This window comes from Zonotrichia leucophrys, chromosome 2 (assembly GCF_028769735.1).
Source record: "Zonotrichia leucophrys gambelii isolate GWCS_2022_RI chromosome 2, RI_Zleu_2.0, whole genome shotgun sequence".
NCBI classification, from domain to species: Eukaryota; Metazoa; Chordata; class Aves; order Passeriformes; family Passerellidae; genus Zonotrichia; species Zonotrichia leucophrys.
In genome coordinates this window covers 24,648,907-24,770,802 of record NC_088171.1, presented here as the reverse complement: position 1 = coordinate 24,770,802, position 121,896 = coordinate 24,648,907, and the positions used below count along the sequence as shown (strand labels likewise).

General features: G+C 37.4%; 2 protein-coding genes across 2 annotated transcripts; one reads left to right on the top strand and one right to left on the bottom strand.

The window, feature by feature from the left end:
* Positions 1-4,399: 4,399 nt before the first annotated feature.
* VPS50 (VPS50 subunit of EARP/GARPII complex) lies at positions 4,400-85,832 on the bottom strand. Its single transcript, XM_064704306.1, has 28 exons — positions 85,684-85,832; positions 83,312-83,380; positions 75,338-75,460; positions 74,662-74,733; positions 70,158-70,211; positions 67,043-67,113; positions 66,517-66,634; positions 66,394-66,429; positions 63,902-63,984; positions 62,333-62,375; positions 59,452-59,550; positions 55,837-55,977; positions 52,612-52,747; positions 48,855-48,946; positions 48,074-48,168; positions 47,339-47,437; positions 43,972-44,062; positions 42,228-42,404; positions 37,754-37,872; positions 36,199-36,305; positions 28,798-28,919; positions 25,473-25,553; positions 13,346-13,494; positions 12,196-12,292; positions 11,905-12,063; positions 9,429-9,550; positions 6,336-6,525; positions 4,400-5,132 (listed from the first exon to the last, which is right to left on the bottom strand). Exons 1-28 carry the CDS (start codon positions 85,714-85,716, stop codon positions 5,013-5,015), a joined length of 2,898 nt encoding a protein of 965 aa, XP_064560376.1. The 5' UTR covers positions 85,717-85,832; the 3' UTR covers positions 4,400-5,012.
* Positions 85,833-88,326: 2,494 nt separating this feature from the next.
* HEPACAM2 (HEPACAM family member 2) lies at positions 88,327-108,183 on the top strand. Its single transcript, XM_064703296.1, has 9 exons — positions 88,327-88,409; positions 93,885-94,235; positions 95,198-95,482; positions 101,042-101,338; positions 104,194-104,319; positions 104,402-104,426; positions 104,549-104,586; positions 105,883-105,956; positions 108,067-108,183. Exons 1-9 carry the CDS (start codon positions 88,340-88,342, stop codon positions 108,181-108,183), a joined length of 1,383 nt encoding a protein of 460 aa, XP_064559366.1. The 5' UTR covers positions 88,327-88,339.
* The last annotated feature ends 13,713 nt before the right edge of the window (positions 108,184-121,896 follow it).

Genomic DNA, 121,896 nt, shown 5'->3' with positions numbered 1-121,896 from the left:
TTTTTTGCGTCACAATCGCGCGCCTCCCGCGTCTCACGGCAGCCCTCTGGGGTTGCGCAATTTCCCCTATGCCGCTGCCCATGTCGGACGCCCCTGCTGCGCTGGCATGTGACTTCTCCCCCCGGGTTTTTGCGAATTTCGCCCGCCGCGCGCGTTTCTGCTACCTTGCCGGCCCCCGGGGCGGCTGCGCCCCCCGGCCCTGAGCTTAGCAAAGCCGTATCTGAAAACGCGTCTCTTGTTTTTTCTTTACCCGCGCTCCCCGCCTGCTCCGCTGCAGCCTGGCTGCGAGAAAGCGTCTCCCCCGGTCCCCTCTCCCCCCCCTCTCCCCCCCCTGCTCCCCCCCTTCTGTTCCTGAGTCCTCCATGCTCTCTGGGCTTTCAGGACGCTTTTGGGGTTTTCTGGGGTTTCTGGGTTTTGGGACCGGGTGTTTTAATAATATTTCTCGCTCTCTTTCTTCGAGAGCCTTTTCCCCCTGGCTTCTTAAGGCCAGAGCTAACTTTTTTCCGGAGTCTTGCTCCCCCCCAGATGTCTGCTGCATCTGCTGGGTTTCTTCTTCCTGGCCTTTTAAGGCCAGAGCTAATTTTTTTTTTTTTTTCCTGGAGTCATGCTCCTCCCCCCCCCCAGATGTCTGCTGCGTCTGGAGGTTTTCCTTCCTGGCCTTTTAAGGCCAGAGCTAATTTTTTTTTTTTTGTGTATGTTTGTGTCACACCTTATAAGGCGGAAAAAATTTCCCGTTGTTCCTGGGAGAGTGTGCCCCCCATGTTCTTATTTCCAGGCTTTCTTACCAAATCTATCGTCAGGGCAGTCCGGAGGTCTCTGTCCAGCAGATCACGAGAGGTGGTCCCAGGGCGCCTTTGGTTCCTGTCCGGGCTGTTCTGCTACGAATTGTCTTCGGCAGAAACTGAGAGATGGATTCCTCAGTGACTGCTGTTTTTTGCAGACTCTGTTGGCTTTTTGTTTTCTTCTTCTCTCTGGTCTTCAGGGCTTTGAGGGTGCCCCCCCCGAAAGGTTGTGGTGGTGGTGCCCACCCAGGGACGCCAAATGTCCGGTTTATCTCGGCTGTTTGAGGGGCCTGGAGAGGCCCGTGGTGGCCTTGGGGCAGCCCGCGTATCGAAGGACGAGAAGAGGCTTCAGTTCTTTCGGTTTTTATGTTTATTAATTGTTTATCTAAAAGATGTTCTTTCAGCCGAACAGAGATCTGCTCAGCAGTCAGCCATGAGCACACTGTCTGCCCTCCCGGGCAGCCACGTATCTTTATACCCATTGTTACGTGTACAATATTTATCATTTTTCCCCAATACCATCTATTCTTATAACTCGGTGCACTCTCAGTAATAACCAATCCAAAGGTGCCACCGTGGCCAAAGAAGATGGAGGAGAAGAGGAAGAAGAAGAAGGACAGGACACACCCCAATTCCTCCATCTTACTCCTCTAAACCCCCCTGTACATAAATCCTAAACCTTGTGTCTCACTCTCTAATTAACTAATCTCTTCACCGTTCACCCTGGTGAAGTCCTCCTATCCTCATCCTGTGTAGGGTCAAAGTGCAGCCACCAGACACTTCTGGCAACATTCCAGGAGTCCCGAGCCCCCCCAAGGGTGGTCTCGATGGCCGGGCATCTCAGGACTGAAATCTTGAGATCCGACAACTCATCCTCTTTTGTCCCCTAAGGGGATAAGGGCAAAGAAGGGAGGCTGTTCTTTCAGTGAATACAAGCTGTAATTTACACACCACATCCAGGGCTTGCTAAGCAGATCTGGGCAGAGCCTGGTTTTTCCCACTGAAGATCAGAAGCAAGCCAAGTTTTTATTGTACACATGGGAAGATCCTTAGGCATGTGAGAGAAATAGAATATGGAACAGTCAATTACCTGAAAATGTAGCTACTTGCCTGAAATCGTGGCACATCCACATGCCACCCTGATGAGCAGTAGAATTCACACCTCCAGGGGCTGCTCTGTGTACTGTCCCACCAGCTGATCCAAGAAGGTCTTTTCCATATGCTTTGAATAATTAAACCTATACCAAAGCAAGGCCCTCAATCGTACATCAGGGCCACACAAGCAATCAGCAGGCTTCCTGCTATTTTCATCCCAGTTCCTTGCTTTTTGGAAGGACAGTGTCACCATGAGATATAGCTGAGAGAAGCTGACAGTAGGAAAGCCAGTTGTGTGCTGTCAGTGTAGTGCAAGTGCAGACTTTGCCTAACCAGAGACTTGAAATGTTACTGCGTTTCTAGTATGCGTGGCTTTGGCCGGTTGAACGTGTTTCTGTTATAAACAAAATTATTCAGCACAGAGATTCCATCCCTGGAACCAACCGCAGGTATTTATCCATTGGTGAGTGTACAGATACTTTCATTTTTCCCTAACCATTTTTCTTATAAACTTGCTACTCTTAATAACAATAGAAGTGCACCTAGCGCAAAGAAGATGAGGAGCAGAGGAGAAAGAGGGACAGGACACACCAATTCACTACTCCTCTAAACCCCCTGTACATAAATCCTAAACCTTGTGTCTCACTCTCTAATTAACTAATCCCTTCACCATTCACCCGGTGAAGCCTCATCCTTGTCGTCTCCTGTGTAGGGTTAAAGTCCAGCTACCAGACACTTCTGGCAACATTCCAGGACTCCCGAGACCCCTAAGCTGGTCTCGGAGGCTCAGCATCTCAGGACTGAGATCTTGAGATCCGACACCAGGTGAGTGTGACAAATATCAGAGGACCTGGACACCAGGATTTAGTCTTCATCAGGCTAAAGAAGGATTGCAGATGCCCACTTCTGCATTGCTGGTTAGTCTTCTTGGAGACTGAAGCCAATTTTCTTCTATTATCAAAACTTTGCAAAATACTCCTCTAAAACATAAAGGATATTTGCTATATTCTCTACTGCAGAAAAAGCAGTATGAGGCTTATTGCAGAGGAGAACAAAGGTGCACAGAGATGCTCAAAAATCAATTTTATAAAAAACTCTCATATCAGAGGATGGCAACTACCAAACATATCCTTAGTGAGATAACAATTCAGCACTCAGTGAAAACTTAGCTTCATTAGTCAGTCAGAACCAAGCAATATATAGAATATTCTGAGTTAGAACAGACCCACAAGGATCAATGAGTCCAACACCTGATTTCACACAGGGCAACCTAAAAACATGTATCTAAGAGTGTATGTAGGCCATTTAGCTATGTAGCTTCTTGCTTGGCATCAATCCTGGGCAGCAAGGATTTGTTTGGGAGCTTACTTAAAGATAACAAGTCAAACTATAGATATACTACAAAAAATCACTCCTGATTGTGGCTTATGCAATTGCTCACCTTGACCCTGCATTCCAATGATAATACTTCTACCTTTTGGTAAGCACTAAAATTACAGTGACCTAAGCAGCTCAGGAGAAATTAAATGTGTTCAGCTCACCAAATCTCTGGTAAAGATATTTGAATTTCTTATTTCATGCAAGGGAAGAAAATGGAAAGATATTTTACAGTAATAGTCTCCAATATGTTTCTGTTTCTTCCAAGAGCTCTCGCTCAGGATTTGACTCCAGGGCAGACAGGCTGACGCAGAAGTGCACACTTTCATCTGTCCCACCTTTTTAATTACGATTAAAGTGATTCAGCTTCAACATATATGGTGACAAACCTCTAAGCAAGATTTAAACAGAACTAGGCAAGACAGCATGGTCAATAAAGAACAGTGTAAATTTTGTTTTAAATCTTATTTCCTTTGAAATACAGATAAACAAGGAAGCTAAATACCACATGGTCAATGTTTAAAATGTAAACTCTATTATTATTCTAAAATTGTATACAGGCTTTCTCTAAACTCACACAATGATGCTCAGTACACTTCTGAAGAGGAAATCAGGCCACAGAAAAGATCAATCATGATGACTCCATGAGGCAACTTTCTGCCACTGCAGTACTGCTGATATTCACTAACTTCTGGTTCCCGCGTGTCTGAATTAATGAACAATGGCAAGTATGAATCCCAAACTGAGAATTCAGCATGCTGCACACACCAGTGTATTGCAGCCCTTGTAATTAACTTTAACTATTAGCTCAAAGTTTCCTTTAAAATGGTCAGAGAGCACTCCAGAAGTCATCTGTGTAATAAAAAATAAAATTCCTGAAACTTTACATACTGAAAACCAAAGGTAAAACAGAAAATTTCAGTGAAGTCAGTGATGCTCTGACAAATTGATTTCCAGGGCATATATGCAGTTAAGCCATTTTACTTTGTTCAAGATCACTCAGGATGCTACAGCAAAGCAGGAAACAGGAAGACTATATTCGTATCAATCCAAAACTTCGGTCAGAAAAACATTCCTCTGATTCCCTGGCATTATTGCTGGCATTTTGCATTGTTGAATTGGAAAAACAAAGTCTCACAAACAAATCATATTAGCATACAATGTTTATTATCTTCTATTAATCTGAAGTCAATCATTTTGATATGACTAAATTAATTCTGAAATAAACAGACATTTTTAAATACATATGAAGATGATGGGCTCCAACATGAGAGTACTTAGTTGGTCTGCACTCTTAATCCACATGCAGGATACATAGATCAAATTATTATACATATCCTTTAACTTTACACTGGACTATAATACAGCACAATTTCTGGAGGTGAAAGCAGGGAGGAAAGAAATCATATTTTCAAGTCGCCCTTTTATTTAAAAAGAGCATCAATGATATATTAAACCATTGTGTTTCTGATTTTTATTTTACTTACAGTATACACTTTTGTAAAACATATAGCTCATCAATGATACACAGTGGCCCTTCACTAAGGGCAAGTAATCAAAAAAAAAAAAAGAAAAAAAAAGAAAAACAACAGAAAATAATTCTACAGATTAGAAAAGTAATATTTTAGACCAATTTCACTTCAGAGTGTCTCCAATGTTGCTAGGAAAGGTCATGCACAACATTTCTAACGTTGTCATTAGTCCATGAGAGAAATGTCTGCATGCTTCACATGTCAGAAAGAAAGCAGCTTTCTCCAGTTATCTCTTAGGCCTGTCTGTGTCATCAATGGTAGCTAACAGCTTCTGTCTCGCCTTTTTGTTGATGTAGGTGCCCAGACAAATATTCACCAGATTGGTCAGCTGCTTAGTGGAATATTCCTGGCAAACAAAACCAGATCAAGTTAGGGCAGAATAAAACACCAGACAAAGACGGAAAATTTTAAAATACACAGACATACTCAGTGTGGATTTCACAACTGATAGAAGCATCAGTACACAGGGAAGATTTAAAGCTGTAGTGCAGTCATATCTGGATAGTTTTCATAGTTGAGGCAGAGGACAAAACTGTATTTTGCTACATGGTGGCTTATAATGGAAAATGCTTATGACTTTAAAAGTACTGGAAAGAGTTCACATAAAGTAAGTCTGTGAACATGTACATAAATCAATTTTTAATGTGTTTTCCATTCTTTGGGAGGCTTGGTGGGAAAACATATGCAAATGATTAAGCCTTCAACACAAAACCTTTTTTTTTTTTTACAAACTTCGATAAATGTTGGTGATCTTTTTTATTTTGACTTCCCATTTCCAATAAGCTTCTAAATGCTTCTGTCTGCAGAGTCTCCAAACAATTTTGATTTCAGTATATGATAAAGGATGAAAAAATGTCAAAAATGTGAAGGAAACACCTGTGAAAATACCGTATTTGCCAGTAATATCTTTATGTCTTAACACCATCCAAAACATAGCTTCCACCAATGTGTTTTAAAAAAGAATTTTTCCCTGTAGGTCATCAAACCCCGTAACTCACAATCTCTCTTGGGGCTTCAGGCAATACAAGGAAAATTCACTCACAGACATATTTCTCTCCTCCATTTCTAGTGGCACTTAATCCCAAAATACAGATTTCAAGTGCTTCACTTTAAAAGACTTTTTACTTCAAAGATGGGTATTCCCAACAGCATGTGACTATTCCTTACAAAGATCTGTCATAATTGTTAGTCTATGCTAGAGTGAAAGCATCTGAATATTTTCAAAACACAAATATTGACTTATCTCAGCAAGAAATTCTGATTAAGCATTATATCATATCATTCATATAATAAAGTTGAACATATCCATGCACACATACACTTATATTTATACTGCTTCCATTATAATTAACATTATTATAATAATATTTATTATAATGAAACTTTCTGTAAGTTACATTATAATAAATGAAAATGTACATATTTTCATATATGCCTATATTCATTTTTAACACATAAAAGAATTGATTATTTATAGTTGTTAGGATGTTTTTATCATCAGGGTGAATTTTCTCAATAGAGAGGGAAAGAACGCAAATTTAACCCTTACCCTATGTTCTTTTATCCAGGATTCCATGTCATTTTCTGTCAGGTAGTATGCTTTAATGTAGGTTTCCACAAATTCTTTATCTGGAATAGGCCTAATGTCTGTTAACTTTTCTAGTTTCATTAAGAATTGTTGAAAATCCAGCTGCATCAAGGCACGTCCTTCATTACTGCACTTCTTTACATTGGCATAACTAAAAAGAGAAACAGTGAAAAGGAGAACTTAGAAGGAAATAAAAATTAATTTTGCTCCTCAAAAAAATTAGTAATTAATTAACTTAGTATTTTGAACCTTGAGGAGGAGCAAAGTTAAATGGTTTTAAGTCAAAAGCAGACAAGAGCTTCTCTTAGGATGTCTGCTGCAGAGTTTTATTTGCATTAGTACAACACATTTTAGCCCAGTTATTGAACAGAACCCCACTGTACCTAGTGATACTTAGAAAAATCACACCCTCCTCTCCCAAAAGCCACAAAATATCTCACATTGAACAATTTACTATAAGTTAGAGTAAATTAAACCAATGCTAATTAGCACACTGGACAGTGGTTTCAAGTGATCAGAACCACTGGAGTCTGAAAGGTACCAGAGCAGCTTTAGGAATGGTCACCAGGAGCTTGCTGAACCAAGTGGGAGCAGCAAAGACACAAAGCTACTTGTTCAAAAAAAGCCACAGCAGCCAGAGGATGAAGGGTGGCAGCACTGGCTCATCTCTGTGAGAAGTAGAGGATTTAATGAGAAGAGGTTGACAGGAAAGTAGTGACAGGTTAGAGGAGAGAGTAGATGAGTTTAAGGGCAGGGTAACACTAGCAATGATCACAGTGGAGTGATAGGCAACAAACAAGGAAAACACTCTTTTCAGCTCTTCAAATGGATAAGGGACTGCATTTGTCAAGATCAAAGGAACTGACACTGCAATGCCCTTAAGAACACCAATTTCAACTGTGTACAGGGTCAGGGGCACAGTGACTTGAGAGACTTAAAGCAGCTCATCCACCAGCTGCTCCCACAAGTGAGAACCGTGTCTCACTCTTCCCATGTACCAAATCCAAAATAAGCTCAGTTTTTCACTGCTTCACAAAGTTGATCCTAATTATTATACACTCCCTAGATGATTAGGTTTGATGCAAAAGAGGCAGCAGAAACATGTAGCTGGAAGCTGGATGCACAGCAAGGTCAGGTTAAGAATATGAAGAAATGTCACACTTAGAGTTGGTACACAGAATGCAGAATGCAAAAGTAACAGAGGCAAAAAGAAAGAGAGCCAAGGCAAAAGTCCTCTGGAGTTTCATAGAAGACTAGCAGATGATTTTCAGTTGGCTTAAGAAGCCAGCAGGGAAACAGGAGAGAACACAGAACTAGGAGACAGGGAAGGACTAAATTTAAAGACATAGCTGACTGCAGTGGAGGTAATTCTTCATTCAGTGAAGAGCCTGATGAAAGCAATTTCAGTTAACTGGATGAGTCTTAAAAAGCCTTCATGGCTTTTAACTCCATACATTCATTGAATGCAGAGATAAAAGAAGTTACACATTCAGAGAGTCAGCTATTCAGAACACCTTCCTTCCCTTTTCACAGTGGGAAAAGAACCTACAAGATACATAAAAATAACAGAACTGGCCAAGAATAAGAAATTACAGGCAAATATTTGGGAGAAGATGATAATGAGTACTTTTTACACTCTCAGAAATGGTACAGTACAGATTATATCAGGAAAGTATTCCTAGTCCAACCTGCTTAGGCAAAAGTAAAGGTCAAAGTTTCATGGAAAGTCACAGATATGAACCTAAACTGTGGCATGAAGCAAGACATATGAGTGATGATCCCCACATATAAGGATTAAATGGTTCATCAACACTGAAGCCACAAAAGATGAATGAGATGTGATGTAAGAAAAGGAAACAAGTTGAAAACAAACACAAAGGCTGAGGTAGAGGAGGTTAACAGTGATTGACAGTGTTATCGACTTGAAAGGCAAGGGGAACTGAGAGGAGAAGAGATAGGCCTTTGATTCACTTTCTTTTATTTGAAAGTAGAAAATAAAATTTTAAAAAGAGGAGCTAGTTGTATAGGCCACATATTATATGAATAGGAATTGAGACCTGACAGAGACAGGTCATGCATAGATTTAGTTACCCTGAACATGAAATTGTGAGACTGCTAGAGACTGCAAAAGGATGATGGCATGAAAAAATGAGCAGGAGATTAAAAAATGATGCCTTTATGGAAACAGTGGAAGCTGATGATTCTCAACAGGTAGCTAACACTTGGAGAAGAAGGGTGTTTTGTTGAGGTCCTAATTTAGAACAGACAGCAGGAGAGTGGGATGGAAAGAAGTAAAATGGGTAGTAGGGAGTGAATAGGCTAAAGATAACCAGGAAAGAAGCATGGAAACATGTAGAGGGAGTGGAAGACAGCACACATTCTATGATGCAGAAGTAGTTCTGGTAAGAGCCCAATCATACGTAGTCCAATCATAAAGGACAAAGCCATCAAAATAAATTCAGGGAATGAAAAGTCTGCAGTACTCAGGCTACAAAAGAATGGGACACTGATCACAAGAGCAAGGGACGAGCAAGGTGTAGGTTCCTGACTAAGGTGCTTGTGCAAGCCAACTAACACATCTCTCTGTTCTTGATGAATTTGGAAAAATCATGTTCCATAGCTGCTTTAAGAAAACTGACAGTGCTGAAACTCCATCTTTCTTCCTGTCAAGGATAAATGGCGTCACCGTGGAAGTACTGACTATTATACTGCAACTTCCTTCTTTGGTCTGCTGGGAAATGATAGTTTTCATATAGAAGTTTCTTTGAAGGAGTGCTGTATTTTCAAATGCATCAATAAAACATTCAAAGTCATTCTTCAGCAGTATCTAGGATCAGGACCACCCTCTTTGGGCTTAATGCTGCACCAGATCGTGAAACAACTGCTAAGGAGTGTGTTAAGCACCGATAGTTTTTAGGGTCCCCAAAAGCACATGAACTCAAAAGGACACTATAAAATTAGAACTTTTAGCTCAATAAAACTTTTAACTCTATAAAATAAACATTGTCATTATAGACATACTTACCCCAAAGCAAGACGTTCATAATTACTTACCCTTCCACAAGGGTTCTATTGGCCAAGCGTATGCAGTGCTCCCAAAGGATGTTGGAGACTGGCAATGGAATACGGACTCTCTTAGACACATCATTCAACCTCCTGTTAAATTCTTCAAATTCCTAATAGAACATAAAAGATGTTTATTCCTTAAGGTAAAAGCAGATCATACTCTGTACATCCAACAACAGCAACAACTAATTAGAAATGCACATGAAAGAGAATACTGAAAAGGAAGAGCAAAGAAGAGAGGCTTAATAGGCACAGACTGTAGACAGCTCAAAGTGTAAAGTAGAAAACATTTCACTTTCTAGTATATCACTCACAACATTACCTCAGTGATTTTTTAAAGGAACTGCTGCTCTCTTCCCCAGAGCTGTAGTTCTCTATGAAACTGACACCTCTGAAAATGAACCAAGTAGCTTATCCTTCAAATGTCATTTTCATTGCCTTACTCCCTAAATTCATATTTAACTTGTTTAAGTCAAAATTCAGCCACTGAAGGAAATTCAGCTACGATCTCTTTATCCCTCTAAATACCCACCCCACCGGCTTTCAAAGAGAAGCTCAGAAACATTGTAACCCCTTTTCATTCTTCAACCTTTCACATTAGGTAACTCCTCAGTGCTTCAGAAGGAGCTGAGAGAAGCCACTGAAAGAGACCAAATCCAACAGTTTAGGACCACACAGCAGCACTAGGTAACAGTTCAGGTTAAAAGAGGGCACCTGTTTCCACATAAGTAATTAATTTGGATTTCAGCTGATATTTTGAGTGAGAAACTAGTCATAACTGGATGCAATTACTGCTACAATGATTTTTGTGACTTAAAGTGAAACAGAAGTCCTCTGCCAATGATTAAAGCCTTTATCACATAAAAAAGTATCAAATTACTTCAATATCAAACAGAATGGTAATGAGCTCCTCTGTATAACCAGCAAAAGTAATTTGCAGTGCAGTCTTTTAAGATTATACTTGCCCAACAGAGATTTTATTTCTAAGGCTGTTAATCTAGGGTTTTTTCCTTTTCTTCTTACAGACTCTCAAAAATTCAGAAGTGAAGAAAATCAGAAGAGAACTACAGTAACCAACTGGCATTTAACACAAATTTTCTGAAAGATTAATTTGGCAACAAAATGCAGGCAACACAATGTCATGCTTTAACTGCTATACAATTCATTCTTCTGAAGATGAAGATGTCTAATGCTCCATAATCTATTTCTTCAATCATCTCCTTCCCCCATTTTATCTGCTTCCAACATACTACGACTGAATGTAGAACTTTGTGTATGTGTGCACACGACTGAAAGTAGTTGATTATTCCTTCAATTTCTGCTCACATCTGATGTTCCTGGAGTCCCAGTGTACCCTGAAAATCCCTCATTACTTAGCAGTTATTTAAAAGCTTTTGTAGCAACTAGTACTAGCTATAGAATAGAGAAACCAAAACTGGTTTTAAATGGTATTAGCTCTGAATGTCCTGAAGCAAGTTCATCAGCAGTTGCAAACTCACAGAAGAAAAAAAGCTTTACCCTGAGATCAAGTATTTTAAGCACAAACTGGTAAGAGCAGCATAAACAAGGATAATCACATAGATTCCATCAATTTCAGTGCAATGATACATCCTCTGTCAAATTCTTCCTTCTTTGGCTTGATTTTTTTTTATAGCAGAGAAGAGCTACAAAGTATGAAGGTGTTATCCAAACTGTTTTTCCACACAGATGTGTAGCTTTTTCTGTGATTCACACTTCACACATCTTTAAAATAAAATTTTCAGTTTCTCTGAAAAGAACTAGTAATTAATATAGTATAATTAATTAGCATAATCCTTCCACTGCCAGAACTTCTCTCTGAAGACCTTTAGAAACATTAATTAGACATATATAAAAAGATGAGAAAGGGATTGTCCCAAAAACTAGTTCTGTATGCCTTAACACATGGCAATTGTATAATGACATCTACTGAATGCAATCGACAAGTTGGGTGCATAACTTCTCTTTAGCTTCCTTTTCAAATATTAACTTCTAAATATAGCAACTTCAATTAGATACTGCATGATCATTATTGGTGCTGATTTGACCTACAGCTCCCATGATACATCACAAAGACAATCAGCAAAATTATTCAGAACAGCAAATAGTGTGTTTTGGGGTTTTTTTTTAAATGCTATCTCTGGCCACTGAATTTCCCTCAGTGTTACTCTGTTTACTACACACTTCTCTACCATTCAAAACTTTGTTGTGAGACTCATTAAACTTCTTTGGTCACTTTCACACACCATGTAGTCAAAAAATCATCACTGAAAACAATGCTTTAGAAGCAAGAATAATGACACTTCTGGACAGATCTCATAGTAATTTTCCCTTTGTAAGGATGATATATTGTCCTAGCCATGCCACTTTAACAGTTATAATGAAGTATTACAGCAATTCAGTGTTTATATAAACTCTAGCACACCACTTCCCATAAACTATTCACCTTTAAAAGAGCATCTACATATACATTGTGCTGTGACATGATTTCCTTCACATCCCATTTCACATTAGCCATCAGTAGAAGCATTTGTTCATAGTCAATGGCTTTAGCAGCAACAATCCAATAAACTGGTTTACGTAGTTCACTGGCAGTTGACACTGTCTGAAATAGAAAATAAATAAAATTCACTTCAGTAGGAGCAACATATAACTATGATATAGAAGTATTTTCACCATAATGTACAAGTTTCAAATCTTCTGCATGAAAATCAGCTGTGAATTACACCATTCTGACCTGAGAATAGAACTGCTGAAGAAAAGGCTTCTTGGCAGCTGGCATCACTGCATCAAGATGAGGCTGAAGAAATTCAAACTGCTCAGCCAGAAATACCCTTTGAAAGCAAAGAAAATTTACTGTGAACTAAGTGTAACGTTTGGCATGTCTCTTTACAATTTTTACTCTACAGCTGATGTATCTGGCAATAACAATATGCCACCTTGGAAAGTTTAGTCCCGAGAAGAACCATATCAATTGTGTGCCAGTATATCAACCAGCAGTCTCAATTCTGACAATTTTAAAATGTATTTGCAAACAAGAAAATATTTTAATAAAGAAACTAAGGCATGAACATCAAAAATCCGTATTTCTATTTCTATTTTTCTGAGGATACACTGCAAAAGTCCGAGCCAAGGTCTAGTAAAGTCAGTGACCAAGAGTCACACAATTTCCACCACAGGACAGTCAACATCAATATTAATAAATCCATCTTAGAATTTCAAAAGAACATTCCCAATAAATTTTGTGCTAGTGGATCTATGAAACTGAACTTGATCTCATATTCCTAGGAAATATATTTCTAACTAAGCATAAATTAAAAAAACAATTAACTCCTAATCTTTAAGTGTCATCTCATGTGAAGAAAAAAATCATTCCTAGCTGACTCTTACTATTATTCTTATCAAATAAAAATCACTTTGTTACATTTGCATTAATTCTTTACAACGTGTTCTTCTCCTGAGCTGTGACATAGGTACACTTCTACCCATTGCAAAGAACACGGTGATTCAAGCCAAACTGATACAAAATTAAGCAGTTCTGAGTCAAGTATTTAATATAAGGTGAAAATTAATCATACAGATTAAATATTCCCACTAACCTCTTTGAAATTAAACTTTTTCCATGATACATTTGGCCCTGTATTGTCAGAAATTACTGGCTCATCTGCAGTAAAATTTCATTTCTTGTGTTTGCATGTTGCTAGACCTAGGAATTAGACTCCAGTACCTTCAATTACAAAAATCACCTTTATCACTCATACTTAAAATCACATTGAGAGGTAGGAATTCTTGACCGGTCAAGAAGGTTTTGAAATGTAACCACAATTTTTTAAACTATCAATAGCTTTCAGTGATCACAAATACAATGTGTACAGTAAACAACCTACAAGGATTCTGTGGCCACCACTCTCTCTGCCAAGCCATACAGCGAATTGCCAGATGTCAAAACTACGAGATGACTGAGATGTGGGCTTGGCACCTTCTCTTTTCTCTCTTCAGCAGCTGTGAGAGTCCCTGAAGGATCAGCAGACACCTCCTGAAACAAAGAATTAAACAAATTACACTCCACAAAACCAGCAAGGATGGCTGGTTCCAGCTGAACAGTTTCAGATGCCAGATAAGATGAGGGAATGTTTCCAATTTTAGGATGTAATTTAAATCAAGCCTATTTTATTTAAACAGTATAGTGAAAGGGTGAAAAAAATCAGATCATGTAAATCAGTAGCCAAGAAAACAATAAATTAAAAGAAAAAGGCAGCAAACAATCTTCTCACTATGCCTTATTCCTTAAACAGGCTTTAGCCCAATTCCCTTTTGGGAAACTGACTTCTCATCCTTGGAGAAAGTATCTTCAATCTGACAGCAACTAAATCAGGAGGCATATCAAAGAAATGCTACTTCTGCATGGGCTTCACTGCTTATCCGAGCAGTGGCTAACTTAGGTAAAAAACAGCCAATCTTCTCAATCACATAATCACTAGGTTGGAAGACTCCTTTAAGACCATCAAGACCAACCCATGCCCCAACACCTCAACTAAACCATTCAATGAAAACTTCTATCCTGAAAAATTCCTGATGATAGAAAGCAAGGAAATATTGGATTAAGTAGAATTGAGTAGAATCTGTAGTGAGAAACAGGTTATACCAGTGCCTTGTTCCAAAATTAAAGGAAGAAAATAGAGAAAAAATTCTACCCCCACATTTAAGGAATCTAACCATAGGGTACAGCTAGAAGAGGAATCATAGAAGGAAGAAATTCCCAGAGAAGGTGTACAAAGGGACACCCTCTGATGCCTGGCTATTTCCCAGTCTTCAGAGGGTTTCAGGGCATGAAATCATAAAGGTAGTTCTGGCTGGTTTGAATTAATTATTCATACCATGCTTATACACAGGCCACAGGAAGATGAGAAATCTACAAAGGAAAGGCACAGCACCCAGAACAGGTAAGAAGACAGGCAGGATATGGCACTGATTTTACTAAGAGCCTTTCAAGACCCTGGGGATAGAAACCCTGGCCAGAGTCTACAGTCTATGGATGCTACAACATACCAGCTTGTTAATATGGAATGAAAACAAATAACAGTAACAGTGACAAAGTAGTGGAAAAAATAACTTTCACAAAAGTAAAATCAGTGGCTCAACATGGCTGCTGTAAACAGCATAGGAACAACCAACCAATACGACAATAATAATGCTTAAACATAACATTTAAGTTTGGACTCAAAAATACAAATTAATGTAATTCTGAAAATGCAGTTAAACAAGGGAAAAAGATAATAACAAAAACAACGTAATGAAAAAAAGCAGCTTTCAAGTTTGTGAATTGTTTGTTTGTTTGTTTCAACTAGATTTAGAAATAAAACCAAAAGAAATTGCATTGAAGTAACTACGGAAAGAGGGAGAAAGACTCAAGCTAACCAGAACAGTAGCCATAAATTTCTTCTGGGCTCCACAACAGAGAATAACTGTGAGAAGTTACCTGAAATAGAATACTTGCTATTCAAGCAGATTTTGTTTGGACATTTTTGCTTAAGGAGGAGAGCAGTGAGCACCTGAAACACTGGTGGAAATTAGTGGTGTCACTCACTCTAGATGCCAGGATTGAGACAAAGAGGAATATTTCATTGCAGACCTTGAAACACCAAGAGAAGAAGTATTGCACATACAATCAGTTGAAAACTGGAAAATCAACAGGGCAGTTATTCAGATAGCAAAATATCTGACAGACCATTGGGGTAGTGTTGCAGCAACTAAAGGCAGGGCAGGTGAAAATTGATTATGTCAAAATTTGTAAGGACCTGGGGAGAATTTAAGTGATACAGGACGTGCAGAAAGATCAAAACTTTGTTGCTGTAGACAAAGCAGTACCAGAATGTGTTTACTGTCTGGATGAATGCCAAACCAAAAGTGACATTAAGAATATAAGACAACTGAGAAGATAATAGCGGCCAAGCTGTTAAAAGTGGTTTGAGGTGTGGAGGAACAAAAATTCACAAGTTCCACTTTAACTCTCTCAGATTTTATTTGGCAGTTTCCTCCTGTGGTGTCACAGCCCAAGGCAATAGGAGGTGGATTTGCTAAATCAGAAAGGCTCTTTCAGTTCTGCATCTCCAGAGACATCAAACACAAACATAAAAATGGGCTACAGCAGATGGAACAATGCACAGTCTGGGAAAGCAGAGCTCTCACTACCAAGGGTGAGGAAGTACCTTCAGACTTACTTTAAAAATATTCTAATTAGGTTACAGACATAAAAGGCCAATAAAGCAGGGAACCTTGATGGTTCCCCACAGAAATTCTGACACTAAAAACAAGGACTGCTGACTGAGAAATTCCATCAACACATCATTTGTAGCACTAAAAGAACTCACAGAAATACATCAGTAAGCAGAAGATAAAACTTCTAAAAGAAACTTATGGCAAATGTGATCAGATACAGTTGCACTGAGCATAGGAACTATTATAAAGGCTAGCTACAATGTTATATTATTTGAAAAATTCATTTTCTTGGCTCTGATCTGTGTTCACACTCAGCCAGATAAATCTGGAATTAAAATTACTAGATGCTTTACAATACTATGAAGTTTGCATTCTGCTGAGTTTAACAGAATGGATAAGCAAGCCAAAGGGCCTGGATATTTGCTAAAGATCCTGTGACCTCTTTCAGAGAGTTCTAAGGTACTTCCTCAGCACACTCACAGGTTTACTGCAGACAGGGAATGACATCTAACCATCTAGCCACAACAATCCATTCTCTAAAAACATTAACTAAGGCAAAGACAATATTGATTAATTATTAAAATTCCCTCTTTATCTGTCCACTCTTTTACTTTTTTCACTTCATTCCATTCTTAAAAACCCAGATTAAAAAAAAATCCACCAAAGCAACAGGAAAAAAAAAAACACAAAAAACCCAACAAACAAAAAATTTTAAAAATAAGTCAATTTTGAAGTGTTTACACATGACAAAAGCAGCCAAACCCACAGCTCACCAAGCAATGCTGTATCCTTAGGAGAGACAATGAGTGACAGAGCTGGGGGAAGAGTATCAGTAGTAAACATTTAAGAACCTTTCTTTCTTTCAAAGACTAATTACAAATTATGTAAAAGCCTAATATTATGAAGACTTCATTTTGTATTTATCTCACTTCAAAGTTGCCTGGCACTTCAAACACATTTTAAACTTTTTTTGTTCCTTTTTGTTTCCCATGAAAGTAAGTAACATCTCTTAAATGCCAAAAATGTGTTGCATCTGAAGAACACAAAGGTACATGAGAACTGGCCAAGTCAGAGATAATGCTCCCTTCAACTAGGGAGTCAAACTCTGGTTCAAATATCGTGGCCAAACAGCATGAGCATTTCATTCTCCTAATTTGTTCTAAAAAGCAGGCACTGCAAAAGCATGTTGAAAGCAAAAAGTAAACAGCCAGTGTGCCAATACCCCGAAGAAGCACAGGATCACTCTGAAAGGGTCTCAGTGATGCATGTGGTTTTTCTTCCTGCCTTCATTAACAGAACTGATCAAATGACTGAAAGAGAAAATAAAGGGGCAAAACACACAGACTGGAACAGGAAAAAAGGCTACAGGCTATTTAAAGAAATCAGATGTTTTTCAGTGTACTGGACTTGTTAAAGTTAACCCTTCCAGTAATGAAGAAAATCTGCAAGAAAATGTCTGTTGCCAGAGACTCCCTCTGTGTATCACAGCAAACAAGCAGGGTCCTGTAAAACTGCCAGCCTCAAGAGGAAGAGGAAGGGAGTAGAAGCCAGAAAATTAAATAGCAGCCAGTTGAACTTTAATTTCAAGAAATGTCAAGTTACACTGAGAACATATTGTAGCACCCAGGATTAAGCATGCAGAGAGCAATACTAAAGCAGAATAAACTTGCTTAGCTCCTCCCTGCATCAGAGTAGCAGGTCCTGCTGATCCAGCAGAACTGGGAAATGTCAAAGACGTATCACAGCCCACACAATATCCATGTAAGAAAACTGCACAAAATAGATTTGATAAAATAACTTCAAGGTATACATGGAACTGATGCAAACTACAAGATGCTCTTCTCCTCAACACTCAAAGTGTTAAAAAAAAATTTAAAAAATATTAAAAGCACCACACTGATCTGAACAATAACCAAATGAACTGCAGTAGGCAGAGAAGGACAGGTTAACCAGTACTGCCTGCAGATACCTTACAGCAGGTCTTATCTATTAAATTTTCTCTAGTCTTACTTTAATTTCCTCATACTGTCACAGGAAAAGATCTGTGTGTTCTAATGCTATACATGATAGGCATACCCAAGTAGCAGTTATTTTTACAAGCTGCTTTGCTATAAAGACCTGAAAATATCAGGATGAACTGTTAAAGCAGGCTTATGGCTGTTTCACCTATTTAAGGGTTGCTAATAACAGTAGTATGAGTTCAGTGTATGCTTTGGGAAGTATCTTTGCAAGACATACAGCTGAATTAAAACTCATCTGGAACATGTTTTTACAACCGAAAGATATATATAAGCAAATAATAGGTATCAGAAGAATGGGAGTGTGACATTGTTTAATTGTTGGGTACTTCACCTCATCATTTAATTGTTTAGACCCAAGAAGAAAATTTTTAATGAACAGGTAGGAAAAAAATCTGTCTGTGTAAGGAAAAAGCCTCGCCTTCAATCTCTTTTTAAAATGTCATCTGTAACAAGAGAACGTTTTCATGTCAAGTTTGGCTCAACCCAGTGGCAAGACTTTGTTAAGCCTTCCATCTCAATGGGAAGAGGAGACTATAAACTAATTACCTAAATTGGAAGTATAAACTATATAAGATAATTATCTAAGTTAAAAATTTGACATTTAATTTGCAAGAGAGACATTTTTACAGGGCTGATCTCATGAGAACAAAAACACTTTTATTGCAGTTATCCAAAAGAACTTTTGACTGAGGCAACTGATTATCTGCCAATTATGGTGAAATAGTTGACAGTGAATTACAATCATCAACCTCCATTAACTTTAAACAAAAACCAGTAAACTCTACAACCTGTCCCCAGCACATGAAGTTCTGCAGATCACACTCACAACCAATAATCTTTTAAAACTGCTTTTCTTCTAGCCTAATACTTTTTGTGTAAGATTTCAGTTTCAGAATTGTTTTAACACACATACACAATAGCAAAAATTTTAGGTTTGATTTTGCAATAACTCTAAATATTACTGAAGAAATCCCAATCTTAAAGGAGTAAGTGGTGTTCAAAAAGCATGGACAAAACTGTACTATTTGAAAAGGTTCTGGCAGAAGAACAGTCTACAGCAGCTGCAACATACCAACACTGCTGCCAAGAACTTGATGTGTGCTGATGGACAAGGAAAAGCAGACTAACCCCAAATGTTTACATAAAACAGGACAGCTCCATCATCTCTGTTTTAAAACTGTAATTAATAGTTCCTGTAATATCATGAGCATCAATTACAAGAAAACAAACTGATCAAAGAAAGCATAACTTCTTATTGTATTCAAAAGCTGACAGAAAACAGTTCAACTAAATCCAAGTAGATGCTTAACATACAAGAATTTTTGATCACAAGAAATGTACTGAAAGGAACCAATCAAGCTTTTTTTTTTCTCCCCTTTGAGCTTACAGATCTGAATGCTGAAAATTATAGGTAGGGCCAACTGCAAAAGCACATTGCTTTCAAGGTAGAAGTATTTCTTCAATATGTTGTAAATGTGTTAAGGTTTTAAATGGTATTTTATAATACTCCTTCTAGGTTTTAAATTGCAAGATTAGTATTTTCTTGCTGAGGGGCACAAAACTTACCAAGCAGGTAATCTTGCCACAACTTGCAAGAAAGTAAATCAAACATAAACAATGTAATTGCCACTCTACAGGCTTTAAGAAACCATATCTTTAAAAACCCAACTACAAACCATCTTGAGAAACCATGCTAATAATTTTCTATTATTTACAGTCCTTTTCATGCAAATGGTGTCTTTACAGCATTATTGAAGAGCCATAGAAGGGATCCCCAAACTTCCCAACATTTACAGTGCACACATTTCACATTGTCCTCGGGGCTGAATTGATCTGCATTGCCTCACAGCAGGCATGAGGTTCTGGTTTCAAGCCTGGGGATCTTCCATGCTCTTTGTAACAAAACAAGCATGTCCCAGACCTCATTTAGGTCCGTCCCACTGACTTAGTAAACAGTTCAATGAAGTTTGCATCACTTCTGGGATCTTTGACTTTTTTTTTTTTTTTTTCCAAAGGTAAATGGCAGATCTTCTGCATTAAAAAATTACAAGAATTTGGAAGGTTTATTTACTACTGGTTGTCTCAACCAATGCAACAATCCCTCTGTGAGGAATCACTGTGTGCTGAGAGATAACTGAGAAAATGAGTCATAGGAACTATGTCCTAAAAAAAATTAATGTCAAATGAGACTCCACAGAAAACCACATGCACAGGCATCATTAGAACCTGAATCACTACCTTGCAAAAAAACCATATAAGCTGGTCTGGTCTGCTCATACACATTTTTACTGTACCACTTTCTTGTACAAAGAAATTTTCTCAAGAAGAGCTGCTGCTGGTTCCCAAGGGCTCAGCTGTGACTCTGTGGACACCTGCACCCCTCTGGAAACAGCCCAGTTTTAGTGACCAGCAAGAGTCAGAAGTGACAAAAATGAGATGTCCCAGAGACTGCTAAAGAGAGACCAAGCAGTTACCAAACCCCAGAAAATGCATCTAATTAAATAAGCTCAAAAATTTCAGTAAATTATTCCAGTTCACTTGGTAATACAGTCAAGTAAAGAAAAAAAAAGCTGTATGAAGAACTCTAAATGAATAATGTGAGGAAGTAAAACAGCTGCTGAAGTCCTAGCATAATTTCAATGTGCTCGTTGCGTCAGAACTTTGTATATATGCAGTACTCTTCCCTTGACATGCAATTCATACAATGCCTTAAAAATTGTCATTATGTACACTTAAAAATCTCTTTTAAAGTGGGGAAAGAGAAAACCCACAAACAGTATTTTCTTCTTTTTTTCTTCAGGTTTTTTTTCCTTTCAAGCAGCAGGAGACCAAGTATGGATTAGAAATGTTGCACTCTTCAGCTAAATAAAACCTCACCAAGAATCGCAGCTACCACTTCACTGAGGACCTTAGCTGTGTCCTTTAGGAGCTGCATCCTGCGCTAGGCACAGCCAAGAGTCTCCAGAGTTTGCCACTATTATTTTGCCAAACTATATGCAGAAGGGAACCCATCCACACTACAAAATGTAGGCCTGTGATGTGACATTTAAGGAAAACCAAACTATTTGTTTCCAGCACTGGGACTAATGTAACTGAATTGCACCATTCCACAGGATAAAAGAGTCAAAGCCAAAATGGGATGGGAAGTCAGACACGAAGAAAAAAAATTATTCCTACCAATCTTTATCTTATTTGTACATCTGAAAAATCTACATTTTCCATCTCTGCACCATCAATCTCTAAACTGACTCTGCCAAAAGACATATACTTTCTGGGGAAGGAGTCCAAAGGCCAAAGTAAAGACAGATTCTAAAATACGTTGACCCATACTCATTTATATCAGTAATTCCTTCCATCTACTCTTCTATACATTGCATTGCAATGCTTAGATACCTTACTACAGTGATTTTCTACTGCTGTAAGTAACTTTAAGAAACTTCATTCTAAATTTCAGTTTTTGCTTCAGCAAATCTGTTTACAATGAATTATTTATGAGTATTCCATGGTTATTTGGTCCCCAAATCTCTTTTTGCAGCAATATCACTCAAAGCAGCTATTTACATACACAGGACATTCACAAACAAGATCTAGGCAATGACAGTATCACGATTACATTTACATTTTTTGAATATAAGGAAGCTGCTCAAAAACAGAAAAAGCAAGGAATCAGAAGTATTTTCCTTCCAAAGCACCTATTACTCCCACCAAAGCACCCAAGAAACTGATTGATGCCTTGTACTTACAGACTTAAAGCTCACAGTGAGCTAACATGGACATCATTACTGTGTAAAAATACATTTCTGTTAGAAATTACAGACATAAGGACAATGTGTGCAGGTACCTCTACATACCGACTTGGAAACTGCCAGTGAGGAGATACAAGCAACTCAAAAAAAGGCTTGCTTTGATGTATTTAGCCTAATCTAAGCCACATCTGAGTGAGGATAAAAGAACAACACTTCTTCATCCCTTTTCAGCATTCTCTTTCTGTGTTTTCTTTTTAATACAATCTGCTTATATGAATGAGTAGAGTGTTTGCAGAGTGTACACAAATCTGTAGAGTATAGATATTTGTAGAGTAAATATGAATATGTAGAGTGCTACTTCTGGAGGATCCAGAAGTAATTATTAAATTACTAACTGAAGCTGCTGCATAGCAGAAATCTGTATGAAAGCTATTCTGTGCTAGATGTGCAAAGACCTGACTGTGAAGTTCAGATACACATATGAAGTTCAATACAGTGTGGCCAAATAAATCTCTGAAAGTCATACTGTTCTCTTAACTCTCAAATGAAACTGAACCCTAAACTACTTTAAAACAAATACTCACAGTGCTTTTGTTTCTTATACTTTTGATTTAGCCTAAAGATATGGCTTTAAGGCTAAGACAAGGAGGTTACATATAGAAAACAGCTTACTCAATCACTGTAAGCTGTCAGGACACTTCCACATAAATTACTATAAGAAAGCAAATAAAGGTTTGCTAATTGGTAGACCCTTTTTATTTATTTTTTAACTAAGTCTATTTATTTACCAAAAAAAAGTTCATATCATACTTAAACCACTATCTGTATTAGCAGTACAGTATTTTTTAAAAAGCCATAATTGGATTCCATTATTATTAAATTTGTAACAGTTTGAGATTGGAAGCATATCTAACGCACTAGTGTTTTAAGAACATGCTTGCTCAATTGTAGAGAGTCCTTAAAGTCCTTTATTCATCGTCATAATGAAGACTTTTATTACTGTCATTTTGATTACATCATACAGAACATCCAAATTTTCAGAAAAGCTCAAATTAAAAATGTTTTTGTATCCCAATTATGACCAGCATGAGCTCATTTACTACCAACTGAAGACATTTGGTCATTGCTTATTGTTTGGGGGGTTTTGTTTCCTATAATGCGGTTTATCATTTATCTGTGTAGGAAAACATAGTGACACTGAATAATATGTATCACAGCTGAGGACACATTACTGCCTTGCAAAGAAGTTAGCAGGACTAAATACATGTTCGCATTTCAGCTATTTCCTGTTCTCTGTGTAAAACATTAATCTAAACTGCAGGAGGACTTGCTTGCTGCAGTTTATAAAGCACAGTTGGTTTTGCTATGAAGTATTAGACTGCACAAAGCAGCGGAGAAGTGATTCAGCTACAGCTGAATCCTGCTCAGAGGGGACAAGGACCCCCAGCAGAAGCAGGAGGCACATGATGCATGAGAAGGGATGGAGGGAAGAGTAGAGGAAGTGCTTCAAATGCTGCAGCCCTTTGCACACTGGCCACAAGGAGGAAATCTGACCCAGTCGCTCAGTGGTCCAAATAAAATCCAGGAAAATACTTCTTGTCGAAGTATGGTTAGTATACTGTAAGCACGGTATATATTAAAGGACAGAAACTTCTTGCACTGCAATAATGGGAAAATAAGGAGTTCCATAAGGAGTTACAGGGAATGCCTCCAATCGACCTCCATACTCTTCATACTGAACATGCTACAAAAATGCAAGAAAGAAAACTTAGTGCTTTAACTTGCCAGAAGTGGAACTCCCATTCCACATCACTTTTTCCTTCACAAAGGAAATTTAAAATTCAGCTGAACAACAATAAAAGGAGTATTATTAAAAAAAAAAAAAAAAAAAGGTATCTGGTATAAACTAGACAGCATTAATTCAATCCTAAACAGAAACTACCAGAATTCCACACAAAGGTGGAGGGGGTGGCCACTCAATCCTCCAATTATTCCTCTAAATGCTGACAGAAAATTTGAGTAAAGAGGCCTTCATTCACACATATCTCAAAAAAAGTAATTGAGAAAGTCCAAGAGGAAAGCTAGAAATTATCCAGTCTAACTTACTGAAGCATCTTGATAGAGACCATGTAGCTCAACCTTCACAGACACCAACAGATTTGTGAAATTATTCTCATCTCTATGCAACTCTGGCCAAGTTTTGGTCACAGACTCAGCACTGACAGATTCAGACTATCTTTACGGAAATAAAATATTGATGCTGTTATCAGGAACTGAAATGTGACAGAAATTAAGCCCTTAGTAAAGTTGCCATGGGTAGAAGACAAGGTAACAACATTAAATTCCCAAGAGGCCATGAGACTGAATGCCACAACACAAACATTAATACTTTCAAAAAGCAATTTACAAAAATATAAAATAAGATAGGAGAATTCCTTGCGCAATTCAGAACCATCCATGCAGTCTCAAGAAATACCCTTTTTATGACACAATGAGAATGAAACTTGACTTTCACAAATTTTTAAAAATAAGCAAACAATTAACAAAAATACCCAGAATACTTTAACTTCCTCATAAATTAAAAAGTGAAAAATCACCATTTATATTCTAAGACTGGCTTAAGTTCATAAGATATTAATAAACCTTATGGAATGTCTTTAAGCTAACAGCAGTTAGCTAAGATTTCTTCTTTCAAATCTTACATTGAATATAGCTATTAATTTAAACTGGCAATGACATTATCTATTACACTGCTATAAATGACTGAGGAAGAAAACAAACTGCTATTATTTTTCCATTTCATTCCAAGATTTTTTTTCAATTATTTTAACTGCTAGAAAAATGAAGTCTGTAAAGCACTGTCAGGAACCATGACTACAGAGAAGTTTTAAAAATTAATTCCATAACTTGCCATTTTTCCATAATCTTTAACTGATTCATTTGCAAGTACTTCCTGTAATTAATTTTTCTTTCTGCATACACTGCCTTTGAGAAGAATATCAAGAAGCCTTTTTCTCCTTTACAGAGGCCTAGGGTTATTAGTTATCTTATGCTCCCTCTACTGACTGTATAAGAAATGACCTCCAAGCCTTTTAAGATGCCTCTCTGAGAGAACAGTTTAGGATTTGATATAATGCTTCAAGGAATTTAAAAAGCATGAAGTACATTTCTTGGAGTGTCAAATCCTTGTGCAACTCAGAGTAAAACAAATTTTTCTTCTTTCTAAGATAGTAGCCTCAGAAAATAAAACCTTTCTGTAGCATCCAGGGTATTAACTACTACATAACCCATTTATGATACCCTGAGGAAATTTCTTCAAAATGTTTCAAGGGTTTTATATTTAGGTGGTATGAAAACTTCAAACTTCCATTTCTGGTGTAGTTTTTAGCAATATTTCTTTATAAACTCTGCTGTTCAGCTGAATCCACAAAACCTACCTGCAGTCTCCTTTACCATCCTCCTGTGCAGGACAGTAGTCTACTGCCAGTGTGACATGAGCACCATATTTACTTTTCACACTTTCAAAATAAAACACAAAATGACCAATGGGATATAATCCAAAAAAATACATCAGGGAAAGTTCCTCAAAATTAAGGAAGGTCTTAGTATACAACCTCTGTTATCCTGAAAGGTGAACAATCTTCAGGAGAGCTTACAGTTGCTATTCTTTTACTGAAGAAAAATGAGTCATCTATTTCTTTTTATAAAATGTGTCTTAGTAAAGATAATACTGAATTGTCTCTCTTTATTACATGAATCACAATAGAAGACTTAAATATCGAATTTCACTGTTACATCTAGCAAAATCTATTTAATTAGTTTTGCTGTACATTGGAAACAAGTGATTTAATACAATAATGACCTCTACATCACGAAACCAACCATTGTCTAATAACAAAGGCTTATTAGATACATTCACACTGAATGTGAAAAGAGGAAAAAATCAAAAAGCCATGATGAAATATAATTCCTGAATGTCATACACAGTCCTCTATCCCACTGAGCATTAACAACATCCAGGTACTTACCAGATCAATCAGACTCTCCTGGATTCTGTTCAGTGTGGTGCGTAATCTGCTGCTGCTGAGGCCCAGTCCTGTAGATTCAAACTGGAAGAAATGCATTCTACTTAAGTTGGGAAAGGAAATCTCTTTGGTTTAAACTTTAAAGTTATAGAGCAAAACTTGAGCTTGCAAAGACTATCTACAACTTGCATTAAAATTTTAGCACAAAATCACAACCACACAAATGAAAAGAAAATCAACAGAGGTCACAGCACTCAACACTGCACTGGTATGAAGAATGACCTAAGTATCTTCCATGAAGATGACAAAGTATGATTCATATCAATAAAACATCCAGTATCTTAAATACATCTTTCTGTATTTAACTTCAGGGCTGTAGATTTTCTTATTTGGGCCTGGAATGGCTCTCCACATTCTCATTGAGCCTGGAATGGTTCCCCACAACACCATCTCTGAGCCTTGCATTCACACCACATTCAAGTCAAATGGTTTTCACTCTTCTTTCTAGCTATACAATCCCTTGTAATCATCAAATATATATCTTGCATAAGTAAAAATTATAACCACTGATCTTTATAAACAGTCATTATTACTTAATGCCTACAAAGATCTACCTCAGAAATGTGCCATCTTCATGCTCACGGCTCAGGAGTGTACGGGGCTGATGCTCAGCTGGGATATATAGTTAAAAATACATATATATATGCTATATATATGTATTTATTTTATTTATTTATCTATACATACACATATATATAGCTACACTAACTTCCTGCTAAGTGCAATGGATTATACCAGTGGAGGGTCTGATTTGACATGCACAATTATTGTAACTTCTTATCGTCTACTGTTAATAAAACCCCCCAACAAACTAACACAACAAAAAAAGTGGAAACGGGATGTGCAACAAACACACATTTAAGTCAACAACCTGGAAGGATTTCAACACAGTTCTGGTATGTGATTCACACCAAAAGGCAATCTGCTGAACATTATTTAGGGCACTGTTGTATGCTGAATTATTGGACTTCCTTTCAGTGGGCTGAACCAGGGAAGGAAGTATTTGAGTTTATGTGACCTCCTCCCCGCTGTGTGAATAAAGACAGGTATAATTTAGGTCACCATTTACTGCATCCAAAGTTTGTAATTTAAAATGTCCATCTGCCCCAATCCTCCTATATATTAAATGACAATTTACATCTGAGTTGAATTCCCACTGAAAGTACACTCTGATGAAATCTATAACCTGATCTAGGAGACACATCCAAAGAACAGAACCTCATGGCTTCACCATGAACATTTCACTCATCAGTACAGCTGACTCAATTCATACAAGTTCTTGCTATTTCTATTTGCAGAACTATAGATTTTTAAATTCCATAAATTGATGACCTAGTAAGGCTAGTAAGCAGAGCATTAAACAATTTGCAGAATAATTCTGTTCATCATCATTTTACCTCATCATTAACCTCTTATAGTAATTACCTCTTATAATAAACTCCTATAGTTACTTTAAAAAGTAAGTTTACAAATTAGTGCAATGTCCTGTCAAAAAAAAAAAAACTAAAAGAAAACTCACCTCAATTTGTTTCTGCTAAGGAAAACTATTTTGTGGCATGTTCATGAATGTCTTCAATTTTAATGAGTAGATGTTAAATACAGGCAATGCTTTTTTATTGCTCCATAATTTGAGACAAGGTAGGCTTAATTTGCAGCCCACAAATAAAGTTTTGAAAGCAATTCTGGTTACAACAGTGTTTAATTTTTGGAAGTGAAGAAAGCTAGTACTGATTACATAGGATAATGATTTGAACAAGGTCTGGAAAAAGCAATGACAGGATCATGAACAGACATAGAACTCAATATATGTATTTTAAATCCCTGGTTTTCACTAAGCTGGCAATGAACTCTGTATAACCACTCTCCTTATGTGTGTACTAGCTCACATATACAAAATAACCACAATATTCACAAATAATTTTAAACATTTAAGGAAGTTATACCAGCATACTCTAAGAATCCCATTTGACATTATTTTCTGAATAAAAATAAAACCAGAACTCTCTGAGTGGTCTAAATCACATACCATCACCCATCTCTAATTTCTAAAGGTTTAGAAACACTATGGGGAGTGAGAACATTTAAGCAGCATTACAAAAGGGTTTATTACAATCACAAACCCTTGCAAGCATTGTGTTTCCCATGGAAAACAATCTGTCAAAACAAATACTAGGCACAGTACAAAAACATCACAATTTTACCACCCATCTGCTAGAACATTTACCTGCCTAGCACTGTGCTGTTCTCTGTTAAAAGCACAAAGTGAGGAAGCTGGTATGGGCTTTAGAAACACAAAACAGGAGGTGCAAAAAAATAACAATAAATGCAACACAATGTGAATAGCAGAGCAACCAAGCCAATGGAAATCAATTATCTTAAAAAACAAACCAAGAAGCCCCAAACCAAACCTCAAACAAACAAACAAAAAACTAAAACAAAAACCCAACAAAAGGAAAACACCCTCCACCCATCTTGTAAACACAATTGCAAATACATTTGTCCTGCCAAACAGTTCAAAACCTTTTAGAACCATATGTTGAGTCTGCAAATTCAGTACAATTTGCCAACAAATGATGATGGATTTGGCACCCCTCAACACTGTTACTTGTGGAGTAATTTAGGGGCCAAGATAGGAGAAAGTTGTTTTCAAATGCAGCTATTAAGACAATTCTATTGACAGCTGATCTATATTATGTAAAGACATTGCCAACAAGCATTTTTTTCAACTACAAGATCACTCAAAAAAACACTGTTTTCATTAATTCAAGTAGTTTGGCAGAAAAATACTAGATATGAAAAAGTGTCTTTCAAATTTCTTAAACTAAAGTACCTACTTAACTTTCATGGCCCCCTTTTCCTACATTTGCTATTCTCATGTAAACTAGAGAAATACATATAGAAAAATTCAATCACCTTATACTGTCCAGGCTCAAACCACCCTTCTGCAATCTCCTTTTCTACTACTACTTCTAGGTATTTCACACTGTCTTTCCTCCTTTTCAATAGTGCTGGAAAAAATTATAGAGAATCTATCTATTCAAAACATAATATGATTAATGTCTCGCTGACAATAATGTTCCCAGTACTTCCTTCCTTTATTATTGCTGATCTAATCAGCCTTTTCTTACTCCTACATTCAAATCCATTTTATTGCCACTAATTTTTCTGGGAATTACATATTAGGTAGCATTTTAGGCAAAGAGATCCCCTCTGTATTTTCATTCTCTGTGTACAGTGATACTTGAAAATGAAAAATGCTTCTACCTACCATGTCATTTCGGCCAAAAAATGTATAGACTGCATACAGATAGTAATCAAAGAGCTGGGACATGAAGTGGATCACATCAAATGCAATAGGCTTCAGAATATTCATCATCTGCATGTATTTCCCTTAAAAATCAAATACAGAAGATCAGTTTCCGCAGCACAAGTGCTATAACGACAGTTCAGACAAACTCAAAGCCAATTTTATCAAGTGTATTATGTAGCCTTCATCGTTTATTAACAACAAATTAATAACAGTTTACAGATTGGAAAGGTTTAAAAACAAAGCCAAAATGATGGCTTAAGACACCAATACTTCTCAAAATACAGATGTTAATCCATACCAAAATGTACTCAACCGTTCTCAGCCTTCTGGTACCAAATTCAACACACAACTGTCTGGATCCTCTACAAGTTTCAGCTTCATTTAGGTACAAAATAATAATCTGCTAAAGCAGTGTCTGGCAAATGCTATATAGAGCCACTGAAGATTTTATGCTTTAGTGCGTTTATATATGCACATATGGCTATTTTTCAAGCAATAGAAAAACACAGTATAAAAATGATATGCCCAAGATTGGATTTTACCCAGCAACTGTAGGAGTTATGTGCTTCACATCAGTGATACAGCATTTTCTGCTCTCCTTCCTTTCTATCCTGTGGTAAGAATCTCAAGTAGTTTTAAGTTTGAAATGTTTCCAGGGGGAGAGTCTAAGAGTAAATGAGGATGTCAGTACCCTGGAACATCCAGGGAGAAGAAGAAATCCTTCTCTTCCTTACTATTCTCTGTTGAAACATATTGGACTTCAGAAAATAACTTTTTTAAAAATAATAAAAAAACCTCAGCCTCAGGATCTTCATCTATGTGTTATCTGAATCAAACTGATCATAGGATCTGGAGTCCAAAAGGGATTTCTCCTTACAAGCCTAGTTCACAGGGCCTATAGTTTTCAGGTATTTTTGTTTCCAGCATAGGACATGGCTCTTCATTGGGTCATAAAAGAAGCACATTTAATGAAAACCCTGATATGGCAGAGACCCCGCATTTCCTGCTAGATACCTCAAAAATGACATCCTGCTGGCGCTTCTACTGTTCTAAAAACATAACATATAACAAATGTTATTTTGTTACAACAAACTGTTTGGTTATTACAATAAGAGACAGACAGCAATTTTCTAACGAAAACACAAATACAGTCCACACCAGCATGTAGGATACAGCAGGTCATTTCACAAATTGTCATATTCCAGACATGTTTAGATGTGACAGATTAGAAAAATTACAGGAAGGTGGTAAAACAATTTCTTTTTCCTGTAGTCAACAACACTCATCTTCAAGTTAATACTCTGCCCAGAGAAGTAATCTACTAACAGATAGAGAAAATATTGGTTGAATCAGAGAAACTGGGGAGCAAAGAAACAAAAGCTAGCTTTTAATGAAGGGGGAGTTATTTGAATTTTTCAAGCAAGTAATTGTGTAGGTCAGCAAGATAACTAACTTCAAACAGGCATGATACAGCTACATACCTGATAAAATGGTAGAGCACCAGAGTAAGAACCAAGCAATAGCCTGACATTGCTACCTTGCAGGTTTCTATCTAATTTAGACTCCTTACTGAATGACTATGCCCCTGTTTGCTGAGACATGCAAGCATATGTTTTGTTATTTTTAGAGATTTGACACAGGTTGTAATAATTGATAATTGTCACTTTAGCCCTTTTGTTAACTCTATACTACTTAATTATTAATATTTTGACCCATACTATTATGAACAAACTGGAAAGTGGACTTAAAAATTCTTTTTGTCTTCTAAAAGGGAATATCCAATGCACAGTCCAATGTGGAAATTTTTGGATGTTTGTGAAAGGATGGTACTGGTACCCTAATTAAAGCATCACTATTCATCCATACTATCTGAATATTCTGTATTGGACAGACTGACTTTCACCACTTACTCTGTGATAAACATATTTTTCAAGTTGCCTGCAATCCAATATGAGTGATGAGTCACAATCTGGACAGTTAAGACTTCCAAGTATCTGTGCAGCTGGCATCAATACTGAAGGTAATCTCTTGGGCAGTGTCTCATGCTTTTCCAAAGGGCTATGCAAGTACTGCCTAAGTACTGTACCTATAAAAATCTTCCAGTGCCAAGAACATTTCTCTATTACTACATCACTCAGCATCTTGACACAAGTGTTCCAAGAACATTTCCTCCTCGTTGCTCTCTCTAACAGGACACCAGTTTTTAGTGTATACACATTGTTACCTGTACTTGGGCTGAAATTATTGTTTTGGGTTAAAAAGGGATATATAAGAATACTTCCAAACAGCATAAACACAGTACAAAGCCGTATCAAAATATAAATTTCCAGAAATACTTGAAAAAAACACTTAAAGATTCAGCAATTGAAAGCAGCTTGAATTTCTAGAGGCTCTAGATAGCTTAAACTGCTAACATTTGCCAGGTTTCTTTTGAAGTATTGTTTGCAGAACTCCTTCTGTTCTTAAGGATAGCAAGTAGAGAGCACTCTTTATCAGACTAATCTATACAAAACTGATGCACCTCACAAATTAGCACACACAAATTCTTGCCAATAAATCTTTACCAGGCCAACCTGGTAAAGTGAGGTTTAAACAAGGAAAGATGGAGTAAGGGGAAAGTTACAGTGACCATGCATGCAGAAAAATAAGGTTTAAGTGGGATACCTCCAGCAGGTACAAGCAGCCAAAGACACAAAACAGGACTATGGGACATTCCCTTGCACTCCCACTGGGATATTGACATACTGAAATACCTCTATGAAGTGCCTGTACACCAATGCACACAGTAGGAACAAACAGGAGGAATTAGAGATGTGTAGGCTGTCACAGGGCTTTGATCCCATTGCAGCTATGGAGCTATGTTGGGATAGCTTGTGTGACTGGAATATCGTCATGAAGGGCTACATGCTGCTTAGGAAAGGCAGACCTGGAAAGCACAATGGTGGAGTGGTGCTGTATGTGAGACAACACCTGGAATGTACTGAGCTCTGTCTTGGGGTGGATGATGAGTCAGTCCAAAGTTCAAGTGTTAGGATAACAGAGCAGACTAGCAAGGGTGACACTGTCAGGGGTGTCTGCTACAGGCCACCTGATGAGGAGAAGGAAGTAGATAAAGTCTTTTAACAGAGAAGTAGAAGCATCCTCATGGTCACAGGCCCTGGTTCTCATAGGGAACTTCAGTCATCCTGACATGTGCTACAAGAAGAAAACAGCAAAGCACAAACAGTAAAGCATTGACAACAACTTCCTGACAGAGATGGTGGAAGATACCAATGAGGAATGGTGTGTTGCTCAACCTTATACAAATGAGCAAGGAAGGCCTTATTAGAAGTATGAAGGTTGGGGACAGCCTTGGCTACAGTGACTATGAGATTGTGGAGTTCAGTATCCTGCATGAAGGAAGCAAGGCAGCAAGCCAAATTGCAACCCTGGGCTTCTCAAGAGCTAACTTCAGCATCTCTGGGGATGTTCTTGGAAGAATCCCATGGGGATGGGCTCTGCAGGAAAAAAGGGTCCAAGAGAGATGGTCAATATTCAAGCACCACTTCCTCCAGGCTCAAGAATGGTGCACCCTGATGAGCAAGAAACTGGGCAAAGGGGGCAAAAGACCAGCATACATGAACAAGGAACATCTGTCAAAACTCACTAAAGCAAAACATATACAGGAGGTAGAAGCAGGGACAGGCCACTTGGAATGAATATAGAGATGTTGTTGGAGTGAGCAGACATAAAGACAGAAAAAGCTAAGGCCTACCTGGAATTAAATATGGTCAAGAAGGACTTATTCAAATACATCAATAACAAAAGGCCTGCTACTAAATGGAGAAGGAACCCTGGTGAGGGGACACAGGAAGGCTGATATACCAAATGCCTTCTGTGCATCAGATTCCACTGACAAGACCTTGGGAATCCCTGACCCAGGTACTGGGAAAATGGAATGGTGGAAGGAAGACACACATTAAGAGCTAAAACACTGCTCTGAAGGAAGAAGTGCAAAGTCTGTTAAAGACTGTGTGATTTAAGGTTAAGTCACAAGAGGTTCTGTTATGTTACCAATCACTCACTTCAGCTAACAACTTCTGCTTTGAGGTTTGTCATCACTATTATTATGTTCTTGTAAGATAATGGGGTTTAAAGGAAACAAAATCTAAGAATTTGTCCTCAAACCCCATTCTTCACACAAGCAAAAATAAGGCCAAAAAAAGCACTAAAACCCATCAATATAAGAAATATGCACTAAACTATTTCTTAGGTCAGAATGACATTAATTAAGAGATCACTGAATCAATACATATAATGACATAATCATTAATTATTCTTGCTGATATATAGTGCTTAGTTAAACTATTCCATATAAATTTAACACAGGTTTACTCTTCCTTTACATTTTAAGTCAACATGCAATGGCTTGATAGGAAATATTAACCTTATAAATTAGTCTAATGGCTACTTCATACTAGAAAGAGAACTAATTACCTTAGTTAATTAATGTGAGAGAAATCTGGAAAATGAACTGTTAATTTGAAATTCAAACAAAATTGTAGCCACGTCCACTTCAATCATACATTAGCAACTCATTTATGTAGTTTATAAATATAAAACTACTTTTTAAATTATTCATTTACCCTCCATACAAAGCATACAGCACATAGAAATACTTCAAAATGGTTACAACAAACACTGTCATACTCATTCAGTATGACACAATGGGCACTAATACTTTCCTTAAAAGTAAGACAATTATTTCTGTTACTTGATTGGGCAACTTAAATCTGCATCTTCATCACTATGACTGAAAAACAGCAAAGGAAAACATAAAAGAAGGAAAAAAGTAATCCAAATTAACTACTGACCCACTGTTTTAACTTTAAGGATGTAGAGTTTCTGATTGTTTTGAAGAAATTATGGAAATGACCGAAAGAGAAATATGGAGGCAAAACTAAGATCAATCGTGGATCTAAAAGAAGTGAACCAGACTAAAGTACCTGATTTTCCACACAAAGGACACTATATATCATCTATCTGGGATTTGGTAAAAGTATTAATATAACAACATTGCACAGTAAATAAATGAAGCTAGAATGTGTGGGAAAGGGAAGTAACTAAAAAAGCTACTGGTGGAGTTCCCAGCTATCAGCCATCTCATTAACATTTTCATGAATTACTCTGGTACAAAAAAATGAGAGTGATAATAGAAAAAAATAAAGAGGCACCATCAAAACAGAAAAAGGACTGACATAATGTACAGAAGTACTTGATGACTGTTATAATAAGAATTGGATGAAATTCAGCAGCACAAATTGTAAATGCATGCATTTAGGGCACAATTAATTAAAAAAACATGCATCTTTCTACTATAAACTAGCAGCTTATCTCTTGGAAAAAACTGGGAAAATGAAGAATCTGCTGGCTGTACAAGGTCATTGCACACTGCCAGTACAAGGAAGCTGTAAGAAATCAAAAGAGGTGCAAAACAGAAGGAACTTAGGACCATGATGCAATGATAAAAGAATTGGAAAATTCAGGAAGATCTCAACCAAAGTATTGCATGATTTTGGCAAGATTATAACAAGAGCAGAAAATGTAAATTTCTGGTGGATAAATACAGGGGACACTAGAAATCTTGGCACATTGTTTAGCAAATCAGACTGAGAAGGAATAGGATCGCTTCCTGTAAAAACAGCAGAACAGTATGCATTGAAAAACAAAATTATCTGTTAAACTTCAAGATTTCTTTTGTCATAAGATCAAGTCAGCAGAAAATAGGAGAATTTTTTTTTTAATCCTTTAGGCTGAAAAAGGCTTCTGAAATAGAATTCCTATTAAAATGAGTGCTGGGAATAGAAGTATTTTTAAGCTGGAGCTCAAAACAAGCATATTTACAGGCAGTACTAAATGACATCTTCCCCCTGCAGGAAGTCCTTTCCAAGTCAATGTTTTAAATAACATCACTATGATACCAAATATCACAAATACTTATTACCAAAACAACATAAAACACCTCAAACAGCAGAAAATTTGAAAATTAATAATAATTCCAGAAGGAGAAAAAAGCATATATATGAGCTTTTAAAATAATGGTTAATTTTGGGGTTATCAATATAATCTACAAATAGTTTTCCTTATGTAAAATCAGAAAACCAGAACTAGTGCTTCACCTACTGGTACAGTGTTTCATGGCAGGGACAGAGGCTGATGTTTGCATGAGAGTGCTATGAGTGGTTTCTACACTCAATCCTCAATTTTCTCAGAGCAAAACCCTATAGCAGAAAGAGCAAACAAATCTCTCCAACCTCAGTCACAGAACAATCACAGAAAAGTCACAACAGAATGAACTCTCATTTCAGGTTTATATGTTAAATTCTCAAGGGAAAAACGGTTTTAGCAAATCTGCAAAGAAGATTTAGAAAATTAATTCCTGACTTTCATGCTGCCTTCAAAGAGAGCAAAAGGTGCTATAACCAGGTATCAGAGTAACCTTTTTGAAAAGCACTTACTCTGAAGTGCAACAATCATTTTCAAACTTTGGAGGCAAACCTCATTAATGCAACACATACAGAATTCCTCTCTCTCCTGCCTACTCAGATATATTTAGACAGTTACTTTCCCTTCTCTATAAATAAAACAGAAGTCAGTAGCAGAAAATTGCTATTGTACAATTATCTAGATCATCACACAGAAGGCATGATCACGAAAAATCAATCCCATCACACCTAGAATTGGAGGCAAGTGTTTTCATAGAAAAGTTTGGCAAGAAAAGCCCTCAAGAAATGGCCCAGTGCAACCTCCTGCTCAGAGCAGGCCTAAAGCCACAAGGCTGCTCAGCAGCCTGTCCAGTCACATCTTGATGACCTGCAGGGATACAGATTCCCTTAACTCCCCAGAGATTACTAGGATGTATGAGAGCTCTTTTCTTCTAGTTCATTACTATGCAGTAAAAACAGTTATTCTGAGTGTGAGAATTTGAATAATGAAATGGAAAAAAAAAAACTAGTCATGAAGTTCTTACTTTTGCAACTATTTTACCTTAAAATAAATCTTGCTTCCTATATCTACTCTTCTAACACGTTCAATATTTCAGACAAATAAAATAGCACTATAGGTTAAAACCAATATATGCATGTAGATTAATTTTCCAGGTAAAAAAAACGCACAAGATATAAGCAAATTTGTCTGTTTAATTAAGGAATTTGTTTAGTGCTTTATTTCTATTTAATTAACATTTTCAAAGAGCAGAAATAGAGCCCAACTAAGTATATTTTTCAGGGCCTTAAATATCATTTAACATATTTGCTATAATCCATATGTTTGTACAAAAATCAAAAACATTCACAAAAAACCAACAATTATTCTACATACCAACAAGCCTTATTACATTCAGCGTAGTGTTGGTTAGAATAGGTGCATTCACTTTATTGAGGTTATAATCTGATCTCTTTCTGCTCCTCAGAGTTTCTCGAGAAACACTTTAAAAAAAAGAAAACAAAATAGAGCAAATGTGAAAACATTCAAAGACATACAAATGAAATTTAGTGGAAAATGCATTATTCCTTCCCCCTTCTTTCACAGGACAGTAAGTCTTCCAGCGCAGAATTTTACTTATGCCAAAGCACAACAGGGTTAGGATTCTAAGCTTTAAGAAAGAAGCCTGATCTAATTTACACAGAATTGTGCTACAGAAGGAATTTTTGACTTTTATTCTAATGCTGGAGTTCTGCAGGCCTCTGTCTTGCCCAAACAGTCATTTTAGTCTCTCGCTCTGAATCAAATTCATAATTCACAAAGAGAATAAAAACAACACAAGTCACAACAAAACAGGCAGATTTGTCAGCTACAGCTGAAAGTTACTACCTAGAAATAGAAGCAATTTTGAGGAAGGTGAAACTAAAAAGTCATTAACTTTTTCACAAATTTTAGTCGAAGTTGGACTCGATATTTATCCAACAAGACACATTTTCATTTTCTTTAAGAGAAACCCTCTGCCAGTTGCCATACTTCAAAATTATATTCTTCCAAAACTTTGAATTTCACAGCACAAACCTATGAACAGCACCTCTTGCTTGTTCCAATGAAATGATTTTTGACTATATGTCCATCACTCCTTTGAAAGGAGGGAGTTTACATTGTAAACCTTATAGAAAGAATCATGCTAACAATATTTTATCCTAAAGGGTTATCTTGTATCTATTCTGCTACTCTGCTTTGATCCAAGTGATGGCATTCTGTTTGTCCTGCAAACCCTACACAAAAAAATGTTAGCCTGCTTCACAGAGTCCCAATGTACATCTAAGTTGTACATTGTCCTAGACAGAAACTTGTTTTCAAATCCTTTTAGAGGATAAAAAGTTGGCTTTTTAAATATGAATATATATAAATAAAATACTTTTTATATACATCAAAATAGAATATGTATATTTATTTATATACATATATGGTATATTAAAGAAAAAGAGAACTTAAAATTGAAAAGCACTGTCTTCAAGCTATGGAATAATCTTTTTTTTTTCTTTAACCAGTAGAAGTTTATTGTTCTGCAGAAGCCCAAATCTCAAAGCATTTGTCTGCAAACAACCACTTTTGACACAACAGAAATTACATATATGCACAAGAGCTGCTATAGAAGGACCTTTAGTTAACATATAGTCCTTATTAACCAGTTTTCCACTACCTGCTTCAGAGATCCTTCATCTGCTTTCAAAATGTTCCTTTCTTCAGGTTTTCTCTGCAATAATGATGAGTGGTTTAATGTTCCTCCCTGCTCTGGAGATCTAAGTGCTCAGCCTTCTAACTGTGCAGGCACCATAATGTTTATTTGATTATTATTCCACTGTTGTAGATTACAGAAACTGAACTAATTAGAATACTGAGATGAAAACCATGTGAATTAGACCAAGGACCCACACAGCCAACTTACCTTTTAATTGGGGCATCTCCTGTCTGCTCATCCACATAATCTCTTTTCAACTCTTCAGGAACATCACTGTCACTATCATACTCTTGATATGCACTTTTTTCTTGTTCATCTGATTCATACTGGCAAAAAAAAAAAAAAGAGAAAAGAAATTCATGACCATTCTTTTTCTTAAAACATTATCATTCATTTAATGTTGCACTTTGGTCACTTTTTGGCTTTTACCTCGATTGGGATACAAATAACTTTGCTGCTGAAAGGCTGCTGACAATGCTCTTTAAAAATGCAGCATGCAAATTATATCATGGTGATTAGGTAAATACCTCCATCATGCTACTTCAGCTGCCAATAATTTGTGTTCCTTTCTAGTTGGTTTATAAAGTACCGACATATTTGAGCTTTTATTATTTTCTTATAATCTGAAAAAAACAGTAATAAATCCTCAAAATTCATCCATACAATGGCAGTAAAAAAAGAAGAAAAAACCCTGGCACTGCATAATAGTTAATTATTATTGCAAGAAGAACTAAACTATTGCTTCACAAAAATACTTCTTTATACTGTACACATTTAATTAAGAAAATAACTCAATACCAAAAAAATAACTTGCAGCCATGCAGAATGCACCTGCACTTGAAGAGAGACACTTTTCCTTAACCCATACACTGCTTTGAAGCCACTTTATCCACACAGTGAATACACAGGTAACCCACTCTGGTTCCAGGATCCTTAAGAAATGGCAGCCAAAACATACTAGGACATGTATTTTTTCAGTCACGCATGCCCTGGTCCCAAGTTGCTGAGAGTTTTCAAGACTAGCGCTATGAAAGCACTATGTACAAAAGCAAGAGCCCCACAGTACAAACAAATTCAACACGAAAACAGCTCAGGTGGAAAAAAGAGAATGTGGTATGAGACACTCGAAAGAAATGTCCAGAGCAATAGAATTCCCAGGCAAAATATCTGCATCCTGAACATTTTAGACAAAGTTGTGAAGAAAACAGCTCAGTTTATTTCAAAATGAGCTGAGTTCAGCCTTGACTAAGCACAAAAAGAACCACAGTTTATCTAACTTGACTGGAACAGTAGCACATAGAATTACCACCACTTATTATGCATTAACATATAATAAATGATGAGCTGATTCAATTAAAATCCAGGGACATTAAAACGATAAACTGAGCACAAATTTTAACTACAGTTCATATTCATGTAAGAATCTGTCAGTTGACATTAATTAACTGTCTTAACATCATAGAATAAGAAGGATTTTGAGATGTATTTTTTTAACATGGAAAAATATTTTTATTAAGTCCCCTCAATCTAATGCTATTAATGATCTCAAACAGCTTTTTTAAATGAAATAAATGCATTTGTATTTTAAAGTATGCAACTATTAAACAGTGACCTCAATCTGAATAGACCTTATAAATGTATTTTGAATATACACAGTCTACAGTAAAGTTTTGAAGTGCTAAAATGAATTCAGGTATCTTGTAGCAGTAATGAGGTGAAGTGTTAAGGCAATCCACTCAAATCAACCTCCAGGAAGCTGTGAGATTCATCAAAGTTGAAGAGTGTTACAATACTGGAAGTTAACTGTATCACAACAGACACATTTTAAGAAGCTACAGAAAAGTGACATAAAGCATCTCACCAAAGCTCAAGATACAGAGCTGAGCTAATTGGGTCCAGGGGCCCCATTTTGCAACATCTAAGCACTTAAAGACTCTAAAATTCTCCAAAGAAATCCTGACAGGTCTTCCCACCCTACAGATAAACTGGCAAGTAAATTAAATGTTTATGTCCTTATTGTGCTACTTCTTTCTATATTTGGCAACATGCCTATATTCTCTGGAAGCAAAATTTTGCAACCTCCATCTGAAATAACTCCAATTTTCAGTGCTAAAATGTGCCTCCACCTAAACTGGTCAGGTAACTGGTCACTGAGACACAAAACCTTAGTAAAAATTTTATCCTGCATTATTTAAGCAGGTTGTTTATCTTTCTATGTAAAGAATAACAAAATAGGTGTACCTTTTACATATTAAACAGGAGTTCTTTCTGTGTCAGCACTTTGGAACAGACAGCTGTGAAACATTAAAGGTTAATGGCTCAAGCAAATGGCAATTTGTAAGAGCAGCAGGTGCTCTGCTGAGGCCAGGTTTGCACAGCCAGCTGTGCTGGCAAAACCTCTGATCTCCATAAGACAGAGGAGGTGCACACCCACCACCAGAGGATGACCATGAAAAACCAGCCTGTGTTTAGCAACAAGCCATTTTTTGACACAGATAAGGGAAAAAGGTCAGTAATAAACAGATACTGTAAGACAGGATAATGCTTTTTATCATGACAATGTCCTTCCCATGAGGAGGTATCACATAAGCCTTAAGGTATTCACTCCTTCTTATGATAATGCATAATTGGCTCAACTTAGCCAGGTCAAACAGCAGTCAAGTTATTTAGAAGGGGCCACAAACCATCAAAGACCCCCAAAATGCCCCCAGACTCATTTCTGCAGCCTTCCACCAGAGGACTGCACACAATCCACAGTGTTACAGCAGCCAAAAACATCCCTGCAGTGGAGGTACCTTGGCTGCTCTCCCCTGAACATGAATGTCTATTAACCCAGTGAACTTTCATGTTTGGTGGTTTCCCTCAGCCCCAACAGATCAAGATTGTGTCCATCAGTTTGACCAGTGGACACTGAAATTGTAAAAACCAAGTCCCAGTTAGATCCAAGAGCTGTGTTATCTTTCCACTATCTACTCTTACCCTTTACTTCTTTTTTCTTTCTATATTTCATTAAGTTATATCTTGATACTTTTATATTGTTCTATTACTGTAGCTAACAACATGCTGGATTAAATGGCTACATACCTCATTTCCACTGAAACCAAACTGTTCTACAATAAACCTGCCATTTATATGTATGTATAAACACCAATCATTCAGTGTTGTTTCACTCTAATCCATCCCAAAGGATCTATTAACAAGTATCTCAGTTATCCTGCTTCTGGGACAGAAATGCAGAGAGGAGACTAAAAATGTCAAAAGGGAAAGTAGGACAGTTATCTGTAGAGTACAGCCACCTCAGACATAAAATACCTTCGTTCCAATTCCAGCCCTGGGAGATATCCTGTACACAAGTTAATTAACTTGCTCTGTGCCTCCACTCAGACAGACAAATTTCTGTCTGTTTCACACTTGTGTTTTGTAACTCATGCAGGTTTCAGAGTGCCAGTAAGACCTGCAGGACCACTACTTCTCTCATGAGCCTGCAGTCTCTGTGCCAGAGGTCCCTTCGAACAATAACAATTCAGTGATTCTGTCTTACTGACAGAAGGCAGCAGTGTGGCACTTCACACTGGCAAAAGCCAACAAAACAGTGTCTCCAACATATTCACCAGCATTTGCTACCATGTTTTTCATCAAATGATTTAATGCTTGCAAAACCTTAGCACAGAGTAAGACAATGTCTTCTAAATTTTATTTTGAGCAAGGAGAAACAGATTCTGAAGGTTAAAATGTTAGAAATGGAGAGACCAAAGGAGGTCTGTCCTAACTTGTATTCAGAGTTTTCATGTCTCATACAAATGTGCAGAGAGAAATAAAATCACCTCAGACTATCCATAGCCAAGAAATGAAGACAATTCTACAAACCCTTTCTACAAGTCTAAGTATGCTGCTTACAAGTCACTAAACAAAAAAGATGGGAACAATGCAGGCTCTCCTTCACTAGCAGCAATCTGCAAGGTATCAGAGGAGTTTGAAATCACTAAGCAATTATTCTTTTTTGTTCCTAAGATGTTATCCAGCCTCAGCAGCACAAGGTAAGCCCAAGAAAACATCAGTCCTCAAAGGAATAAACAATAACAAAAGACTAAACAAAAACATGATAGTGTAGCATTTAAGAAAATGGTACAAAGTTTTACATTGAAACACATTTGATCACTGATTTTTGACAGACTTCTAAAAAAACCCCACACAGTTATTGTTCAGTTTTATAGAAGAACTCACAATAAAGAAAGTGTCCTGAGCACTTCAATTACAACTAAAAGTGATGTAACAAACATCAGAAAATCACAGCAAATCATATTTGAGCGAACAAATACAACAAAAGGAGCAAGCCACAATGATTCCTTCCTATGAAGCCAGAAAGCAAGTCCTAAAATGATAAAAACACCTCCACAAAGAAAGCTAACTTAAACCTCTGGAAAAATACTAATTTAGGTGGAAAATGTCTTGCTAGCCTTCAGGAATGCTTGACTTCAGTGGAAAAAAGTACTGATTCAGTGCAAAACAAACTGAACTTTAAACAGGATGCCTGACTTTCTGGCATTTTTAAAAGCAAAACAGCACAGTACTGCAGGCAACAGATTCTTGTACAAAGGCGCTTTACCATCATTGCCTCACAAAATATACCATCATTTACTGAAAGCACTATTAGCTTTTTCTTTTCTGGAACACTCCATACCCCATTGGAAGCTAGCACATCCTCTGTCTCATCATCCTTGCTGTCAGCCTGGATTTCGAAGGGGTTTCCGGCGGCGCAGTACTGCTGGAACAGCGTGACGGCCGATGACGCCGCAGAGGCTGGCTGCTTGCTCGGCGACACCGACGGGGAACGCGACTGCTCCAGGAACTTAAATTCCTAACCAACAGAAATAAATCATGTTCTCATCAGGCATTTTCAATATTATTACGACTCCAGTTCCATAAAAACAAAGGATAACAACAAACTTGTGGACAATTAACTTTTAGCCAAAGTTTGCTGCTTATTTAAGCATGCTTTTCACGCTGGCGCAAGTTAACCTCAAAAGTGACAACTTTATGCTGCTTGTCTTTGTACTTTCAGAAGTTTTCTACTGCAACATGCAATATATCTGTATTCTGAAAGGATTTACTGTCTAAAACTAGGTGAAAAGAAATTGTGTTTTTTATTTCACAGAAATAAGGAGACTTAAATTCTATCCATATCCATATCCAAAAATGCAGTTTTCTTTACACAAGTTACCTAGTAATTTACTAAAGCTGAAATTTTCTTGCTGATATTTTATTTTTTAAAAGTTGTCAAGATTTTTTACTTCTCAAACCCACAGCAGAGTTTCTGAGCACTAGGTGAGTACACAAACTTTTGCGAGGATATGGACCAAGCAGGATCCAAAAGGCATGATTTTTTTAAATTTTTTTTCCCTAAGAAAACACAACTTATCTCTGATGACATACCATTTTTATCTACTAAACTCTAGCTATTGATATTCATAACAGTAAAATGTACATTTTCATTTAACTAAAGGTTCAAAGGTTAAAACACATGCAGCTAAAAGGACTGCAATGTTAGATTTCAGTTTGTTTAAACAAATCAGTAACTTTCTGACATCTTCTGCTGCTCCAGTCCCTTAAGCAGTATGTACAGATTTATAATCCCATTTCTTTATTAAAAATATTATTTCCTTTGCTGCTGGATGCTGCTGAGGGTCTTCCCTCCCTTTCCCTCCATACTTTCAGTGACCCTGTAGCCTATTGCTCACTTCTACAGTTAACTCCACAGAGGTTGCAAAATGATCTTGCTTAACATTGCTGTGCTAAAACATTTCTGAACTTCAGTTATAGCTTTAATCACAGGCACCATGTTTTATTTGTCAAAACAAGTTAATTTCATCCACCACATGCTAAAAATACAAAAAATTACTTCAGATGATTAGAAGGTAAGTACAGTGATTACTTGCTTTCAGTTGGACTTCAACACAGAAGAACATTTTTTATCCTGTCCAAATGAGGCTGTATGACCTATGTTTCCAGAAACAGATGCCAAGTTGGTACAAGCTAGTGAGTGCTCATGCAACTACTTTCAGGCACTCATGTTTTAGCATCTTACTGTCAGATAAATAATTTATAAATTAATTTAGAAATTATAAAAATAAAAAAATAGACATATTAACAATACATTGAAACTAATATTACATTGAGGCTAACATTATGCTTACACCAACTCTAGAATCTTCCATAAAAATCTCTGCCTGCCTGAAACAGAAACACTACTGTTTCAAAACCATTTGACTCCTAAGTTTCTAATATCATAAAGTAAAACTGAAGAGCTTTTAGAAGCAATTAAAAACATTTGTACAGTAGTTCATGGATATTACTACTTCTTAGAACACTGTGACTTTTAGTTATTAAATATTAATACATTTGTATATTTTATGCATAGAACGTACGTGAAGCTGCAAAATACTAAAGCTTGATTTAACAGGACAAAGTTCCCAGGTCTCATTCTCCAAAAACATTCTTAGTTCCTCAAGACGGGTTCTGAAACACAAATGAATACTTTCAATTGGCAGAAAGAGTAAATCACAAAGTTAGCAATTACTTCATTTCTGCAGTGAAAAACTCCTTCCAGAACGGTACAATAAGTTACACTTTAAAACAAGTATTTAAGCAACTCTTCTAACCAACAACCACCAAAAGCTGTGGCTACCAAAGCAGTGTATTTTTTATGACACCTCCAGAGAAAGATACTCTTTGACATTATCTCCAAAATTTATAAACTAATTCTTTTAGTCAAAACCATAACAAATTATAGAGGGACACCTACAATTATGCAGAAATACTAGATCTTTTTCCTCTGTAAACTGTAAAAAGCAATATAATGTACACAAACACACTACTAGCAGAACAACAGCTTCTGAGAGCCCACATAAGACAGGTATTTCTTTCAAACACACTGAAGCCAACAGAGAGCAAAGGGAATTGGAAAGAAAACATATTCTACAGACATACCAACCTTTCAAAGAAAAAACTTAAATGGCTATTAGTCTCTAATTTTCTTCATAGCTCAATTTTACTTTGGTATCAGTAATAAGGAAAAGTAATCAAGTCATTACATCTCTGTATTTCTTCTGTTGTTTTTAATCACTAGAAAAACCTCCACTCTGTCATAAGCAGAAACATCTTTGATAAAGAAAAAAAATTTGCCACATAAATGGAACATATAGGAAATGACAGCAATGAATGTTTTTTGAGATCACACTGCTCTATCTTTTCCTCATAACATAGGGCATATTGTTTTGTTTAACAAGTAACAGTTGGTAAATTATGCACTGGGTTTCTAATTAGGCAATAAAATATTCTAGGAATACCACAACTTCAATAATGAACTACAACCACCACTAAAATTAAGATTTGCTTGCCACAATGAGATAAGCAATGTGTTGAATTGTGACTACAGTTTGCTGTGTTTATTTAAATTCCCAAGTTAAACACAAATAGACTTTAAGTGCTATTTTCAGGGCATTGAGCACCCATAGCTTGCAGATCTTCTCACAGAAAAGTCAACAGAAACAACAGACAGAGATGCAGTGAAAACCAGCATTAGAGATTAAAAGTCTTTGTGAGGGAGACTGAGGTGAGAGTCATAGAAAAGCAAACATTCAAAAGCCACACAACAGGTTTTGTAGCATTTAGAATCTGAAACCTAGGCTCTGACAGAGTACTTAAACAAATGTTCTTAATTTTTTACCTTACATTTAGAAAGGGGAATGCATGAAGACCTGATGCATTCATTCTCTGAAAAGCTTAAGTGATCAGACACATCTTTTTACAAGTGTATCACTGCAAAGTAAATTGCATTTCAAAAAATCATCTTATTGATGCTCTTTGCCAAAAGCCCATTCTGATTTATCAGAACAATCAGCTTGCACTCAAAAAAAAAGGCTTCCTGTGTGCTCTAGTACTATGTTCTCTTCTATGTTTTTTGAATCACACAGCCAATATTTTCAATATTTTCTCTATGTTGGCAGTTCTCCATAACACCACATTGCCCAGGAGGCCAGATATGTCAAACTACACAAAGAACTGATTACTCCTGGACTCTGAGCATTTCAGTTGTGTGTAGTTTTCATGTACTAATGAATCCTTAAAAGCACTCCTACTTTTTTTCCCCCCCTCCAATTAAATACCCAAGAGAAGTGAAAGCCACATTAGCTTGATCTGAAAAGGTAAGATGCTTAAAGCTTTATATAAAACAACCTAGGGGATATAGCTGTGAGACAGGGTTTTTATGGTTTTCCTTCTGATAATGAAAACATCAGCGAAATAATCTTCACAATACCCTTGCAGCATAAAACACGTAGAAAGTATTAAAAAGTTTCATATAATTTAATTCATGTCAATAAATATTTATTTTCACAAGAATTACATTATCTTAAAAAACACAAGTCATTACAAAAAATTACTATTTCTATAATATTCCAGCAGTGTTCCTTAACCTTTATTTTACTCAAAGATAATTCAGAAAATTAGCCCATGATTACTTAAACTATTAAACATACACAGGACTGTAACAGTCAAAATTATATTTACTTAACCCATCAAGGCACTATGTGATAAGTCAGTGTTACAATATGGTTAGGTAGACCAAAATCAGTTCATGAAATTCTGCCTAGGATTAGGAAAAATTTCAAAAAATAAAAATAAGTGGCATCTTCTGACAAGACATAATGTGGATCTGATTAAGGCTCAGTGGATCTGATTAAGTTTTTCAGACAACTGGAACTGATGTCTTTATCAAATGATGAGGAAGAATTCCTAGCAACAAGCTACCAAAGCTGGAAGAAATTCCAAACCACATTCTCATCTTCTGAATTTAGACACTGTTTCATGTCCTCCTTGCACTAATTTTCATACTTCATGGATTTTAGGCAGAAAGCCTAAGACTTCTCAAATGGCTCTGGATGTATTAGTTGTATGACAGCTCCCAAACAAGAAGGCAACAGATCAAGACTAGGAAAGTAAGCATTTCCTGGAACATGGAAGGCTGTATATCTTCTCACATCTTCCTAGTTTTTACACACAGAAAGAACATAATGCTAGACAACTAGAATTAGAAGTTGTCCATCACCCAAATCAAAACATTTCTAAAATCAAGACAACAAAAACAAACAGAAAGATAAGTCTCAATGCTGTTATAACCATATATCACATCTGAGTCCAGAGAATGCTTGTCCACGACAACACATGACTGGCCTCATGTGATATGACAACAGAGCTGACTGAAATGTAATTACACCCTGTCAACGAACAAGCCGTGAAGACACGTGAAGACTCAAAAGGTTGGACTCAGCTCTAAATATCTTACTTGATTCAAGACAGAATTGCACATTGGAAAACACTTCATAGCCATAAGTCTTCTCATGATGTCATAATCATGATGAGTCTTCTTAAACAATAGCACAGAAAAAGAAGACACAATTTTGCTACAAAGTATGGACTTCAGAGGCATTCCTTCTCAGGACGCCAGGAGAAAAGAAGCAACCTAAAAAACTACTGAAATTCTACATTAAAAAGTTGTTCATCCTTATCTGACTTGCCTGCTGCAGAACTACAGTTTTCCACAAACACAATGGAAGCAAAGGCTTTTCTATCCTCTCCCCTCCTCCAGGGTTCAGAGCCTTATTGTCATCAGAAAACATACTCTACAGTCAACCTCAGTGCATGAAAATTATGCAGCGGAATTCCTTTGGAAAGCATTTACCCAACAATAATAAATGTCATTAGAATCATCTACTGCACATATAATAGCCTCACCTGTGGTATGTTTTGAAATAGTTAACACTTTGTTTTCTGATAGATTCTTGCAAAACTTCAGACTTGCTGCCACAAAATTCTTCTCCAACTTGCATCAGCCTAGAGCAATAAAACAAAGTTTTAACACTTTTATTGATTTCTTAATACTGCTGTTCCAACTGTGTGTGTAGATGTATCTTCATAAACACAGAGTACCAACGTTGCATTGCAATGTTAAGGTTGCATTCCACTAAAGTCCCATGTCTCATTTTCCTACAAATGCTATCACTGTGTGCCATACACATAGAGACAAAGAGCCATAAGCAAAATAAATGTATTTTTGAGAGCCTGCTACACAGGGCAAGCTGTCAGTTCACAGTCTCAATCCATCATTTTATTACCAAAAAAGAAGGATATAATATTGTACAGGTTGGCAGTATCACATAATTTTTTCTGCTTGACTCAGACCCCCTTTAAAAGCTCTTAGAAAAAAAATGGCTAGACCTGCACACACCTTATCTTAAAAGCAGACAATACTGAAATCATATCACACTTAAGCAGCGAAGTGGTTCATGCTACCTCTCCTAAATAGATCCTCATAAACTCTCACACATAGAAGAATTGCTCTTCAAGCTATCAGCACATTTGAATGAAATTGGCATCAAAATGCGAATATCAGCCTTAATCAACAGTGCTATCTTATCAGAGCTCATTTGTGGACACGTACTTAAAGGTCTTACAACCACACCAGCATACCTGCTGATAACATCAAGTACAAATATGAAGTCATCATATTTGAAGTTAGACAAATCTGTTCCCAGAAGATATGTTTTCACTTTCAACTGAACATCCTACAAAACACAAACAAGTTTTTGAATAGTTAATACACTGAAAACAAAAAGTGAAGGCTTGGATGCCTGGTTCATTAACACTTGTTGGTTGCCTGCACTTAAAAACTCTTTTTTTGAGATTTAGAATAGAATTCCATTTTCTATAACATGGTAATTTCTCTAAAACAATATTATAATCAGTTTCTTTAGCACTTTGTAAAACAGATAGAGTCAATCCTAGATGCTTTATTGTCAATGAAAAAACAGAACTCAGCTTTTACATTATACATTTTGGGTGACACTGCACACCAAACTGATCCAGCAATCACACCAGGAATACTATGAAACCAGTAAGGTTCACAAGGCTCCAGGTTCTCCAGAGCTATGGTTAAACCAGAAATATAAAGCAATATACAGAGAAAAGCACATGAGAAGAAAAGAGATTGTGTGGCAGCGCACAAGTTGAAATAAATGGGATCAGACAAAAAGTCCTATTACTGTGTTTTGGTATCTGACTGAGTTTGGAAGCATTGCAATCACTGAGTCATTGAAATTATATTTCTGTGGTCACTTTAAAAAAGTCCCTTTAAAAAAAATCTGGAGACATTTATTTAAGAACATTAGTATAAATATAACCATAATTAATACTGGAGAGGAGGAAGGGGGGGGGGGAATACTTAGAGGGAAACGAAATTCAAAACCCATACCTGCCATATTCGTGAAAGCCCATGCTCCAATTTCTTTTTTACATAGTTGCGGTCAAAACTGTTCTCTTCAGTTCCAATCACATTGTTGCCATCTGAAAATTCAGGTTAAAGACATTTTAAGTATTTCCAAAAGCTTTGAAAGTTATCCTACACAGAATTACACTTCTTTAGCTATTGCCATATTATTGATTATGCTAACTCCAGAACTATTTTGCTCTAAACTTTTGAACAGAAATGAATAATGCACATAAAAGCATATAAGCATTATATGCAAATGCAGACCAGGAGAGCTCCATCACCTGCATATCAAACACCTGTCCCCATAGTGCTCCTTGGGTAGTAACATACTGCAAGGATCACAGGGACAGCTCATCCTTACTGACCCTTGCAGTTTTTCATTACTAGGCTTCACAGCTTTTTCCAGACAAACTCCTGGCTTAGCTTCACCTTCCTTAGAGAAAAGAGCAATTTTTCATGTCTAATTTTGTTGTCTACTGAAGAAGAGCCCAGAAACATAAACAATGAACACATCCTCCATTTGTCAGCACCGTGAAATTTTTATCAACAATGTAAGTGTTCTTTCCTTGTCATGCCTTGCCCTGAATCCAGACCTTGCAGTCTAGATGAGTATCATGTAAATATTGTGAGCACCTTACTAAAGAGGCCAGTAAGGCATGGGAGGCTGGATACAAGATTTTAATCAGCCTTTTCAGGCATGAAGAACAGACCCTGCAGCATTGTCTGGACTACCATATGCTTAAGAGAATGAAAGAAAAAACATCCACTAATAGGAATTGTTATGACTTGTATCAGACACTGACAATTCAATTAAACCAAAATAACAATAGAGTACAGCAGTCTGGCCACGTTTTGATTTTATCTCCTCCAGAGCATCCAGTGCTCACTGTCAAGTGAGCAGTTTCCTTCTGTAACAATCACCAATTATAAATAGTACTTAGCAGTGCCTCATTCTCCCAGTCCTAGGCCAGGCTCTTCTAAGTAGAACAGCATCATGTACACTATCCTCCTCCTGATCAACCATCTGGCTTCTGATTTGAACCTTTCCAGAGTATGTTTCTCAGAACAAGAACTATTGCCTATTATAAAAAATATTTATATAAGCTTAACAGGAGCAACAAAAATATTAGATCTTCTACATCTGTACCTCCATTTAAATTCAAAAAACAGATTATGAATACTGAGATGGATGCTGGTCTTGCTTGATTTCTTTCAGATGGAGCCATAAGGTGTGGCAGGACACCTGAAGGCAATGCTCAACAAGGCAGTGTCTTTGACCTGTTCTCTAGATTGAGACCATAGTCCCTGTACTCCCAAATTGCCATTCATGAAGGAATGGTTGGACAGACACTGCAATATAGATCTTATTGTTCACTAAAATAATCAATGGAATATTCTCTCTCTGTCAGTCTCCCAATGGTCTTGGTTTATGGGCAGTCATGCTAAGAGGTCTTGTTTCCAGTCCTTTAATGAACTGCGCTGCAGCTAATTTCACACATGCAAACACATTAATTTAGGATAATTTCCTTGAAAATCAAGGACTGCACAAGCGATTATACATTTTGCATTGAGGAATTTGAAACGGGCAGAGAACACATACATTCATAACTACACATAAAAAGAAGAATCAAAACCATCCAGGAGTCATTATTCTAGATGTCTGATTTAAATACAGAGATTCTGCAGGTTTTTCAGTATTTCTCAGAATTCAAAAAGGCAGCTTTCAGTAATAACAAAAGGTTTTTGTTTAATCCCTGCATGATAGAGGAAAGCAAAAAAAAAGGACTCAATCAAATCTCTGTCTTCTAGCTTCACTCTTTGAATACTAAGCAGGTCTTGCCCAGAATTTACACAGTACTATAAAGGAAACATTTTAAAAATTAAAATGGTTCAAATTCAATTTACATCCTACATAATTTTCTTCTCACTTTTCTTTGAATCGTTTAGAGATACTAGAGCTGTTACCAACTTTTACTCCTAGGATTACACATGTGAAATCAGAAGTTTAAATGCTGTAGTGATCATTTTACCGCTCACTTTCAGGTCTTCTGTTAAGTCATTGTCTCACAAACACATATAAATTACATCAACATCACAGTAAATTTCATGCTATGAAACCAGGCAAGCCCTCACACAAAGTAGTGTGACTTCAAAGATCACTTTGCTTTGAGGAGGGAAAACAAAAATTATCTGCATAGATCCCTTTAAAATTCATTTTCTGTTTGATTCTTTAGTAAAAACATAAACAATGCTCTGACCACAACAAACAGTGTAATGGAAAATTTTCCAGTTAGTTTATTTTGAGGGATGAAACCTCATATTACGGCAATTTGCTGTTTAGCATACAAACAACAAAATCATAGACTATGTAGTGGCTCATTAAATATGACACAGATATAGATAAATATGACATTAATTTCACATTATGTTGATAATTTTAGTTCACTAATTTTATGTTCAGTTTGATTAAGCAAGTTCTACATATACTTAATTCTGTCTTTTCAAGGACTTCTTTTGTATAAGTTTCACTACTAAAATACAGAGCTTTATTTATAATGTCTTTCAAGTCCAGCTTCTCACTTCTACAGTTGTACTTGTGCCTTAAGATCAAGAGTCCCTTGACACATTTAAGGCACTTTCTAAGAGTGCTGAGATTAACTGGGACAATACTGGGACAGCCATGAGTTCCCAAAACTATAAAAGCCATATATAGTGGTACATCTACTGCTCCAGTCTGTGGGGCTTATATGAAGAACAACTTCAGCATAATCTCCTGAAGTGGCTCCCTGGTTCCCTCTGACATACATGCCCATTCTACAGGAATTTTACTCTTTGACTTTACCACATATTACAGCCATCAAATCAATAAGTATGAAATGAGAATTCCCAGTACAGTTTCAATAATTACTGTAGAACAAGCAATGAGTATTAGAAAAACAACAACCAGTAGATATTTATTTACAACAACCAGTAGTCCCTCTGAAATTAAACTGTACTTCTAAAATTCCCTTCTGTGTGCTTTATCATTGCAGAAGTATTTGAAAAAGTGATTCAGCAGATCACTACATTTCAGTTGTACATTACAGCTAAGCCATAACTCCAGAAAATTAAAAACTGAGTGACAGAAGGCTAGTAGCAAACATACCAAAACACTCTGGCATGCATTGAAAAGCAGTGTGTGTAAAATTATGCATCTGCCTGTATAGATAACTTTATTAGGCTTAATGGCTCCTGCAGAAGGCTTTACAGTGCAGATTGTTTTCTTTCCTCAGGATGTCACAAGTAACGACTCTAAGGGGAGCTAATTTTGTAAGAGCATATGTGACTGAATTAGGACTCTACTGTGACCATTTTTCCATTAAGTAAGTTCTTTATGGTACCTGCATGATTTTACATCTGCAAAAATCACAGCAAGATGGACACAAGAGAAGAAAATGTAACTATCTTTATGATCTTTTTTTTTAAGATTCAACACAAAAGGGAAGGACATTTCCCTAAGTATCGTTTAAAATAAAATTATTTATATCTGCAAGACTGGCACATACAAACATTCATTAAAAATTTAATCTTATACTGGAGAGTACAAAAATCCAGTGAGTGCTTTAGCCCTTACTGCACACTATCAACAAAAATGCTGAAGGCACTGGGGCAAGACCACAAAGATACCAACGCATAAATTAATAACTTGAGCTTAAGTTATTTCCAAATATCAGAAGTTTTGTTCCCAGAGGTTTCTTACCAGAAGACACAACCGCTGCCTCATCTTGGTCATGGTTCTCATGCCACTGCATCGTTCGGTAGTAACTGAGCATGACTTCCCAGAGGGCTTTGCAGAGATCAGCAAGGCATGGAATGTAGCTGTCTGATGTGATGTGCTACAGAACAACAAACAGCATTGGGAAACTTCAAAATGGTGTTCATTTTTTGCTGCAGCAGCACAAACCATAAGAAACTCATCAAATTTATATAGCGGAGCTGACATACATCAGTTTAATTTTCAACGTATTTTAAGAAGTGACAGATTCCTGATTTTGGTCAACTAATCAAATGGTGTTCAAAAGTACAAAGTGTTTTTGTTAGCATCTTTTTTCAATTTCCTCAATTGGCCTGTATGTTAACTACTTTTACATTTACTTCACAGTGACACAGATGCAGAAGTAAGGCCATCTCACTACCAGAGGGATGCAACCACCCTGTGTGTCAGTTCAAGGACACAGACTTTTGTACTGCAGTGCTACAGAGAAGCCTTCCTGACAAACACCCCACTGGGTTGAATGAGCTCTAAAGTAGTAGTTAAAAAAAATCAACTTGCTGATTCAGCAATTTTCTCTATTAACTCATGTTATTCTTCCTGTATTTCAGAGCTTTTAGTATCTAAAATCTAAAGTTCTTTTGCAAATCACTATACTTGAAGACATACTGACTTTCGGGTGGACAGGAAGAAAGGATTACTTACTAAATACCAAGATAATTCAATTTAAACTAAGGAAACAACTGAATTTCTTTCAGCTTATACTAGAATAAAGAAAATCAAAACTTGGGACTGAAGCAGCAAAACTTTGCCCTGCTCCAGAAATATTCAAAAAGAGAAAACATGTAAAAGCATAGCATATTGCTAAGAAAAGAAACTCAACAAAGAATCAGTGACCCTGAGTAGCCAGGCACTAACTTTCATAAATGCTTAAGAATTTCTGAAAATATTACTCTTTTTTAAAAGATTCACATTATTATAATATTCAGTATCTGACTTTCAAATAGATGCAAACATAAAGAAAAAAGCCACTGTAGTCCTCCCCTACCCATCTACAATGGAAAGCTAGATGAGTTCATTTTGACAGATTTTCAGAAGCACACAGCAGCATACCTGCCTCAAAAGGAATACTTCAATTTTATATGACTTCCCTTGCTTAATCAGAGTAAGTACTCCATAACCCCTTTACATGTTAAGGGCATCCTGGGTTAACAGCATTGGCTGCCTGAAGAAGGTTCTCACTTGAACTAAACGAAGAGAAAGAGGGCTCATATTTCAGTCTTAAACAATTTATTCCTCAACAACTGAGTGTATGAGATGAAAACCTGCTGTTTTTTCTACAGGAAGTTAGAAATTGAATTGCTATGACAGCTCATCTTATTTAGCACCCTGTTTTCACAAATGCATTACAACAGGCAACAACCAACACTGAACAGCATAGTAAGACACCAACATTTCCCATCTGCATGCAGCCTGTTCCTAAATATCTAATGGTTACAAGACAGTAATGAAAAATTTAAAAAATAAATTTCAATGCAATTGCAGTAATATTCACAATAGAATAAAGTCCTAAAATCTGAGTACCTTCATTTATACAGAATGCCAGCTATTGCAGGGTCACATTAACTCAAGCATCATGTCATTAAAACTTTGTATAAGTAAAGACTAACAGAAATAATGAAGTAACAATTTTGTAACCATGCAGTTAAAGCCACCCTCTTTCTGTGTATTACAAAATGTGGTATTTCCAAGTACCTGAAAGATTCTTCCACACACTCAAGTATAAGGATAAACAGCAACACTAAACGCGGATTTTAGAACTGGTAAGCAGCAGCTCAATAGTAGTTTGTAAGGGTAAATAAGTGGGCTTAGTATCATTAGTATTAGCAAGGAATGAGAAATAAACTGAAGGACATACAGAAGTATAAAGAAAAAAAAAAGAAAAAGAAAAACCTGGGAGAAAAGTTCATTAGAAACTAAAAAAACAAAAAAACCACACTCTGAAGGCTTACAGAAGACAGATGAAAGGACTGCAGTCTGGAGAACAAAGATCAGGGTTTGCTGGCTTTCTGCAACTAGAATTCATCTCAGTGAAGTGGAAATACCAACTATCGAGAAACTTCCTCATTATATTCATGAATACTTAAGTCAATTATTCCTACTAAATTTATTTTGTTTATCACACTTTTATTTATATGAAGGCTCTTAGATAATGTAAACTTTTTAAGTCAAAGAGGCACCTCTTTGAAATGAAATGGTTTACAATGTTGATTACTAGTGGCAGCTACATGATCCCAGGAGATAAGAGAAGTGAAAGAACAGAAAATGGATCAGAATATGAACTTTAATCTCCTTGCGACTGTAGTTCAATTTAATAAATTGCAACTGATGGGGTGGGTCCTTATGTTGATGAAGTATAATGAGGGCTTCATCTGTGACTGAAAAAAATATCCTAAAGAACATTCAAGATAGAAACATAATTTCAAATGGTAATTCTACATTAGAACCACCTAAAATATCTCACATACTTCTTCCCCATCACTGAAATTTCAGAAAATTTCTCAGGGTGTAACAGTAAAATCCCAAGTGAAAAAATTAAAAGAGTGAATTAAAAATTTGTATGTTGATTGTAAAAACATTACAAAATATGCAAGAAACTGCATTTAAAATTTGCAGTACAGGAAAATATATGTATATTCCCAGCCCATGATCTGCCTATCATCAGGCTTTCTCATCTCAATATTATAGCTGTCCCTTATCCTGGTATCAAAAGTGCAAAATTAGATGTGAGAATGAAAAGTGAATGACACAAAGTCAGGAATAATGGGAAGACACCAATTAAATTAGAATCTTTACAAGAATTCTTACTGAAATGCATTATCAGAGAAATTGTGAATACTACCTAAATGCACTGGAATGAAGTTCAAAGATAATAGTTATTCCAATAACTAGTATATCATACTGAAGACACATTTTGAAATGCTGGTCTTTGTTTGTTAGATGGAGTGCACAAAATCTCCAAGGTGCTAACATTTAGTGCACTCAAAATTACCATTAAGTTACAACTAACAAATAGCTCAAATAGTCATAAGCTGTATTAAGAAACTAGAGTAGTCATAGGGTTAACAAATGACTCCCTACTGACATAACAAACACCCATAAAAGTGAAAAAAATCAGATTAAAAAAAATACATATATGCAAGAATTACATACTGTACAGAGGTCTTTGTACTGTAACTTCTGGAACTTGGTGTCTGTGTTTCCTGCACACAGCTCCACATATCCAAGGACTACTTGAAACACAGTGTTGTGAATGGCTTGGGTGAAGTGCATATGTAACTGGTCCATTGCTGTCTGAAAGAAATGGAGTAACATAAAACCAAACAGTAATATTCAATTTATCATCTGCCACTATCTTTTAGCCATCATCTTTTAACATACATCTTTTTCAGTACTGAACACTTGTAAGCCTGTCCTCCAATCTCTGTCTCAAAAATACCAAATACAGATCTTGGCATTATTAGAATATGGTCACATAAAAGAGTTCAGGTATTGCAAGTAAATTCAGTTCCCTCTGCCATCTTCCCTCTTTACCTTTTTTTGTACACTGTCACTAGTAAATATTAATATAATATAGCTAATTATAGAATTTACTCACTCATTTACCCTCCTCCCAATCATTGATAACATGAGTTGGGATTCATGCTCTTTCTCCCTGGAAGAACACTGGAAACACTGCCAAGTAAATAAAAAATATTTCCTTTGCAATCATTAAAATTAAAAGCACAAAGTCTTCATCCACTTGCCACAGTGAAGAACTCAAAGTACAATTAAGCATTACAGAAAGGCATGCACATCATATAAATAAATTTCCTATAAAATTCCTCTTTTTGGTAGAAAAATTAACATTTGTTTTTTAAAAAAAGAGACTACCTTTTCCAGGAAGAAGAAATATGTACTAAGGACTAATGATTATGTAACGTATTAGTTTTACCACAATCATGTCTGAGTTTCAGGTCAGGATATTTACCAAGAGTCTCAGTTCTTAATAAATTATACATAACATTATTCCATTTCAGAAACTGGATTTTCTCATTGTTTTCACATGTATGTAATCAGCAGATTTGTAAGTGTTCAGTTTAACTACTTCCTATTTGACATTTTTAGCTACCAACAAGAGCTGAGTACTCAATTACACCACAAGAAATGAAGAAGCAATTCTGCTTAAACCCTATTGAAAAACAGATGATTTGCTATAGTTGGTCTTAACCTGAATTAGCTAAAGAAAACAGAATGATAAATGAAATAAAGAAAAGTACTTAAGACACTGAAGGACCTTGACATTTTGTTTACTGAGAAGAGGTCAATATGAGAGAGATTTGAATAAATATGCAACTAAATTATTTTAGGGCAAGTTCAAAATACGTACTTTACTAGTAATAAAAAAATGCCAAAACCAAGTCACTCTATAATGGAAAAAAGCAAGCAAAATCATGCAGTAACAAATAACACTTTTGTTTTGTCAGAAACGCCATTCGTCTCCAACAAATATCTGCCTTTCTCAACATGCTTGATGTGCAGTGCCTATTTTTCTTCAGTAACTAAGAAACTGAATACAGTGCACTAAAAAAATCTTCTCCCCTGATTTTAAGTTGCAGTCTTTACGCATTCCAATAGTTCTGCACACTAACAAAGTACGGGAAGATGAATTCACTTCTATCCTATTGCAGAGCTGCACTGGTTTTACAGCAAGCCAGGAAAAAAAGAACCCAACTTTGCTAGAAAGGTTCTAATTAGAAAAATGTAAAACAAACAAACAAAACTTGACAAAAAACCCAAGAAAGGCAATCTTATATCAGATATGCTCCTGAAATCTGGAAAGAGCATTAAAAAAGCCAAGCATAATAAAAAATGATTGGGGTTCTTGTCCTGTCTTGACCAGGGGACATGTGCTTTGACTTGATCTTTAGCAACTAAAGCTTTCTGGGGGAATATCTTCCCTAAATAAAATAATCCCTGTTAGACTGGCACCACCACGTTCAGCCTGTACTATGAGCACTGATCGCTGACAAAACCTGTCTCCAAGACTTTCCTGTCTCCTTATCCTCCTTACTTCACAGGATCTTGATATTAGCTGCCATACTTCATACCTTCTTAAGTAAACTGAATTTCCTTCTCAGAGAAACAAATCAATATGAAGTATTGGTTTCTCTGGGTCTGGATTGAAAGCACTTGAAACAGTAGTTCATGTTCAGACTCAGGTGTTTATTATTTCTTATCAGTAAAACAGTCTCATTACGGTGAGTTTGGCAGCTTTTCATTAGAAGGCACAAAATGGCCAATAAACTCTTGTTACAAGGTCTTCTAATACTAAATTAACCAATTAAGAACTGACACCTAGATTATTTTCCGTTTTTACCCAATAATGATCCCACAGAGCCTGCAATATGGACTTCTCTGCCCAATTACAGCGCCACCCAAACCCAAGAAGAAGAAGGAAGAAGGAAAGCATGAAGAAGAAACTCAGGATGACACCCTGTGCCCTTCATCTTGCTTCCATCCACAACACACTAAAAATCCTCAGACCTAAATTTCTTACCAAGTGACACACACTACTCTCTATAATCTACTTCACAATTTTGTGGATTCTAGTCTATCTTGAATTCTAGGAGACTTTCTCCATGAATGAGGGTCAAAGTCAGTGCTGCCCTGGGGGTCAGGACACCCTAGAGCAGACAGAGAAACATTCCGGATGCCCTGGGTTTCCACAATGAAGCCTCAAGACAGTGCACCCAACAGAAGAGAACTCCATCCTATGGGAGAACCTAGGTCTACTCTTATGTACACAGAAAGGGCTCCAGGCACACACAGATGTAACTTCCAGGACATGTTCACAGTATGTGTTTGACATGCCATGGGGATGTACATTTCTGCAAAAATCGATCTCCTCACATGTTCCATTGTCGTCATGTTAACAGTACAATGTAAAATGGAAATACTCAAGGCAGAGGTAGTGCACAACCCAGAAAAACAGATCTAGCAATAAAAAAATAGTATTCACATCACCAAATGGAATGAACAGTGCAAACAGCAGTATAAACAGAGCTGAAATATGCAACTTTTACTGTTATGATCTGTCCAAAAAACTACAGGTTGCAATAACACAGAGCTTACCTTTAGCAAGTACTGTTAAATTACATCAGCATTATAAAAACCTTTGTATACATATATTTGGCAAGATCCATCAGCATTAGTGCGCTGGTTTTGGCTGGCATGGAGTTAATTTTCTTTACAGTAGCTGGTATGGGGCATGGGGCTGTCTTTTTGATTTGTGCTGCAAACAGTGTTGATAATTCAGGGATGTTCTAGCTATTGTGAGCACGGCTTACACAGGGTCAAGGTCTTTTGTGCTTCTCACCCCAACCCTCCGGAGGGGGCTGGGGGTGCACAAGGAGTTGGGAGGAGACACAGCCAGGACAGCTGACACCAACTGAGCTAAGGGATATTCCATAACATGTGGTGTCATGCTTAGTAATAAAAGCTGGGGCAAGAAGAAAGAACAGGGGGATGTTTGGAGTGATGAAGTTTATCTTCACAAGTCACTGTTACACACGATGGAGTCCTGCTGTCCTGGCCATGACTGAACACCTGCCTGCCTCTGACTTTGCCACTGCATCAAGGAGGAGGAAGCAAGCAGCTGTGTGGGGCTTAGCTGCCACCTGGGATTAAACCACAACAACTAGGAAAATAAATTTCCATCACAGGACTCAAAGCTTCATGCTGTGACATAACTATTCTTTGTGACTTCCTCAGAAGATAAGTACTAACCTGTGTTTTTCCAAGCAGCCTGTAAGCCTGCTGAACCTTTGTATAATGATTGATATCAAAATTCTTGCATATTTTGGAAAGTGCTACGTCCAATTGTTCCTATAAAAATGGAAGAAAAACATGCATTAAACACTAAAAAAAAACAGGTCAAGTAATACATTACTTAAACAACAACGAGTGAGGAAGATGTTTATTTAAACAGTGTGATAATTATGGTTGTAAAGTAACTAAGACTGTGTGTGACTGGACTTCTCTGAGGTGCTTAAGTGTCAGTTCTCACAGTGTAAGTACTTCAGTGTCAGCCAAAGAGTTCCACCACTCCCAAAAACAAGCAAGAACTCTACAGTCAAATTAAAGTGATGTTTACTTTGAGAAGGCCAGGAACATCAATAAGGCAGAGCTGGGATTTCTAAGCTGGTCTACTTCCACCCCTAAGAAAAACCAGATCTGGGGGTTTCAGCTCAATCAATTCCATTACAGACTTCTTAACCCTCTGACTGCATCTCTTAAATGGAACTAACACTGCCTGAATATAAAGTTCATTGGCAAGACAGCCATTTATAGAATACTATATCAGCAGAACAATCAGTACCTGAGAGAGTCAAAAAAGAAAGGAGACACACAAATACAGGTTCTGCCAGCAGAGCTGTGTCTGAGCATACTGAACAGCTCTGCAGAAAATGAAGTTCATCTACTATGTAAACTAAGTGAAAAAAAAACTTCAATAGGATCATGTATTTTGTGACTAATAAAGCTTTCAAGAATTTGACTACAGAGCTTAATAACATAATTCTCATGTAGACACTGCAATATATTCAGATACACAACCTAATCCTAGTTTTTTTCAACCAACAATAAATAAAAACAGAATGAATCAATAACATAACATACACAATTAAAAAATATTTTCTTTCCTTGCCAAATATTAAAACCATTTCAATTCTTATTATTTAATGATCTTGCAATACAGTCTTGCTCTTAAAAATAGAAATCACAGTAGATGGGTGTTCAGCCTCTTATGTACTTTTACTTAATCCATTGGAAAATTTTCATTAATTACATCATTAGCCACAAAATATTTTTGGTGGTAATCCTAGAGATTTGGTGGGGGTTGTTCATTGTACTTTCTTCCCTAAGCTAAATGGTGAAAGGACAAGTAACCTAAAGACTCAGAACTTCTCTAAGACATTAGTCAGCAATTTGAATTTCAGACATCTACAAATTTTTTAAAAAAATTCTCTCTTGTTTCTTGCAGAACACCTATACAAAGAAAAAAACTGGGATATCAAACTGCCCATGAACAGAGAACATTAATCTTTTTTGTTACATTTTTCAGTAGTACCTTCCACTAAAGCCATCTTGAATTTGTAAAAGCCATCATTGTATGTAACTTAGTATAAGAGTAAGATCTATATTAAAACCTAAATTTAAAAAAATATTAAAAAAAGGAAAAAGGAATGCACTTAAGTAGAGGCACTCAATTATTGAAAAGACTCATTATGGAATTCCTAACTAGCAGAATATTATTCTATATTAATTAGACCATGTATTTTTCAGCAATACTCCATGGACGCCAGGATGACTTCATGTTTCCATGATGTTTCTTCCATGTTGTCATGGTTTGGGCCTGGCACACACACTTCTTCCTGGTCAAACCACCACACATGTGCACAGGCATAACTCCAGTAAAAAATAAGATAGTTTCAGAGAAAGAAAGTAAGATATAAATAAAAATCTTGAATGTGATTATTTAGTTAGCTGTGAATTGCTTTCACCAACGAATATGGCACATTTTATCATATTTTGATAAGATCAGAATTTGCTCTTCAAAGCTATTACTGGAAGGAAGTAAAAATGCATGTCTCCTTTTAAGCAACATCAGTATTCGCTCATGAGAGAAAAAAGAGTGCTCACTCTCACACAGCCTGTGTTAGAGAGGTAAGAAAACAGTCATTCCACCAGCTTTTGTGAACCAGGCATGCTCTGAATAAAGCACTGTCAGAGAAAGACTAAAGGAACAAAAAAAAGCTTTGCATAAAAACTGAAGTACAAAGACATAACTGAAGGAAATGGACAAAATTTTAATTTTACAGAGAATTAAATAACAAGGTATGATAAAACAGGTGCTAGTCTGGCTTTCTGAAGAGCATGTGACAACGGGTGTAGACAGCTCTCAAATACCTGATTCAGGTTCCTGCTAAACATTACATGTGTATGCATTACATGCATCACATACACACTATACATACCTACATTGCTGGACTTCCTACAAAAAGCTTGCCAAGTTCCAGCTCAAAATTACCTAGTAGTGGAGTTCAAAGCATTCCCTTTTTTTTCCACCAGTTTCTGGGAAGACACTTAACATTTTATATTCCTTTGCTTTTGTCATGCTATCTACCAACTTAAACCAACCTTAGTCTCATCCTTCACAGCTATTCAAGTCTTATTTCCAGCAGCTTAGCACAGTCCTATCCAGCAGTTTTCAGTTTGCTAACCTCTAAAATTTCCTGTGAAACTGTGATCTCTTGTACAGCTTATCCAAACCTACTGGCTTGCTATTAATTTACTTTTCACAACTGTTTAGAAGCTCAATACTTCAAATGTTATGTACTTCTTTAATTTGACTGCCCTACCACTTACAGTGAGCACAACTAGTGGACTGGGCCATACCATATTGTAGAGCATTTAGATTGATTACAGCACTAAAGTCTACATGAACAGCAGTGGCTACAGCATCCAAAGAGAGTATTTGAAAGAAATGCACACATTCTATAATTGCTAACATTTAACTAGAAAGCTCTAGTACTTAGAGATTAAATAGTAGCACATACTTAGAGGTCAAATATTAGCATATACTGAACATCAGTATAATAATTCTTACCTCTATTTGTTCCAAGGTGTCTTGCAGTTTTGAATTTAACTCACTATTGATGAATGAAAAAAATGTTTAGAATAAAATTACTGATTATATAAACATTTCAGACCATTTCTTACTTCCAAAAACCCTATTGCTGAGTCACAACATAGCAATTCATCATAACCATTAAACTGCTGTTGCTGTGTCAGACTAGCACCATCACACCACTGCTATGTTGAAAGGCAGATTATTCTAGGCTTATAATGCAACAGTGTTAAGAGGGTCTAGACAAGATTCCATCCTGCTAGGATTTAACCAAAAATTCAAAGACATTCCCAACCCCCAAAAAACTTGTTTTAAGTGTTTTGGTTTGGCACTGTGGTCTAAACCAGAGCATACCCAGAAGGGTCAGGGCTGTCAAGTCTTTGCAAACTACAGTAATTTTTATTTGTCATTCAGGAACCTCTTACATATATGCTATCAGAAAAAGAGAATTTTAGCTTCTTCAGAAAAAAATGTAGAATTTGGTATAAAAAAATTAACAAAAACAGCTACCATAAGAGAAACTATTTAGGACAAAGAGAGACACCACTGCACCTTTGCAACAACCAGCTTTAAAAATCTCAGAACAGCAGCAATCAAAAAAAAAGAAAAAAAAAAGACTACTATGTTTTTGTTTGGGAGGGTCAAAGCAACAAAGAAATAGGCAGGATACTCTCTTCTTGCACAGAAATCACAGTTTTCATTAAATAATCACCATATCTCATTTTAGACAACTTCCCTCTGTGCTGCGAATCTTCTCCTTAGGGGCCTACATTAATTATCAAAAGACAGATTTAAGCATCTCTGCTTAGTTCTCTACATTTAAATGATACACCCATCACCCTCCTTTTTTGTTTCCATTGGATAAATTGGGTACAACACCCTGCAAAAAAAAAGTTTAAATAGAAAAAAAAGGCATCAAAAACAATTGCCATTAAACACTAAAGAGAGTAGCCAGTGTTTCTTTATTCTTTCTCTTATGGAGGTCTTTATTATGGACCTCCATAATAATCTGATGTTACTGCATCTCCTGCTGGAATTTATGAGTATTTCCTGCTATTTCTTTTTTTTTTTTTTAAGCGATGGAAACATTGAGTCTTTCTAAGTTAGAAACTGCAGATATTTGTATTAGTTTAGGTTCTGAAAGCAATTTCTTCATGTCAGCATGAAACTCTGCACTTGCTAATTTCATTAGTTATCCTGCAGAAGCCATCTTGCCATAGGCAAATTAATTCCAGAATAGAAACTTCTCATTAAAAACTCAGCTCAGGTATCTCTAGGCGGGAGGTTGTAGCACAGTTATAATTCACTTTAAGTTGCAAAGCAATTATATAGTCTAAACATTCATTATGTGCTCTTTTTACTGAAGATTGGTAAGTCATGGTAGAGAGAGGTGGAAAAACACACAGGATACTTAAGCTTTTACAACTGCCTCAATTTTACTTTTCTCAGCTGAAAATTGCTCTTCAATTTAACTTTCTTTAGAGAATGAGAATCAATGATCACAAATAAAATCATATAAAAGCTGACATCTGCACAATGTCACCCTACCTTATACAACTGTAGTGTTTGAAAGTGCTGGCAGCTTTCTGGCATTCCAAGCATAGTTGAATAGCTCCTGGATAATCTTCCTCCTTAGGATAAAATACAATTGATAGCTCATCTGAAGTAACAGTGCAATACCCATTTTTCTTGCATGCTTATGTATAAGCATTAGGAATAAATATTTTGCCTCTCCTGTCTCTATAGTAAAGAGTGAGGGTCTGCTGTAGCACTTAATGTGCAGGTAATTTAGAATTAGCAACATCTGAAAACACTAGGTATTACATTACATTACCTTATGCAAACAACTTGCTGCATTGTTTCCTTATCCATACATAAAAAATACATCAAAAAGTTTTTATTACAGAACAACTAGCATCTTCCCAGTAATCTATTCATGAGCATGGAAAGAGGTTAATTCAGGCACAGGCAGGCTATTCCCATTGTTTATGAAACATAAAGGAGACAAGGAAGACACTCCCAACGTTACGCCCAAATAAACGCTATTTAAATTGACACATCCAGCTCATGAGAAATTAGCTTCAACACAACTGACTCACAGAAGGCCTCAGGAAACAAAGAACACACTATGGATGCATTGTCCTAATATTTAAGAAGAATATCCAATAAGTAGATAGCTCAATCAGGAAGTATTATGAGGATGTCAGGACAAAACAAAAACATACACACAAAAATGTAAAACCCAAGGATCCTACCAACAAGACGTGGGTATTGCCTTGGATATACCTACTGTTCTGGTATTCTATTAGACAGGAGACCAGAAGGATTCTTGGAAGAAGAGAAACCCTCTTGAATAACTAAGAGCTTCTGGTTTATGTCATAATTACATCTGTTATATTACATGATTTAGAGAGCTCAAATGCAAAGCTGTTACTGGAATTTCAGTCATTGACTGAAGAGCAAAAACGCAAGGGTAATTTGTATTCAGCTATTAACATAGAGGAGGTTCTGAAATGAAATTGGTTTTAACAGCAATATTCTAATGCAGATCCAACTTAACTAAAAAATACAATAACCCCCAAATATATAATCCATTAGATGAAAACAGAACAGCACACTGGTCTAAAGAGCATTATTAGCTCTTTATATCTCTCTCTACTGGAAACCTGGTACTTGTTCCAGTAAGTCTAACAGGGCTCAAATCAGAAAGCCTGCTTGCATAAGATATATTACTAATACATTCCAGATGCAGCTCAGCCCTGTGAGCTACCATAAAGTCATTCCAGGTCTTTTTTTAATTGGGAACCCTTTCAAAATTCTTTTCTCTGAGTGGCTACTAATAGCTCGCATCCATATTCCAACCTACTAACTTCTAGGAGCACAGAAAATCAATGGGCAAATAGCTGGGATAAGTTATTGGGAGCAGACACTGAGCACAGCTGTACAACTGCACAATGCCAAACAGCAGTTCCAGCCCTTAAAAATCACTGATCAATGATGGTAATCAGACATTAGGGTCTATGTGTGGAATGCAACAACTACACCTCCTCAGGACAATTCCTGCCAGTGGGCAGTGAAGAGTTAATTTCCTGGGTAGCAAAATGCAGCACCGAAATTAAAAGCTAATCATTGTACAGGGCTTACTGAGCAGAAAGCATTTATGCCACCTGAAAACGAGTGCAGTTTTGCTTGTGAAGAGTAAGAAAGTTTGCTGACACAAGATGACTTACTCAAGATAGAATTAAATTCATAGAATCTTGAAAGCTGAAACTATTAAGATTCAATTTCCAAATTTAATAACTGGAGACTGTCATCATGACATTCCATCCAGTATTAGCTGTAAATATTTGGCAAAATTGCAAGTTGAAATTGTTACACTACAAGTACCATAGCTGTCAATAAAATCCTGAGGCTTTCTTTCATACAATTCATCACCTTAAGACAAGATCCTATTTTGCTCTGTGCAGTATCTACTGCATTTTTAGCCAGTATACATAACAGCATCTGAATTTTCAGGGTCATGCAACATGAATTTTCATGCTGCAATCTTTTCTACAATTGAATTAAAAAGCCAATGCAATGAATAAGGACAAAAGGCTACTACATTTACAAATGAAATACTAAGCAGGGAGCCCATCTATAGATTTGTATAGTAATATATCAATAGAAATTTTTACCCAGACCCAGATTATCAACAATCAGCTAAATCTCACCTTTTTTTTTGTTCTTCCCCAAATATCAGGATAAAGAAAATGGGTATAAGTTGAGAGCAGGGCTAAGTGAAGACCCCACAACATTTTTACTGAACTAACTGAAGCTTCAGTGTCCAGATGTAAAGGCAGGAATGAGTTTTTGATAGAAAATACTCTCCCCTGGCAGCAGGGCTATCTAATTTGTTATGAAGCTTTTCTCGATTTAAAAGAAGAACAAAAATGTAATTTCATCCCATGCACACACCTTGTTTGCAAGACAACAATTAAGATGACTGACAAATGTAGGCTTAGAACAGCTTCAAATTATACCAGTATGGCAGGACCTACCTCCAACATCTCACTCAAACGCACATCAGTTCTTTGCTAAAAAAAAAAACCAAAAAAATCCAGTCATTACTACGCAGAAATTAAGAAACATATTTGTCACTGAACAAAAACAACTGTACATACCAGTGTTTTTATTGTTCTCAGAGATTTTAGCAGTCCAATAAGCAACTGTCGTTTCCTCTGATTTGCAAGGAGCCCCAAACTAGTTTGTGTGAACCCTTCCTTTGCTATATTCAGGTGTCTGCAAGGTAAAAATTAACATCATCTTCAACAATTAACAAAATAAAACTTACTTCTAATCAATTCTAACAAGTCCAACAAAATACATGGTAGAAAATAGGATTATCAGCATTGTTAGGGGAAGTCAGAAAATGAGATTGTACCAAGAGACAGCTAAGAAGGTACATCCTCCCTTCTGCACTTGTCTGTGGATCAGAGGTATATCTCCAAAGCTTTCTGTTTCAAAGAGAATTACCAATTGCAAAAGTGAGAGCTGCAAGAGTTTGCAACTTTTTCAGTATCTCTAACTATTACTGCTAACAGCATAGCACATGAACAGGAAATACCATCAGCAAGCAAACTTCCCGGGTTTACAGATTTCCTGTAAACATTCCCCACTTTCAATCTCTGCAGTTTCTTAAGCAAATACCTTCTTCCATTTGTGCAAATAACCGCCGCCAGCTGAAGGCCACTCTGCAATGATGTAACACGTTCAAGCTCCTGCAGAGAGACAACAGGTTAAAGAAATATACAAGTTAAACAAATATACAAGTTGCACACCAGTGAAGACTACTGATTAATGCATTTCTCTTGAGATGTTATAATGACTTTGTGGAGTTACTTCATATATTATTTGTTTCATCATTTTATATACACTAAGTACTGCAATGCAACATTAACATAAACTATATTTCGAAATATAATTCTCTTTTGAAAATAAAATAGTTGAAATCTGTTTTCATGGCAGTGAGACCCTCTGCATTTATATATTGCACATTTAGCCTAAGAATTTCTATATCATTAATGCATACAACAGAATGATCAAAGCTTCAGGGATAGAAGCACAGGGCTTAATTTGCATTAATATGCCAGAGAGCAGCAAAACAAAAAACACAAACTATGTTTCACACAGCATTTTCTTGCTTAGAAGCACTTGTGTTCTACCAATTTAATAGATGTCACATCATAATGAATGTTAATTGTATCCTGTTGACTTTCAGCTGAAAACTCTTCAGCAGAGGTGACCTGAATTTAACTTGATTTTGACTGAGTGAAGTGCCTAGAAATCTCAACTCCTTGAAAAAAATAAATGTTTTAATATAATGATTAGGATTGCTTTTGTTAGAACAGCTCTGCAGAAAAGTGCATTCTCTCCTCAGGCTACAGAAAAAGTTTTGTTTGTTTGTTTGAGGGTTTTTTGTTCTTTTGGGGTTATTTTTTAATTCTGCTCATCATTTCAAAATCTGTTAAGTGCTTTCCATGAAAAGGGAGATTTTCACCTTGAAAACTCATCTAACTCTAATAATACGACAAGCAAAAATGAGTTCAAAGTTCAGTTCAGTTTTAGATCAGCTCCAAATCACTAAGCTGCATCTTCCACCACAACCTCCTCCTTTATGTTACCAGTGTTGCTTTCTTATAAATGACAGCCTAGTTGCTGATATGCAAAGTATCTTAAGAAACCATACTCAAAGATTACTTTCCTCAATACCTACCTCTACTTCTCTCTAAAAACATACTTTGCAAATACCAGAGCTATTCAAAAAGCCATTGTTCCCTTGTTCAAGAGGAAACACATACAATAAGGAGCTACTCCACTCCAGTCCTGCTTCTTGCAAAGACTCTCTAAAATCTCTCCTTTGAACACAACTGGATGGAGAGGAATGGGGAGAGAGAGCAGCTTAAATATTTCCAAAGAGGGAGTCTTCTGCCCACCATTGAGGGCTGAATACAATTTTTCTCTTCTCAGAAACAGTCTTTCACCCACTGGTTGCTCCTGAAGCATGTCTTTCTTCCAAGCACAGAAAACTGTAAATCCTTTACCCTGTGTCTGCGGCATGTCTCTTGTGGCCACAGGAGTGCCTATCAGACCAGTACTAGACACAGGCTTCAAACCATGATACCCCTAAACTACACTTAGCACAGTGAAAATGTGTCCAGGACATGTGTTCAACTGCATTTTTAGTTCTTGTAATGAATTGTTACACTGAACTGTTACACTGAATTGTTTAGCACTGAACTGGAGCTGCCATTACAAGTTCACACAGCACAGCAGGACGTTCATTTCATGTATCAGTGGGAAAGCAAGACCCATAATGCCTACCAGAAATCTCCAGTAAGTCTACTGACAAGAATAACTGTGCCCATAAGTAACACTGAAGGATTATTGACTTAATCAGGCAGAAAAACATTTAAGGAAAGTTTTTAAAAGATTTTTACTGGCACAATAGATTTTTAACTGTCCTTTTGGAATATCTGAAAGCCCTTCTAGGTATGAAACAGGTTCACTTCACTAAGATGTCTGCAAAAGGAACATTAGCATTACACAGCAAAATTCAAGAACATTTGCTGCAGTTCCATTACGCAGTGAGAGGTTTTCAAAGTGAAGCTGCTGGATTCAGGAAAAGCAGTACTCACTCAAAACTATCAATTTCAAACCCACGTAACAGTGAAATAATACTAGAATATATTTATACCACACAATTACCCTTTCTCCCCCTTCTACACTATCTTGTGAAGACTCAACCAGTAGCACTTACCAGCCTCCTTCTGCAATAGCCTCCCACCTCATCACCCCTTCAACTAAAACTGAAACAACTTGACTGTTACAGCCTTTTTCTTCCACCTGCTATTGCAGGGGATGATGCAAGCAATGGTCATTTCTCCCCCCCACATTGTTCCTAAAACCCAGCACTCCTTTCCCCAGGCAATGATGGCAGAACACAGATGGCAACTTCACTAAGGCTGGATGCACTGGCCATAAGAACAAGAGAACAAAAAGGATGTTGTGAACTCTAGATAAGAGGAAAATGATTGCAGCTCCATGACATCTACCACAGGTTAATAGTCAGGAAGCCATCTTTGCTCTTCCACATTCTCTCCAGGTTTTTGCCCAAAGAATTGCCATAATCACCAGTACAGCAATGGTGATGTAAGGTGCTGTACACAAACAGAAGGATTCACCACAGGATCATTCTCAGGCTAACTTAATAAAAATCGTCATTTTCACTTTGGAGAAGTGTTTGGACATTACTCCCAGGCACGTGGTAAGACTTTTGGGGATGGTTCTCTGCAGGGACAGGAGTTGAACTTGATGATCCTAGTAGGTCCCTTCTAACACAACATATTGTGACTCTGTGACTCTCACAACTGCCTGAGATTAGCGGCAGGTAAGTGATCTTAACAAAGACCACTACTGCTTTCTCTTATGGAAAAAGATGTGACACCACTCCTAAACAAGGGCAATAAAGCAGCCCTGCTCCAAGTTCATTACAGGTACTAGCCAAGCCTGTGAATTCCTGAATTCTGAATTCTTCAGGAGGCCTTGTAAAATGACCATATTACAAAACCTTTATCATCTTAAGGACTTTCAACTCAATACACCATTGGCTTTCACTACAGAGACAGAGCTTTAGCATACAAAAATAGCTGGTTACCAACCAGGCACTAGCAGCCCTACTACAAATCACTATAACAACACAACTGCAGCATTATAGCAGCACAAAATTGAGCAGTTTATTCTTGAAAACTGTTAGTTGTCTTACCTCAACATATGCAGGCTGTTTTTCAAGGATTAAATCTGCAACTTTCTTAGATACCTGAAAAAGAAGAACACTCCATGTGATACATAGCAATCTCAATTAAGTAGGCCATGCCCATGCTAAAATTCGACAAGCTTATGATTCTCTACCATTAAGTTCTGCATTTTTCAAATTTATTAATAAATATTCCACAACAACCTATAAAAAAAATTGTAAAAATTATGATCAGCTTTCCTTAGAACCAAGATAAGAGAAACATTCACAAGTCCACCTAGCAATTAGTGGGCATTTTTAGACTACTCACTTAACTCTGCTTGTTAAGGAACAAGGTAGAAAAGCAAACAGAAATAATTTGGGGCACTGCAAGTATTTACATTTTGCTCATGCTATTGCTAGAGTTCAAATTTAAATCAATGATATAGCACGGTGTGCTGGCTTGGGCTGGGGTATTCAATTTTCTCCAAAGTACCTGGTCTGGGGCTATTCTGGGCTTGGGCTGAAACCAGTTTTGGTAGCACAGAGGTGTTTCAGTTGAGCAGTGCCTGCAGAGAAACAAGGCCTTTTCTACTCCTCAAACCACCTCACCAGCAAGTGGGCTGGGGGTGCACAAACCTTTGAGAGGGGACAAAGCTGAGGCAGCTGACCCAAACTGACCCATGGGATATCCTAAATGTACAGTGTCATGATCAGCATATACAGTTTGGGGAAAAGAAGGAAGGGAAGGATGCTCAATGCCACACATGATAGAGCCCTGCTTTCCTGGAGAAAGCTGAACAGCTGTCTGCCCATGAAAAGAAGTAAATTAATTCCCTGTTTTGCTTCACTTGCTTTTGCTTTACCTATTTTTTAGCTATTTCTTCTGCATTATCTCCCTTTATCTCAACCCATGAGCTTTTTCACTTTTACTCCTCCTATTCTCCCCCCAGAGAAGTGAGTGAGAGGCTGTGTGATACTTCATTGCCATCTAGAGTTTAAACCACAACACATTTAACATAAGGACACCTACCTTTGAGACTGATACTGTATTAAAGTAAAACTATGTCAAAATGAATATGCATCCTCTACATATTATACCCTTCCTTTAGAACACAGAATATGTATATTTTAAAATTTTCTCCATTGCTCTGAGTAGAATTCTAAGAAGAACGCGCCTGAGAGCTGCTGTCTGTATTGAATTTAAAAACCAGACACTGCTACCTTCATCAATCTCTTGTCCACAAACACTTCAAAAGAAATCCAACACTAACAGTCTTACAAATGCCAGCTTGAGAATAGTGTGTTTAGTTTTGTTTTTCATCAGGGACTAAAAATATTTAAGAAATGGTTTCAAACATGACAAAGAAATTATTGGTATTGCTCTATATTCTTTTGGGGGAATAATACTCTCAGAAATGGAAACAAAATAAAGCTGGCGATGACAGCCAGCCCACAAAGCACTACTGGCAAAGAGAAATGAAGATTTTTGTAAACTTGACTGCTTGACTGCTATGTTTGCCTAAACATAGCACAGATTTGAGCTCATGAATCAGCATTCCTGTAGCAATCTTATATTGCCTCCACCAGCTCAATTCCCATCCTCTGGAAAAGCACTTGCACATAAATGGTCTTTGAAGTATTTCGATGTAATCAGGGGGCAATGGACAAGGGGCATATACCCAGCTATGCTTTCCTCCTTCCATATCAAAAGCAGGCCAGAGCCACAGAGCAATTTTAAAACTGTTCAGTTGTTCCTAAGCTTTTAGCTGTTCCATAACTAATAACTCTTTCCTCTGCAGGACAGCAGAAGAACCACTCCAGAGCAAGGTGGGGTCAGGATAGGATAATATCAAGCTGAATGCTACACAAGCCTACATGACCCTGGGGCTCTTAAGAAATTTTGTTCACTCCACAGTCTATGCACTGTGAAATTTTCACCTTCTTTTTTCAACATATTTTTCATACTAGTCCTGTACCTGTAAAAAACTTTAGAACATGGATATACCTGCTAGTTATTCAATGCTCTAGTACTGTTAAGCAATGTTCAAGCAGTACACATGAATAAAAGATACATTTCTTTTCAGTTTTTACACTTTTTGTTTTGTAAGTCCTCAGTTACCCTTGGCTAATAACGATCTCAACATTGACAAGCGCCTGCCACAGGCATTTTTTTTTCTTTTCCAGTACTTAGTGGTATTAATTTTCTTTCTGAGGTTCCAAACTCTCAGATACTTTTTCAGATGAGCAATACTATCCCCAGTTACTTAATTTATTTCCAAACTGTCACACCCCTTTTGGCATCTTCCATACAATTGTGCTGTGCTAAGTCTTGGAATCCTGAACTGCAGCTGCTAGCACTGAATGTGACCATGGTTATCAATGCCTGCCAACAACATTTGCTGAAGGGACAAACAATTTTCTCTTTCCTAATCACATCAGTAAAAAAATATTTCATCTCCTGAAGAAAAAACAACATAGCTAAGGATATTAGACTGCTAATTAAAATGAAGTCTAGCAGACATACAACTAAAACGCCCTTCTAATTCAAACTGCCTGTAACAAGACAATTACAAATTAAAGTTATGATACACACATTAGAAAATGTTTGAGCAAGTTGGGATCCTTCCAGTGGAATGGAAAACTATTGAGAAAACTACAGAAGTCTATAGTGACCCTAAAAACAACAGCATGACCAAGATCAGCTGCGCAAAATCAGGAAGTCAGTGAAAATCAGACCTCTAGTACCTGTAATTCACACACATATAAGTGCTTTGCATTAGAGAAATTCAGAATTTGGTATTATCTCCAAACTATTATTAATAATTTCTCTGCCAGCTCTAGGTACAGACATTGAAGTGAAAAAGGCAGTATTTAGTTTTTTGCAAAAGAGCAGAGCCATTGTGTAATATGTCAACAGGCTTCTTGAATCCTCTATCTAATAATCTGTTCACCATTAAAATATTTTTAGGACTGAACTACATACAACATACAACATTCTACAGTTTTGTCTTCCATGAAAGCCACCAACGTGTTTTATGGCAGGTAGGTCTAAATGACCTATCTCAAGATAAATGGATAACAACTGAGACACAAGAAGCAAACATGCAACAGCTTCTCACACTCTACCTGAAAATATGACATAAGAACATGAAACACAATATACAAGACATTTTAGCACTGTGGCACATGCTTAAGAAGGAAATTCCTTCCTATACCAGAAAAACATTTTGACGAAATTAGGAAAGAAACAAGCAAGGACGAATCCTAACTGGGGGAAGTTGGTGAGGAAAGAACTGGGCACATGTTTCTTGTCAAAGGTTTTGGCCTTGAGATTTTTTACCTGTTTATATTCTAAAAGCCACATCTGGCCATATTTACTGGAAGCCTTGTGCTCAGTTCTCTCCCCTACTATTCAATAGCTGCATGTACTTTCCCATTCCAATGTTTTGGCAGCAGCCACGCCCTGAAACTACTCCCTCAGCTGCAGCCAGTTCCCATCCTGCAAGCAAAAAATGGCCAAGACATTGATAACACATATCAGGATTATGCAGCATATCACACTGAAGTTGTCTCAGTCTTGACAGCACTTCCTTGCAAAACAAAGTCACCATCAGATGTCCTCTTAAAATTAAAAAAAAACACCACCACCGCACAAAAAAACACACCAAAAAAATTACTACTTCTCACTCACTTCCAACTTCTTTCCTTATAAATCTTGGTGAGAAATATGGAATATTCATTTCCTCAAGTTCTCACTAATCTTTCACAAAACTTCATAAGTGTATTATGGGGAAAGCAGCTTAAGGCTTCTGCCTTTGCTTTATGTATTGTTAACAAAGCAAGATTCTCCTACACATTTAATTTATTTGAAGACATGAATTAGGATTACTACTTCTATTTTACTTGCAGATATTCTCCAAATGCCACCATGTTATGCACCTCAAAAGAGTAATGGAACAACAATTAATACATTAATAGAAAATTTTGAAGTCTGCAACATAACAAGCACCTTTCAAACGCTGCAACTCCAATTTTGCCTCATACCTCATACTTCCTACTCATTAAATTTCATTTGGTTTATTACATAATAACTCTCTATTAGTGTTCACTAAATACCTTTGTGAACAATTAATATATTGGCAAATGAAAAGTAAGACAAAATAGCATCTTCAAGGAGAGAGTTTTAAAAACATTTTAAGTCTTACATTGCTAGAAATCCCTCAAAGACATACTACTCCACTATTCAGCACTGTGTTGAACATTACAAGATAAACATTCAAAAAGTCAAGTTTCTAAAGAAATAGCACATTTGCTCTTTGTTACAATACTTAACACTAAGATTTACTTCCATGATTTCATATGATTGTATGATTTAGTGATGATTTTCCACTATAAAGGCACACAACATGATGTTAAAAGAAACACTTAGTATCTAATGTGTTAAGAAATTTTTTTTCAGTTACAATTCTTGCTAGACTTACAGACAAGACAACAAATTGTGTAATGGCACAGAGGAAAAGACTTTACTTACAGCAGCTTGCTGTTGTTTTAGTTTGTCTCTGTACTCTTCCAGTTCTTGAAGACTAAGTACTGGAGGAAGCCTCTGCATTTAAATAATAAATTAAAATCAGTAAGAAATTAAAGGTTTTTAACTCACACACAGCATTAGCTAGGCAATCAGTTTCATTAAAGAAACATTCTTGTGGCATCTGTAACCTAATTTGCAGAATTAATCCGTTGTTTCAAATGATGCATACTGAAATCAATTAGTGTTAAAATATATAACATAGGATCATAACTGCCTCATGTAGTATTATAATTACCTCAAAGTTACTTCACATTACGTCATATATGTATACACACAACCACCCAATCACAGAAAATGTCTCTCTCAGTTTGGTAAAAAAATACACAAAATACAGAACAGATTTGTTTCCTCAGCTATCTTGACTTTTTCACTTCAGTTTAAATTACAAAATGCCTGTAAGCATATTCTACTACATTAAAAGAAGAGACTTTATATTATATATATATATGCACCAATACTCTATGCTAGAAGCTGCACACAACTGCAAGATAACTTAGGGGAGTTCAGTGTTGTATTCATACAAGATCTAAGAAACAAAAAAAGGTCATTGAAATAAGCATACTTTTGGTCTTCATTTTTTTGTTATGTTACCATTTTTTCTTTCAAGATGACAGCTTACCTCTAACTCATACTTCACAATATCAAAGGAGTCATTGGAAAAATAAACTTCTTCAATGCTGTTAATTATTTCCTGTTGTGCCTGAGGATCAGGTGGTTCTTCATGTAGTTCTCTGAGCTCCTCCTGCACGAAACAAAACAGAATTTCCATCCTGTAATAACACATCGTAGGAAGAACAACCTTTTAACAAAACTAACATCTTCCAAAAGCAACTTCCAACATTAACACAAGAAGCAATGGCAAAATACAGGAAGTACAGTACACTGTGGCTTGCATTTCCCATTAGGGAGAACAAGACATTTAAAACTTCTCAAAAAACAGTGTAGGCTTCAACGTTGCAGTCACTTAAACACTTCTTCGTTGATTTATGGCACCAACTGCATGTTGAGTCCAGTTTTTTCCTCCTCACCTTTAGAAATTCTCATAATAAACTAAAAATAAACTGGCAAACTATTTCTCCAGAAGGAGAAAAAAAAATTGCACAAAACCGAAACAAATAAAACCTGAATTTTTTAAAACAGAAGAACCCTCTTTGTAAATGACAGGTAGACAGTGTCATTACAAATGCATAACTTTTCAGTTCAGCCCACACATTCACTGAAATAAAAGATATGCCATTAAACACTTGATTTCTACAGGTAAAACCAGAACAGATCTGCCTTCTTTGCACAAGATTAACAGCTCTGAGATTTTAGCACAGTGGTCTAAGCAGGGATGTGCTGTCAGCCTTCTGAAAGCCAATATTGCAGAAATAAGCATCCCCCTCCTTGCTGTCACAATCTCCTCTGGAAGGCCTCCCCAACAACCCAGATGCTTCCAGCAGCTGAAGCAAAGCAAGGAGTCAGCCTAACCCTCCTCTTCCTCTGCTGCACTGGACATTGCAACTAACACTGGCCCTCTCCTGGACGTCCTTCACACAAAAAGAATGAAAAATCCTTTATCAGAGACTCAAAAGGGAGAAGTGCTAGAATATTCTTGCATCAAAAGTAAAGATAATATGGATAAAATTGTTTGATAATGAAACTAAACGCTGGTGAAGTAATGTAACAGACTGAAGAGTCCCATAATGGCCCTGAGCCTCCCAGCAATGCTGAGCTGTTCCTGTGGGGCAAGGTGCTGGTATTTTCATCACAAAGAGTTCAAAGGTTTATTTCACCAGTGTGGCATCCAATTTTAGATTAAATGACTGAACAGCCACTCATTTGCTTATTTTGCACGTCAGCTGAGATAAGGTCAATATGCAGACGTTTGGAGACAAAGTGACCCTTACAGCACACAGCAAGGCGCTGCTCCTCTGCGCACTAAGAGGCGGCCAAGGGCTCACAAGTGGCCGGTTTGGAAGAGCATCAGAGAACAGCTGCTCCTCTGAAATACTTCTCACAAGAAAAAAAATAGTGGGAAAGGAAGGGAAGAGAAGGGAAAATGAAAGAAAAATGAAAGAAAAATGAAGTGAAGGGGAAAGGAAGGCGAAAGGAAGGCGAAAGGAAGGCGAAAGGAAGGAAATAAAATGTAATGACAGAGATAAACGGGTTCCAAGCGTATCTCGCGTCCCCGAGCGGCCGCACGCGAGGCCGAGGGAGGCCCCAGGTGCTGCCGCCGGCGGTGCTCGGGCGCCCCCGCTGGGCCGCGGGCCAGGCCGCAGCCAGGAGGCTCCGAGCCGTGATGGGGCAGCGGGGAACGAGAGAAAAAGCATCGCGGAGGCAGCGGGGAACCGGAGAAAGCTGTCCAGCAGCCACCTTCTCCCGCCCAGGCGCCTCCGACCTTCCCTTGAAACGCCTGATGCAGTCACTGCCACCAGCGCGGGTGCACACAGCAACCCACGGCCAGCCAGAGAAAGGACATGCACTGCACCGACACACCGAGAGAAACAAGGAAATAATACAGTTATATCGTTATATAGCTGTAATGGTAGCTCCATAATGTACACCCCACTGTAAATCAGTTTCACATCTTACAGTACATTGAGTTTTAGTTATATGAAAGTAAAATTAAAAATTATCCAAGGCAGGCAACGGGGGTCCACTTGTGAAAAGTACATATTATATGGCTCTACGCAGATATTTACTCTATGTATTTTGTTGTATTGATTAGTAGTGCCGTATTAATATTTTAATAATATGATAAAAGTAGTCTTGTAGTTAAAATGTAACTTTTGTAGTTAAAATAGGAACTACGAAAGTGGGGTATTTTTTTAAGAAAGGAATGAGGTACTCGCACCAGATAGCAGCCACAGGACACCTAAATCTCTCAGAGAAAAGGAATTTGCTGTTCTCTTATCAGAAGAAATTGACTTCTTCCTGCCTGGCTAAGGATCGAAGGCACCTTAGGATTAGGAGGAAGAAGCTGACGATGACCAGACCGAATCCTTTGTTTGAATGGAATTTATGCATCATGTATGAGATTTATGAATATTCAACAGGGTATTGGTTTTAAGGGTTAATCCTTGGTTAACAGGTGTCCTTTCTCAGGCTTGTGCTGCCCAGAAAAAGATACCTGGACGTCTGTAACTCTTTTTTCTATTGTCTCATATTGTCCTAATTCGAATTGTCCAAATTATTATCACTCTAATTGTATTACTATGTTTATAACCATTTTATTACTATTAAACTTTTAAATCAATTTTAAAAACAAGTGATTGGCGTTTTTCACACTCTGAACCACTGCAAATTGAATAACTGAATTTATCACCCAGTATTTGCCTACAAGTTCCTGTGTGGCTGTTTCCTAAAAGAAAAAAAAAGATTAAAAACTAACCAAGGAAGAAATGCTTAGGATCATTTGAAATTCTGGACTACTAATACCTTGTCATGTTGGTGAAAACGTATCTCAATACCATAGGTCAGTGGTGATTTACATTTGCTAAAGATGCATTAAGAAAGCCATTATGGACACATATTCTGGATTTGATGTTAGAGTGCCTAGGAAAATTGCTAAGAAACCATTTTATTCTATCTCAAAGATCACTCATCTGAGTGTTTCTTGCCAAAACACTACTCAGGAAAATATTTATTAAATGACAAGTTTTTTCGTTACCTTGTTCATTTTTTTCTAGAAAAGCAGTCTAGTTATAACTTTCCAGGATAAACTTTAGCTCCCCTATAAATTACATTATCTGACACCAGACTTTCTGCCATGATAACCTGCAGCTTTCAGCACATCATGCTCCAGTAGTTTGAAATAACCAACATAGTGAAGGCAAATTTATTCACTCACCACTGAAGGAGGTAACTCTCCCTAGCTAAAGTTTATTTGCTGATATTCTATTTTCCTTATCCTTTCAATCACATTCACAAAAACAATGTTACTATGTAGAAATAAGCCCATAGTTTCAGGGGTCTTGGCAAAGGGCCAGTTTAGCTCTGTGGATTTGGTACTCACACACTTAGTAGAAGAAAAGAGAGAACTCTATTAAATCCCTCAAAGTATTTTTCCACCCCAAAACTCGTCTAGCTATTGCCATATAAGTATCTTCCTTAAAAAGAAAAAAAGTCAGCAGTTAACATCTTACATTTAACATCTTACATTTTATGTTAATTCAGCAATTCCGAGTGCTATTCTGAACAGAAAAGCCTGTCAAAAATTGTGACAGGAATCTCATGATAATACCCTTGCAGAGAACTTTGCCATTGCTAAACAGAATTAATAGATACACAGGAGGTCAGGAAAAGCAGCATATTGGCAGGGTGGACACCACAATATGCACTTCAATCCACCTGTCCAGGCTAACATATGCATTCAACAGTAGGAACTCTTCAATCAATAATGGGCCAACACAGCCTGGTAAGATACTGTTTCACAGGCTACTCATTTTTCCAAAGTTTTATTCAGCAAGAGGCCTCACCTCCTACCTAAAACTCATGTGACTTGTGGTGCCAACTGCATCTTTTTTTCCCCAGTACTCTGGGATCATACTTTCACAGAAAAACAATTTATCCTGTCAGGTTACCACGAGTGCAACCTTCAGCAGCAGGCCTCTCCCATTATGTCACCTAAATAGATCAGTGAAAGACAGCAGCTGGGAAGGAAAAGAAAGAAGGAAAAAGAAGTCTGACAGCTTTGCGTGCTCAAAGAAGCCATTACTAAATAAAACACAGTGCTTACATCCACACACTTCTCACATCATTCTGTGTTCCTGTTCTACGGAAATAGGAGTTTACAGTCTAGAAGCCTGTGGCAATTCCTTGAAATGTATTTCAGAAGAGTCACCTCATTGCAAACTCATCTGAAATGCAGTTCAGCAAGTTTTAGATGTCTACCCAGCTATTTCCCAGTGCATCGCACTCTCCTTGTATGCTGTGTTGCCTGTAGCAGCAAAACCAATATTTCCCTGTTGAATGAAGCATTACTTGTAAGGAGTAGAAGCAAACACTCTCTGCACTCCAGTCACTATCACCGAAAAGACTAGGAAGTGAAGACATTGAAAAAAGTTCACTCATACTACCCAGAGAAAAAAAATTCTAAACAGTTTTTAATCTAGTTAAAAGCTGAAGCTCAGCAACAGCCTATGCACTCTTATCTGGAGGTTACCAGGGGCTAAGTCTGCCCTATACTGATTTGGACACAGCCTCCCTTTCTGTTATGAACCAAAAACACACCAATGAATATGCTGCTGATTTATATCTCTCCATTCTGAGCATGAATAACACCTCTGCTAAAATCCAATCCTAAATCCAAGGATAAGGGCTGTGCTCAACAGATTCAATCAGCAGCTATGCTGCAACAATGCACCACTGTGAAATAAAAGTAATAAAGCATCTACATAGGTATCTGTATACACACATTCAAACACAATCTTAGAATTCTATCTATATACAAAGATATATTTAGAGTCTTATAATCACAGAATCCACTGAGTTTGGATCCACAAGGATCTGATGATCAGTGGATCATCCACTGATGATCCACAAGGATCATCAAGTCCAGCTCCTGGCCGTGCACAGGACCATCCCCAAAAGTCACACCATGTGCTTGAGGGCATTGTCCAAATGCTTCTTGAACTCTGTCAGGCTTGGTGCTGTGACCATTTCTCTGGAGAGCTGTTCCAGTGCTCAACCACCCTTGGGTAAAGAACTTTTATCTAGAATCTAATCGAATGTATATATATTATATTATAACAGTATATATTCAATATAACAATATACATAACTATATATATAAAACAATCTAATATTTCTCTATATGTTTTATATAACAATTAATGTGTATAATATCATAAAATACAATGCATAACTATATCAATAAACTTACTTTGCTTTTCCTCCCTGCCCCTCCCTCCCCCTTCCCCAGCCAGGGAAGGCAGTACCACAGAGAAGTTTGTGGTATTCCCTATCTTTCATAGAAAATGCTCAGAACTTCCTTTTGATCTTCCCTTGTTCAATATGTGTAGAGAGTACCTACTAAAAAGCTCACACTCTACTAAAACAAACATTTTACTTTGAACACAACTCTCTTAATGGAGAGAACAATGAAGTTGGATATGTTCTATCCATAGAACACATGTTAGCCACACTGATACTTAATGCACTCCAGAAAAGCACTCAGCTACTGCTTGGGAAATAGAAACCCACATTCCTTTATCCACAGGAAAAACATTTTTTAAATGGTCTCAGTGTTATTTACCATGATAAGCTACAAAGTCAAATAATATTTGTATATTGCATATGAGCTGATTATCATCAAAATAAACATAACCTAATTCAAAGTCAATTCACCATTAATCCAACACACTTGAATTCAAGCATGCAAAATATCTACCTCAACCTTTTGTGACAAAGTCTGCTAACAAAACTGTTATCAGCTTGGGGCACAACAATAACAGAATGGTTCAAAAAGAATTCGTTTCCCTGGGTAATCAAGGTATGCCAGTGAAGTAAGGTATTTCAGTCAAAATAGATGTCCTTCTACAAACAACTCTGTCTTCTAGATATCATAAAATCATCAAAGAATCATCAGAGAATGATGGAAGGGATCTTGAAGATTACCCAGCTCCAGTCATGGACACCTTTCACTAGACCAGGCTGCTCAGAGCTCCATCCAACCTGGCCTTGAACACTGCCAGGGATGGGGTATCCACAGCTCCTCTGGTCATATTGTCATACCCAGCCTTGCAGTTCAGATTTGGCTTCTCTACTTTATGAGACTCAAACTATTATACACTTACTTCCTACTGAGGTACTTCCCTATGTGAGTGAGCTGGCTGCATGAGTCTGTATTAACAAGTCAAGCAAGTTTCCTGGTGATTTGCTTTTATATTATAAGAAACTGAACTTTTTCAAAATAGTTGCAGAACTTATTGGAGTACCAGTAAAGTGAATGACTCAGGTACTCGCTAAAATGTCCGAATGCCTAACAATTTCATTGCCTGAAAATAAAAAATTGAGTACGGTCATCACTTCATCATGCTGGCCACAGTCAGCAAATCAACAACTTCCAGATATCAAGACTCAAAAGAATTTTGCTGGTTTTGCTATCACGGGATGAAATGTTAGCAGATTCTTCTTCCTGTCCTCCCTATTTCCCATTTGACCTCCGAACTAGTGTGATAGTTCCTCATCTCAAAAAACATGGGTTTTGTACCTAGGGTTGTCGAACCAATGGCTTGTCATTTTACCAGTAATTCAAACTGGCCCTAATTAATGCTGACCCTGCAGCCTTCCATTCTGTATACTTCTGTATAGCTTTCATGCAGCTTTTGAAGTTTTCAGTAACATTTGCCCTAAATCAGTCTGGAGATACCAATTTGACTGTGGAAGTGTGATGATGAAAGTGCAGCACCATAACCATTCTGTCATCAAAACAGCTTGAGACTTTAATGATTCAAGAGTTAAATCAATACAGTTATTGCTACACGGTGTAGACTTATCAGACATATAAAATCAAACCATTACAGAATGGAAATCCAGACAAGATACCCTACATCTGCTTTTACCTGGAGAGCCAACTTGGCAAAAAAATGGTGCTCAGGGAGTGGCAGGAATCTGCAATTGTGAAATTTAAGCGATGGAGATGTGACAGGTTTTTCAGCATTGCTGCAACTGAATACTTTTGCTCTTTGATATCAAATTATTGGACGCTGTCTCACAAAGCATAATGTACCAATTCAGAGACTCTTACCTGATTTTTGAAATATACAGCAATGCTAATTCTCTGATCTGCCTCAGCACAGGCAACATATTACAGACTACTTAGACAGAGAAACACAAGAGGTCTTTTGGTTTGATTTTTTAACTACTGTAAAATAGGTCATCTAAATTCAAGTCAGTTATTTAAGTATCTTATTGGTTAAAGGCAAAGACCAAATTAATAGAAAATAATAGACAACAACCACAGAAGTCTTGTGAATCCTCCCCTCAGATCAACAGGAAATAAGGAACAGCCAATTATTGTGACAATTGTACCCTCACACACAGATTACTCAGCGTGACTTGTGAGATGACAGTGAGGCGGCTTCATTTAAACAGTGAGACCTAAAAAAATACCAAAAACTACTGCTATTATAAAGATCTAACTTTTGAAGTAGAACATGAAGTTGATTATACATGCTGAAGAGTAAAACTGTGAAATTACAAAATATACTTAGAGCACCAAAATCATGAAGAAACTAAATGTTCAGACTAGTACTATACAGGCCATCCACACAGCATCTACTTTCCAAAGTAAAACTCAAAAAGGCATTTTTCTTTTTTCTTCTTTTTTTTTAATTTACTCCAGCAAGAAACCCAAATAATATTAAGATCTGCATCCAGTGATAACTGAAAAGTTTCAAGAAAAAATTTTCATACAAATCCATTTGGAGTTGTCTCACAGCTCTTTCTTTCATTAAAACACTCTAAAAGACTTTCAGCAAGAAATAAAACTGAAAAAAGAACAACAGTAAACCTGGTATTAAGGATAAAAAGAAGACACAACTAAGTGTCATTTAACTATAAAATGAAAAACTAAAAGGGAGTGGAGGGGAGGGATGTTGTATCATACCTTAGTAGGAATCCGTAAGTTTTCAATAGGACTGAGGTCATTAACACTCTCCTGAGGACTTCGTAGACCCTTTAAAAGATTTTTAATAATCAGTTCAGTTTGATTCCTTTATGCATCTTGCAATCAAGTCTTACCTGATTTTGAATATGTATCTACAGGTCCCTTAATAAATACTCTGACATGCAGCTGGAGGGCTAAGACCTCATTCTAGCAACATTTAAGCAAGACCATTGGTATATAAATCATGTTCCACAAACATCTAAGCATTTCCAGTTTTATGCTGCAATATGTACCTTTTCAGTACAGTTCACTAACATTTTCTTTATCAAACTCACTCACATCCTCCTGTCAATGTCCAGATGTTATCTTAAATTTTATAATGAGCATGTGTCCAAAAAACATAGCATACTTTGTTCCACTAACTTAATGACTTAATGGAATCAAATAGCTGAATTCAAGTTAGGTGCCAGCTACCCTATTGCAAGATTATTTCTGCTTGATGGCATATTTTTCTACTTAACATATTCCACTACTAGGACTGGCTTTCCCTATGTGTAACTGAACTGAAAAGGTTGCATAATCCACACTAGCTGCTTTATATAATTATTACTCCTTAAAACACGTATAGCCGCATAAATAGCATGAATGTTTGTTGAATATCAAACATATTTACAATTTTCATAGAAAGGTTTGAGTTAGAAACTAAAGATCATGTAGTTCTAAGGGACACCTTCCATTATATCAGGCTGCTCAGGGCCCCATCCAACCTGGCCTTGAACAATTCCAGGGATGGGGCACCCACTTCTCCTGACAACCTGAAACAGCATCTCACCATTTCAAGCAGCAATACCACAGAACAGGCTGCTTAGTATATTTTCTGCCAGCTCCCCAGGCAGAGGTAGAAATGAATCTACACACTCAAGTTTCAGATATGGTTCTGACTCCAGCTTCCCTTGAGACTTCAGTGTGTTCCTGTGAGTCCAAAGTTTCAGGTAGACTTTCTTCCTTCTCTTGTGATCAATGTTAACAGTATTTTTTCCAAGCCCCTTTCTGGTCCTGGGTACCCATATTTCTAAAAGGACCTACTATATCAGTTTATGGTGAGAAAGTTTGTATTTATTCTTTGAAACTGACAAAGTGTTGTACATAATTTCAGTGCTAACTACTACATTTTACAACTGTTTCATCCTCCCAAGATGCAGAATCTCTCCATTTTGGTTTTGATTCTCAGACCTGTCACACATCACTTCAAAACATCCTCCCTCTGCAGTTGCCACCATCAAAGGTGACTCACCTCTACGCATCAGAAATTCAAAGCAAGAAATAAGCAAAGCAACTGCTGCATTTCTCATACCTCACACAAAATCTTCCCCAAGTCCTCTCAAAAATATGCAGTTCTAGTGACTTACCTTCAGAAGAAATATAATGTTTCACTTATCAAATGGTAAATGGAACCTAATCCTTTCAAATGACTGAAAATTGCCTAAGTTGTTATAATTTGCAGAAAACATCATCTCCACACTGGGCAGGCTTCCCAGCACTCCTTCTGTCAAGCTGAAAACAAACCATGTAACCCTCTACTGAAGCAGAACAGAACATTATTCTGGCAATTCCACTTTCACACAAGTGTTCATTTTTAAGCCCTGCCTCCTGCATAAGGATCACAACTCCGAGGGCATAGTTCTAGGGGGGAAAAAGCTTCTGACTTTTCCATGATTTTCTATAACTATCTAGAATATCTGATGTGGGTGACACAAGTGATTTTTTTTTAAGTTCTCCAGTTAGACACAAATGAAGAGGCTTCTTTTCAAGGGTATCTTATATATGTGAATAACTGGAATGTTCTGCTGATACACTTCTCAATCTTAGAAATATTGGTCCAAAAGTAGGCTTAGATCTACATAATCTGGAGACAACCGTAGCAGAGAGCAGTGAGGTGACAGACACACACCGAGTGCTCTGGCACACACTCACTGTGTGCCCACCCAAATCTGTCCCTGGCACCTTCTCAGCCTCGCCTCCCTTTGGACCAAAAGCATTTGCTGCCAGACAAAGCCATGGTACAGAACCACAGCCCAGCGCTCAGAATTATATGTCAAAAAAGCAAACTGACACGGGCCCGCCCTGTCATCTTCAACAACGACGTCTCTGTTGTGACAAGAGCCACGCTGTGGCACCTGAGCACGCTTCCATTTCTCGGAGGAGAGAAACAAGGCGGATGCGTATGCAGCAGGAGCCCGCACGCCCCGAGCCCTCCCCGGCAGGGCAGAGGGCGATGCCCGCGCACCGGCGGCTCTCCGGAGTGCCCGGGCAGGCACGGCGGCCCCGAGGAGAGCCCGGTACCCCGCCGCCCCCCGAGAAGAGCCGCTCACCTGGCGGGTCATCAGCGACTTGATCTTCTGCATGATGGCCCCGCCGCCGCCCCGACTGCGCTCAGCGGCCGCGCAAGGCGCCGGGGCACGGCGCAGCCATGTTGGGCGCCACCTGACCGCGCCCGCCCGCGGCTCCCTGGGAGCGGTAGTTCCCGAGCGGCCGCCACGACTACAAGTCCCGGCAGCGCGGGCGGCAGGGCGGGCCCTGGAGCTGCGGTGTTTGAGTATTGGGGCTCGGGTGTGTACATTCGGACGTGCTTTGCTCAGGAGATAAAACGCAGTTCTGTGTGTAGAGACAAGATACAGCGTACAAATAGGCGAGAATTTCCGGGCTGCCTCGGGTTCTTTCGGGCGTTATGCACAGACCGTGTCTGGCCTGATCACGGGTGATGGATGGAGTTTTGCGTGGGCAAAAGAAGCTTGTGTCACTCTTATTTAGTTGTATTGATAGCAACTTAAAAAAAGCACACACACCAAAACCCACCAGCTAGCTTTTTAAATCTAATTTATATCAGCACAAGAAAAGAAAGAATTTATCCTACAGTCTTTGCTTAGGTGGAGGCATCATTCGAGGGTGAGGCCGCCTGCACATGGGCTGTGGCATGGCTGTGCCTGTAGGAAAAGGAGATTTTTCCGTCTCCAGGGCACGTAGGTCAGCTCCGTGTGTTTCCCGATCCTGCTGTTGCCCAGCGCCGCAGCTGCTGCTGGCTTGGGGCAGGGCAGGGCAGTCAGAGCAGGTGCCTTTGAAACCACGCACTGACAAAGGGAGGGTCGGGAGCCGTGGGCCGTCCCTGCTTCCTTTGGCAGGAGCTCATTGCTTCTGGCTGCCATTGGGAATACCGTGTAATTGTTTCGTGGAAAACCTCTAACAAGTTTAGCATATAACAAAGTTACTTCCCATTAATAAAATAACTAAAATTTGCAGATTGTTGGCGCTGCAAATACTGTTGCTTTAATTTAGTTGCTTCTATTCAAAAGGAGGGAAGTTTGATTTGTATTAAGTCTAAATGCCATTTAACAACTCGCGCAAGCTACTGAAAATAAAATCCATTTTCCACATGCACGACATTTGTGTGAGTTTGTGTAAAAACTTGCAGTATATTAATAACATCAAGAATATATTCAAATGCTGGAAATTACAGGACGCAATTGAAAAACATAACTGTGCTTATCTGTTCCTTTTTTATCATTTTTTTTTCCCATATGGGACATTTAAAGTGCCAGCACAAGTTTTATTCCAGTACTAAACATCCCATTATTTCAGTTAGAACTTAGTTGGAATTTATGACCAGTATTTTGTTACATGGTGAAATCAAGTTGATAATCATTTCTAACCTAGGTTTTATAAAAGGTTGCAATTTGATATATCAAGGCTACAGTTAGGTGGATTAAGCAGCTTCCAAACAAGAACATTCAGGTGGGCAGGACAAAGGAAAGCTTTTGGGAATATATGAAATACCCTCTTCATCTCCTGACATATGTCAGGTGGTGATATTATTTCTGGTGGGATCACTAAAATTCTACTTTATTAACCTGGGATAACCCTTGTGTTTCTTATATTGGACCTGGAAGCACCAGGGTGTTTTCACCTCTCTTTAACTAAGGTAAAAATTGAGGGCTCATCCTTTCTGATGGGGGCTTAGCACCTTGCTGGACCCCTGCTCCCAGCACACAGTGGAGGCAACTCCTTCCTACCAGTTGCTCCTGCACAAAGTGGAATGCAGTCTAGCCTAATGTTTGTTAATCCATAATAGTCTGCCTAAGTGCTGTTTAGTGAAAAATATTGTGTGGTTTTCTATGGATAAACCATCTCTGTCACTGCTAATATTTGCTGTTGCAAACTGTTACTGCACAGCTCTGGGAGGGTCTGTCCAGTTTGCTGCTGATTTGTATGGTGAATGACAGCTTTGGACAAAATCCAAACCCTACATTAATGTTAATTCAAACTGATGTAAGTTAATGGAGAAAAACAATAATCAGCACTTAACAACTGTAGTAAGCTGTCCACTCCTGCCATAGGATTTTAATTTCAAAGATGTGTCATAGGCACTTGACATCACATGTTGTTTAGAGAAAGGGAGTTAATTCTTTGTTGAGTTATACTTATGTTAAGGAAAAAGATTACAGAACTGTTATGGGCTTGAAAGTGCTAAGAAAAAAATTAGAAAGGCTCTTTAACAGCTGTTTAATGGGGGGGGGAGTTGTAACAGAAAATGAGAGCTGTCATTTAAAAAGTACTGAAAAAATATTGTGAATACTAATTTTAGTTTGAAACAAGCATGTAGCATCACAGTATTTTTTATGAAACTGTAACTAAAGGAAGTTAATAACTGTATAACATGTTCACCTGGTGCGTTTACTTACTTCTATTAATTAAATGTACTTTGTATTGTGTGCCCCATTTATTACATTCTGTGTCATATTTGCTGTGACTGCTGGGGAAGGGTTATGATAAAGTCAGAGGCAATGAAGATGGGTCCTCATCTAACAGGTGTTCCACTCCCTTTGTTCTTTGTATACACATATTCAAATCACCTAAGGCAGGGGACAGGATAGGACCTGTTAACTCATTGCTGATTTCCCTAGCAAATAAACCAGCAGCTGCAGGTCCAAGCCCTGGCTTAGTGCTGAGAAGGTGGCAGTTGTGTGGGACAGGATGCTTTCATGGAGCCCTTTAGCCAACTTCTTTTGGGACTTACAGTGCAAAATATATTTTCTGCTTGTAGGTAAGATACAGTATTCATTGTATTTGATTGTCATTGTGGAAATGTGAGTTGGTTCTATTAGATTTATCTTTATAAAGTTAAAGATATTTCTGTTGTATTGTCAGATGTTTGATTTCAGAAAGGTAGCCTAAAAGTTTTTCAGCAGATAGTGGGTCTTTGTTTTATAAGTGAAGCTAAAGCTTTAGCAGCTGAACAAAAATGAGTGCTATATATAATCTCTATGTAAGACTTGGCATTGATTAAAGACACACAATCTACATGTAAAACATGGGTATTGATTACTTACTATTACATTTTATTGAGTAACATACATTGGGCACTCTTTTTAACAAAGCTGGACAGGTTCTAAACCAAAGATTATACAGACGCTGTTTATCACTTCCTTAACAATTTATTGAGACAGCACTGATATGTTATTTTTCACTTATTTTTTATTAATTAATTTATAAGTAACATCTAAATGTAATTGGTATTGAAACTAAATTAAGCTTTTGGTCAGCTGAAGAATATCTCCCCATTAATAGTGTGTTTGTTTGGTGTCTGTGTGCAGTTTTTGTAAGCGTGCATTTGTTATCCATGCAATGGATAAAAAATAGATGTTCTATGTACTTTGACAGAAATATCCTGTAATCAAAGCTTATTTCAACAAACTACTGTAATTACCTTTTTCTATATTTAATTGGTTTTGTAAATGTCAACTGAGGAAATATATAATATTACAAATGTAGTGCATCCTCTAATCCTTCATGTATAGGAATAACTTTTATCTTCTTTGTGAACCTCACAGTTCTAGCTTACTATACAGTCACCTAGTTTCCTTGATTTTGAGCTTGATACTTTTACAAGACTTTTGGCTTCATAATGATTGATGTTTTATATGACAATTATCAGATCTCTTCTTTAAAAATAAAAAAATATTTGGTTGATAAAAAGCAGTGATTTTGTCCTTTATCTACTTTACCACTTTATTGGATATTTTTCATTAAAATCCTGCAAGAGTTATTGTCATGCAAACAGAGTGCTTAGAGTACAGGTTTATTCACCATGAACCCTTACATCCTTACCCAGATATACACATTTTCTAGTGAAGGAAATGTGGTGCCCATACTTCATATCATGGTGGAATCTGGTGCATTGGAGATATGACACAAAGGCCACTGAAGTCATTTACCTCAGTAAATGAAATTAAATCCTGTGACAAATCTCAGTGGAACCTATTCTTGGGGAAAAATCCCAGTCTAGGGAAGAATATTCCCAAATTTTCCATTATAGAAATTACAGCTTTCCTGGACCATTACATCTGGGTTGTTTGAGGTTTTTTGTTCCATAAATAACATACCTGTAAAACAGGGAAAAATATATTTCACTGATCTAGTGACATTTTGCACCAAGTTCAGGAGAGCTGAAGGGCTAAATGAACACTCTGGTGAAAAGCAGTTGAGAATCCAAACTCACTTTGACAAGGAGATGTGCATGTTAAATTCTGAGAATCCTAAAATCTCGCTAAGCAGGTTTCAGTTTATGCCATAAACTCAAAAGTTATGTCATAGTTTTTTATTTAAACTAAGACTGCAGCCCTTGTTTTATGTCAACAACCATTCTGTTGTGCTTGCTAATACTGATGATAGCAATGTGAAATGGAAGCAAAGCACAGATCACTGAGCTCCAAATGGAGGTCGTTGTGGTACAGCCCTTACAATCATTATACAAAAGTTAGGTCTTGGAATTTCATCATCTTGGGAAAAAAAGTGTATTATATTTGTGAAGCAGTAGGGATAGGCTTGAATGTTATGGAATTTGGGCCTGAAAAATATGAATTTAGTTTGACACATTGGCTTGATTTTGCTATTAACTTTAATTCAAGAATTAGTCATAATAGTCTTCAGTTTAAATTAAAAATCAAAATTAGTCTAATACAAGTGAATGTTAGAACCTTTAGGTTGGGGAAGACCCTAAAGAGCATCAAGTCTAGCCATAAACCTAACACTGCAAATTCCTCCATTAAAGCGTGTTCCTGGGTGCCACATCTGCATCTTTGAAGTATCCCCAGGGAGATGACTCTACCAGTTCCCTGGATGTCCCATTCTAAAGCCTGACAACACTTTTGGTGGAGAGGATAGCCCTCTCAGTAAAGAATATTCCAGACTGCAGAAGACATTATCTCTGCTAAGACTGGATTATTTCCATCACTGTAAAACCCTTGCCTTTGACAGAGCACCATTATCTAATAACTTGCTCCAGTCCCAGCCTGCCTTCTCCCTTGCCCCTCCAGCCATGGGGAAGCTCCTGTGGGATGTTGGCACTCCACAAAATCACCCCAGCAAAGCCAGAGGGAGCAACAAGAACTGGAGTTATCCAAAGCCACTCCTGAAGGGGCTGGGGAGAAAATGGGCTTTCTGCCCTCACTATCTCTGGTCCCAGCTAAAAGAATTTCCTTATTTGCAGATGTCAAAATGTCTTTCCAAGACACTACACAGAGCAAATTTTGTAAATCAAGTAGAACAAAGTTAATTTGCAGTTTCTATTCCAACAGGTTTTAGCTGCTATGAAGGTACAGAATCAGTTCCAGCCCTGATTCTGTTTTCATTACTCTGTTATGCTGTCACCTTCCATACTGGTGGTCCCAGTTATCCTGGTGCTCACAAGACCTGCTTAGGTTATGCTAAGTTTTTGCATGAACAGATCTTTGAGAAATATTCCTTATTTTCCGTATTTTATGGTTGCACTGCTTCTTTGGCTGGCATGTTGTCCAACAGCACAATCACCTATTGACAGCTAAATAAACCCAAAAATTGAACAGCATCATACAACATAAAAAATGAGTAAGTATATGGACAGATCTTTTAATTACAGATCTCTCTGTGTTTGAGAGATGCGTTTGACTTTATTCCAGTTGATCTAAAAATTGAAATGTGTGGTTATATAATTGGTAGGTTATATAAATACATCTCTAGCATTAAATATTTCATAAAGGATTCTGCTGAGGAGTTACCATCTTTCTCTCTTTTTCAAGTGGACAACAGCAGTTTAATCTGATTTGTACTGCAATGTTGTCAGGGAGCATATTAACAGCTGAGAAATGTTAGAATAACCAACAAAATACTTCATGTGTCCTGTTAACCAGAGTCTAGCAAGCCTTGAAGAGTTGTGCAGTGTTAGAAAATTGCAAGAATAACAGACTACAAGTACTGTTTAAAAGGGTTAGAGGAGCAGGCTTTAATTTGATGTGCATCATCTGGTTTAGGTTTTTCATCTAGAAAGATAAGCATGTAAACATCTCTGTCGTATGTATCCTCCTCTTAAACCACTCCTCATTTTTTCTACACTCTTCCTCTTCCTCTTTTCTTACCCTGTTCTCCTCCTATCTCAGCTGAACCCCAGCCAGTACTTTGCAAATTAAAGTCCCTGCAGCCTGAAGCCCTCTGTCTGCTTCCTCCTTAGCTCCATTAATGGGGGCTTGCCAGGCTTTCTGTCAAAGGATTTCACTGTCTTTCTGTATTTCCCTGTCAGTATTCTGCAGTGTTTTCCTTTGGCTGCCCTGCCATGCCCTCAGAAATGCTGTGAGCTATCTTTAGCTGAGTGTAATATTGCTCAGCTTTATGAAAAGGGAAGCCAGCCACAGAATTACTTTTTTGGGGCAGATTCTGTACAGCATGCTGGCTGCCCAGGAGCCAGACTACTCACACTCCAGAGTAGCTCTGACATTAATTACTGGCACTACTGCTGCATCTGTAACCACCACTCCCTTTTTGTGTCCCCACCCTTATCCCCAACAAGTTTGCTTTGCCATTACCTCATGGCAAACAACTGTGCACTGAAATTTGATAATTCTAACCCAAAAGACATGCACAGATACCATATTATGCTACTGAATTGATTTTTTTTTTCTGTCACATAACCTAGGAAATTAGACATAAATGGACCTTTAACAATTTCTGTCATAAATAATAATGAGATGAAAGTAGGAAATGTAAGAAACAAAGTTAACTCTGCATTATATTAGTGAGCACAGTCGCATACTTTTCATACAATGCTCCTTCTGCTCTTCCCTACCCACCCAGCTCTTTCCAGGTAGAAATACGAAATACATTCCATGTACATCAGCTGGGAAGTTACTTTTTCATTACTAGTATTTGGAAGCCTGTCACAGAATCTCAGGTTTGAGGGACTTCAAGGATCATCAAGTCCAACAAAAAATGATCATTAGCAGGAAAAGGATAGATGGTGCATGGTGAAAGTGTTGCATGCTAACCAGGGCAGTGCATTCTCAGTCACCAGTGTGTTCTTATGCAGTAGCAGATGGATTACTTACATCATGGTTTTTACATTTCTTGCTTATAAGAGGTTGCTTTTTTCCTAGGGTTTTTTTTACCACTTGCAGTCAGTAATCTGAGCAATTAAACCTGCAACTAGAGTCAGTTGGAGTTGCATCTTGAACATAGCAAAATATTTTTATATGTATTTTGAAAAATCGTATCCTTTATATTTCAAATTGATCATCTAAAATGAGTCTGTATTTTTGCTGTTAATTTTCTCTGGGCTTAAATTCTTCATCTCTAAAGTCCTATCAGTTAAAATGGTGTTGTGAGGTCAGTTCATTAATGTCAACTCTTTACATCAATGCAGTTCTCATGAGTGCTGTGGAAAAGTTAATGTGAAAATCAATCACTAACTTCCAAGACTAAAGCTTTAATAGTGTTCTATAAATAGGTCTTAGGCCAGCACAAGGAAAAATTATTTTAAAAAATGTATTGGAAAGACAGTGATTAACCAAGGAGTGGCCTTTTTGCACCATAACAGAGACAGAATTCTCAGAAAACAGAATTTATCATGTGGCTGCAAATTTCACTTTTGTGCATATCAACAGCAGGGCTTAATTCTGGCAATTTCCTAAGACAGGAATACTTGAATTTTGCAAGCTTTATATTGTTTCTTGAATTAGTCTTACAGGTACAGAGCAGTCAGCAATAATAATTATATATAGTTTTAGTCAGAATTCATGAAAGTGCTGCTTGTCAGATTTTCAGTCAGTTTCTTAGTATAACTGGCAGAGTACCTAAGAAGCTCCTCTGCAGCCAAACCAGCCCAGAAAAAATCATAAAATCTGAGTTTACAATCCAAGAGTGTTAGACAGTGTAAGACCTAGAAATATGAAATATTTTAAAGGGAATATATTTTATACATTAAGGTAAACGTACATTATCTCATTTTTGTCAAACTTTCATCAGTAAAAGATCCTTCCTTTGGCTTTTTGTATAATATGAAGCTAGAGATCTGTAGTTAGATCCAGCTTCACCAAGGTCAATGAGCTCTTTCCCCTTTCATACTTATAATCTGAATTATAACCAGGCAAAAAAAAAAGTAAGTTTTAGCCTAGAGAGTTTTTTCACTGTGAGAATTTCTCATTTGAGTTTTTTTGGGTTTCCATTTGTGTTTTGGGTTTGTTTATTTGTTTGTTCTTTCATTCTTATGCAGGGATTTGTTCTGCCTTGAAATTGACAGTACCATCTCATACCATCCATGGTATTGAGGGGCAACCACTTCATCTTTCTGTTGACTACAATTTCAATGCTACAGCTTCTGAAATCCAGATAATTTGGCTTTTTGAGAGGTCTCAAAGTAATCCAAAATACTTGCTTGGCTCTGTAAATCAAAGAGTAGTTCCAGACTTGGAATACCAGCACAAGTTTACCCTTATGCCACCGAATGCAACTTTGAGGATTAACCCATTGCATCTCAGTGATGAAGGCAATTACATTGTAAAAGTCAATGTCCGTGGAAATGGCACCATAGCTGCAAGTCAAAAAATTCAAGTAGCTGTTGATGGTAAGTTAGTAAAAGATAGTATCTTCATTTTGAAAATAAAATTACAATAGTTTTGAAGTCCTGGTTCTTAGTATCCAGTTGCAGTGGTGTCTCATTTAATGAAACCATACATGAAAAAATGCATACAATTAAGTTATGGTTTTTTCTACTGCTGGTGAAGGGAATACAAAAATATGTCATCTTTAAAGAAAATTAATATATTGATTGATGTTTCTATTTCGTAAGTAAAAACTGAAGAGGCATAGAAACATTTAAGATTATATTAGACATTAGACAAAAAATAAGATTTCATAAGTTTCTGTTGTGCTATCACAAGGATGCATTAAACTTCAAATAGTCTTTTTCCCTGAACAACTTTACCTCCTGTAACAAAGAGGAGCCATTGACTTTTGTTGGTGGCTGTAGTCTGTAAGAGAAGCCCAGATCTGAATTCACAAATTTAGTGGATTTCCCTCTTTAGATTCTGCTCTTTGTATTGGGGACTTAAAAAAAAAAATTGGAAAAGAATTATCTAAAAGGATGACAGCAGGCTTCTGTAATTTCTGGATTATACAGAGGGAATCCTGTAACTGAAGGGTCCAGAGTTGGAAGGAATGAGATAAATGACATCTTGAGGTGACAAAGTTGTAGGTGCCATTTAACTCCCAAAGCCATCCCAATCTGCAGACATCCTCAAGCCAGGCTGCCCAAATTTCAGTGGTGCCCCGTGTGGGCAAAGCTGTGGGCAGTCATGCTGAGGTCACACACGGTGAGCAGTGTCATGCTTTGTGCTCTTTTCATTTCTGTGGACTCAGTGATTTGTATGTGAGGCAAGAGGCCGTGGTACACGTGACTGAAGTCTTTATCCTATTGCCAGTGATATAAACAATCCGGTTTTATTTATATCCCATAGCAGTTCTTACAGTCAACAGCAGAATATGGCCTTCTTTTTTAACAACTCTTCATATCTCTTTATTTTACAGTTCCAGTCACAAAGCCAACTGTACATACTGAACCATCTTCAGGAGTAGTGGAGTATGTAGGGAATATTACCCTAAAATGTACTGTGGATAGAGGTACAAGGGTAGTTTACCAGTGGATGAAAAATGGGAAGCATCTTCATGCTGGCCCTAATTATATCTTTTCATCAAACAATGCTACACTTCTAATTGTTCCTGCAGTAAAAGAAGACATTGGGAATTACAGCTGTCTGGTATCTAACCCTGTCAGTGCAATGGAAAGTGAGATAATTGCCCCAACCATATATTGTGAGTATATGAAATATTCATTATTATCTTTGTATGAATGATTTTGCTGGAAGGAGTGCCTCCAAATATGAAAACAGGCAGAAAACAGTGGAGTCAACATTGTATGTGAGCTTGCATTCAAAATGAGCTTGTTTGTAATAGCTCTAACTTAAGACAGGATCATAAAATTATTTAGTGTTGTGTGATCGTAAAGATCAGACTCAACTGCAGAATTCAAATAGAAACTTCAAAATTTCCAGAGATGTCTTCAGATGTGACTCAAAAGAAAAAAATAATGAGATCATTATACATGAAAATGTTGTTATAAATGAAGACACCAAATAGTATCAAAAAGCTAAGCCTGGAAGTACCGGGCTGAAGAACTGGTATTAGTGGGTTTCCTCAAGATAATTTCAAGTCCAGTCTTTTTTTATACTTCCATTAATGGCACCAGAAAGAGGATAGGCAGTATCTCAATGAAGTTAATTTACAAAATTAAATAGGAGGACTGAATGATTTTGACAGAGTAATAGAGCTGGGATGAGATTTGCTAGTAAAAAATAAATGGGCATGCCTTTCAGAGAATAAAAAACATGAACTTCTGCTGATAAGATCGAGATTGATTAGAAAATAGATCTTAGAGCCTTCTCATTTTGATCCATGTCAGGAATTCCCAGTGCCTCCACTGTTTTCAAGTAGCACATGCTACACATATGTCACCTGCTATGCTCTAATCCTCATGTCCTCAGGGGTCAAATTATCCTTCTCAGAGGAGAGCTGAAATTTGAAAGGCCGGGACCTACTTTGTCACCAGTCCTATTCAGATATAGCCAGTTTGCTTCATGGCCCAGTCTGGAAGGGACACTGCAAAGACTGGAGCTGAATTCCTGTCTTGCCAAGGGCTGGTGCTCATTCCTGCTTTTCTCTGCAGCTTTTTCCTGCTTTTCTGGCAGCTGGCAGCTGGTAGGCAGCCTATGCTCAGCTTGTTATGATTGCACTACCAACATATTCAGAACCTACATCTCTTACATCTTTACCTCTTATATTTTCCTCCTCCTCCTTTCATCTCCTTTCATTTCTGATTGTCTATTCTGCTATTGTTCAGAGATTTTTGTTATAACTTGAAGAATTCATTGCATAAGGGGATGACTTCCATCTAAAGTATTGGAGGAGGGGGTGGGTCTCTACACTGCACCAGGAGAAGAGAAAAGGACTGCCTAAATTAGCAAAGATTAACAAGAACATTGTTAGATATGAGCTTATAAAATTGACACCAGTGCAGACTTGAAGATGAAGAAGCAGTTGTGGAGTCCTAAACAGGGCAAATATTAATTGAGCTTCCATCTCATTAAACAGAGGAATCATGGTAAACAAGGAAATAACCAGCAGTGATAGAGCTTTAACTTATCATTACTGTAATTAAAAAAAAAAAATCAATCACATTATTTCCTCGAGGTAGCACATTTTTATATGCCTGCTTTTGTAGAGTCACAATCTCAGCTCACTTATGTGCTTAAAGTGCTGAGAATGAGACCTGAAGGTGTATGAATGCAGCTCCTCTACTGTGTTTCTCACTTTAATGAGGTGTGAATTGGCCTTATACAGATCTGTCTTCAAAGAGTACCTACACAGAACTTGGGACACTGTATCCATCCTGACAGCCTCTTCCCGTGCAATGAAGTGGGGGCAGACTAGAAAAGCATCTGCCACAGATCCTTTCAGACAGCTCTGTTTGTTGCACAGCTCATGTGAGATTTGAATTTCTGACCTGTTACACATGGGATTGTCTCCAAAGCACTGATGGCACTGGCAGGTGTCTGGGACACTCGCTCTGACAATGTGTGTGCCCTTCAGTCCCAACTCTGGTACTGCTTCCCCCCTTCTTCCTCACTCAATTACATGCATTTTTCAGTAAATTGAAAAATCTGTCTAAGTTCTAAACTAGAAACCTGTTTTTGACCTACTGTTTACCAGAATTTTAAAATCTCAAAGTTACTTAAGTGTCCGCATTTCTTGTATCTTCTGCTGTTTAAATGGTTGTGATATACTGCTTTATCAAAAACCGTGAGATTCACTTTTTTCTGTGTGTGTAAATATTATTGTTATATGCATTTTCTGAATGCCCTTCATCAGAACTGAGGGTTTGCTTTGTGCATAGTATAACAGCTTAAAAAAAGATATTAAGAGCAAACAATGCAATGCTGAAAGACTTCAAATACCTGTGATATTCTCTATATCCAAGTCAGTGATGGGAGTTGGGGTCTTACTTCCTGAGCTATATGAAGTCACCTAATTTGGTTCAGCCTCTGCCTGCAGAAGTACTTTGTCTCCCAGCTCCCAGTTGTCAATAACAATCCAGAACAGGCCCCAGGATCTCTCTCTGCCATATGTCATTGCTGTGGGGGAGTTATTGGAGGTGATAAAGAAAAGGTTGCTCACGGTAAATACCTGCCATCTGCTTGGAAACTGCACCAGTCTCGTAGTGATGGGAGCAATTGGAAATATTCCCATGGAGCAGTAAATTGTTACTCAGAAAGATTGATTTATTCTTTTACACATCATTTAGTTAACTGGTTTTACTGAGACAAGAGGCAGTCTTCTGTAGAGAGCAATACTGGAAAGGGAAAATAGAGCTGAGGGATCCATGAAGGCTGTCATTGTGGGTTGTTACTGAGTATGAAAAGTGGTTTTTAATTCATGTCTTATTAATATTGTCCTGCTTCTCCATTAATTATGATGATAATGCAACCTGGAACATGGCTATTGCAGTCATGTGACTCAGAAACAAATTATTTCAAGACTGGAAGAAGCTGCTTTCCTGTAGGCTGCAGCAGACACTGTTGTACTGTGTTGATGGAGTTAAACTCAGCAGGCTAAGTGGAATTTTCTTCCTCAAGTCTTCCAAAAGATAGAATATACTTATTACTAGTGAGAGAATGGTTGATTGCCTACTTTTCAGAATCATCCTTGAAGCTGTGTATAACTGTTAGTTACCCATTGTTTAGAGACCTTGATGTACACAATGCCCAGGAGAGGCAAAATATTGCTCCAGGCAAAGCAGAAGGGTTACCCAATCCTTGGGTTGACTTCAGCAAGGAATGTCACTTTTCAGATTTTGCCAAGATTTGGCTATTTCTTAAGATAACCCCTCTGTTTTTTTCCAACTTACTTTCCCAGCTGGTGTTTGTCAGTGTTTGTATAATGATTTCTTTCAACTTGCAGCTTCCATTAAAATATAGTTCTCAGTGTTATCTCTTTATGCTGCACAGTTATGATACTGATAAAAAAGCAGAACTCAGTTCTAATTCTTTTGCAGACTGTGGCAAACCACCCACTACAGTGAGGAGAACATGTAAACCGGTCAGCTATTCTTACCAATAATCTCTGTTAACATGTCTAAGTCATATTACCTGTGAAAATAAAAGAGAATTCTCCTAAGAAGGCAGAATTGGATTGAAAGAACCACTGAATTGCTCTGAAAAGTTAAAAAAAAAAGTACGTTCCTGCCTATACATAGTTTGTGAGGGGCTTTAATTCATTTATAAAAAACATCAAAGGCCAGTACCTGCCTTCTCCTTTCAGATCTGAAAAAAAGGGAAGTAAATACCCATAAGAGGTGAGCCCCTGTGACAAGCTCCCCTTCCACAGAAACATGCAGCTCAAATGAGGCCAGCCACGCCAAAAGAGTGGGGTATAGGTCTGTACTTCACAGAAATGGTCATTGCAGGGTCAGCTGGCTCTTGGAGACAATAAACCAAATTACTCAGGAGCTGCAGAGCCTGTGAGGAAGCAGCCCAGCATCTAGAACTTGTGAAAAGAAAAGCCAGGATTCTTCAGAGTGGCCACTGCAATGTAGGTGGGAGCAGCACTAATTCATGCTGAAGTGAATTTATATTGCATTTCCCAAGAAAATATTATGCATGATGTTGGCCATTCCTTAAAATGAGACTGCAAAAAGCTTACCCCTAGGAAATAAATGGAGAAAATTAAAAGATTGACAAGTTTATGTTGTGAAATATGGACATTTACTTAAAAGTGAACTAAACTGAGGTCAATGTGGTGGTCTGTGGTCTCTTGTCTAAGCCTGAACAAACAGAAAAAAACACAGAGGTGCGCACAAAATGGCCATGTTTGTGCTGTGTGCTGGTGGCTTAGGTGTATTCTTGGAGAATAAATGAGTCTCATAAAAGAAGGCAAACAGTAAATAGAAGTGTGTATTAGAGAACATTTTAACATGGTCCTGAATTTCCTGGTGGGAAATAAAGTCTGAAATATACAAGTGCGCAGCTTCATGTAGCAGGGATTTTCCCATTCAAACTCAGCTACATTATCTTAATTCTCCCAGACAACCACAGGAAGGTGGAAGTTTTACTAGATTCCACTGACTGCAATGGGCACAGTAGTGTGCCTGTTTTGTGCTGCACCATTGTGTATGAGACAGCTTTACTGATCTTCAGGGATCCAACCAAAGGAATACTCTGCATATTTTCTTCTTTTGTTCTGTCATATTAGGTCTGTGCATTTTTGATTATTCATGCAAGTCCTCAGGGAATCAACAACATTAAAACTATTAGGGGTTTTTGGTTTTGCTTTTGTTTTTTAAACTATAAAATGCTATTTAATAAGGCATACTTCATTATTATATTCTCTACATAAATTTCTTAAGTAGTTAAGTAACTTTAAAAATAATTTTAATGTGTAAAGATGTAAAAGCCCCAATGATCTGAAATGCTTGAGTAAAAATAGCATGAGAAATATTCTTATAATATTTAAATATATTGTTCCCCTTCTCATTTTCCTATGCAGATTGCACTAAAAATACTCATCTGCTCAATTTTTTGAGTAATGAACGCATGACTTTAGAACAACATATGCTTCTTCTAATTATATTCAGAAAAACAACTTTCAGTACAATAACTTGCTCTTGAAAAAAAGCATAATTTACAGTAGTAATTATTTAAGTATTTTCAATTATTTAATTATTTAAAATATTATTTAGTAGTACAAACCTAGTAAAATAGGGGAAAGTTAAAGTTTATTCTGGCAGCCATTTACGGAAATTTTTTTCTGAATTCATCTAAGGCACACCCCACTCAATATTATACCTGTAAATTAGTTCCCTTAGTAATTTTTGTACTGTAAATTATTGCAGTGAAGATAACATTACAAGGCCAATTTGTTCACTTTTAAATTTGTTGGGAAATTACTTATGCCAGTAAGTTTGGCTTAAATTTGAAGTAGAAATCAAATATGCTCCTGAAGAAGACATGCTCCTTTACTTCATAGAAATCCAACTGATTTCAGTTTTCATTCTTTTTATCATACTGAAAATACATAGACCCATGCTTTTTCCTTAAACAGCAATTAGACCAGTATTAAGTGGGTGTAGCCTGAGCTAAGCCTGGCACAGATCCAGTTATTGAACTGAAAGCCTTTTTATTGAAATAACTGAATGCCAGCCATTCTAAAGGCTAGTCTAACTTAAATATTCTAACTTTGGAGGTACACTTCTGATTACAGTTTAATTATATACTTTGATTTTCATTTTCTCACTGTGTTTCCCTTTTTTTCCCAATGCAGATGGACCTTATGGACTTAGAGTCAAATCAGACAAAGGTCTGAATATAGGGGCAGTGTTTACAGTTGACGTGGGGCAAGTTGTACTGTTTGACTGCTCAGCAGATTCAAACCCACCAAATACTTATTCATGGATTCAAAGGGATGACAATAGCACTCAAGTAATCAAATATGGACCCCATCTGGAAGTTGTATCTGATAAAGTGGCCCAGAAGACAATGGATTACATGTGCTGTGCTTTCAACAACGTGACCGGGAAACGAGATGAAACTCACTTCACAGTTGTTGTTACGTCTGTAGGTAAGAATGTAACCTTACTGCTGTAAAGTGTAACATCTGAGTGGATGCCCCAGAAAAAGGAAGCCGTTATTAGAATATGTGTTGAAATTTGCATCTCACTAAGAATATGGTAAAGGGGCTTTTGGACATTCTGTGGGATTAGGTTTTACTTGCTGTGTGACACAGAGCAAGTTGGAACACAACCCACTAAGACACTGAAATTTTGTGGGATTTTATTACAATGTTCATGTAAATAATTTCCTTGTCATATTTATGAATCTCTGGATTGATTGCTGGATTCTGAAGAACACATACCTTCATTGCTCCTACAGTATAACCACAGCTCCTGTATGATTGTGTTCAATAGCAACAAAGCAGTTTTTCAGAAAATCTCCAGAAGCATAGAGCAAAGAACAAGATATCAAGGAAGTCTGATGTCTCTTCTCAATACAGATGGATACAAGTATTTTCAGATAAGGAACATATGCTATTAATGTTCAACAAGAATTACTAGATTGCCTGTTAGAAAATTTAACAAAGCAATTTCACGTGGGCTGAGCAAAGAGCTAACAAATTTGTTAGTTTGGTAAACAAGAAGATATGTCCATGATTCAGGCTATTTACTGATTCATCATGAATCCAGGACCTTGAGTATGCTGGGAGGAATACAGGTTGCAATTTCATAGTAAGAATACCACACTCAAAAACTAAATATTGTGGTTACTAGTGAAAGAAAATGCAATTCAGAGCTATGTGTTTATAGAAATAAACATGACATTTCTCCAGGAAGTTCATGTAATATTTAGCTGAGATTTCCTTTCAAAGGCCAAAAAGGAGGGAAGACTCCACAGCTTCAGGGTTGATTGCACTTAAAATAGTAGATTTCCTAATTAAAAATATTTTACTTACATCTTATCAAAACATTTTTTCTAGTGTATTTAAAAATAGAAAAAGATATTTTCCCCCCTCTGGAGCAATTTTCTTTTAGATGAGTGTTTATTCAAAAAGCACTAAATGGAGATGTCAAGGCTACACTTTGCAGAGCAGCACTGGCTGATTCTAAGAGGTATGAATTCATACACTGTTCATTCTCGGTGATGCTGCTCAGGCTAAATTCACATTGCAAGTGAATAAACATACTAAGCAAAGACTATGAAAATTGTCCATATTCCTTTTCCTTACCCCCATAATCCTAGATACAGAGGCTGGACTATGGCATTCAGAATACTGGAAACCCCATTTTCAGAAGCAACAGGAACTCTGATGTTTCAGAAGACCTTACACAACTTGCCCATGGGACAGAAATTCACCTATATGGTCCTATGGACAGCTGCCTAATTAATCCTAAAAATTATCTAGGAAACAATTATTTTAATAAGTTACAGTTATATCAATAGTTGCACTAAGTTGTTACCCATTTTCAGCCAAGATTCTAAAATAAGATGAGGTATCTCACGTACACCTGTCATTGCTAACTTTTCAAGCTTAGTCAGCTTGAGTGCGTTAAATGCATGCAAAGAGCATTTCTTTGTTTTCTGCACTGCTGCACTAATATATCTGTAGAATGTGATTTATTGAGTCTACATTTGAAATTACTCACTTTAAGGAACATTTTTAAGGACTCATCTGATTCTCCAGCATTTGGGCTTTTTCTTCCTAAGGAAAGCAATACACCGAGGGACTATTCAAAAAACTGGTGAAATTGCAGTGATTTATTTTCCCGTATCTTTAGGATACGTCTGTCTAGAAATCCTCATATTTAATCTTCATGAAAACCACTGCACATGTAGCCAGCACAATGCCAGTGAATTACACAGAGGTCTAAGTAGATGTAAGCAGCCCTCTGCACAGAAGTTCATCAACAATTGGGAACACATCTAGCTAAATAATACACATTTTAATTGTACTAATAAATCTGGCACTAGCAAATATGCAACATTAATTTACCTGTATGGATTGTGCCTTGTCCTTTAATTACATGAATTCTGCACAATTCAGAGCAAAAGGAGGAAATAAAGAGTGCGAGCAGATACGTCTGGCATTTCCTAACTTTCACATTCTTGTCTTTGCAAATTCATTACAAATGTTTTCCATGTGCTTCTAGGTATGTAATTATATGCAATTTGTGCATGTGTTGTATCAGAATATCCTGATGGAAAAGTCCTGTTAATGCATATCCCAGAAAAAGACTTGAGAAAAGGAAAGAAATATTTTTAATATATTTAGAAATAAATACAAACAATATGGTGGAGTCCCCATCCTTGGAGGTGTTTGAGGAAAGACTGGACATAGAACTTAGTGCCATGTTGATCTTTGGTGATAGGTTAGATTTAATGGTCTTAGAAGTCTTTTCCAGCCTGACTCTGTGATTCTGTGATAATTAATTGCTTTCAGATGCGGTTTGATAAATAACCAGACTATCAGTGATCTAAAAATCTTTACAAAAAGTCAAATGGATCTTTTGTCTTCTCCTACTTTATATCTCCCAACTGTTAGGAGGATTTGTCTCCAATCTAGAACAAGTTGCTCTCTCACTTTCTTTTTGGTAGTTCAGTTCCTCTATACCTCAAGTTGTAGTATGCATTTTCTTTTTTTGATGCTGTAATTTGTGGTTTACATTAATGACTTCCATTTAGCTCTAGGCCCTAATCTGCTTTGAAGTCTTTTCTGATATGCATATCATTGCTTTTTGAGTTCAGATCTGTAGGGAAAAATAAATATTACCCATTATCAAGACCCAAATTATGCATCTGTTTTCTATCTCTATGCAAGTTTACTAGTTTCAGAATAATTTTAAAAGATGCATTTTTCAGTGTCATTGTAGCACATTATAAAGAACAAGGAACTAAATACAGTACTCATCTTCTTTGTCACAGGGTTGGAAAAGCTGGCCCAGAAAGGAAAATCTTTGTCTTCTCTTGCAGTAATAACAGGAATTTCATTATTTTTGATCCTAGCTATGGCCTTTTTATTCCTATGGAAAAGGTATCAGCCACATAAAGGTATGTAAAAGTTAAGCACAGTCCAGCTCTTCTTCTGGACCCTTGAAGCAAAAAGAATAATTTTTTATTTTCTTCTTTTCAGTGATACAACAGAAGCTACAGAGCAGGTAGAAAAACAATTCATCTTACATCTTAAAGTACTTTCCATCCAGAGAATTGCATTTTATCATATTAATTTTCTTTCCTTGGCTTATGACGTCAAACTGAGAAATGTGTTTATGTTTTCTAGGGCAGAGGCTGATTACAGAAAGGCACAGGCATTTTCAGGTAATGCTAATGAAATAAGTGTGAGCATAAGGTCAAAGTCCATTCCTGAAAAAGAAAAATAGCATCACAAAATACAGAAAAAAAAATAAAATGAAAGGAAGAAAAGTGTGGTTTTATGTTGCGTTGCACACCTCTATGATACGTTAATCAAGATCAGACCTAAACAAGAAATTATCATGGGTTTAGCTCATGCCTGGAGCTCATAGCAGTATGTACTGCTGTCTTGAATTCTACCTATTAATCCCAGTATTCTGGAATTGGAACACCTGTATTCCACTGTTGTCACCAATATGACAAATCAGTGTTATTGTGGGATAGCAGTAAGAGGTGATACATAGGAGGATTACAACTGAAAATGCTCATGGCATCAGTTGTTATCAAAATCATGAGTTAAGGACATTGCAGTATACATATATAACCTTCTATCATATTCTGTACTGCCTTTCTCTCTGTTATCAGGGCCCAGAGTGTTTTTTTTTCACTGCCTCTTTTCTCTCCACAATACTTCCCATCTGATCCTAGGCAGGAGATGCTAGAGACCAGCCATCCTCTGGAAGGATATCACTTTTACTCCCATTCCTTTCTACCAAAGCATCAGAGCAGACCATAAACTGCTACATGCACAAGTAGAGGGAAGTATATGAAGCTTAGGAAGGTAGGACATTCACCTGAGCACAGAGGGTCCATCAAAGTCATAGCAAAGGATAGAAATTCATCATTGGTTTTAGTTCTGTAACCTTTGATGTGGAATGATGCCCAAGAGACAACCAAGAGCCTCACATCTCCTGGACAGCGGGAGGGTAGACTAACTACGCCTAAATACACCTAAATACAAGGTGTATCTGAAGTCCCAAATAATAATGTGACATCTATAGGTACCATATTCCCTTTTATTATTCTCAGAATTGTAAAACATTCAAGTGGTACTGCTTCACTACACTTAGATATGCTGAGTTTATTTATTCAGCCTCTTTTCTATGGGAAATGAAAGTAAATTGGTCATTTTAGCCTTCCAGAATAGAGAGTATGAATGTCTCTACCAGAAGTGTTGCTGAGGTTAGCAAGAGGCTCCTCACTTGGTCCAAGGTGTGGGAAATCACCAAGTACCAAGCACCAGCTCTGCAGCTGTCCTGCCTCACTCCACACCAGTTTAGGGAGCTCAGCAGGGAAGTGGTCTGAAGCAGATCACATAAGCAGTGTTCAGGTGTTTAAAAAATTAGGGCAAAAGACCTTGCCAGTCATTATTTTCCAGGTTCATATTATATCTTCTTTTTTAAATCTTTGTTCTAACTTTAGGACATGAAAGTGCTTTGGATGATTTTGGGATATATGAGTTCATCACTTTTCCCGATCTTACCGGTGGCTCTAGGGTATGTGATTTTACATCATAAACAGACAGTTTCTCTTCTATTTCTCTAATTATAATAAATATCTGTACCAGAATCCTTCTGTAGGTTTGCTTCTGTTGCTTTTTACAGATGTGTGCATGACACCATATTATTCATGGCTGTTGTTCACCCAGTACTTGCTCTTTCTTTCCTGTGTTACTAGTTCAGTACTTCATAATCAACATAATGAAGTAAGTAATAACCAAGCTCTAAGTACAGCAATTTCCATTCAACTACCCTATATTAGGAGAATATTAGTAATGTTGGGTAGTTAAGTAGCCACTTGTGTCACACAGGCAAGCCTGCTATTGTGATGCCATTTTCTCCCTTGACCCTAATATTTCTGCTCATGCAACATTCAGCCCTTGCAGTGCAGAAAAGTCTCAGGAGTTATTTAAAGTGTAAATGTAAGCTAAGTCTCGGCTGTGTTTCACAAAATTATTTGGTTGGTTTTGTGTATTGTAGGGTAGGAGTTAAGCATAGGAATTTCCCTAGCAGAAAAGAAATCCTGCAACGTTTGCTGCTTCCTTGCATTGTCTTTGCTGACATTACTGCATAGCAGTTGGAGACCGTTCTGATATAGTGTAAAAGGACCAAAAAGAAATCAGAAACAGGGCCATAAAATTTAGGGACAATGGTAAAACTGGGAGAAAAGAGAAGAAAGGCATTCTCTTTGCTAGGGAAAATTGTCAGCAATGTAATCTTGTAACTTTGGAGGGCATCGATCTGGTCAGGTAAGAGAGAGCTCTTAAAGCATGGTCACAGGGTCACATTGTCACACATAATTTATTTTTATGATTAGTACTCATAATACATCATGTCAAAAAACAGCCATAGATTAATTTATCTTCTCTGATGGAGTTAGATGTTTGAAATATACATTTATAGGGCTAAAGTGCTACTGCAAATGTTAGTGGAGAGGGCAAACTTTTACAGCAGCAGAGATAAATGACTTTTAGAAAATAGAGCAGCTGAACTGCTTCTTTTACAGTTTCTGCCAGTAAGAGGCTTATTAAGTTTGGAGATCAGGCCCTAGATCATCACAGCCTTAAGCACACTGCAATATTATTTTATTACTAAAGAGGGTATATTTTGATTAAATAAATTCTTTACTTGTGAGGATGGCAAGGCAATGGAAAGTTGTCTCATTGCAGATGCCCCATCCCTGGAAGTGTTCAGAGTCAGATTAGACTGTGATCAACCTGATCTAGTGAAAGATGTCCCTGCCTATGGCAGAGGGGTTGGAACTGGATGATCTTTAGGAACTTCCAACCCAAACCTTATATGATTCTATATCCCTTAAGCTGATCATATCACAATATCACATTCTGGCAGGATCAGGGCCTTAGTAGGTCAGGAGGGAGAGAGCAGTGCCAGGAACAACAGGATGGATGTACAAGCAATGAAATCTACTATAATTTCCAGTAAAATTTCAAGAAACAGGAGAAACTCTACTAATTTATGTTCAGCTACTCAAATGTATAGCATTGCAGGTAAAGCCAGTATTTGATCCACTGATTCATTTTAGTCAGCAGAGAAAGGAGAAAATAAGAAAGTGTAGATAATGAAGAACTGGAGGTTGGGTATAGGCAGAAAGACTGATAATTCCTTATGGATGTAGAGTCTAGGTAAATCTGTTGTCATGAATAAGAGGAAATTAATATACTTAACATGCTGAACAAGCCAATATTACTTGATTTATGGAAATTCCATGCATTTGTCTCTCTTTGACAGGCCAGTGGGAATTTTATGCTGAACCCAAGCCCTGTTTGTTCTCCTGCTTTTCTCTTTATTAAATGTTCCTTTCTTGACTTGTGGTACATTATTATGAAGCATTTGCTGTATTAAATGCAAAAGCTGCATCCTAAATCTTTAAAGGGGTTAAATGAATTTAAAACTAATACTTGCCTTACTATTAATGTGACAAGAACTTACTGAAAATTAAATGTAAACTAGGAGAGATTTCCTATTCAATCCACAAGCAAAACTTTGATGAAAAGTTTAAAAAATTACAAGTTACATTAACAGTTTAATTTCTGTTGAATCTTTTCATATTTGTACTTACAGTAGGAATACACTTTGTTGGTTTTAGGTTTCAACTCAATCTGTTCCTGGCCCTGACTTTGTCGCAGGCCAGGATATGCTAAGTACGGTTTATGAAGTTATTCAGCACATTCCTGAGCAGCCAGAACAAGACCACCAACAGTAAGTTACAGACTATGTTCACTCACGTGGTAGCTCAAAGACAAATACTTTTGCATCCAGAACAATTTACATTTTGGTAGCCCTTTTTTGATTCCAGTGAGAGGACTATGGAAGGAAAGGTAAAAGTTACCTTAATTCCTCCACCATTTCCTATCCAATCCCCTACTCTTCCTCAAGACTCGTCTGTTGTTTCATTACACCAGGTTTGTTAGTGAGATCTTCAAACTCAGCTTCAAATTAAAATTCCCACTGAATTTAATAGGGCACTGGAACATCAGCACTTCCTACTGAATAGGGTAAACATTCAATCAAAGCAGTTTAATTGGTAGCATGGCCTCCAGACCTCTCAGCCATGTGCCAAGTAGAGTTAGAGCAGGGGTTTTTGCAATGTTGAAACTGGCCAGTTGAATAATAATCAGTGGTTGTTAAAATAGTCACTGAAATACTAACAGACATACTTAAGTAAGCAATGTCTCTATAGCAAAAGCATTCTTGTGTGGTACCCTGGCTGGGAACTCCACAGAAACATTTTTGCTAAGTTCAATACCAGGAAGGCCACAGCATGTTGTGCTTATGTCTCATAGACCTGGTTTTGTTCAAATCACCTCCTGTGTATCACTTCCTGGCATAAGAAGGGTGAATACACTAAAGTCTTTGTAACTGTGGTATAGCTGCCATAAATCTATTGTGAATATAGTCTTTCTTACAAATTAAGAACAGCACACAATACTTTATTTGGTAACAAGCCTATTGTATCTAATTTTCCATGGTTTTTTAATGTGTTCTGTTTCTTTTATAGTTGAAAAGGAATATACACACTCTTAACAATATGCTAATCAGTTGGCTGAGTAATCACAATGTTTATGTGACTGCATTCCCATGCAGTACTTACACTCCAAAAAATGTCCTTATATCTTAGTTTATGTCTTCGACTGTGTGTCCAAGTTATGTATGTAAACACGCAGCCATGCCTGTCAAGACAAGCTGGTCAGTGAGAAAGCAACACTGAATTACTAATGATGTTTTTGTTCTGCTCAGAATTTTTCACTTTGAACCCTAAGATTTTTAAAGGCAGATGTAAAAAATACCATTCATAAAGTACATATTTTCTTACTCTTACATGTCTTCTTTCTCAGCTTTCTCGCTGATACATGACCCCTCTGAAAAAAGGAATAAATACAACAAAAATGTAACTTGAACTTTGTGACAGTTCAGATTTCAACTTAAATTTTGCAAAACATATTCTGCAGTTGTAAAGGACTCATTTGCATAAACCAATTTTTCTGCTCCTTTCATATTTCATGTTTTGAAAGGGAAACAGGAAAAAGTTTTCACTAATAGCACAAAATCTGCTAATCATGATACTGGGGAAACTACTCAGACTAGAAGGGCCTGGTTCATGAATTTTCCAATTCCTGACCTGCTGAGAAGGAGCACTCAGAGTGATAAATAAATAAGGATGACTAAGTCGATACTGGTGCTTACAGCAGGATGCTTCCATTTCAGTATAAGGGAGAAACAAAACACCACAGAACAGAGAATGAAGCTGGGAAAGTAATTGCAAACTCCTGTAGTGCAAAGTAATGATTACTTATGGATGAATCCCACAGACTCAGTATGCAGTCATCTATACAATAATCAGCAATATTCACAGTACAAAACTTGCCTGCACTCTGTTTATGGCAGGAATCTCTCTTTGTACAAAGCAAAAGAACAGATATTACAGATTTGTTAGTTAAGTGATCACTTTACTCCTATTCCTAGTGCTTCTAAATGGAACTGCTGTGATTTCATAAATTTATTAAAATAAATATGTAAAGCAAAATCAGTGAAAAGCAATGTTAATTCTCAGATCTATAGCTTGAGAGTCTTTCAAATCCTGTCTTTCAATGTAACTTCACCAGAATTAGCTGTTATTCTCTCTCTTGCTCTTAGAAGTCCCAGTGACAGCAGATTTGCAGATTAGCCAATGCCCAGAAATGCCTGGAATGCCTGGAAATAGCTTTTCCCACTTTTTTTCATGCTTTTATCAGCCTTTTTATTCTTTCATCCACACATGCACGTATGCCTTTGACAGTCTAAATAATTACAAAATTTTTTATGTGCCTCATCAAAAATGGGGCTACTGGAAATAATTAAATTTTTAAATCTCTTGGGTTTGGACTGGCAGGCTTATAACTTAATTGCAATCAAAACATAAGGTGAAATGATAGCTGGCTTTCACTTTTACATTCATATGCTTCCCTTAGTTGCTTTTCACAAGTGTTTTGCAGACTCACCTCTTCTGCATTTCCAAAGAACCAAAGGGAAAACACAAAATCAGATTTTGAAGCAACTGTTCTTCTCCATCCCTGGGATCCACAGTCACAGGGAGTTACAGGATTGTCACATACTCCAGTATTTATTAAACAGATTCTTTTAAGCCATTCTGGTTTGATTCTTTTCCCACCCTTCAACATTTTTTTAAACTAAATATAAATCCTTTGACAAATTGAACAGGTTCTTCCACGTATGGAGGAAATCCAAAGATGTCTGCCAAAGTTAATGAGCGAGAGGTTTAGCCAGCTTTTACAGATAAGCACTGACAGTTCATCACTGTTCCACTAAAAACTCTTTGTAACTTAAGTTTCATTTGCACTCCAAATAAAGATAACTTTACATCATCTTCCTCTTCTCTGTTCCATACTGTTTCTCTCATATCAATCACTAACCATTTCACAGATTTCTCCTCTGTCAGCTGTTAAAGAGCAATAAGGATACAAAGCCTTGCCAGGCATTTCAGCACAGGGTTGTACTGGGGACTGCACTGGCTCAGTCCAGGGTTACCACCACCCTTTAGCAGGTACATTATTGTTATACAGTATGAACAGCTATATACATCATCATACTGTGTGATACAATATGATACAGAAATGTCCATACAGGAAGAGCAGCAATGCAGGATGCAATATAAACCGTTATGTCATTATGGCTAAAACCTGTGCTGTCTTTTAAGAACTAGACATACTATGCATACTAAATATTCATTCAAAAATTAGTGTCTTGCAAATCTCTCCCCCCAGATCTTATTCAGGCTGAAGAATTTTGTTTAGAGCTTCTGGTTTCCTTACATGTTTGCTACAGTTCTTTTAAAGAAAAGAAAGCATTGTGGACACAGCATCCTGAACAAGTGTTATATATATCTATGTGTATGTTCTTTCCTAGATGTATATGAAGAGACAGGAAGAGGAAATCAAAGCATATGAAAATACCAAATTTACTACTACTTCTTTGTAATATATTGAAGAAAATGCCAACAACTTCAAGAGTAGCAAAGGCTTTTGCCACCTTGTCTTGAAATAGCAATTTTTCTTCAGACTGAAAATCCCTTTTCTTGGGGTGTTCCAAATTGCCTTTTGTTTTTTGGGGTTTTTTTAAGTAATAATTCCTTTGGGAAAGTAGGGATATTTTAATTCTTTTTTTTTTCTTATCAATGAATACAAAAGACAAAGGGATATCTTAAAAAATTCAGTATAAAACCTACACCTTTTCTAAAAAAACAATCAGCAGAAACACAAGAAGGAACCAGGCCCAAGATGCCATCCATGCTTGTTTTATTTAAAAATAGCAAACAGAAGGGGTTTTTTTTTGTTTGGGTTGACTTTCACAAGAGAAGACCTCCATACTGGCTTGAAAAGTAATAAATGCAGTGTGTCAGATTGCAAATTACATTTGGGGTTTAAAATAAAGTCATTCTTTAATTCATTTAATGTGACATAATTTTCAAGCATAGAAACAGATCTGTCAGGCAGTTACAAAAATGTACATATGTATATTATTCAGAATAATGTGTTCTCATTAAATTCTGTTTCCTTTGCATTTGAATTAGTTTTCCATTTGCTGCTGAACAGCCTGTTTCTCATTGACTAGGAGAGTAAGTGATATTTAAGCTATTTCCAAAAGCCACAGGAAGTTCAGGCTATTTGTACATTAAAATAATTCTCCAGTGCAAATGAAACCAGTCTTACTCTCTTTAAACAGTGTGTTACAAGTCCCTTTGCAAATAGAAGAATACTCTTCCAGAAGCTTCTGTTAGCTGGCTTCTGAATCCTGCAGGAAAATTCACTATTATTTCCACAGGGTCAGTTATTAGTTGGTGTCAGTTAGCTGCAGTCAGGGAAAAGAGGAAATATGAACTGAATTAATCTACAGGGGGGAAAAAAAAGTTGCTTCAGGAGCAATTAAGTGTGCAGAAAATCATAACTGTGAGTAATGAGAAAGCAGACAGTGTGTCCACTCTTTAAGACAGGCTGTATGATAATATTTAAAGCACTCTATTATGAAAAATAATTTGCACTTATTTAAAATACCTCCTTAATCCATATTTACTAAATATTCTTCCTGTCTCCATCTTTCAAAGACAAGGAAAAAACAGCATGATATTCAGCCAGCATTCTGATCTTGTGAGGCTAAAAAAAAGGGAATAAAATAACTGCACCATTGCATGTGAGGAAAATAGGATTAGGCATTACACAGAGGCAGCACATGAAGCCCAAACATGCAAGTAGTAGTGACACGATCTCAAAAATAACATATTCACCAGATTTGCTCCCTAAGAAATAGCCATCTGACATGAAGGCATCAGGCAGAGGCTCTAAGTAGAAACATTTGGGCAGATCTCTAAAAGACTGAGAAGCTTAGAGAGTTCCCCATAAATTCCTCCATTGTTCAGTCAAAACTGACTTCATGTGTGTTTCAAATCAGGACAGATCTTTGAGATTTGCAAAGTCTGATTTTCACCCTCTTTTCTCCTCCTTTTCTTGCTGGAGCAATAATTTTAATTGCTCTGAAGGGAGTATGCTGATTAGTGAAGTGCTTGAGATCATTCCATCTTACCCCATTGGATGTCACTGCAGGCCACAGGGCAGGAAATGCAGATAAATTAGGAGAAAGTTGTTTCTCCAACTCTGGACCTTCTGTATTTATAACTGCCTGTTGTTTACATTTTTTAGGCTTTTGGGGGTGGGGAAAGAAGTCAGGTCAACATCAGCTCCATTCTACATTCTATTAAGCTCACTTAAGCCCATGCCTAAGTGCATTTTAAAGGTCCCAAAACATTTTGTTTCAGAATCTGTGCTCATGTCTCAATAACATAGGGGAAAACTTTTTTGGTTTAAGTCATTTGTCAATAATGTGAGATGACTTTAATAGTCCAGTACAAAAGTCCATCTTAACAGTCTTTTGAACTTCTGCAAAGTGCCTGTAAAAATAACTGTAAATTTAATGAAACAATTCTATTTATGCATCACATAATGCCTAAAAGCTCTGTAGGTCCATGCATTTTCACTGGAAAGGACACCCATCATTAGGTTTGTAAATATGAAACAAAAACCTGCCTGTTGCAAGTAGAATGTCCCTAGAGGCCCTGTATGCAAGTCATGGCTGTCACATTCCTTCTCTCCACTTACAACAAAAATTTACAGAGAAAAACTCAACTGGAAGGGAAATTCATTTTACTATAGAAAGAAAAAAAATTGCATAAATAATTATTTTGGTTATGGCAGCAGAACCAGCTCTGCAAATAGGAATATGTTATTGAAACAGACAGAGGGCAAACACAGGCAAGTCATCTTCTGCTTATAATATATTGTTCTCATCTGGTTTAGTTTCATTGTGTCTTGTGTATTACTGACTGTTAACCAAAAATACACTGGCATAAATTCCTATTCAAACTGTGGTCATTCTTTACTGTTGTTCCAGAATTTACACAATGCATTAAGCTACTTTTGGTGGGGAAATCCATTTGGTGGAGGTATAAAAACAATAAACTACAAGGAAAAAACAATTCTGAAATGTCACAGAATCTTAATGGATGATATAGAAAACCTTTGCATATTGTACTCTTACCTCTTTCTCACCGTTACCAGAAATTTCAAAAGAGATTGGTAAGCTTTCATTTATTGATGTAAAATCTATTCCAGATTTTACCAAACCCAATGGAGTGTGTGTCCATTGAACTAGATGATGTATACACTAGGCAGTTGAAATATGAGATGGGGATAATAGAAATATGTGAAATGGGACAGGGAGGAATTTTAAAAATCCTGTCTCGTTTTTTTCCTCCATTCCTCTTGGTGGAGGCTTTTGCCATCTCATTTGCCTGCTGATGAGGGTCAAAAATGACTTTCTTTGATTAAGTGAGGCTGTAGACCTGAGATCAAAGATAGGGAAGATAAGCCATAACTCTGGAAGTCTGACATGTAGGAGCAGTAACAAAAGACACAGCACCTTCAGGCACTTGTACCATATCACTAAGTGGAGTGTAGTACTTAGTCTTTCTTACTATGTATCTTAGAAGTCATTTCAAAACAAGAATACTGAAGAATATCATCTTTCACCACTGTTCATATTGGAATGCTCCAACTCACACTTTGTTATGGCTTTGAAATATTAACCCCTTCTTAAAGGCCATCAGGCTATATTCCACAGTCCTTTGGAGACTGCAGCAAGATCCAGGAGGACAGCAGTATGCTTGGCAGCATCAGGAGAAGCACTGCTAGCAGGCTGAGGGAGATGACCCTGCCCCTCAGCACTGCTGAAGCCAAACCTGGAGTGCTGAGTCAACTCGGTGCTGGGTTCTCCAAGACATAGACACACCACAGCAATCCAGCAAAGACCCACAATGATGATGAGGATCATCTGACATTCAGAGAGAGCTGGGACCTGAAGAAGAAATGCCTCAGGGGGATGTTACCAATGTTCATAATACAAGAAAAACCTTTTACACTGTCATGGTGGTCACAGACTTCTGCCTAGAGAAGCTGTGGAGTCTCCATCCTTGGAGATACAATAAACCCAACTGGATGCAGTCCTGGCCAATCTGCTGCAGTTGACCCTTGTACTAAATTTTGCCCTGGACCATGCCATAAAAGGAGACAAGCTGGGATGCAAAGCATAGAATTACAAGCATAGTTCTTTTAGTCATGCGCATGAGGGATCCCCTTCAAACCAGGGCAGGCATTCAGGTGCACATTTCACTTATTGCTGCCTAACAAACGCACACTAATATTTACCAATGATAGTAAAACTTTGCAAAGCAACTACATTTCTATGATGCCATCATCCACTTGCTTCTCTATTGATCAGATGCACCCAGAGTCAGTCTTGCTATACTTACTTATCTATAGTGACAGACAGTGGGAGGGTTTCAAACACATGGTTAGAGGGGCTAGAATGCTGGCATTATCTTAGTTGCCCAGGAGTATCTTTTATTCTTCATGGACAGTGATTAAAATTCCAAGAAGCAGAGTCCTTATCTTGGGAACCAGGTTGTCCTTCTTACAATAAGCTGGTGTTCTTTAGTTTGCTTGCTTAAGCATGACTGTTCAGTATCCAATGTAAACTATACATATATTTTAAAGAAATATACCATTTTAATACAATTTTATATTACAACAATTAATTGGTATAACAGATAGGGAGCGAGATTTTCCTAAGACCCCTCTTTGAGCAGGAGTTGGACCAGATGATGTCTAGAGGTGCTTTCCAGCCTCAGACATGCTGTGATTCTGTGAGCTCAGGGAGGGAGATGATCAGTAGGTAGACGTCAGCAAAAATGTCCCTGGCAGTCAAAGCACAATGAGGTCGTGTTATTGTCAAGAGAATATATACTTCCACTAAACATCTTCTTAAACAAGCATGGCCAGCTAAGCAAGATAGGATGGCAAAGTATAAGCACAATACTGTGCATGTACTTCCATGCTTTACCCATAGAAAGCTGAGCCTTGAAAAGGAAATGTCCCACTGTTTTATGATCTCAGGTTAAAGCATTTCTTAAAGTAGCTTTATTCTTTTTATTACTTTTTGCCTTACTCACATAAAATACAATCAGATATTTTCTATGGACTTTCTTCAGTGTTAGCACAATTCCTTTGGAAATCTGTCACCAGTATGGCACTATCAATGCATTTATATCATACATCTTTCTGGGAGCTAGAGGGCAATGGCTTCCCACAGAACATGGCAGGAGTTTCTGGGAACTATGCTTGAGACAGTGAGAAGGAGAAAGGGAAATGACACAATATTAGTAAATATTAACTTTCTGACAGATGTGCAAATTGATCATGTCCATTTGAAGGGGTCTGTTTCCTCAGTGCTGTGTCCTGCAAGAGGCTTCCTGATTAACAGAAGCTACTTTCTAGGTGTATGAATGGCTGAATAGAGAATACTTTTGCATCCAACCAAGTATTTTTTAATGCCCTTGAACAGTCAATCATGATGTATTTTTGAGTATATTCCCTAATCACACACAAAAAACTTCAGAATTTTGTTCATAAGCATCTCTTAAAAACTTCAATATTCAGTACCCAATCTTAACACTGGCTGACAATATAAAAGTCCATGTCAGTTTGTACAGAAATGCTTTTCTCAACAAGTAGCTCTTCATAAAGACTCCTAAATGTATGAAATGAGCCCAACTCTTCCAAAGGAGCAGCTCTGTCACTGCCTTTCTGTGGAGACCACAAGGCTTTTGTAGAAGAGAGAGCTGTGGCAAAAGTTTCCAAACATTTCATAGACAGATTTAAAAGTATCCCATTGTAAAAAATGAAACAGATGCAGCCTTGCAATGGAAAGTGACAGTTGTGCTGTGTCATTAAATAATAAGGAAAAAAGCAGAGGATCGTTTCTTGATTAGAATCTGTGGTAAATATACAACAGACAAGGAGCAAAGAAGATAAATAAAGGATTAGACATCTAAGGAGTCCTTTCAAGTATAAATCTCTATCATAGTTCAGTTAAACATGAAATGCAAATACCAGCATGTTGGAAATCCTGCTCCACCTAAAAAGATAATATGTATGTGTCTCCTCAGGCTGTGCTGTGTTCCAGGGCAAAGTACAAACTGCTGGTCACAGAGGATGTCGTGACTCAAATACAATTAAATGTAATTAGGAACTGGGGTACCTCATTACAATAGCATACCCCAACCAAATATAACATATGCTCTTATTCAGGAAAGTACTGTCCAATGTCAACACTGATGTCTTCATCAAGCTACAACTTTTATATGGTAGGGCTAAAAAGTAACATCTACACAACTTGTTTTCATTTTAACAATAATGGAGTAAGGATGTCTTGCAAAGTCAAGACAAATGCTTATCTGGGAAAAAACAAAAATTGTGTTGGGCATCTTTCATATATTTATCTTAGAGTGACACTTTCTTCTTTAACTTCAGCATGCTGATTTTTTGTATCTGACTTATCAAATCATATTAAATTCAAAACTTGGCTTTCAATCATTTTTCAAGTTTTTTAGGTCTGGCATGCTTAGTCCCATCCACAAGTTATATCTACCGTACATTCGAATATTCTGCAGCTCTATTCTAAATTACAGGCTGGGACACTGAAAAAAACTAGATTCCATTGGAAACTCTTTTCAAGTGTGTCTGAAAGATAACAGTACAGCCAAATGCAGAAATGAGGAAAAAAGTTTAGAACAGGCCTAAAAAATATTTTATCTTTCAGACAGCTTCAGCACTGGGGTGAGCACCCTGTCTTCTACCAACCTCTGCCATTCAGGGGAGCCCAAGGAAATCCAACAAGTTTGAGAAAGTGTAGCAGCTGTGATAGGAAGGAGGAATGGTGGGAAGAAAGGAATTTCCCCATGTTTGCTTAATTCTTTGTCTTCTTGGTTTCTTAATACCTCAATCAGTAGTTAAAGGTTGCAATTGGCAATAAAATAAGTCAAACTCTCCAAGTCAAGACTGTTTTGCCTGCAATACTTGGACATTTAATAATAATCCTCAGGATCTGGCACAATGTATTACATGCTAAACACTGCACTATGCCTATCTTAGTTTACAGAAATAGAGATTTATTATTTGTGTACAGTAGTAGGCTTGTTATGAAACTGTATTTTTAGCAGTTGTCCAGTAGTAAATGTAGATGTTTAATAACAATCACAATTGCACAGTGTGGAACTGTATTTAATTATATATCACAGAAAAAGACTGACAGAATTGCTTTTTACAAGAATCTCCTATTTTCCGCTACTTTGTAAGACATTTTTACATGGCTTGTGAATTTATTGATTTTTATTTTTTTTAAACTAAGCTGTCCTACACCAAACATCTACCTCAGATGTGTTTCCTGTAATTAAAGCCAAAACACTCAATAGCCTCCAAATGTGAGGTCTAGGAAAAAATATATTGTATTGCCTAGGTTAAATAACTCAAACAATACAACAATTGTATTGCCAAACTGACTGCAGCATGGCTGGTAAGATTTAGGATAGGAACTGTGGCAAGGTCTAGACTAGACAAGAAGGAAAAAGAGCTGAGAAATAGAAAGTGATGAAACGAGGGAGATATGGAGAGTGATGATGAAGGGAAGGGAAGGGAAGGGAAGGGAAGGGAAGGGAAGGGAAGGGAAGGGAAGGGAAGGGAAGGGAAGGGAAGGGAAGGGAAGGGAAGGGAAGGGAAGGGAAGGGAAGGGAAGGGAAGGGAAGGGAAGGGAAGGGAAGGGAAGGGAAGGAAGGGAAGGGAAGGGAAGGGAAGGGAAGGGAAGGGAAGGGAAGGGAAGGGAAGGGAAGGAAGGAAGGGAAGGGAAGGGAAGGGAAGGGAAGGGAAGGGAAGGGAAGGGAAGGGAAGGGAAGACTTTATGGGCTGAAGACTCTCAAGATTGCAGCCAGAGCAGAGACAATAGGACTCATGGGGTAAGACAGAACAAAGAGGTTTTCAAGGAAAGAGAAAATGGAGGAGCATACAGGGTCTTCTAACAGATAAAGGGATTCGGCAAAGAAGTGGATTAAAAGGAAAGAAAAATATTTTCCATGCCCAAGGTGGCCATGGACTGAGAATAAAGACATGCCATAGGAAAGATTAAAGCTATACCACAATAATAATAATAAAAAAGGTATCAGTAACAATGATAGACTGGGATAGGCTGGATATTCCTAGGGAAAGCATCCACAAATGAATCTCTTGGCTGTTCAACACCAGAGGATAGTCTATTAGAGGCAGAGATGAAACTTGTGCAAAGAATGTGCCTATGAAAACGTTAGTTATTTCAATGTCCAAGTACGTGGCAAGAGCTTCTCTCTTCAGAAGCTACTGTGACAGTCTTGTTACCAGAACCTCTAAAACTCCAGCTATCCACTTCAAGATTTGAGAATATCTCTGCAAGAGTATAAGATTTGAGTAATACATATTAATATTTTTGTGGATATTTCTTTACAATGGCTATTTACACAACCCTCTTCATAAACTTTAGGTGGGTAGCCATATGCACCGCATGCGTTATGTGGTAATGCCTAAACTGAAATCTCAGGTCTGTCATTTAGTCTCTGTGTGACATAAGGGAAGCAATTTTATGCCAATATTTCTATCTGTGAAATGAAACATATTCATATTTATTCATACTACAGATGCAGCAATAGTATTTTTATGTGAAAATTTTACACACTGCTGCTGCGTAGTCCTCCCCTCACCTCTGCCTGCTGCAATAAGCAGTGTTTCTAGGACTCACATTTCACACTTCCATTTCAAACTAAAATTGTGTGGCCCAAGTTTTTCTAAAGAGCAAATATACTTCTGCTTATTTATGGGTTCTCAGGGCTTTTTCTCACACAAATGTGAACAGGACCTAAAAATTCGGGAGCTCAAATAACCTAATACATCCATGAAAGGAGAAAACATGGCAGGAGGGGTTCGGTGGGAAGGCAGCGCGGCGCTTCCCGCAGGAGCAGCGCCAAGGCCGGGCCGGCAGGGGGCGCTGCTGCTCCGCGCCATGGCGGCGCTGAGGCGGCGGGCGGGGACAGCGGGCCGGCCGGGGCCGGCGCTGCCTGTACAAAGAAACACGGGTAAAAAGTGAAATGTGTTTTACCCAGTAATGTGTTTTACCCAAGTCTCAGACTCTTGCAGAGATATGTTCCAGGTATATGGCTGAAGAGGTGCTGATGTTAAGACTGTCACAGTCTGTAATCACAATGGCCTCTGGAGAGGAAAGAATTACTCTTGCCACGTACTTTGGTGGCTGCAGCAAGGGAGGCCCTGGCCCTGCGTGAGGCAGACGTGGAACACGCCATCCCCGCGGGGGAGTCCCACAGCCGTGCAGAAATCGGTCCAGAAGCTGCACAAGGGCAACCGAGAGGGAAATCCATGCTGGGCGTACAGGGCCCTCCCCTTCCCGGCTGCATGGCGCAGCCATGTGCGAGTGACTAGCAGCGGTACCGAGAGGGGTCTGGCCGTGGAGCTGTGTGTCCCCTGTGCCAGGGTCGGGGCACATGTCCCTCTCCATCGCTGCCACCGCTTGGGCAAATGCTGAACAGGAGCGCCAGAGACCGACAGAGCTGCAGCGAATGACATAGACTTTGTCCAACCACAAACACCCGCGTTGGGAAGCTTCACACGGGCCTGATGCAGGTGTGGCAAGAGTTAATGCATCCCGAATGATGAGTTAATGCATCTCCTCACTCTCTTTGGACAAGGTAAGTCCCTCCAGCTGAGCCCATTTGAGAGTGGCTGGGCTCAGCTGGAGGGACTTGCCTTGTCCAAAGAGATTGAGGAGAGCCAGCACACCACAAGCAGTTTCTCCTTGGCTGATTCCAGCTAGAAGCATCAACCTACCCTTCTGTGAAAGGAGTGTTGGCCATGACAAATCCATATTGCTTATTTGAGGAGGCTGCTCCAGAATGCTTTTTTGATTTCCCTTTGCCTATTAGAACCAGAAATCTTCATTCTATGTAACCTGTCACAAGACAACTTTTGACTTCCCCTTTGTAGGCCCTTGCTTGTTCCTTGCTGTTACTTAAGAGCTCAGAATAAAAACCATTTTTTTTCTACTCAGCAGCTGTGTTCCCTGAGAGCAGTTCAGGGTCCACCACTTCTTGCTGAGCCAAATTATAGCACCAGCTTCAGTGCAGCTATGGCTGCCTTGGGAGAGGTCTGGCTTCACAGCACACGAAAACTAAAGGAGAAAGTTACAATAGCAAAGAATATAGTAACAGTTATGAATTAATAATGGTAATGAGAAGTGAGGAAGGAGGGAAGACGGGAGACCTGGTTTTGTGCTAACTTCCCACTGTCTTCAATAACTGCTGTGTATAAGTATTTTAACTAAGGGAAATGAGAAAAGAACACAAACTGACTGGTTTAGTACAAGCAGTCAAGATGGATCCAGTTTATGCATATGATGGGATGTGTGTGCACCAATGAAACAAAACCTAGTAAGAGTTACAAAGCAAACCTCTGACATGAGTTACCTCCTCATGATAGACTGCCCAGTGGTCTGCAGAGAACTGAAACAAGAAAAAACAGCTCAGATCCTTCATAAAAATTCCTATTGGTATCAGTGTATAGATTGCAAGATAATGATGATCAGTGATGATGATTATTTGTGAGTTACATGTTAGTATATGGTCTCCCAAAAGGCCAAATAGAGGGCAAAGACAGAGCAGGAATGACAGTCTTGTTAAAGGAAAGGTGTTTTAAAATCCTGCCTAGCGAAGCTGTTTATAACTAGTCTTACAAGTAGGGATTTTATATTGTAACAACTAAACTTTATGGTTAAATTTCTTCAATCTGCAGTTGCCATGAAAAGGGCAGTAGCAAAAGAAATAAAATAAGCATAGTAGCAAAGAGAAACCATCTTTTTTGAGATTAAGATGAAATGTCAAAGACTTAGGGTCTACAGTGTGCTGATAAGACACACCGTTGTGTGAACTTTCCCTCCCAGAGCC

Excerpts from the sequence above, each read along its gene's own strand:
- HEPACAM2 (XM_064703296.1), top strand. The coding sequence starts at position 88,340 with ATGCTTTCATGGAGCCCTTTAGCCAACTTCTTTTGGGACTTACAGTGC. Across the intron at positions 101,339-104,193 it reads AGTTGTTGTTACGTCTGTAG|GGTTGGAAAAGCTGGCCCAG; the intron begins GTAAGAATGTAA and ends TCTTTGTCACAG. Across the intron at positions 104,427-104,548 it reads CAACAGAAGCTACAGAGCAG|GGCAGAGGCTGATTACAGAA; the intron begins GTAGAAAAACAA and ends TATGTTTTCTAG.
- VPS50 (XM_064704306.1), bottom strand. The coding sequence starts at position 85,716 with ATGCAGAAGATCAAGTCGCTGATGACCCGCCAG. Across the intron at positions 55,978-59,451 it reads GGCTGCTTGGAAAAACACAG|ACAGCAATGGACCAGTTACA; the intron begins GTTAGTACTTAT and ends CATTTCTTTCAG. Across the intron at positions 5,133-6,335 it reads CCTGGATAAAAGAACATAGG|GAATATTCCACTAAGCAGCT; the intron begins GTAAGGGTTAAA and ends TTTGTTTGCCAG.